Source organism: Neoarius graeffei, chromosome 2 (genome assembly GCF_027579695.1).
Source record: "Neoarius graeffei isolate fNeoGra1 chromosome 2, fNeoGra1.pri, whole genome shotgun sequence".
Classification (NCBI taxonomy): Eukaryota; Metazoa; Chordata; class Actinopteri; order Siluriformes; family Ariidae; genus Neoarius; species Neoarius graeffei.
The window spans coordinates 86,464,436-86,588,591 of record NC_083570.1 but is presented as its reverse complement, the minus strand read 5'-3'; the positions used below and the strand labels follow the sequence as shown (position 1 = coordinate 86,588,591).

The following is a 124,156-nucleotide window of genomic DNA, read 5'->3' as shown; positions in this document are numbered from 1 at the left end:
GATTGGCAACTGTCTTAAAGGTTCTCCATTTATAAACAATCCTTCTCACCATAGAATGGTGAATTTCAAATTGCTTGGAGATGGCCTCATAACCCCTGAGGTTTCTGAATTCTGGTTCTCTTTTTTGGGAACAAATGACTACATATTGAAATCTATTTATTTATTTGTTGATTTAGTTTATTTAGTTATTTGCTTTAAAATTTTCACCACACAATTTTAATTTAGGCAGTGATAAATAAAAAACATAGAATTGAAGGATGGCATACTTTATTTTCCTCATGAATGTATGTTTTAGACTGGCCAAGCCAATCACCAGACCTTAACCCAACTGACTGTGCATTTCACCTCCTGAAGAGGAGATTAAAGAAAGACACCCCCCCTCCAAAAAAAACCCCCAAACAACTGAAAGAAGCTGTGGCTCAAGCCTTGAAAGCATTACAAAAGAAGAATGTAACAGTTTGGTGATGTCAGTGGGTCGCCAGCATGATGCAATTATTGCAAGCTAGGGATATGCAACCAAATATTAAGTGTCATCTGCTTTAAGATTATTTGTTCCAATACTTTTGCTCACCTAAAAAGAATTGGGTAGTCTGTTACCAAAGGTGCCATGCTCCAAGTTGTTTACCACATCTAGAAGTAAATATCAGAAAATTAAATATGAAATTCTTATCGAATGTCTCATATTCTTTTTTATTTTATTTCAAACTGAAATTTCTAGCCAAAACAAAAGAATTGGCCTTGTCGTTCCAATACTTCTGGAGGGGCTGAATATACATATCCTTACAACACTTTGCTTTGTTTTTGTACTTTATAATTTCTAATCAAACTAGGCTACTGAAATATGTAACTATTTTCAGCAAAAAGTTCTGAATTTCTGTGATTAACACCACTGACGAATGTATTTACTTGTAGTGCAATTGGTAAAATCTTGAACTCCAAATAATTTTTTGTCTTCAAAAAAGTTACAATTGCCTGTACACCATGGCTGTTTTTCTTTTCTTTTTTACATGTGCATACATGGAACCCACCTGGAAATCCAATAGCTTTATTTATTTCTCATAAAACAAAAGAATCAATCTAGTCGCCATTGAAATTGAACTTCATGTTTGAAGTTTGTTCTGTCTGTGGTTTGAGAGCAAAGTGTCTTTTGACAGTTTTTTCAAAAACACTGGGGAGAAACATCTTATACCGTCTCACCACCTGAGTCTTTTTTATTTACTTGGAACAAAGTACACACATCCGTTCCCTTCACGTGTTCAATTGTTTTAAGTGTCTCATATATCTACCACAATAGTGGAAGTTGATTCCTAAATTTGGATTTATGAAAGGCAACATTATTTCATTCAGCTGTCTGATTTGTGAAAGGCAACCTTTTTGTATTTCACATGATTTATGAAGGCAGGTAAAAGAAAAGGATGCACTAGGAAAAAGACAAACTTTAAAATTTATCAAAAGCTGTATTGTCTGCTCAAATAAATGTAAATTTTAAGACCGGAATACTTTACACATCTGAAATAGTTATCACACAAGCTTCAATTTTGTCAGTATTTACTCTTCATGTGGTATTTTTAAGGCCATTGGTTTTATAGTGTATTACAAAATACATGACAGTTTTGTCATTTTTCCTTTAAAAGGTTTATCTGTGGACAAAGTGTATATAGGCTATATTTTATAAATAATATAGCTTACTTTGAAACAAACAAACAAAATTATTATGATTTTAATGTTTTTTAATGGCTACTGGTATTTTAAAAACACTTTCACCGTAGTGTCTGCTATGTTCTACAAGATTAATGAATAATCATATAACTATGTGAGATCAAATTCAAACAAACAAACAAACAAAACACACACACTGGTCAAACACTTTATTAGAAACACTATACTAATACTGGGTAGGGCCTCCCTTTGCTCTCAAAACAATCTCAGTTCTTTAAGGCATGGATTCCACAAGCTGTTGGAAACATTCCTTTGAGATTCTGGGCCATGTTGACATGATTGCATCATCCAATTCCTGTGGATTTTTCAGGTACACTCTCATGCTGCAAATCTCCCGTTCTACCACATCCCAAAGGTGTTCTATTGGATTCAGATCCAGTGACTGGGAAGGCCACTGAAGAACATAGAACTCTACAGTCATGTTCATGAAACCAGTTTGAGATGACTTTTGCTTTGAGACATGGTGCATTATCATGCTGGAATTAGCCATTAGAAAATGGAAAATTGTGGCCATGGTCAGCAACAATACTCAAATAGGCTGTGACATTGAAGTGATGATTGGTTGGTATTAACGAGCCCAAAGTGTGCCAAGAAAACACTCCCCACATCATTGTACCACCCCCACCAGCCTGGACTGTTGACACAAAACAGGTCCATGGATTCATGCTGTTGGCACAAAATACTGACCCCTACCATCTATTTGCTTCAGCAGAAATCGAGATTCATCAGACCAGGCTACGTTTTTCCGGTCTTCACCTGTCCAGTTTTGGTGAGTGTGTGCCCACTGCAACCTCAGCTTTCTGTTCTTGACTGACAGAAGTGGAACCGAAAGTGTTCTTCTGCTGTTGTAACCCATCCACCTCAAGGTTTGATGTGCATTCTAAATGCTTTTCTGCTCACCACAATTGTACAGTGTGTTTATCAGAGTCTTTCTGTCAGCTCAAACCAGTCTGGCCATTCTCCGTTGACCATGTTGACCACAACAAGGCATTTCCTTCCGCAGAACTGCTTTTCACTGGATGTTTTTCCTTTAGTGCACCATTCTGCATAAACTGTAGAGACTGTTGTGCATGAAAATCTCAGGAAATCAGCATTTACAGAAATAATCAAACCATCATGCCATGGTTAAAATCAGTGAGATCACCTCCCCCCCCATTCTAATGATTGGCGCAAACAGTATCTGAAGCTGCTGGCCCATATCTGCATGTTTTTATGTACTGCACTGCTGCCACATGATTGGCTGATGAGATAAATAATTAAGTGCACAGTAAATATGCTCTATCTATCTATCTATCTATCTATCTATCTATCTATGAGATATTGCACAGTGGCAGGAAGATATGAAGTTTATCTTTGAGTGGTGAACATATTTAACAAGTGAGCAAAACAAACATTCTCATCTCACCTCATTATCTGTAGCCGCTTTATCCTGTTCTACAGGGTCGCAGGCAAGCTGGAGCCTATCCCAGCTGACTACGGGCAAAAGGCGGGGTACACCCTGGATAAGTCACCAGGTCATCACAGGGCCGACACATAGACACAGACAACCATTCACACTCACACCTACGGTCAATTTAGAGTCACCAGTTAACCTAACCTGCATGTCTTTGGACTGTGGGGGAAACCGGAGCACCCGGAGGAAACCCACGCGGACACGGGGAGAACATGCAAACTCCGCACAGCAAGGCCCTCGCCGGCCACGGGGCTCGAACCCGGACCTTCTTGCTGTGAGGCGACAGCGCTACCCACTACACCACTGTGCCGCCCGCAAAACAAACAAGTGATATATTTTTCAACATGAGAAGATAAACTTCATATCTTCATGCCACAGTGTAATATTCTTTTTTGTTATATAGACAAAATAATATGCAAGTTAATCAAAAGAACTTTCATTTTGACAGTGCGTGTCAAGTCAGCAGGAAAACACTGGAAGTGACATCATCAATATCCTCAGAAGTGAAAATATTGGAAAATATGTCACGCAAATCCATGATATTTTTCAACATGAGAAGATAAACTTCATATCTTCAAGCCAACATGTAATTTTTGTTTTATTATATAGATACATTTGCAAACAAAAACTACCCAAGTTAATCAAAACAATTCATCAGTTTTCTCACTAGTGAAGATATTGGAAAATGAGGTACTCAGTGTCCTGGATGTAGTTTGTATGAAAAATACGAGTGGTGTACTTCCCAGTAAAACACTAGTGTTTATATAATAAATATGGACTGTTGCTCAGTGGACTTGATAAAACACAGTGGCTCAACACCAGCAGGTGATATGGCACCCCAAATCATTACAGACTGCAGAAACTTCACACTGGACTTCAAACACCTTCGATTCTGTGCCTCTCCATTCTTCCTCTAGCCTCTAGGACTTTGACTTCCAAATGAGATGTAAAATTTACTTTCATGTGAAAAGAGAACTTTGGACCACTGAGCAACAGTCCAGTTCTTTCTCTCCTTAGCCCAGGTAAGATGCTTCTGACATTGTCTCTGGTTCAGCAGTGGATTGATATTCGGAATGCAACAGGTGTAGCCCCTTTCCTGAAGACATCTGTGCGTGGTGGCTCTTGATGCACTGACACCAGCCTCAGTCCACTCCTTGTGAAGCTCTCCCAAGTTATTGAATCAACTTTTCTTGACAATCCTCTCAAGGCTGCAGTCATCCCTATTGCTTGTGTACCTTTTCCAGCCAGCCTTTTCAGCAATTACCTTCGGTGGCTTATTCTTCTTTTGGAGGGTGTTGTTGATCATCTTCTGGACAACTGTCAAGTCAGCAGTCTTCCCCATGATTGTGGCTGCATGTACTGAACTAGATCAAGAGATACACGGTATTTATAGTTTTACTCAAACTCAAAATTAAATATTCTAATATTTTGAGATACTGGATTAATTATTTTCATGAGCTATCAACTATAATAATCAAAATTTAAACAAAAAAGGCTTGAAGGGTTTCATTTTGTGTAATGAATATAGAAAGTTTACCTTTTTTAATTAAATTCCAAAAATGAACTTTTTCACGATATTCAAATATTCTGAAATGCATTAGAACGGTGGCTACAATTATTGACAGTCCATAATAATCAACACCTTTTCAGATTTACCAATAAAAAAACAATTTTACAAAAGGAGAGTTTCAGTTACAACAGTTATTATTGGTTAATTAATCAACCAGAAGACCCCCCCCTTTGATCTTGTCGTCTGATGACACAGCTCGTTACCTGAGATACCTCAGTCCACATGCTTTCCCGCCAATACTTGCTTCTTAGCACTTGGTGAGTTTATTGGCTGCTTGGATGGCCCATGGCAGGAGATGCATGTGCCCATGTGATGAGTTTACTTTGGAGGTGCTTGGGGACATATAGAAGGCCAGGCAGACAGTCTTCTGGACACTTTTGAGGTTGGGAGGTTCTTATCTCTTTGTCCAAGTCCTAGGTGATGGTCTGGATGAAGCAGTCAGGTGCAAGAACGGAATGAGGTTTGGGGTTCTGAGGTGAAGAGTTGAAGGTTCGGGACAGCGTGTCTGCCTTAGTGTTCTTGGAGCCTGGACGAAAAGAGATCTTGAAATCAAATTGTGTGAAGAACAGGGCCCATCAGGCTTGCCGTGGATTCAGTCTCTTAGCCTTCTTGAGATATTCTAGGTTCTTATCATAGGTTAGTATCACAAAGGGGTATGTAGCTCCCTCTAACCAGTGCCTTCACTCCTCAAGAGCGAGCTTGATGGCTAGTAGCTCTCGATTCCCAATGTCATAGTTCCTCTCTGCCGATGTGAGCTCCTTGGAGAAGAATGCCACTGGGTAAAGCTTGGGTTTTTCACCGAAGTGCTGAGACAATACCCCTCCGACTCCAGTCTCTGAGGCATCCACCTCAACTGTGAAAGGTTTAGTCAGGTCAGGATGTTGCAGGATCGGGGCTGAGGTGAATGCAGTCCTGAACCGGCCAAAGGCTTCATTTGTAGCAGGGTTCCAGTGGAGGCATTTGGGTCCCTTCTTTAACAATGCGGTTAAGGGGGCAGCAATGGTACTAAAATCTCTGATAAAGCAACAGTAGAAGTTAACAAAACCTAGGAAACGTTGATGCTCTTTCACAGATGTGGGTACTGGCCAGGACATGATGGTAGACACCTTGGAGGAATCCATGCTGACTCCCTCTGCACTGATGACATACCCCAGAAATGAGATATGACGCAAGTGAAACTTGCACCTCTCAGCTTTAACATAGAGGTGATTCTTGAGCAGACATTGAAGAACTAACCTGACGTGTTCCAAATGACTTATTTCATCGGGAGAGTAGATCAAGATGTTGTTGATGTACACTATCACAAATCTCCCCAACGTGTCCCAGAGCACATCATTTATAAGGCATTGGAAAACGCTCGGCGCTGAAGAAAAGCCATAAGGCATGACCAGGTACTCAAAATGGCCGAAGGTAGTGCTGAAGGCGGTCTTCACCCTCTTGAATTCTGAGGAGATTATAAGCACTGCGCAGGTCAAGCTTTAAAAAGATATTGGCTGTACGTAGCTGCTCTAACACAGAGGGAACCAGTGGAAGACGATAGGGGTACTTGATGGCTATTTGAATCAGTCCTCTAAAGTCAATGCAGGGTTGGAGGCCTCCTCCTTTCTTTTCCACAAAAAAGAATCCTGCCGAGGCAGGTGACTTGGAAGGACATATGTACCCCTGTTTGAGGGCCTCCTGGATGTACTCCTCCATGGCAGCCTGTTCCTTCTGGGAAAGAGGGTAGATATGGCTGCGTGGAGATGACGTGCCTGGCAGGAGATCAATGGCGCACTCGTAAGGGTGGTGTGGCGGTAGATCACAAGCTTTACCCTTACTAAAGACAACCATCAGGTCAGAGTAACATTCAGGGACATTGTCCAAGGAATCAGGCTGTGGAGTCTCTACTGAAGTAGAGGAAAGACAAAGTTGTGGATGTAACAAACAGTTCTGAAAGCACATGGAGGACCATTGGAAGATCTCTTTATTCTGCCACAATTTTAACGGGTCATGGAGCTGCAACCATGGGTATCCCAGGATGATATCATGATTGATGGTGGAGGTCACTAAGAGTGAAATGAGTTCTGAGTGGAGTGCTCCTACCTGAATGTGAATGGGAGCGGTTCTAGTAGTGACGAGACCATCTCCTATTGGTCCTCCATCAATGGGCTTAATGCTGAGTGGACTCTGCAGAGAGGTTGTGGGCAGACTCAACTTCTGGATGATCGAGCTGTCAATGAAATTCCCCTCCACCCCTGAGTCAACAAAGGCAGACAGCACGTGGGTCGAGGCTGGCAGTTTCAACAATACAGGTACTTTAAACGATTGAGAGTTAAAGTTTCTCACCAGACTCACTGAGTCAGATGTGGTTTCAACAGGGCTGGTGCGAGGTGGATGAACTGGACACTGGGTGATGTGATGACTTGAACTCCCACAATAAAAATATAGCCCCTCTCGTCACCTTCTCTCTCGTTCAGAGTGCTTCAGATGGGTTTGTGAAACCTCCATGGGTGTGGACACATCAGCTGACTGAGCTGGCCTAGTGTCCTCCTTGAGAGAGGGTCGGCTGGAAAGTAGACGATCCAGTCGGATTGCAAGGTCTATGAGGGAGTCCAAGGTGAGATGTTCATCTCCACACACCAGTTCGCTTAATATCTCAGGGCAAAGACCTTAGTGAAACACCACCTTCAAAGCCATCTCATTCCATCCACTAGCGGCTGCAAGAGTTCTAAAATCCAACGCATACTTAGCGACTCTCTGTGAGCCTTGTGTGGTGAGTAGACTTTCGCCGACTTCAATCCCCTCAGGTTTGTGATCAAACACACGTTTAAATAACTTGAGGAAACATTCCCAAGATGTTGTATGCTCCTCTCCACTCTTCCATACTGCGCGAGCTCACTGTAGCGCTTTACTGGTAAGAAACGAAAGGAATTTAACAATCTCACGTTCTTCTGAGATGTTAGGCATGGTTGCAAAGTACAACCCCGATTCCAAAAAAGTTGGGACAAAGTACAAATTGTGAATAAAAACGGAATGCAATGATGTGGAAGTTTCAAAATTCCATATTTTATTTAGAATAGAACATAGATGACATATCAAATGTTTAAACTGAGAAAATGTATCATTTAAAGAGAAAAATAAGGTGATTTTAAATTTCATGACAACAACACATCTCAAAAAAGTTGGGACAAGGCCATGTTTACCACTGTGAGACATCCCCTTTTCTCTTTACAACAGTCTGTAAACATCTGGGGACTGAGGAGACGAGTTGCTCAAGTTTAGGGATAGGAACATTAACCCATTCTTGTCTAATGTAGGATTCTAGTTGCTCAACTGTCTTAGGTCTTTTTTGTCGTATCTTCCGTTTTATGATGCGCCAAATGTTTTCTACGGGTGAAAGATCTGGACTGCAGGCTGGCCAGTTCAGTACCCGGACCCTTCTTCTATGCAGCCATGATGCTGTAATTGATGCAGTATGTAGTTTGGCATTATCATGTTGGAAAATGCAAGGTCTTCCCTGAAAGAGACGTCGTCTGGATGGTAGCATATGTTGCTCTAGAACCTGGATATACCTTTCAGCATTAATGGTGTCTTTCCAGATGTGTAAGCTGCCCATGCCACACGCACTAATGCAACCCCATACCATCAGAGATGCAGGCTTCTGAACTGAGCGCTGATAACAACTTGGGTCGTCCTTCTCCTCTTTAGTTCGAATGACACAGCGTCCCTGATTTCCATAAAGAACTTCAAATTTTGATTCGTCTGACCACAGAACAGTTTTCCACTTTGCCACAGTCCATTTTAAATGAGCCTTGGCCCAGAGAAGATGTCTGCGCTTCTGGATTATGTTTAGATATGGCTTCTTCTTTGAACTATAGAGTTTTAGCTGGCAATGGCGGATGGCACGGTGAATTGTGTTCACAGATAATGTTCTCTGGAAATATTCCTGAGCCCATTTTGTGATTTCCAATACAGAAGCATGCCTGTACCGGTATGTGATGCAGTGCCGTCTAAGGGCCTGAAGATCATGGGCACCTAGTATGGTTTTCCAGCCTTGACCCTTACGCACAGAGATTCTTCCAGGTTCTTTGAATCTTTTGATGATATTATGCACTGTAGATGATGATATGTTCAAACTCTTTGCAATTTTACATTGTCGAACTCCTTTCTGATATTGCTCCACTATTTGTCAGCGCAGAATTAGGGGGAATTGGTGATCCTCTTCCCATCTTTACTTCTGAGAGCTGCTGCCACTCCAAGATGCTCTTTTTATACCCAGTCATGTTAATGACCCATTGCCAATTGACCGAATGAGTTGCAATTTGGTCCTCCAGCTGTTCCTTTTTTGTACCTTTAATTTTTCCAGCCTCTTATTGCCCCGTCCCAACTTTTTTGAGATGTGTTGCTGTCATGAAATTTCAAATGAGCCAATATTTGGCATGAAATTTCAAAATGTCTCACTTTTGACATTTGATATGTTGTCTATGTTCTATTGTGAATACAATATCAATTTTTGAGATTTGTAAATTATTGCATTCCGTTTTTATTTACAATTTGTACTTTGTCCCAACTTTTTTGGAATCGGGGTTGTACATGGAGCACTGAAGCAGAAATCCCTTACAGTTGAGGGCATCACCAGCATATTTCTCGGGAATAGGGAGAAGTTGCACGGGACTCGAAGAAGCATCATAGTGCGTTAGGAGGGCCTGCGACATCACAGCTGCTAGCTGTGCCATCCTGGCATTGAGGTCTGCAAGCATCTGTTGATGTTCTCCCAAGGGATGTCCCTGAGCATTTAAAGCTGTTTGCTTCGCCTCCTCTGCTGCATCCATGTTAAAATGAAGTATCCTGTCAGGTTGTAGGCACTTACGGAGGTATGTGCAGGGGAGAGTGGGGAAACAAACAGGAAATGTAGCCAAATTGCAAAACAATACTCGAAGTCAAAGGCAGGCAGGGGTCGGTTGATCGGCAAACAGAGCAATGAAGAGAAGACAAGAGACTAGAAAAGATAAACGTAGCAAGGGTCGAAGAAACTAGAGACAAGCAGAACTAGAAAGGCTTGGTATGACTGGGTAAACTCAGAATGATACTTCACAATGAGTGAAGTGTGAGAGAGACTTACTAAGTAGCATGGCTGATTGACAAGTAATGACTGTCAGGTGTAATAATAAGCCAAAGACAGGGGGCGCTGTGAATATTGGGCGTTGTAGTCCTGAGAAGCCATGCTTGAAGTTCATTTCAAGCTGTTGCTCTCAATGCCATGACTAACATTTATATTTTGGTTTGAGGAATGACCTGTGATCTTTGACCTGGATTTTCATGTGGTTACAATGTCAATTGCCTGTTGACATTTATTGGTAAAATTTAAAACTAGAAATTAATGCAAACAACAACAAATGATTAACAAAATGTGATCTAAGAAAATACTTAGAAAGTGGATAGAAAGTGGAACAAAAAGATTTTCTGACACAGGTTAAACATTATCAATTCATTTGTTTACAAACATTAGAATTACTTCCTCATTTACGTAAGCACCAACATCTATATATTTATATAAAAGATATTTTGTACTAAATATAAGTCTATGTAAAACAAATTTTAAATAAAAACTATGTTTTGTTAACTTAATACCACATAACGATTATTTTTTTTATAAATAATCATCTGTGTGTCAATAATTACCTCGCCCGCAACGGAGTCAGCGGGGTGAGGTATTGTATATTGTAATCAGTCTGTTTGTTTGTGTGTTTGTCTGTTAACAATCTAGCGTATAGATGGTTGCACTGATTGACTTCAAATTTTCAGGGTAGGTGGGCAATGGTCCGTAGATTATGTGATTAAATTTTGGGGGTAATCAGGTCGTCACCGGAAAGGTCAAAATTGTTTTTTTGCGAATATCCATCCATCCATTATCTGTAGCTGCTTATCCTGTCCTACAGGGTCACAGGCAAGCTGAAGCCTATCCCAGCTGACTATGGGCGAGAGGCAGGGTACACCCTGGACAAGTTGCCAGGTCATCGCAGGGCTGACACATAGAGACAACCATTCACACTCACATTCACACCTACGGTCAATTTAGAGCCACGAATTAGCCTAACCTGCATGTCTTTGGACTGTGGGGGAAACCGGAGCACCCGGAGGAAACCCACACAGACACGGGGAGAACATGCAAACTCCACACAGAAAGGCCCTCGTCGGCCGCTGGGCTCGAACCCAGTACCTTCTTGCTGTGAGGCAACAGTGCTAACCACGACACCACCGTGCCGCCCTCAAAATAGCATATTTTTCATTATAACTCAAAAACGGTTGCCGATAGAAAGATATTATGAGCATGTAGGAACTCCCATATGGCCTTTCATTTGGCACCATGATCTCTGACCTTGAGTGACCTTGAAAGGTCAAACTCAAGGTCATGGATTTTCAGAGGGCTGTAACTTGAAAACAGTTGATGGTAGACAGATATTTACCATTATCAACTTATAGGAAGTGCCATATGGGCTTTCAGTTGCCATCATGACCTTTGACCTTGAATGACTTTGAAATGTCAAACTCAAGGTCATGGATTTTCATAGGACTATAACCTGACAGCTGATGATTGAGAAATATTACCATTATCAACATATAGGTATAAAACAAGTGCTATTAGTGGTGTGGTGATGATTGTGGTGTGGTGATGATAACTCCCATCCACCAACTCCCCAGGTTGCAGATAGGGGAATGACCTCCAGATATGGAGGTTAGTTGTGAGTACCCAATAAGCAGTGCTGGACAAAATCCTGGGTTGCCATTTGGCAAGGCACAACTCCTGGTAGGCCACCCATGCCAGGGATATGGTGAAGACACTGGCAGCAGGATGTCTGATTAGATTGGATGCAGTATCTAAAAGACATGATTTCCAGACTCAACCTAATGAGCGTTTTGCAAATGATCCAAGGAGGGCAATGGAAAAGGCCCAATCATCCTAGTTAGATGGACACTGCATTTTCAGGAGGAGTAGCGACCCCTGAATATAAACAGCAACCGAAACGACGATGGAGTATGCCAAATCCAAAGCTCCTAGGGGCGGCCCTAATTCAATGTGTACATTTAGCTGAGTTGCGCAGTCTCATGATCCACAGATGGATGAATGCTTGCCCTCAAAGCCTTTAAAAGGAAGGGGTACTCAGGATGGCAGCAAAGCTAAAGGCAGACTGTTAAACTGCAAACAGTATAATCATGTAGCAACACTCAATGTAAGATCAATTCACCAAAAAAGCAAACGAGAGGAGTTGGCAAACAACTGCAAAGCCCAATCAATAGCGATCCTAGGTGTAGTGGACCATAAAATAGTTCATGGAGAGGATGATGACAAGACAGAATACCAAAATATAGATTACAGGACTCTCATTACGTCATCTGCTTGGAGAAATTCTAACAACACATAGGCGGGAGGAGTAGGTCTCATGATTAGTGAAGAGGCTGAAAAACAACTGGCAGAAGTAAGGAAATGGAATCAGAGAGTAATGGTAGCAAATTTCAGTGGAAATCCAGCACTAACAGTAATAGTACACTACTTGCCAGTAGAAGGAAGTTATGAAGCAGAAGACCACGATGACCAGTTAGCAGCTGCAGTGAAGGAAGTTCCCAAACATAACTTGTTAGTGGTAATGGGAGACTTTAATGGACATCTCGACAAAAAGACTGCAAAATACTCCTACCATGATGCTAGCAACACCAATGGAAAGTTAATGACAAACTTTATTCAAGAAGCAGACCTTTTTGTTGCAAACGGACACTTCCAAAAGAAACCAGGAAAGATGTGGACATTCATATCAGATATGAGCAGTGCAAAGACCCAGGTGGATTACATCATGATAAACAAGAAATAGAAGAATTCAGTACACAACTGTGAGGCTTACAACACGTTTAGCAGCATCAGCTCGGACCACTGCATAGTCACAGCAAAGTTCAAGCTAAGTCTAAGAACATTGCCTGTTTGCACCATGGGTCAGAGAGGACTGAAATTTCATCTGTGCTGTATGTCGAGCATATATAGCATATTTGACAATAAAGTTGACTTGACAAGCAGAGCACCCTCTCAAGGACCCAACTACAACTGGTCAGCTCTGAAAAAGGCAGAACTAAGAGATCTATACACAGTGACAATAAGGAACAAAAACGAAAGTCTGTGCACAGAAAATGAATCTATCTCAGAAACTGTAGCAGTTCGTATGGGTGGAGCACAGAAAGACGGCAGGCCAGGATTAAGTTCCACAAAGAAACTTTTTATTACACTTAGTTTAGCTTTTCAGCTTTCATTCATTCACACTCTACACACACACATGCGTTGTGGTTGGGAGGGAGCCTCCTTCCTCTGCTCTTTCCCTCATTATATAGGGCGTGGTCACTGGGGAAGACACACAAACACAGATTAACCAACATCAGGTGCAGTGATTCTGCCACTTACCTTCCCTGACTCCGCCCTCCAGTCACAGACCGACGCTTGACCACGCCCCCACTGCCACATACCCCCACCGCCCGACTCAGGCCGGGCAGCCGTCCAGCCTGCAGCTGACTCCCCCCCCCCCCCCCCTTGACAGGAGAGGAAGTCCGCCACGACCATCTGCGCCCCTGGCCTGTGGACCACCTTGAAATTAAAGGGCTGGAGTGCCAGATACCAATGGATGATCCGCGCGTTGGCATCCTTCATGTGGTGGAGCCACTGGAGGGGCGTGTGGTCAGAACAGAGGGTGAAAGAGCGCCCCAGGAGGTAGTAGCGGAGGGCGAGGACTGCCCACTTGATCGCCAGGCACTCCTTTTCGATGGTGCTGTAGTGCCCCTCACACACCGACAGCTTCCTGCTTATGTACAGGATGGGGCGGTCCTCCCCCTCCACCTCCTGGGACAGAACGGCCCCCAGCCCTCGGTCCGACGCGTCCGTCTGCAACGTAAAGGGGAGGGAAAAGTCAGGGGAGTGTAACAGTGGCCCCCCGCACAGTGCAGCCTTCACCTCAGAGAAAGCCCGCTGGCATTGCTCCGTCCACTGGACCGGATCTGGTGCCCCCTTTTTAGTCAGATCAGTCAGCGGGCTGGTGACGTCCAAATAATTAGGTATAAACCTACGATAGTAGCCAGCCAGCCCCAGGAACCGTCTCACCCCCTTTTTGGTCTTGGGCCTTGGGCAGGCCGCAATCGCTGCTGTCTTGTTAATTTGGGGACACACCTGCCTGTTGCCCAAGTGGAAGCCCAGATACCGTACTTCCACCCGCCCAATTGCACACTTCTTCGGGTTGGCTGTGAGACCCGCCCGCCTCAGCGACCTAAGGACGGCCCTCAGGTGTTGTAGGTGCCGCGGCCAGTCATTACTATAAATAATGATATCGTCTAGGTACGCAGCCGCATAGGTGGCGTGCGGGCGGAGGACCCTATCCATCAGTTGCTGGAACATAGCAGGCGCCCCAAACAGCCCAAAAGGAAGTGTGACAAACTGGTGTAAGCCAAACGGTGTGGAAAAGGCCATTTTTTTCTCGGGATAATGGAGTCAAGGGGATCTCCCAATAATCCTTTGTCAAACCCAGTGTCAAGTAAAAGCGAGCCGTGCCTAGTCGATCGAGCAACTCATCAACACGAGGCATTGGGTACGCGTCGAATTTAGACACCGCATTGACTTTTCTATAGTCTACACAGAACCAGACCGACCCGTCGGTCTTGGGTACCAAGACCACCGGGCTGCTGCAGTCACTGTGGGACTCCTTGACGAGGCCCATTTCGAGCATGGCCTCAAGTTCTTCCCGAACCACTTTTTTCTTGTGTTTGGGTAGCCTGTAAGGGCGGCTGCGCACTACCACCCCCGGGGGCGTCTCAATGTGGTGCTCTATGAGGTCGGTGCGGCCGGGCAGGGGCGAGAACACGTCTGAAAACTCGGTCTGCACCTGGGCGACCTCTGTGAGTTGGGTCGGGGAGAGGTGGTCTCCACAGGGGACCGGAGAGGTACGCGATGCCAATGTTCCCTTTTGAACCTCCGGCCCCAGCTCCGCCTTCTCCGGAACCACCGACACTAATGCCATGGGGACCTCCTCGTTCCAGAGTTTGAGCAGATTGAGGTGGTAAACCTGTAGCGCCCCACCCCTGTCTGTTCGCCTCACCTCATAGTCGACGTCCCCGATTCGCCGTGTGACCTCAAAGGGTCCTTGCCACTTGGCGACTAATTTGGAGCTCGATGTGGGCTTTAACTTTATCTCCCGGTGTGAATTCCCTAAGGCGCGTACCCCTGTCGTACAGGCGGGTTTGCCGTTCTTGGGCCTGCCGCAAATTCTCCTGGGTTAGGTGTGTGAGTGTGTGGAGTTTTGCGCGCAGGTCCATAACATATTGAATTTGATTTTTACTGGGCGAAGGTCCCTCCTCCCAATTTTCTCGCAGCACATCTAGAATGCCGCGCGGCTTACGCCCATATAACAATTCGAACGGGGAGAACCCTGTGGAGGCTTGGGGGACCTCTCGCACTGCAAATAACAAGGGTTTGAGCCATTTATCCCAATTATGTGCATCCTCACTTACAAATTTTTTAATTATATTTTTGAGGGTGCGATTAAACCGTTCAACTAAACCATCCGTTTGTGGGTGATAAACGCTGGTGCAGATCGGCTTAATACCTAATAACCCATACAGTTCGTTCAGTGTACGTGACATAAACGAGGTGCCTTGGTCAGTCAGAATCTCTTTCGGGATTCCAACTCGGGAGATGACGCGGAAGAGCGCTTCCGCAATACTGCGTGCTGAGATATTGCGAAGAGGCACTGCTTCTGGGTATCGCGTTGCATAGTCCACCAGAACTAAAATAAAGCAGCACCCTCGTGCTGACCGATCTAATGGCCCGACAAGATCCATCCCAATTCTTTCAAACGGGGTCTCGATTAATGGGAGAGGGTGCAAAGGCGCTTTTGGAATGGCTGCTGGATTTACTAACTGGCATTCGCGGCACACCGTACACCACCTACGGACATTGCCGCGAATCCCTGGCCAATAGAACCGAGCCATTAGTCGGGCTAGTGTTTTATCCTGCCCTAAGTGTCCAGCCATGGGATTAAAGTGAGCTTCCTGGAATACCAATTCCCAGCGGCTCTTTGGAATCAAAAGCTGCGTGATTTGCTCTTTAGTCTGAGTGTCCTGTCACTCGGTATAACCTATCCTTCATAATAGAAAAATAGGGGAAGGACGGGGTGGCGTTTGGCTGGAGCGTTTGACCATCGATTACTCTCACTTGGTCAAACGCATGCCGCAGAGACTCGTCTCGCGACTGCTCTAATGGGAAATCCCCAAGGGATTCCCCGAGAGAGGGAGGAGGAGCCTGCTGCTCCTCACTCTGATGCAGAGATGACGTAGACGGCTCTGTGACAGCTGCTCCCGCCAAAGCGACACCGGGACCTCCCCCTGCTGAATTACGGCAGGACCCACTCTTCACTAGATGGCTCATTAACTCCCCGAATCCCGGCCAATCAGTCCCCAAAATTATTGAGTGGGTGAGGCGAGGATTAACCACCGCTTTTACTCTAAATTTTTCCCCTCGGAAAAGAATGTGGACTGACACTAAAGGGTAGCTGTGAACATCCCCGTGCACACACAACACCTTCACCCCCTGTGCTCCCCCCAATGCCTCGTCTTGCATCAGGCTTTGGTGAATTGAGGTCTGATTACAGCCAGAGTCCACCAAAGCCTGATATGTATCCCCTTGGATACTCACCGGTATGCGATACGCTCCGGCCCGATGGAGGGCGGCTCCTGGCGCATCGGGGATCCGGACCACCGCGCCCACTTCCATCGCCGAGCACTGCTGTTGGAGGTGGCCCGGCTCCCCGCAGCGTCAGCAAATCGGCCCGGGCTTCCTCTCTGCACTGGCGCTCTGGGGCTCACTCACCTGGGGGGGAGGGGGAAGGGACAGACACAGAAGGGGAAAACGGGAGGGCACCGCGGGTGCGATGAGCTGGCTGGGGTGGGGCTGGCCTCCGACTCCGCGGTGGGGGAACGGGGCGAGGATGAGACACAGGAGGAGAGAGGGGGAGAGAGAGAGAGAGAAGAGGGAAGAAGAGGATGTCCGCTGTCCTGCCATCGGAACAGCCGCCAAATGGTCCTCCGCCAACTCGATGGCCTGATCCAGCGACGCCGGGCGGTGGCACTGGACCCACCCCGCGGTTCCCTCTGGTAGGCAGGCGATGAACTGCTCCAGTACCACCTGATCGATGATCCCCTCGGCGTCGTGGTTGTCGGCCCTCAACCACCGCCAGCAGGCGTCCCAGAGCTGCTGGCTAAACGCGAATGGCCGGCCGACTTCTTCCAGACGCAGAGCGCGGAAGCGCTGTCGCTGTTGTTCAGGGGTGCGGCCCACCTGCTGGAGGACGGCCCGATGAAGGTCCACATAGACCAGCCAGTGATCGGCGGGGAGCTGTAACGCGGCCAGCCGCGCCTCGCCCGTTAGCAGGGGGAGGAGGCGCGCCGCGCGCTGTTCCACTGGCCAGCCCGAGGCCTCTGCTGCCTGCTCGAAGAGTGTGAGGAAGGCCTCAGGGTTGTCATGCGGGCCCATCTTAGTGAGGGTTCCCGTGGCGGTGGAGGTGGTGGCCCCTGCCGACGCAAGGAGGTGCCGGAACGCCTGTCGGTCTTCCTGCTGTGCCAGCATCAGGGCCTCGAACCAGTGCTCCTGCTCCTTTCGGAGGGTGACTAGCGCCTAGTGCTGGCTCTGCTGGGCCGTGGCGAGGGCGTGGACCAGGTCCGCGAAGGGAGAGGACTCCATGGGGCTGTTCTTCCTGTGCTCGAATTCCCGGGTTTCAGCACCACTGTAGCAGTTCGTATGGGTGGAACACAGAAAGACAGCAGGCCAGGATTAAGTTCCACAAAGAAACTTTTTATTACACTTAGTTTAGCTTTTCAGCTTTCACTCACTCACACTCTACACACACACACATGCATTGTGGTTGGGAGGGAGCCTCCTTCCTCTGCTCTCTCCCTCATTATATAGGGCGCGGTCACTGGGGAAGACACACAAACACAGATTAACCAACATCAGGTGCAGTGATTCTGCCACTTACCTTCCCTGACTCCGCCCTCCGGTCACAGACCGACGCTTGACCACACCCCCGCTGCCACAGAAACATATGAACATCTTATCTCAGCAAACCACGAAACAGCCAAAGAGATTCTACCAACCAAAAAGAAAACAAAGAAAAAGAAAGCATCTAATGACAAGAGAGTAATCCAGGAAAGAGGAAGGGTAGAAAAAGCATCAAAGAAATACTATGAGAAGCCGACTATGCAAAATCACGAAAAGTTGCAGAAATGCAAGGAAAAACTGCAAGAGGTATATGACAAAAAAGACGAAGAACATCTAGATGAGATAAGAGAGATAGAGCAAGCGGATGAGACATCTAGGCATCAGCAAAGTTACAGAATCATAAATAAGATAACTGGTAGAAAGACTGCTAAACAAAGTATCATCAAGGCAAAAAACAAAAAAGATTGGATAGACAAATGGTACTCTCACTTCAAAGATCTACTAGGGAAGGAGCCCACAGTAGAAGGTTAGTTAGGTGACAACATAACACCACTTTTACAAGATCTAGGAATATCTGAGGAACTCTTTACAGAGGATGAATACAAGACAACAAAGAAAGCAATAATATCAGGAAAAGCATGTGGGCCAGATGGCATTCCTCCTGAAGTCTTTAAATACTGTAACTTCGATGACATAATGTTAGACTATGCTAACAAGTTACTGGAAGGAGAAAAGCCAAAACAATGGTCGGAAAGTGACTTGAAACTTTTGCCAAAAGTGGGGGATCTTAGCACCACAGAAAACTACAGAGGAATAGCTCTGTCCTCCATCACAGCCAAAACTATAAATGGAATGTTGCTAAACAGAATTCGCCCAAAAATTGATCCACAGCTACATCCAAATCAAAACAGATTTCGACCTGGAAGGTTTACTACAGCACAAATGCTGGCACTAAGAAGACTCACAGAAAGGGTGAAAAGTCACAATCTGAAAGCCATAATAGTATTCGTTGACTTCAAGAAAGCATTTGATAGCATTCATCGGGGCAGGATGCTTCAGATTTTAAGAGTATATGATATTCCAGAAAAGTTGGTGAAGGCAATCGTCGAAGACACCAAAGCAAGAGTCGTAACACCGATTTCTTTGAAATAGTATCTGGTGTCCTACAAGGAGATACATTGGTACCCTATCTGTTTGCAATAGTACTGGACTACTGTATGCGGCAGGCAATAGACGGCAGGGAAGAACAGCTGGGATTCAAACTGGACAGAAGGCGAAGTCGCGGATATCATCCATCAGTCATCACAGACACCGACTTTGCAGATGACATAGCGCTTATCGCTGAGGAAATTGCATAAGCCAGCAAGATGCTGAGACGTGTAGAGGTAGAATGCACCAAGTTTGGCCTACAACTTAATGCAAAAAAGACAAATCATGCAATTCAACCAGGGCGAAGAAAGGATGCACGCCAGAAACAAGATGAAACTCAAGGTAGTCAACAACTTCAAATACCTTGGAGGCTGGATGCACAGCTCAAGCAAGGACTTCGAGATAAGAAAGGCTTTAGCATGGTCAGCATGCCATAAGATGTCCCAGGTATGGACCTCAAACTTGAAAAGAAATATAATATGGTTGTGAAACTTGGACCATCAACAAAAATATGCAAAAGTGACTAGATGGATGTTACACCAGGATGCTCCGTATGGCACTCAGCATATCATGGAAGGCAAAGCTAACAGATGAACAGTTATATGGAAGCCTACCACCAGTATCATCTAAAGTAGTATACAGGAGGTTGAAGTTACCTGGACATTGTGTTAGACACCCGGAAGAAGTGGTATCGAAACTAGTCCTGTGGCAACCAATGACTAGGAAGTGGAACGTGGGCAGGCAGGCCGTATCCTACATAGATGCCCTGATGAGCGACACAAATCTGGGAAATGTTGAGGAAATACAGACGGCCATGATGGACAGGGAGGGATGGGCGAGACATACAGACTTGAAACAAGTGGAAGCTTGGCCGAAGTAAGTAAGTGTTGCCGGGTGAGGTTTGTTTTGCCTGGCAACACTTGTTGTGGAACGGTGTCAATAACTGTGGACAAAGACAGACATCCCAAGTCTCCCGGAAGTTCCGGGAGTCTCCTGCATATTGATAGCAGCTCCCTGATGCCCGCAAATTACATACAACCTCATGGAATCTAGAGCAAGCGAGCAAGCTTCATCCCGAACCGGCCAGATGCAAACTTGTGTACATCACAATAACAGGCCCATGCAACCTGTGGTGTGGTGGCACACTGTTGAGCAGGGTAGAGTGTGGTTTGGGATGCGGCCAATTTCACAACGTATATTTCCGGTTTAAGAAAAAAAAAGTGTACGCATGTGCCCTCTGGTGGTTCATATGTGTGTGCACGTGCTTGCAGTGTGGCAGCGACGGCTCGTGAGGCATGTTTTCTCCCGCCTCTGCATGCGCTGTTTGGCCAAAGCAGTGGAGAGGAGAAGAGATGAACTGGCTGCCATCTTCCGCATGCTTCTCCCTCTAATGATGATTCAGTCAGTCAGTCAGTGCATAGGAGCAGGAGCGTCATGGCAGAGGCAGAGTGCCCCAAGAAATGAAAATATAAGACACATTTTACATCAGACTACACAAAAGTGTACCCTTGTCTGATAAGAGTAAGGAATACTCTGGGTGTCCAGATTCAATCAGTAAGGAGCTTAATATATGGCACATTGTAGTTATTATAGGATGGCACGGTGGTGTATTGGTTAGCACTGTCGCCTCACAGCAAGAAGGTCCTGGGTTCAAGCCCAGCAGCTGACGAGGGCCTTTCTGTGTGGAGTTTGCATGCTCTCCCTCTGTCCGCGTGGGTTTCCTCCGGGTGCTCCAGTTTCCCCCAAAGACATGCAGGTTAGACTAATTGGTGGCTCTAAATTGACCGTAGGTGTGAATGTGAGTGTGAATGGTTGTTTGTGTCTATGTGTCAGCCCTGCGATGACCTGGCGACTTGTCCAGGGTGTACCCCGCCTCTTGCCCATAGTTAGCCTGGATAGGCTCCAGCTTGCCTGCAACCCTGTAGGACAGGATAAGCGGCTACAGATAATGAATAGTTATCATAGTTTATGGGTTGGGGGCAGCTAAGTCCCCAAGTCAGGGTGTCAGCTATGAATCTGAGGGAATTCAGGTATTGTTCATCTCCAAAAGGACACCCCAAAATCCACCAGAATGCAGGAAATCACATCAACCAAATCCAAAATTTTCTGGGGGAGTACCCCCATACTCCCCAGCAATGTATTTGTCCCCCCCCAAAAAAAAAAATTCCCCAAGGTGGGGTCCGGGGTCGTACCTCCCTGAAATAAATTTTGTCAGGTTGGGATGTCTGCAAAGGTGTCAATACTTGAACGGTGTCATGTGAACTGATACACTAATTAATCGGGAATCAACTCATTTTTTTTCCCAGTGGAAGTTTGAGTAACTATTAATGCACAATGTACGTACTGAAAGTCTTTTCTACTTTTGCAATTGCCAAAAGATCGTTAAGGTGTCGATAATTGTAGCCGCTGCTCTAGTATATCGTCGCTGTCAGTTCAAAACCTGCTATGTGACAATTTAGGTCAAATTGGGTTCTCTATGCTGATTGGTCAGTTTTGACCTCGTGCTTCCATTTATGCTAATTAGAAAATGGAAGGACCAATGGATAATCCAGAAGAGACTAGATTCAATCCCTTTCATATGATGGGTCCAAATAAACTGTGTGCAATATCAACTATGTGCACCTAGTGGCACACATAGCAGATTCTGCACACAATACTCAGATTGCACATGGGAGGTTTTGCATGTCTAAAACCTCATTATCTCATTATCTCTAGCCGCTTTATCCTGTTCTACAGGGTCGCAGGCAAGCTGGAGCCTATCCCAGCTGACTACGGGCGAAAGGCGGGGTACACCCTGGACAAAAGACACAGACAACCATTCACACCTACAGTCAATTTAGAGTCACCAGTTAACCTAACCTGCATGTCTTTGGACTGTAGGGGAAACCGGAGCACCCGGAGGAAACCCACGCGGACACAGGGAGAACATGCAAACTCTGCACAGAAAGGCCCTCGCCGGCCACGGGGCTCGAACCCGGACCTTCTTGCTGTGAGGCGACAGCGCTAACCAGCCCTGTCTAAAACCTTATATGTGCAAATATCTGACATGCAGAACCTCTTATGTGTTCTCAAGGATTTTTTTTTGCAGTTTACGCTAATATAATGCTGCAATTAGCTATTTTGATGGATATTTAACTGACCAAGCTAATAATAGAACAAGTAAACTTTTACTGGCTTCTCAGCTTGTTATTTCAGAGTTTTATTCAGTTTTTTACGTCTCCTGTAAAAAAGGAAAAATGTCACATAGCAGGTTTTGACCTGACAGCGACGATATATACACACACATCTGCATATATTACTGAACGTTAGCTTGCTGTGATGTGATTAGCGTTGCAGGAAAATTCGGAAAATAATCTGGAAGAGACTTCATCCAGAAAATTATTACATTTCTAAATTATTTTGTTCATTATCATCTATTATTGCTTACATTTTTATATAGTTTACAAATTCACAGTCCACTAAAGAGAGCAGTTTCTAATCCCGTTTATGTTCTCGCGATATTTCAGACACAAGTAAGTTTGCCGGAAGTAGGCTTGCACCCTCTTTTCCATCGGCCGTAGCGGTGTAATCGGTGGGGTAAGCAATGCTAGCAAATCTGTCTAAGTTCTATCTTTCTCCATCCACAAAACTTAAGTGTATAAAAGGTTCAGATCCCCGTTCGGTGATATAGAACATTATAAATGTTTATAAGACAGACACATTTGTGAATAAAATCACTGCGAACTCCCAGTTTATATACCGAAATGGCGAGTTAGCATATTGCTACTTAGCATTCACGCCGCTGTGTGCCATTAAAACTGTCCAGACGTTTTGACTCTTAAGAGAACAGCTTGTTTATATTTACAGTGGACATGTTTATTAAGGTTAGAGGGGGGAAATTACACCTTAGAGTTGTTTTTGCTCCGCTCCTGAGGTTAAAACGCTTCTTTTAGTTGGTCGCTACACTATGCGTTTTCATGTTATGCTAGTTGAATGTTCTTGTATGGCGACATGGCTTGTCTGTTAATCACTTAATTATAGCGTGCTGTCTTCGTTTATAAGGTTATTTCAGGTTTAAGATGTGTGATCATTGAAGATCTGGTCATTGTGTTGAATGGTTACCCTTTAAAACTTGGTCCATAATTGCATGTTGCAGTTTGATCACTGATTGTGTGCAGAAGTGATTTAAGGTTCATTGTGTGGTGTTATCTATCCTTGTTGTGCTCCTTGTTTGTGGGCTGACTTGTCCTGTCTGTCTTGTCCACAGTCATCATGAAGATCAATCCGTTTGTGACCTCATCCCGGCGTAAGAACCGCAAGAGGCACTTCAATGCCCCGTCACACATCCGCAGGAAGATAATGTCTTCACCTCTGTCCAAAGAGCTCCGCCAGAAATACAACGTCAGGTCCATGCCCATCCGGAAGGATGATGAGGTCCAGGTAAGCCTGTCAGTGTTGTGGGAATGTCATATTGGCATACCTGATTTTGTATTGTTTTGGCATGATATTGCCAGAAAGAGTTCTTTGGGCTTGCAATAGGGTTGATTCGGTACAGTGCCTTGGCATGGTAGGACAGTAACGGTACTAGTTTGCTACCAATACAAACAATAAATATAGCTGCTAGAGGTCATGAAGGGTCCTTGCACGCGAGGCCGCCCTGTGCGAACTTCCAATATTATCTCAAAAGACATCCCACAGCAAATGTCAGCAGTAGGTTCTGTGCGTTTTTAGCCATCGTAAGCCCCTTAGAATAGCACGAAAAAATGTCAGAACCCCATATTCCATCCAACATTGGCTGCCATTACGTCCTCGTTTGAGAGATCCACTATTCCTTCACGATTTCTCGTCGTGTGTGTCTGAAGTTTATTCCTACTAACTTTTAAGGAAAACTGATGAAGTGCAAAAGAGTATATAAAAAAATAGGTTAAAACATAATGTAAACCAATGGGAAATATGTTTGTCTTAGTGAGGACAATGTTCCCTCCAAAACTCATGAACATTGGATGAACGTTGTGGCATCCAAAGCTATAAATTTGAATCCAAAATGTTAGGGGGTGCTGTGATGTCTTCTAGCCTCACCCATGGCAAATAACCTAAGAATAATACATTTCTGCCCTGTTTTCATAAGTGCACGAAATTTCCTGAGTTTTTGAATATTTCCAAGGTGTCAGATCTGTATTTTTTGCACTGGGGGGGGCGCTATAGAGGATGTGCAGTCACGTGACCCGCACGTGTGTACTCTGCCCACTCCGGCATATTGGACGGCATCAGGATAGTTTACCTTGCATGAGCGTAATGGATCCAGGCAGTAATCCCCAAGAAAATTCGGAAAATACCCCATCTACATCACGCGATTACTTGTCTAAGTTTGTTCAGCATCTTGAAGGTGACGTGAAATGGCATCCACCATTTGCATCCCCATTTGTATGTACGCACATGAGATGCTTCATCAGGTTAGATGTATTGCCTCCTCTTGCCACACATGACCTGAGGCACCATTTGTACACGGTGGAAGACTGGAGCCCCCTTCCGCACCCATCACTTGCCCTAAAAACAAAATATCACCATATCTTGTTCAGAGAATCTTGTTTCAGCAAAAGAGAAATTTCAGCAATCTGTCACTGGTTCCTTCAGCAGTTGCCAAATCTATGGTGTCTTCCCAGACTGAACTAGATAACCGAAAGTGATTTGACAGGTCACTGGTCAGCGAGAAAGAGCGCTCTTCCACTGTTAGTGTTAGACTTTCATCATGCCCATGTGCTGCAGACTTAAAGGGGAAAAGAGTAAATTCTTAAATGCGTGTTTCAAAGTATAGTGGAAAAAGTAGCAAAATCCAGTAACGTTAACTACTGAAATTTGTAAAATGATACCGTGCTGGTTCAAATGTCAAATTTCCCAGTAACTGGAGCAGCCCTAGCATATGTTATGATTGATGGTCTTTGAATGCATTATGCGCTGTTTCCCTCTGGTCTTTTTAGTGCCACTATAGTTATACCAAGGGTGTGTTTCTGTTAATGCGCAATAATCTCCATTTTCTTCACAAGTCTAGGTCGCTTTGATTGATGTAAGCAGTACAGTGATTTTCTTTAATTGCAGGTATATTGTTAAAGCTTCATCATACAATCTGACATTGAGAACATGTGGCCACATGGGCTCTTATAGAATTTGTCCAAGTTTTTGTGATCCTCTCATATAGTGTGACAAACTTAAAATACTAGTCTTAAACCAGGTTAAATCAGTGTTTGTCAGCTAGGCCGTGAGACGCACTGTTAAAGCAGATAGGCAGAACCTTTATTTTTAAATACATTTCTGAGTGGATAGTATTTCCATCCTTGACTCTTGTATGCTGCATATAAAATGTGTGTGTAAAAAACGGTAGTCGTCGACTTATGACTGTGGTTACGACTGACCGGTCGTAAACCGGTCTGGTCGTAAGTCGGCCTATGTTAAATGAACGTAAGTATATTGTGATGTGTAATGATATTGTAATCATCTTAAAGTCTTATTTTATCAACATTTTCTTATTTCATTACCTTGGCCCATTATTTGGTTTAAGTCAAACACTGCATATTCAGGGGTGAAAGTAACTTTTATTTCTTGCCGGTATGTTATTTTGAGCCATAGTGCGTGCGCGCCAAAAAATACACCTAATTATTTATTATTGTCTACTTATCAAGCATTCACTAGGACTTCTCATCACTCAGTAGTACTAGTATAGTACTTTTTTATCACACTATCACTCTTTCATCCACCTGTATCAGTTTTTGATTATAAATAAATTGCAAACACATCATTTCAACAACACAATCGTTTTAATAACATTTTTTTAGCTGAACAGTTGAAAACTAACTTTTCATTTTGGACATTGGACACAGAACAGAAAAGTGAAAGTTACTTTGATTACCAGCTGCGTACGTTATAGCACAAGATCTGGTTAAGCCGTATGCACGCTGTAGCTCGCTCGTTGTTTGTCCAGCGAAACACTGCACACATAATAGAAGAGGCTGGATGCAGTGTTGCCAGATTGGGCGGTTTTAAGTGCATTTTGGTGGGTTTTGAACATATTTTGGGCTGGAAACCGTCATGCAGTATCTGGCAACACTGGCTGGGCGCTGCCGGGAGCTGGGGCGGAAACTGTCGTACGCTCAGCTGGGAAACACTTGCCAGTCATAACCAGACGGTCGTAAAGTCGATTGGTCATAAGTCGCATAGGTTGTAAGTCGACGACTGTGTGTGTGTGTGTGTGTATAAAATTTTTTTTTTTTTTTGAGAGTTAAAATCGACTGCAAAGTTGGCATTCGAGCTGAGCCAGCCAGCCCTGAGTGCGTGACGTCACAGCAGTAACCGGTTTTAAGGCCGAGGCCTTTAACAGCTATAGACCAAAGTCATATCAATAAAAATTTATGGTGAAAGTAAAAAATACCGTTACCGACTCGCTCAGCTAAGACTGATTGTCAAGGGCTATGGAAATGGAGATCAGTGCTGCCCAGTGTGCCTAATTGCATGGTGCAGGAAGGACTCTAGACTTTATATGCTCTTGTGCTGGTGGAGAGAAAATTGCAGTCTCTGCTTATTTAGATTTGACTGAATATATTTATTTCTACCCTTAAACAAATTTGTAATCTGCACATCTTTTTTGCATTTCTTTTTACATTACCATGTTGTGGAAGTAGTTGTTGTGTAACAGACAACTGTACTGATGTTTAACGTCCCTGTTTTTTATGGACAGGTGGTCCGAGGACACTACAAAGGCCAGCAGATTGGCAAAGTTGTCCAGGTATACAGGAAGAAATACGTCATCTATATCGAGCGCGTGCAGCGTGAGAAGGCCAACGGAACCACTGTCCATGTGGGCATTCACCCTAGCAAGGTATGAGACCCAAGTGTATGACTTTAGAGTGAGCCTTTGGCTGTGTCTTTAAAGACCTAAAAGATGTTAACACATAATTCTTTCATGCGTGTGGAATATTGAGCTATCTGTATAGTGTTATTTTACCCAAATACAAGATGTGCATGTCCTGCGTTCATTTGGTGTGTCGATTGTGCGTGTCCCAACGCATTATTTGATATTCTACATTTGCATAACAGGCCCTGATACTTACAAACATAAACTCGGTGTGTAATTTCAGACAGCTCATGACGATGACAAAACATTTAAAATGAGGAATGAATAGAGCTCGTCTGTCTCATAACATTTCCGAGTTGGCATGAGATTGATTAGGAAAATTTAAGGATGTGGAAAAGCAGTCATGACTTTGCATAGAACGGGTAACTAGGAACAAGACAAGTTTGTTATGAGTTGATTTTCATATTGCACATGCTGGAGCAGTCAGATTTGTATCTAACTGGAGATTCAGTTAACTTTGTTATTAAAGGATACAACAAACAGCCAGGAGGAAATTGGCAGCAGATGTAAATGAAGCTGCTTGTGGTTCAGAAGTGACCATGAGAGCACAGCTTTAAACTGAACCCCTATTTTGTCTGTGGTGTGATCCCTAGCTGGTTTTAGTTCATGTTGGTCCGTTCACACCTGAATTGTCAAAGACGTTTATACATCAGGTGATTTACTTGTGTCTTTAAGATATAGACTCTGGTGGAGTCGGATACAGAGTCTGAACTGACTCGTGATTTTTGGTTATGATCAAAGGATTAATGGTACGGTTACCTCAAGGTCTCTGTGGGGATGTTTTACAAAGCTGGGTAGAAAATCACTGAATTTTATTGATATTGAAAATACCAGTTTGAAGATCTTGGAAATACTTGTATCTGAGGCTGCAGACAGATTTTGCAGTTTCTAGTACTTGAATATCATTCTACACTGAACAAGAAGAAACCTGACTTAGCCAGTCCAAATCATATGAAAAAGATATCATCTGTAATGTTCTGAGTGGCAGTGTGTGTGTAACACCTCTCTTAATTATTGTGGCTTACGGAATTTGCTGTGTTTCTGGAAGCTGATCATTTAAAATGGACATGTATTGCAACTGCAACCTGTTGCTTTCTTGCAGATGGGGAGGCAACAAATTATTCAACAAAAGACAAAGGATGGGCTGCATGTATGATTAAAATGCGCATATAGCGTGCAGTGCTTTTGAATGTGGCCAATATTGTGGTGATAAATTGTGCACGTGGTAGCAATTGTCTAGCAACTGAACTAGAAGTGGCTTTTTTGAATTGCTTTACTTTCATATGGTACTATCTACTATTACCGGGCCACAAATATTTACTGTTTTTTTTTTTTATGCTGCAGAAGTTTCTTAGCAACCCAGTTTCTTTTATTCATTGTTACTTCAGGCTAGGATGGCAATGCCAGGCTTTCAGGTTCGTTTCTGAACACCAGAATAGCATTTGTGTTGAGCTCTAAAGGTTGTGGGAAACATTTTTGCTCTTGAATTGGTGTCAGTCCTGCAATGTTCTTATAGATGTCTTGTGTTAATCCTTAAAATGTTGAGCTGCTCCTATTCCGCTGGCACACACTATGCCGCATATATATAATAATAAATGTATTTATTTTTAATTAACTTGTAGACATTTGATATTGCCCTGTGATGACCTGGCGACTTGTCCAGGGTGTACCCCGCCTTTCGCCTGTAGTCAGCTGGGATAGGCTCCAGCTTGCGTGCGAGCCTATAGAACAGGATAAAGCGGCTAGAGATAATGAGATGAGAGATGAGACATTTGATATTTGGTTCATAGATTCACTGGTTTGTGTCATGTCAAAAAGTCAGGTCAATGTAAAGCGCACAGAATTTGTGACTTGGTTAACTGACCCTTTTCTTTTGCCTTAGACAGGTTTCTGTATTTTGCACAACTCTAAATTTGCCCCTTTTTCCCTTTTTGACCAGGTTGTGATCACCAGGCTAAAGTTGGACAAGGATCGCAAGAAGATCCTTGAGCGCAAAGCCAAGTCACGGCAAGATGGCAAGGAGAAGGGCAAATACAAAGAGGAGACCATTGAGAAAATGCAAGAGTGAACATTACCTTTTTGCTAATAATAAAACATTAAGAAAAAGGATATGCGTTGTGTTGGGTCTTTTTGTGGCTGTTGTGGAGGGGGGGCAATTATACTCTTGAACAGCAAACAAGACGGCTAACATCTACTGAGTGTGGTTTGTGTTTTCAGATTTTATCAGGTAATAAGATGTACATGTGCACAATTTGAGGAAGTTCTTCCCATTTCCAACCTAGGTAGGAGAATTTGGTCATGCATATATGCTCAGCACAACAAAATTTATTTTCTTTGCAAAAACTAGCTGGGATCAGAGAATCAGTCACGGTACCTTGTCCTCCCTGAAGCAGCTGAGGATTAAGACCCAACAGTGGTGCTGGGATTTGAGTTCATGACCAGTCTTTAGAGCGCTGTTCATATATGCCGCTTTTCCACTACAAACGCGGCTGAGTTGGGCTGAGCTGTGCCGTGCTGAGTTGGGCTGAGTCGAGCTGAGTGGGGCTGTTGGAGTTGCATTTCGACTACAACCGCGCTGAACCGTGCTGGCTGGAAGTGGGTGGACACATTGGGTGGAGTTAGCAAAAGTGGGTGGACGTCACGTGATGTCGTTAAGCGGCACAAACGGTGACATCAGTGATCTTTTAAGCGGTAGTCTCACGCCCCGGATAGTAAACAACAAACATGGAGGACATGGAGTCGTTAGTGTTGCTGGTCTTGGTTCTGTGGCTTGTTGTCACCAACAACGCCAACAGATACTGGCAAGAGCGTATAGATGAGACAAGGCGCATAAGGCTTCAGAAATTCTCGTAATAATTCTTCTTCCGGGTTTACGGTGTTTACAGATCCCAGCGTGCTTGCGGGGTGTGTGTGGGCATGTGAGGACACTCCTCCTCACCAATCAGTGCACAGGGGAGTGTCTGCTCACGCCCCCAGCCTCACTCAGCTCGGTTTGGCTCGCTTCAGCCCCACTCCAAAACCGTGCGACTTTTGGGTGCTGAGCAGGGCTGAAGCGAGCTGAGTCGTGCTGCTCTGAGGTAGTCGAAACGCAAGCCGTGTCGGGCTGAAGCGAGCTGAAAAAGGGTACTGGAAAAGGGCCATTGCTACCACTTCCTGATCTACTTGAGTGGAAGAATCCCAAGTGGGTGGAGTTTGCTACTTTCATTACAGCTTTACACAATTGCAAAATCTGTGAATTGGGAAAAGGGAAGCTTTAATCTTGAGTTGAAGTAGTAATCTTAACTGCTGGTCATTAAACGTGAGCATCTAGTGTGCAAATTTAAATAAATTTAAACATGAGCAAACTTTAGAGATCTTAATATTGAGCAGGTATATTGTCTCCTAAACAATGATATGGACAGAAAGCATTTATTTGTCCTTTCTGGGGAGGCAGGGGCGGACTGGCAATCTGTGCGTTCTGGAAAAGTCCAGAACGGCTGTCCGGTCTATGGCCGTCAGCCCTGTTCAATAACCAAAATTTTCAGTCTATCAACTAACAGGTGGCGCTAAGACGATAATTTATCTGTCAATCATTCCATAGGCCTAAAAGCCAACAAAGAAGAGTAACATTAGTGTCTGTCAACAGAAAGATGGCAAGCAGAAAACGTCAGGAGAAAGGTGGATGGGAAAAGTTAAAACAAAAGAAAGTGAAGTCACTTGAAGATGCTTCAAAATGTAGAAAGCTCAGAGCTTTTTGGCAGCAGTGCAACTGCAAGCAGCAGCAGTAACGTTCATGTCACGTTATCACCGAGCGAGACTGAGAACCAGGTGGACATCCAACCTTACCTGACCAACCACATGCCGATGATGAGGGGCAGGCAGCTGAGGGAATTTCACCGGAGGAGGAGGTACCGGTAAGTGACATCGACATAAAACCATAGCATAAAACAGGTTACATAAAGGCCACTCATAGACCCCTCTCATAGTAGGCCAGTCTTCTATTGACTGGATTTGCGGTGTGGTGATGAGAAATATGTGGTTTATTGCTGTCAAAACAAACACGTAACTACCAAGCAAGCCAATTATAAATAGATAGGCAAGCACAAATGGCTGCGATTTCATATGTTCACCTCTGCATAATTCATGCAGATTAGGCTCTTTACGTTCAAGAGAACCAAAGCTCTAGCCTATCATTAACCAAAAGTTTGAGGGGGAGAAGTGTTTTTCATTTTGGCACTCATCTCATCTCATTATCTCTAGCCGCTTTATCCTGTTCTACAGGGTCGCAGGCAAGCTGGAGCCTATCCCAGCTGACTACGGGCGAGAGGCGGGGTACACCCTGGACAAGTCGCCAGGTCATCACAGGGCGGACACATAGACACAGACAACCATTCACACTCACATTCACACCTACAGTCAATTTAGAGTCACCAGTTAACCTAACCTGCATGTCTTTGGACTGTGGGGGAAACCAGAGCACCCGGAGGAAACCCACGCGGACATGGGGAGAACATACAAACTCCACACAGAAAGGCCCTCGACGGCCACGGGGCTCGAACCCAGGACCTTCTTGCTGTGAGGCGACAGCGCTAACCACTACACCACCATGCATTTTGGCACTATTTATCTTTGTCTTCTCTTTCGTGGTGCGTGGTCTGTGGAATAGGCTACAAATGTTGTTTGAAGGATGATTGGTTGAATGGTATCATAACTAATCACAGCAGCATTGCATTGTGCAATTTGTTAATAGGCTAATTTTAGATCTGTTTGTCAGGCTTACCTACCAAAAAATCAGCATAATATTAAAACTATAAAATGTGTCAAGCAGGCTAATTCTTACACAGAATAGACCTAAAAGGCTAAAAATGTAATTGGGATTTAGGAAAACCCTCCAAATCTGTTTTATTCTTCTTGTCTGTAGCCTAGGTATCAAATGCTGTGTTTATCCAAAGTTTTGGCTGGTTTTTAAAAATAGAATTTTGAGGTACAAGTACAGGTTTAAAGGCTGTCATTCCAAATAATACTATTAAACAAATGTTAATCAAGCATATGTCAGTGCACAGTGTGAAGGGTTTTCCTAGATGCCATTGCATAGTTTAGATGTAATCAACAATAGCATTAGCATCCAACTTCATCATTTCAATTGTTTGTTTATTCAGGTTGAAGATAGTGGCAGCTCAAAAGATGACAGGGAGAGTCCAGGAAAGTGCCAGAATGAGGGATCAGTCCCCCAATATTTCAGCCGCCCTAGCTTAAGGAGCAGCAGTTCTCAGGAACACCTTGAGGCCTTCATGTTAATGGGTACTGAAAAAGACATCCTCATGTCCCTGGATAGTGACTGTATCATTGACAGAGTGGCAGAAAACAGTGACCTTCTGAGGAAACAACTTCTCCCTCAGCACTAATTGTACCAACCTTTAATAGCCAAGTCAAGTTTATTTGTATAGCGCTTTTAACAATAAACATTGTCGCAAAGCAGCTTTACAGAATTTGAACGACTTAAAACATGAGCTAATTTTGTCCCTATTCTATCCCCAATGAGCAAGCCTGCGGCAACGGTGGCAAGGGAAAACTCCCTCAGACGACATGAGGAAGAAACCTCGAGAGGAACCGGACTCAAAAGGGAACCCATCCTCATTTGGGCAACAACAGACAGCATGACTATAACATTAACAGTTTTAACATGAAGTCAGTTTCGTTGATATTGTAACTTTTCATTGATGGAAACTTGAGTGCAAAACTGTTCATGACAACTGCAGTCCTAAAGTTAGCAAGTTAACTGTAGTCCTCAGCCATAAAAGCATTACTGTAAGAGTCCAGAGCGTCCTCCAGGTGTAACTTTCAACTGTCCTCATGGGGCCGTCCTCCACAGGAGCGATGCGATAAAACTCCAACCAGACACAGGGCACCAGGATGGATCAAGCAGGTCTGAGGGGCAGAAGAGGTCAGCATCTCAATCTCAGGACCAACATGTAACTCAGAGGGACAGATGGGGGGGGAGAGAAAATACAGGTTGTTCAGTATGCCCTAAAAATGACACAAGTATTAAGTCTGTGTGGTAGGCTCGCAGAGACGAGAGTCTTGACATCAGGCATAACACACAACAATGGCATGTTAATATGGTTAAAAAATATCATGACCTGCTCTGGCTGGATGCTTGATTGGGTGATGGGAGCACACTCCTCAGCAATGATGGGATGCAGATGGGATCCTTAGGGCTGGCCAAGACAATTCAGTTACATTTCACCGGGTCTGGGACATGCGACAGAATGTCTGACGGCCGATTCCCTGCAGGCTACGATAGCCAGTCGAGGTCTCCACCCTCTCCACCAAAAGATTTCCTGTTGACTCCATGTAACTCAGAGGGACAGATTTTTTTTTTTTTTTTTTGGGGGGGGGGGGGGGGGAGAAAACATGGTTGTTAGGTTTGCCCAATGTCACCTGAATAAGTAGGAACAGTATACATATTGCACTGAGTACAAGCAGGGACTCCGGCAACTAACTATGACAGCATAACTAAAAGGGGAGAGCCAGAAGGTAACACAGGCATGAGGGAGCCCCGGGATAGAAAGCAGCAGCCAACATTCAGAATGACTGCTCAGTGTAATTATTGTTGGCAAAGTCAGTTACAAATATCAGTGATACAGATTTCTTTTCTCTTTAAAATGCAAGCATAAAGTGACTGTAAAATAGCAGTATAAAAGACAATGTCTATGTTCATTTTTGTTTAGGAGATGCAAGTGATGTTTAGTCGTTCTTGAATATTAGGTGTTCTTGAGTTCTTGAATAAACAATCATAAATAGTTCATCTGTGTGGGTTTTGTTATGACAGACAATATACCACTATAGCAGTATAGTATACTATAATATAGTAACTTACTGCCGGCAGTAAGTCAGACCTGTTCCCAGTCCATGTTGGACTCCGGCAGGGCTGCCCTTTGTCACCGGTTCTGTTCATAATTTTTATGGACAGAATTTCTAGGCGCAGCCAGGGGCCAGAAGGAATCCTGTTTGGGAACCACAGGATTTCATCTCTGCTTTTTGCGGATGATGTTGTCCTGTTGGCTTCTTCAAACCAGGACCTTCAGCATGCACTGGGGCGGTTTGCAGTCGAGTGTGAAGCGGCTGGGATGAGAATCAGCACCTCCAAGTCCGAGGCCATGGTTCTCGACCGGAAAAGGGTGGCTTGCCCTCTCCAGGTTGGTGGAGAAGTTCTGCCTCAAGTGGAGGAGTTTAAGTATCTCGGGATCTTGTTCACGAGTGAGGGAAGGATGGAGCGTGAGATCGACAGACGGATCGGTGCAGCCTCCGCAGTGATGCGGTCGCTTTACCGGTCCGTTGTGGTGAAGAAGGAGCTGAGCCAAAAGGCGAAGCTCTCAATTTACCGGTCGATCTACGTTCCGACTCTCACCTATGGTCATGAGCTTTGGGTAATGACCGAAAGGACAAGATCGCGGATACAAGCGGCCGAAATGAGTTTCCTTCGCAGGGTGGCTGGGCGCTCCCTTAGAGATAGGGTGAGAAGCACAGTCACTCGGGAGGAGCTCGGAGTAGAGCCGCTGCTGCTCCACATCGAGAGGAATCAGCTGAGGTGGCTCGGGCATCTTTTTCGGATGCCTCCTGGACGCCTCCCTGGGGAGGTGTTCCAGGCATGTCCCCCCGGGAGGAGGCCCCGGGGAAGACCCAGGACACGCTGGAGGGACTATGTCTCTCGGCTGGCCTGGGAACGCCTCGGTGTTCTTCCCGAGGAGCTGGCCGAGGTGTCTGGGGAAAGGGAAGTTTGGGCTTCCCTGCTTAGACTGCTGCCTCCGCGACCCGGTCCCGGATAAAGCGGAAGAAGACGAGACGAGATAATATAGTGGGCCTATTTGGGGGGAAAGTCCAGGGCCGTTTTTTGGTCCCAGTCCGTCCCTGTGGGGACTGGTGATGGGACTCCTGCCTCTTAACTGATTCAGATCATTTGACTCGGCTCGGAAGCGAATCTTTCGGATCCCTAAAATACCATCTAAATAACAATATACCAATACTTGATATTTTATAACAAGCTATTTAAATAATTGTTAAAGCAGCTGACCAATATGAGTATGCATTGGTAATAGAGTTATTATCCCTGCATTTATGTTATCCTCTGTGAAGAGTCGACTCCTGTGAACGACACATCACTCGTGGCACTAGTTCTAACGGACCGCGAGATAAAGGTTTGGGAGATAAACCTTACTGATGCTCTTGGTAACTTAGATTTGTGAGATGCGAGTAAAAAAAAAAAAACAAGGACATGTGTGGGAAAACTGAAATAAATATAAATAGACGTGTAATAAATAAAGTAATTAGTGACGGTGGCTCCGCCTATCGCTTGTAATCACGTGACCGTCCCTCAGCTCTGTTGTGGAGTTTGGGGAAGTTGGTGAAAGCTGCTTCAGCTTCTTGTTCCATTAAAATTACTGTCCTGTGGCTTTGTTTGAAAAGAAAACGATGGCGGAAACGTCTTTCGTGATCTCAGTAAGCGTCATGACCGTGTTTTGGGGCATTATTGGAATAGTGGTGCCGTTTTTAATTCCCAAAGGACCGAATCGCGGGTGAGTTGATTTTAGCCTCGGAGCTAATAAGCGTTCCTGGACCAAGAAATTGAAGTTATTGCATTTTATCTGAAAGTGTGTCGTATAATGAATGATTTAGGCATTTGATGATAACTTATCTGAACATGATATATAAAATATTTGACATTGTTCTCGACTTAAACTTAATTCTTAACAAAGTTAGCAACCAGCTGGAAGACGTAAGTCACGTGATGAAGTTTCACTACTGTATTGAATAAACTCGGACACACTTTCAGCCTGGTAGATCACAAGGAAAGGAATGGCTATAAAATGATCTGTAGCTATGCTAATAAACTAGCTGGTTGTAGATATTATTAACACTTTTTAAATAATTCCAGAACGAATGTTTAAAAAAAAAATGGAAACTGGCTGTAGGGAAAGATTAATCATCCAGTCTCCTTCCTGATATAAAACACCAGCTAGAGGCACCAGGAGTCACGTGACAGTCAAATGACCTGAGATCAGCTTCAGCATGGTTTTCTAGTAAATGTTTTTCAACTAAATTTTTTTTTTCAATTTCTTACATGTTGGTTGAATGACATTTTCTTTTATTGGACCACAGAGTTATTGTGATCATGCTGGTGCTAACTGCAGTTTGCTGCTACCTCTTGTGAGTATAATTTTCAGTACTACTATAACTACTAATACCAGTAATAGCCTTAAGTTTTACCCATATAAATGGGATGTTGTGAAGCCCCCTTCCTGAAACTACTATATAGTTTTCACATAACTATCATGACCCCCACCTTTTTTTTTTTTTAAATACTCCTGGTTGGCTGAATGTCAGACATAGCCTTTGGGTACTGGCTTTTCCATCAGTATTGATTACACAAAAAACACAGGCATGCCCATAGAGCGTTCACAGAAAACTCAGTTGATTATAGGTTCAGTATTGTTGTGTGGTTCTGTATGAAAAGAGCATCTCATCTCATTATCTCTAGCCACTTCATCCTGTTCTACAGGGTCGCAGGCAAGCTGGAGCCTATCCCAGCTGACTACGGGCGAAAGGCGGGGTACACCCTGGACAAGTCGCCAGGTCATCACAGGGCTGACACATAGACACAGACAACCATTCACACTCACATTCACACCTACGGTCAATTTAGAGTCACCAGTTAACCTAACCTGCATGTCTTTGGACTGTGGGGGAAACCCATGGGGAGAACATGCAAACTCCGCACAGAAAGGCCCTCACCGGCCACGGGGCTCAAACCCGGACCTTCTTGCTGTGAGGCGACAGTGTTAACCACTACACCACCGTGCCGCCCCAATAATAATAATAAATTGTATGGCGCGTTGAATCCAAAATTGAAAAAAAAAAAAAATTCAAGTATTTCTAATGAATTGCATTATTGAAATCTCCAATTGGTTATTGTTAATAATGCTAATGATTTATTTGTATAGCAGTTTTAAACAGTTCAGCATACTTTATGTAGAAAATGATGGGGGCACATTATTGAAATAAATATTAAATCTAAAATAAGTACAACAGTACAATATGAAAATATCCCAAAGTTTAACCGTGAATTAAGCTTAAAGGAACAGTCCACCGTACTTCCCTAATGAAATATGTTCTTCTCTGAATTGAGACGAGCTGATCCGTACCTCTCCGAGCTTTGCGCGACCTCCCAGTCAGTCAGACGCGCTGCCACTCCTGTTAGCAATGTAGCTAGGCTCAGCATGGCCAACGGTATTTTTTGGGGCTGTAGTTAGATGCGACCAAACTCTTCCGCGTTTTTCCTGTTTACATAGGTTTATATGACCAGTGACATGAAACAAAGTTCAGTTACACAAATTGAAACGTGGCGATTTTCTATGCTATGGAAAGTCCGCACTGTAATGACAGGCGTACTAACACCTTCTGCGCGCCTCGACAGCGCATTGATAAGCGCGCAGAAGGTGTTAGTACGCCTGTCATTATAGTGCGGACTTTCCATAGCATAGAAAATCGCCACGTTTCAATTTGTGTAACTGAACTTTGTTTCATGTCACTGGTCATATAAACCTATGTAAACAGGAAAAACGCGGAAGAGTTTGGTCGCATCTAACTACAGCCCCAAAAAATACCGTTGGCCATGCTGAGCCTAGCTACATTGCTAACAGGAGTGACAGCGCGTCTGACTGACTGGGAGGTCGCGCAAAGCTCGGAGAGGTACGGATCAGCTCGTCTCAATTCAGAGAAGAACATATTTCATTATGGAAGTACGGTGGACTGTTCCTTTAATATTATCCGAGACAAATCTATTGTTTTTTTTTTTAAATTTTATATATAAAAAAGTTGTACTGTGAGTGAACTTTGGGATTACAGGTGGAGATGCTTCAGATCATGCGTGTGTGAAGACAAACCATTTAGAGCTTTCAGTGTTAAGCAGAAATACTTGCACCCCATTAGATGAAGAGGAATGTTTGTTTAATTAACCACATGGGGGCAGCACACATACTGTACATCCTGGTTCCTCATCAGTGGGTTTTCCCAGATTAACACACTTTATCAGCAGACACGTCTACACACACACTTCTATGGGGTGTGTGTACTCTGTCAAAGCGTGATGTCATGTAGGATGCTTGTGATGGTGAATGGTCTGTTGTTGAAGAGGTTCTGTATTTGTTTTGATCTCATGCTTGCTCGCTTGTTGTTTAGCTGGCTGATTGCGATTTTGGCTCAGCTGAACCCACTGCTTGGGCCAACGCTCAGCAATGACACCATATGGTACCTCTTTCATCACTGGGGATAACTTTTAATCATAGTCTCCTTGTTTATCAGGTAAGCATGCAATCACATTACCTCTTTCACGTTACAGTATTAACTGGTTTGAATCCGTAAATAGTTAATCGTGTCCTCAAATTTCTCTCTGCAGGGGTGTGTGTTTGTGTGTGTGGCCAAAAGTTCATTTCACTTTCTGACAAAGGGAAAATGGAATCCAAATGGCACCTGTGTTGGGAGTAAGATGTGATGTATAGATTTACGTGCTTGTCTTTTTGAAGGAAATAATGAACAAAATGAACTTTTTTTGTATTTCTGTCCATTGCCAAATCTGTATCCTTTCTTTGGAGTATATTTACTCTGTGCCTCTATTGATGCATTTCCTTGTCCTAATATAACTAAAAACATTAAAAATCTCGATGTAATTTATTTCAGCTTTTTTTTTTCCCAGCAGAACTCATATTTTGGGTTATGAGTATGAAATGTTTTAAAGGTAAAACACAGAACTTATTTAATGCAGTAAGCAGATGTCTAGAATAACTGTATAGCACAACTTCATATTCTAAAAGGACAAAACCTGTTAAATTCACACTAGGGATGAGCAATATGTCTATCAATTTTACTGCGGATACTACATATCAAATTGGTTGCTTCCAAAGTAACTGTTAAAATGTTTTTTTTTAAAATCTGTTGTGATACTGCAGTGTGTAAGGAATATGTGAAATAATCTATCATGATATTAGTATTATATCATCTTGCCCAGCCCTACATCAAACTCTGACAATGTGGTTTTCAGTCACTGCAATCTTCCTTTAAAACACAGTAGTTTTCTGCACTGGGTGCCGGACAGCAGGAAGCCTCGGGGACCTGCTCATCATAACGTGTCTTTCGGGATTCTAGGCCGGGAACGCGTACACGCACACTCTTCTTTGTGTACACGTGTGCTCGAGAGGCTTCCGCTGGGTGTCTGCTCTTTGGCTTGGCACACAGGGCAACAGGCTGTAAGGCCTTTCTTTCTGCAAGTGGTGCAGGATAAGACAAGCTGGCAACAGAAATCAGTAGAGCAAAGCTGATACTGGTCCCATGGAGTCCCACAGTACCTACAATCTGAGAAAAATGAGACATAGGAACAAATGGGCTACGCTCTAATTACAGTGCACCTATATGGGTAATAAAATGGCCATGAGTATAGATACAAGGTCAATGTTCCTAATAGTAGCACCATCGTGTGTGTGTGAGATTTTTGTATCAGGAAAAAGGTACAATATGCACTTTTTATACAATACCTGAGATGATGTCATCGTTGAATGAGATTGCATAACGTTCATCAAACACAAAAAGTTTGCCCCGGTAAAAACCATCAGGAAACTGCTCCAGATACTTGTGAATGCCACCCTTCAGCTGGTATACTTCTTTACATACATCCTGCACAATCACACGCCAGTTATTAACCGACACCGAAAATACACAGATCTTATTCTGGATCTTTGAATTAAAACTCACTTTTGAACGGAGATATGCTGACCCTCGTTCACACCGTATGCCCCCAGTGCAGTACATTAGTACCTTCTTATCACGAAATAGCTCCAGGTTCTTGTCCACATAATCAGGGAAGTAGCTGAATTTGCGGATATCCGGCGCCAAGCAATTTTTAAACTGGCCCTAAAATATAGTTCATGATTGACTCTGATGCTATGTAACAAGTTTTCTTATATTGATGGAAATTCACCACAGAGGCTTACTATTTTACTCTCGTAGAAGTTTCTACAGTCCAGTAGAATTGTATCACGGTTCAAGGAACCATCTTGCAGCAGAGATTGCACCTCTTTGTGGAATTCCTCAGGCTCCAAATGTGTTCCTGTATGGAAATGTATAGCACTCAACATCACCTACCATATAAGGTGCCTTGTGTAAGTATTCACCTTGTTGAAATTTTGTAATGTTAAAATATATTTTGCACCATCAAATGGTAATAATCCCAAATAATTTAAATACAATTCCAAGTTTTGTAATATTACAGAATGTGGAAAAGTTCAAAGGGGGTGAAAACTTATGTGAGCCACCCTGCAGCAAGGTCATGAAACTTGATTCTTTTCTACCTGCTAATCTGTAGGAGATCATATCTGGATCCACACCCATTGGGACGATTTCTTTATACACTCCAACTTTAAGGTCAGGAAAGCACTCTGCACCACCTTCACTAGTCTGAAGATGAATGAAATACATTTTACAACCAGACGTCGCGTACGAGAATGCAGTGCAATATGGAGTAAACTGAATTTGTTTACCTTGAAATCTTCCACTTGCATTACTTGGAAAATGGGATGTGCCAGCATTGCCTTGATATAAAGGCTTGTGGCTGTTTTGGTTCCACCAATTGTTCCATTGATGCCCTCTGTGGCCACACGTACCTGCAAGAGAATAATATGCAGTGCACTGAAAGACTTACCACAACAATACCTCAACTAAGAAAAACCCCCTGTTTACCTTGCCGGTGAGGTGAAGCTTTGAACACAGCTCATTCTGCCAGTCACGAATGAACCTGGGCTCTTTTATCTGACAATAGCAGTAATATAAGATGACTTCACCTGGACCTCTGCAAGCAATCACACAGATACAGCATAAACATGGAGTCATGTATACATAGTAATGACCAAGGCCTGCAGAATAAAACCTACTTGCTCAGCTCATCCTCAGAAAGGTGGCTTGTATCAGGCATCCAGGAGGCAGCATCATTTGACTGACAGTTATTCTGATGGTCATGTACAGAGCCATCGGTGTTGGCCTGTTTCAGCAACTGATCCAGAGCTGCAATGGTGAGCTTGTCGATCTCGATTGCATGGACGTTGGAAACATGTTTGTGGATGGATGAGGGATCTGAGAATGCCTCGTCACAGCAGCACCAAAGTGATGTGTCTAGTTTAGATGTTGGAATCTTCTTAGACCCCACAAATGTTGCAAAGGTCTGCAAATAAGAGAAAAGTTAAATTAGAATAGAATGCCTTTGTCACTATACACATGTACAATGAGATTAAAGCATCTCCAATAACAGTGCAAACAGCGTGTAGAGAGAGGGAGGGAAAAAAGGGGGGGGGGGGGGGGGAGTGTGTAAGGTGCACAGTCCTGAGGTGTATGTGTTGTGTTACACATAATGGAGTGAGGTATTGCTCATTGCACACAAAGTATTGCACAGAGAGAGTCACATTATAAATTATTGCACGAGAGAGTCACATTATAAAATAAAATATTACACATTTATGAAGTGTTGCAAGGTAAGGTAGGTGCACAGACTTGGTGTGTGTGCTGTGTGTAAGGTGCACAGTCCTGAGGTGAGGTGAATGTGTTGTGTTTCACATTATGGAGTGAGGTATTGCACATTATAAAAGTATTGCACAGAGAGAGTCACCTTATAAAGTACTGCACACTATAAATTATTGCACGAGGAGAGTCACATAGTAAAATAAATAGACTATAAAGTCAGAGCATATCCGAGTTCAGGGCAGTTATGTCTTTTGGAAAGAAGCTGTTTTTGAATTTATTTGTCTTTGTCCTGATGCACCTGTAGCGCCTCCCTGACGGCAACAGGTCGAACAGATCAAAGCCAGGGTGGGAGCTGTCCTTGATAACGTTCTTAGCTCTGCTAAGGCAGCGGGAGGTGTAAATGTCCATCAGGGAGGGGAGAGGGCAGCCAATGATCTTCTGTGCTGCCTTAACTACCCTCTGGAGCCTCTCCCTGTCTACAGCAGTGCAGCTGCCATACCATACTGTAATAAAGTACGTCAGCAGGCTCTCGATGGATGAGCGGTAGAAGGTCAGCAGCAGGTTGGAGTTTAGGTTGTATTTCCTGAGGACTCTCAGGAAGTGTAGCCGCTGCTGAGCCTTCTTAATGACTGCTGTGATGTTTACTGACCAGGAAATGTTGGCAGAGATGAGGACGCCGAGAAACCGGAAGATGTGGACCCTCTCCACGTACTCGTTGTTGATGTAGAGGGGGACTAGGTCGGTGCTGTGCTTCCTGAAGTCAACAATGAGCTCTTTGGTTTTCTTGGTGTTCAGAGCAAGGTTATTTTCTGAACACCAGGCTGCCAACTTCAGGACCTCCTCTCTGTAGGCTGCCTCGTCTCCCTTTGAGATGAGTCCGACCACTGTGGTGTCGTCAGCAAACTTGACGACGAGGTTGTTGTTGTGGTTCGAACTACAGTCGTGGGTGTAGAGGCAGTACAGGAGGGGGCTCAGCACACAGCCCTGTGGAGAGCCGGTGCTCAACGTGTGGGTGGAGGAGAAGTGGGGGCCAAGTCTCACAGCCTGGGGCCGGTTAGTAAGAAAAGTCCTTTATCCAGGCACATGTGAGAGTGGGGAGGCCGAGAGTGTCCAGTTTTCTAATAAGGATGTCTGGAATTATTGTATTAAAAGCTGAACTGTAATCCACAAAGAGTATGCAGACATAGCTCTGCTGCTGCTCCAGGTGATTTAGCGCAGAGTGGAGAGCTGCGGCGATGGCGTCCTCTGTGGATCTGTTTGTGCGATATGCGAACTGGTAGGGGTCGAAGTCTGGGGGGAGGTGGTCCTTGATGTGCTGAAGAACTAGTCTCTCGAAGCACTTCATGATTACCGGGGTGAGAGCCACAGGACGGTAATCATTCAGGCTGGTAACGGGAGACTTCTTCAGCACTGGGATTATTGTTGCAGATTTTAGGCAGGGTTTGATGACTGCCTGAGCCAGGGAGAGGTTAAAGATCCTGGTGAAGGTAGGGGTGAGCTGGTGGGCGCACGCTCTGAGCACCTTACCAGGTACACCATCTGGGCCGGCAGCTTTCTTGGGGTTCACTGCCAGGAGCACCCGTCTGACATCGTGCTCCTGTACAGTGAAAGGAGTGGTGTGGGAACTGTGTGGTGGTGGGGGCAGGGCAGGAGCAGATGAGTGCTGCTGAGATGTTTCAAAGCAAGCAAAGAAGCGATTTAGCTCCTCTGTTAGCGGCGCACTCCAGTCTCCTGTTGGCGCATCGCAGTCTCTGAAGTTTGTGATGTCCTGAATGCCCTGCCACACCTCCCGTGTGTTGTTGCTGGACAGGTGGGACTCTATGCGCAGCCTGTGGTTCACCTTGGCTTTATTTATTCCTCTTTTCACATCAGCTTGAGCGGCTCTGTACAGAGCTCTATCACCTAACCTGAAGGCAGCATCGCGAGCCCTGAGGAGTGAGCGGACCTGGCTGGTCATCCAGGGTTTCTGGTTTGGGAAGGCCCAGATGTTTTTATCCACCGTCACATTCCCGATGCAGAACTTGATATAGTCCAGCACCGTTTCTGTGAATGTCTCCAGCTCCTGGTGTTCAAATAAGTCCCAGTCTGTCTGTTTAAAGCAGTCCTGTAGTTTGGAGAGTGCATTGTCAGGCCAGGTTGTGATAGACCTTGTGGTGGGCTTGGCTCTGCATCTGAGGGGAGTGTAGGCTGGGGAGAGCAGGAGGGAAAGATGGTCTGACTGGCCTAGGTGGGGGAGGGGTGTGGCTCTGTACGCGTGCTTGATGTTGGAGTAAACATGATCCAGAGTGTTCTCCCCTCTAGTAGAACACTTAACATGTTGGTAAAACTTCGGCAGTACAGTCTTCAAGTTGGCCTTATTAAAGTCTCCTGCTATTATGTGAACACCGTCAGGGTGGGCCTGCTGCTGTTTGTTAACGGTGTTCAGCAGGAGAGAGAGCACTGTGTTTACACAGGCATCGGGTGGAATATACACAGCTGTGACAATCACTACAGTTAGCTCTCTTGGTAGGAAAAAAAGGCCGGCATCTTACAGACATGTACTTGAGGTCTGGGGAACAGTGTTTGTCTATAATTGTTCCATTGTTACACCAATTATCATGCACGTAAATACAGAGCCCCCCTCCTCTGCTCTTACTGGAGTCTTCATTCCTATCCCAGCGGAGCAGAGTGCAGCCTGTTAGCTGCAAGCTAGCATCGGGTATTTCCGGATGAAGCCAGGTTTCTGTGATAATTAAAACACAGCAGTCCCGAACATAGCGATTTCCAGCGAGTTGCAATTCCAGAGCATCCGTTTTATGCACCAGGGATCTGGCATTGGAGAGATACAGACTCGGTAGAGGTGGCTTGTGTGGTTGTTTTCTTAGCATAGCACCGGACCTGCGGCCCCGCTTCTGCTTCCTCTCCCTCCTCTGTCTGCGCCACCTCCTAGACCCGACAACAATCCACGGAGAGCCCGGCGGTCTCGCTATGTCATCTGAGATGTTATGCATGAAGAGAAAGTTGCTCGAAACAGATATCTGGTGTTGGTCACCGATGGCTAAAAGTGTCTGGCGGGTGTACTAGATGTTTGCAGAACCGATGCTGCACAAACAAGCAAGAAAGAAATACAAAAACAACAACAAAAAAAGAGCACTGAAAAGGAGTAAGTCGCTGCAACCACGCGCGCCGCCATCTTGTAAATTATGATAATTATACATATTATAGAAACTCTGGTTTAACACCAATATCAGAGCATTACTCCAGGCCAGGGATTCAGCACTGAGGTCACAAGACAGGGAGGCCTACAGGAAGGCTAGAGTGGACCTGAACAGAGGCATCAAGGCTGCTAAAACAAAATACAGAGAGCAGATATGGCCCTTTTCCACTACCCTTTTTCAGCTCGCTTCAGCTCACTTCAGCCCGACACGGCTCGCGTTTCGACTACCAAAAACCAGCACGACTCAGCTCGTTTCAGCCCTGCTTAGCCCCTAAAACTTGCACGGTTTTGGAGTGGGGCTGAAGCGAGCCAAGCTGTGCCGAGTGAGGTTGGGGGCGTGAGCAGACACTCCCCTGTGCACTGATTGGTGAGGAGGAGTGTCCTCACATGCCCACACACGCCCCGCGAGCGCGCTGGGATCTGTAAAGACCGCAAACCCGGAAGAAGAAGAATTACGAATTACGAGAATTTCTGAAGCCTTATGCGCCTCGCCTCATCTATACGCTCTTGCCAGTATCTGTTGGCGTTGTCGGTGACAACAAGCCACAGCACCAAGACCAGCAACACTAACGACTCCATGTCCTCCATGTTTATTGTTTACTATTCGGGTCGTGAGACTACCGCTTAAAAGCTCACTGAATCAGTGACATACAGAGCATCGTGGACGAGTTCGCGGCGCGCAAGGCTCGTCGTATGCCCTTCAAATAATGCGTGCAGTAGGCTATTGATGTTTTATTATGAGCCATGTACAGTATGTCACCTAATGTTTTTTTGTTTCTGAGTTACATGTTCGTTTGAAGGACTTAATGTACAAAATAACATAGTTGCACCCCGTAGTGTTGAAATTGGTAAACACCGCAGTTGCGGACATTTTGTAGCCTAAAATGATGTATAAGCTTTAATAAAGGGCCCGGTCATTTGCCCCGCCCCCGGCCCGGCTCTGACTTGTTCCGCCACTGTCACTGATGTCACTGTTTGCGCTGCTTAACGACATCACGTGACGTCCACCCACTTTCGCTAACTCCACCCAATGTGTCCACCCACTTCCAGCCAGCACGGTTCAGCGCGGTTGTAGTCGAAATGCAACTCCAACAGCCCCACTCAGCTCGACTCAGCTCGACTCGGCACGGCTCAGCCGCGTTTGTAGTGGAAAAGCGGCAATAGAGGCCAATTTCAGGGAAAACAACCCCCACTCCATGTGGAAAGGCATCCAGAACATTAGACTACAAACAATGCCACAACACCCCCTCTCCACTGACATTTCTCTTCCAGACCAACTTAACATCTTTTTCTCCCGCTTTGAAGAGGACAGCAAACAGGCAGAGGACACACAGCTGACACCATCAGAGCATGACCAGCCCCCCACCATCCAACAACACCAGGTACTGCGAGTCCTGTGAGGCATCGACACCAGCAAAGCACCAGGACCGGATGGAGTACCAGGGAGGGTGCTGAATTGCTGCTGTATTTACTAACATCTTTAACTGTTCGCTGCAGCAAGCCACAGTCCCTTCCTGCCTGAAAACTGCCACCATAATCCCTGTGCCCAAATCCTCTGCCATCACAGGGTTGAATGATTACCGGCCTGTGGCCCTGACACCGGTGATTATGAAATGTATGGAGAGACTGGTGTTACAGCATGTCAAGGCCCATATTCCACCTGGCTTTGACCAACATCAGTTCGCCTACAGGTCCAACAGATCCACAGACGACGCCATCTCCATCGCCCTCCACACCGCTCTCAGCCACATTGAAAGTCCCAAAACGTACATCAGGATGCTGTTTGTTGAATTCAGTTCGCCATTTAACTCCATCAGCCCCAACTGACTGATCACTAAACTGCAGACACTGCAACTTGGAACCTCCCTCTGTCTGTGGATCAAGGACTTCCTGACTAACAGACCCCAGCATGTCAGGATGGGCACCTCCACATCCTCCACCATCGTCCTCAATAGTGTTCCTCAGGGCTGTGTTCTGAGTCCAGGCTTGTACATGCTGTACACCCACAACTATGTCACCACCCATGGCTCCAACACCCTCATTAAATTTGCGGACGATACAACCATTGTTGGATTGATCAACAAGGATGACGAGGCACCATACAGGGAGGAGGTCCAAGCACTGGCGGCCTGGTGCAGTGACAACCACCTCAACACCAAGAAGACAAAAGAACTCATCATTGACTTCCAGAAGACAAGGACCACACGACACTCAGGCCTGAGCATCAATGGGGAAGAAGTGAAGCGGGTCAAAAACTTCAAGTTTCTCGGACTGCACATCTCAGAGGACCTGGGCTGGACTGTGAACACCACCCACATTATTAAAAAGGCCCAGCAGTGTCTCTTTTTCCTGAGAACGCTGAAGAGGAACAAACTCCCTCCACCTCTGCTGAAAAACTTTTATCACTGCACAGTAGAGAGTGTCCTGACTTATGGATGTACGGTGTGGTATGCCAGCTACACCGCGTCCGAGAAGAAACAACTGCAGCGGGTCATCAAGACTGCTCAGTGGATCATTGGCTCCCCACTCCTATGCCTAGAAGAGATCTACTCGAGCTGGCTCCTCCAACGGGCCACAAAGATCCAGGATGACCCCGCCCACCCAGGACACTATTTTCCAACCTCCCCTCTGGCAGACTCCGTCATGAGAGCCCGCACCAACAGACTGAAGAAGAGCTTCTTCCCCATGGCTGTGAAGAGATTGCTGCAGGAATCATGACCCCCACCCCCAACACGCACGAACGCACGCGTGCGCGCAGACACACTACTACCTCCCAGTCAATGGACAATAACTCTTGCACCTCAAATATAGACTGCACCTTTAATACAGACTATTTATATATGTTTATCTGCACTTTACTGTTTTTACTATTTACGTTTAATATATTTTCTTGTGACTGTGACATGTAGCTGCTATAAGAGAGATGCTGCCAAACAGAGTTTCACTGTATTCTTGTACAATGACAAAGCTTCTTCTATCATCATCATCATCATCATCATCATCAGGAGTAACAAGTCAGGTCAGAGTTTATTTAGCATTTGCATCATATATTTGGTTGGAATGCTTGGAGTGAGGCTCAGGATCAAGAGGCCAAAGGTCACATGATGCTACCACCAGCAGGCTTTACTGGGGGATTGTGTTCTCAGGATGATGAACAGTTTTGGGTTGCCGTAGTGCTGAAAAGATCAATATAGTTTCAGTTTGGTATCATCTGACCAGGGAACCACATGTTTTTCCACATATTTTCTGATTCTCCAACATTTGGCCAACTCCAAACAGGATTTCATCTGATTTGTCAGTCTTCTATAAAGACCAGGGTTGTGGTGTGTCTGGCCTATGGTTGTCCAGCTGTGCTGTGGATCTCTCCAGCTTCTTCATAGTTACTCTTGGCTTCTTGGTTGCTTGTCTGATGAATGTCCTCCTTGCCTCGTCGCTGACTTTTGGTAGACAGCCTCCTCGAGGTGGAGTTTTCCTTGCGTCACGTTCTTTCCAGTTTTAATAAGGGATTTAACAGTGCTCCATACAGTGTTCAAAGTTTTCCTCCCCCCCAGAACACTGTCTCAGGCTTATTCTGATAGCTCCTTGGTCTTCACAATGCCAAGTGTTTAGGTATATTCCCGAACAAACTCCGAGGTCTTCTAGATGTCGTCAAATACTTAGGCACTCACAACTTTTATGTTTTTCACCTCATCTCATTATCTCTAGCCGCTTTATCCTGTTCTACAGGGTCGCAGGCAAGCTGGAGCCTATCCCAGCTGACTACGGGCGAAAGGCGGGGTGCACCCTGGACAAGTCGCCAGGTCATCACAGGGCTGACACATAGACACAGACAACCATTCACACTCACATTCACACCTACGGTCAATTTAGAGTCACCAGTTAACCTAACTGCATGTCTTTGGACTGTGGGGGAAACTGGAGCACCCGGAGGAAACCCACGCGGACACGGGGAGAACATGCAAACTCCGCACAGAAAGGCCCTTGCCGGCCACGGGGCTCGAACCCGGACCTTCTTGCTGTGAGGCGACAGTGCTAACCACTCCACCACCGTGCCGCCCCTAGCTTGATATTAGAAATGCAAAAGTTGTATCCCCTTTCTTGAAGATGTCTGTTCGTGATGGGTCTTGATACACTGACACCAGCCTCAGTCCACTCCTTGTGAAGCTCTCCCAAGTTCTTGAATCGACTTTTCTTGACAATCCTCTCAAGACTGCGGCCATCCCTGTTGCTTGTGCACCTTTTCCAGCCACCCTTTTCAGCAATGACCTTTTGTGGCTTACCCTCCTTGTGGAGGGCATCAGTGATCATTTTCTGGACAACAGTCAAGTCAGCAGTCTTCCCCATGATTGTGGTTGTGTGTACTGAACTAGACCGAGAGATACACTGTGTTCATACTGTTTTACTCAAACTCAGAATGAAAATATTCTAATATTTTGAGATGGGTTTTTTTTTATGTTTTTGTACTGTATGCCATACTGATTAAAATGAAAATAGAAAAATGCTTGAAACATTTTTGTGTAATGAGTCTATAATATATAACATTTTCACTTTCTTAAATAACTGATGGAAAATATTGAACTTTCACAATATTCTAATTTTTTGAGATGCACTAGTGTGTGTGTATATATACCTGTGAGTGTTTAGTCTGTCTATTTCTTATCTAGAGTGTTTATACTGTTTATATTGTTTCAGTTATTCTATTTTTATTTATTGCATTTCCTGTTTGCACCGTGGGTCAGAGAGGACTGAAATTTCATCTGTGCTGTATGTCGAGCATGTACAGCATATTTGACAATAAACTTGACTTGGGTGGGTTTCCCAAAAGCATCGCAGCACAAAGATCATCCTTAAACGATAGCGCGAGCAGCACAAATGAACGCTTTCTCTCTCTCTCCTAGTTAAGATGCTCTTAGTGTTAAGAAAGAAAGCATAACTTTATTCATCACACACTTGTGAAATTCCTCTCTGCATTTAACCTATCTTAAGCAGTGAACACACACATACCCAGACCAGTGGGCAGCCATAGAGGCTTTTGGGAAACCCACCGCAGACTGGTTCGAGCTGCCAGGAAGGATATAGTAACTCGTAGCAACTCTGTACAACCGTGGTGAGCAGAAAAGCATCTCAGCATGCAACAACAGAAGACCACATTGGGTTCCACTCCTAACAGAATCAACAACATGTTCCTATTAAAGTGGCCGGTGAGTGTATAACGTAGCAATAAGACCCACCTTCTTCTTTATGTAAGAGTAGCATTTCCGAGTGGTGGAAATCTCTGATTTCTTATGTTTAATGATGGCAGGATTAAGACTCTCGACGTCCAAATGAATAAGAGCACTTTCTCCCAAATCCTCACCGTCTATCATCATAATGTCAGTCAACTGAACTCAGGAGTTAAAAACACATGGGTAGGAAACGGATGGGCTTCTTACAGTTACACAGACTAATTAACTCACTATAAAACAAATCTCTAATTTCTCTATTTACTCGTTAAATATATATATGTATAAAAAAGAGCAATGTTATTCATTTAAAACTTCTCCCTGCACCACAAAAGGCTCCGTCAGACTAAGATAAGGATTAAATCCAAATATCTCCAAACGCCCTGCATATGTACACTACCTAGGGTGTTCAGAAGTACATTTTTCACACTTCATATAGTGCACTCGAAATTCTCCAGGTTACTATTTGAGATTCATCCCAAACAATAGCTTTTTGTACTTCCGGTTAGGAGCCACTTGTAACCCGGATGTGTTCCTCACTGAGTCCAACCGCTTTTATTTTCTCAGCGGTGGCTAGCTGCAGAAGCTAACACTGAGGCGCCGTGAAAACAACTTAAACGAGTTAAATAGGTAGTGAAATTTAAAGAAGGTTAAAAAGCTCATCCGGGAGGTTTACGCCCGATTTGAGAAGAGCTAAAGTTCGGGGTGGAGATGTCTCGGAGAAGGCACAGCGACGAGAATGATGGTGGGTTGCATGTGTTTTCTGTCAGGTTAGCTAGCTGGCTAACTGTGTGTATGGTATGCCAAGCTTTTGTCTGTTTCCACTCGAATTCCAACCCGACCCGCCTACTGTTGGTTTATTGGTTGAATAGCTCACGAGCCGTCCACTGATTGGAGGAAGAAACCATATAGGTTCCGTCAGTCAAAGTCTAGACCGCGGGTTTTGTCGATATACGGGTGGGTATAAAAATGAGCGTTAACACAATTCTGGTGCTGATTTTAGCTCGGGTTTTTTTTTCTTTTATAATACCTGAATGGAAATTTGCTCAACTCTAAACTAGTGTTTAACATATTGTACACATAAAGGATTTCGCTAGTCAGTTAATAGGTATTCCAGTGCCATTATGTTTAACTTTCCCAGAGCAAAACATATAAAACAATGTACTACTTTTTTTTTTTTATGATACAACTCAAAAGGCAGTTGGTTCTCCTCCTGGACGGTTCATCCACTGATGAGCTCTTACAGCTCTGCTCCCAGTGTAACACTGAATTATGGACAGTGTTGGTCAAAAGGGGTGTTTTACATGATGAGCAGAAGCATCTGGAAACAAAGGGAGCACTGAGGAGATGGGTTTGTTGCAGAACCACTGAAACCAACTTCATACTCTGGGCCTGTGTGTAACTTCCATATTAGCGAATAGCAAAGATAAAATGCATGTCTGCACTACACACAGGGCTGTACAAAAGTCTTAGGCACATGGAAAGAAATGCTGTAGACCAAAAAATGTCATCACATGGCATTTATCCAGAGCGATGTACAAGAAGTGCTGAGCTTCTAGACAAGAAAGTTCTAGTAACAGCAATACCTAGTGTAATACTCTGAACTATCAATACTCCGCAAACAGCCAAGGAAACAAACCAACCATACAAGGTACAACTAAAATAGAGAACTCAAATGGCTAACCCCAGGCTAGACCGTACACAGCCTGGGTTGGTCTAGACCGAAACACAGTTACAGAGTGGGCAGGGGAGAGGTGCAGCCTGAAGAGGTGAGGCTCCAGTCTGCGCTTGAAGGTGGTCTTAAAAATACTATAGAAAGAAAGAAAAAAGAAAGCACAACTTTATTCATCACACACTTGTGAAATTTCCTCTCTGCATTTAACCCATCTGAAGCAGTGAACAAACACGTGAGCAATGAGCACACACACATACCCGGAGCAGTGGGCAGCCATGCTAACAGCGCCCGGGGAGCAGTTGGGAGTTCGGTGCCTCGCTCAAGGCCACCTCAGCCCAAGGCCGTCCCGTATTAACCTAACCGCATGTCTTTGGACTGTGGGGGAAACCGGAGGAAACCCATGCAGACACGGGGAGAACATGCAAACTCTACACAGAAAGGCCCTCGCCGGCCACTGGGCTCGAACCCGGACCTTCTTGCTGTGAAGCGACCGTGCTAACCACTACGCCGCCGTAAACAGCAGTGTAAGCCCATCTCAGTGCTACTTTAACTCTTTACCCCTTAAAGTGCATATCCTGGACCAAATTATTATTATTTTTTTAAGTATGTCCCTTTACACACTCATCCAGAAGGGTAATTTTGCATAAGGCCATCTGTCTACAGCAGGAAAAAAAAAAAAAAAACGGGTCTGGAAAAATCCCAAGGGAGTCTGGAGCCAGATTTGTGACGTCACCTGCGGAAGTGCCAGCAGGCTGCGAGAGCTTGCACGGTTTCAGTGCACAGCCTGTGTAGACCAAGTTTAGCAGCTAGTGATTTTGCGTCGGAATATGGAATTGTCACCTGAGCGCAACGTGGGAAACGATGAGTACTAATCCCATCAAGATTGGTGTTGCTACACCCTCCTACGATACATCTGTTAACCATTTTAATAATTGCATGATAACGTTGAAGAAATTTGCAGAAAACCACCAGGTCGTTTTCTCATAAACAAACCAGCGCTGATGTAGGATTCAGAGGGAGGCGTCCCGCACGTGACGTCACAAAAATCAATGTTTCCCGGGAAATCCAAACGCCAAGTTTTTTCAGAGGCGGACCAATTCGCCTCAAATGGCTTGATTTCAACTGAATTTTTCTGGTATAGCGCAAGGTAAAAAAAATTGCCCAAAATGCAAAATGTGACACATATTTGACCAAAGTTTAATATAAAATAGGAGAATTACATTGATCTTGCTCCTGAATTTACCTGTGATATGCACTTTAAAGCAGTTGGTACAGCCACCCTTGTATATGTATATACTGTTCACCCTTAGAACATATTAACAAGAAAAAAAGTCTAAAGACAAGGTTTTGTTCCAGGGCTCTACATTAACTTTTGAAACCACTTGTCCTGTCGGGCAAGTTGAAAGGAAATTTACTTGTCCGAATGTGAAGTTGACTTGTCCAAAGAAAAATTTGAGGAAAAAAAAACACAAACTATTTGTAATAAACTAATTTCACTAGAATTACTTTAACACAATCTATTCACTGAAGAAAAAAATTGGACTCCATCAATCATAATTTATTTATGAGAAATTGAAAACCAGAAAATTAAAATTGTATATATTTTCATTTTTAAATTATTAACTTTGAATATATATCCTCCACTGATTAATTGTTGTTGTCTAATTATTCATTGTGGCTCCTGTATGGTATTTAATGGTTGCGATGAAAGTTGCGGTGTTTTTTAGGTTTTTGTTGCGATTACATTGCAGGAGGAAGTGAAAGTTGCGAGAAATTGTTGCGATTTTCTCTTTTTGTGATTAAAATTGAGTATGTTAAATATTAAGTTATTACTGAAAAACTATTGATTAAAAAAACAGACACTGAGAAATGGTCCTATAAACAACTTTACCAATATAAAAGATTACCAGGACTACAGAAATGCAGAAAAATAGGCTTTACTTATCCAAATACACCTGTTGGTTCAAAAGTTAAAGTGCAGAGAACCTCACAGCACAACATGAAGTTACCTTAAAATATAATATAAATGCCTCAGCTTTCATGTAAGAAAAAAAACTATTAATACTAGTACTGTGTGCAGGCAGTCTCTCCTGAAGACTAAATTATACAATAATTATAAACTAATAAAATAAATGGCTCAGGCTTCATATGCTGCTTTTCCACTACCAACGCGGCTGAGTTGGGCTGAGCCGTGCCGTGCTGAGTTGGGCTGAGTCGAGCTGAGTGGGGCTGTTGGAGTTGCATTTCGACTACAACCGCGCTGAACCGTGCTGGCTGGAAGTGGGTGGACACATTGGGTGGAGTTAGCGAAAGTGGGTGGACGTCACGTGATGTCGTTAGGCGGCGCAAACAGTGACATCAGTGATCTTTTAAGCGGTAGTCTCACAACCCGGATAGTAAACAATAAACATGGAGTCGTTAGTGTTGCTGGTCTTGGTTCTGTGGCTTGTTGTCACCGACAACGCCAACAGATACTGGCAAGAGCGTATAGATGAGGCGAGGCGCATAAGGCTTCAGAAATTCTCGTAATTCATAATTCTTCTTCTTCCGGGTTTACGGTGTTTACAGATCCCAGCGTGCTCGCGGGGCGTGTGTGAGCGTGTTAGGACACTCCTCCTCACCAATCAGTGCACAGGGGAGTGTCTCCTCACGCCCCTAGCCCCACTCGGCTCGGTTTGGCTCGCTTCAGCCCCACTCCAAAACCGTGCGAGTTTTGAGTGCTAAGCAGGGCTGAAGCGAGCTGAGTCGTGCTGTTCTGAGATAGTCGAAACGCGAGCTGTGTCGGGCTGAAGTGAGCGGAAGTGAGCTGAAAAAGGGTAGTGGAAAAGGGCCATTAGAAGAAAAAAAAACCAATTTGAACAGAATCTCACAGTATGATGCTGAAGCTGCCTAAACAATGGAAAATAAAATACCATTTTGGCAAAAATGTTGGCATCCATTAATTTCTTGTATTAAGTAAAAAATAATGTAAAGTGCACACAGTCCTTCACTGTAAACGTAACACAGTTTCAGTAACAGAATTTAAGCCTATATAAACACTGACTCGCACATGCTGCTTCTCTTGAACGTATACATGGAAGTAAGGTGGAAGGTAGTTTGTCGACGTCACCTCAAGACGACGCCAACGATTGGTCAAATTTGTGGGAAAGTTGCGGTGATTGGATATAATTGCAACACCGCCCTGAATTTGCGGGGATTGGTTGAATTTGTGTTGATGTTGCAAATTGCAACATCGCGAAATCCTGGAGGGTCTGGTAAACGACCGTTTACTTTTCAGCTCAAATACACGAAGCGGTATTGGCCGGTTTCGCAAGCGGAATATTGCGCATGCGCACATCGCTCTTTCCGAAGAGAAACATCCGGCGATTCATCAAAACAATATGTCGAGTGAGATGCTTTGGAAATCATGTGAATAAATTTTTGATATGTAACCCGAATATCGGCGTATTTTGGCACTTGTCCAATCGGACAAGTAACTGAAACGATGAACTTGTCCGACATAAAGGATCACTTGTCGTGGACAACCGTTAATGTCGAGCCCTGTGTTCGTATCAGTTTTCTCCTTCGTTATGTTGAAACAATCAAGACACGTACTTTTTTTGAAAAGAGGGCATATGACAGAGTACAAAAATCACTCAGTTATGTTTCAACATTCACCAACTCACAGGTAGTGTCTGAAAGGTGAGTAATACCTGTGTGAAAACCAATCTGCACATTTTTACATGAAGAATTCATGCCAAATGGTGTACAATAAATGATCACTGCAACTTTCAGTCAGAAAGCTTGTTTCACTCTACGTATGTCGAGGCAAATTCAGAGTCGTCAAGTGTCGTCATTATGGTGCATATACGCCGTCGTCATTATGGGGTATACACGGGGTTGTCAATAAGGGGTAAAGAGTTAAAAGGTAACGGTATATTTTATAATATATGGCAGCCCCTTCTTGATCATCTTCCCAGTGATCTTGTTGATCTATTGCAGAAAGAGTGTCCATGCCTCGACTTTACATATGCCATCGGCTTTTGAATCTCTTCCTTTGACATGACCCGAATGCAAACAATGACGTATATAAAATTATATGACCCCGATATGTGCTGATGTAACCCGTGAATGTTAATTTTTTTTTCTTTTGATTTGGCAAGATCTGTACTGTATGGTGTATATAAATAGTCGTCTCAGGTGCAGTTGTATAAGGAAATGAGCTGTAGGTTTTACTGAGCATCTTACAGAACCAGCCACAGTTCTTCTGGACACTTTGACTGTCACACTCGCTTTTTAATTTTGCACCAAAACCCAGCAGCCTTCATTATGTATTTATTTTTTAAATCTGAAAAGTGCTCTTATGTAATATGCTGCTCAGATACAAACTTTTTTTTTTTTTCTGTAACATTTAATTTTGTGCTGGAAAATGAACATTTGGACTCTAAAATGTTTTTGTCCTGACTTGATAATGTAGAAGTCATAAAATAGAAATCTATAACAAAGTTTGTATGAAATAAAATGGGGGGGACTAAGACTTTTGCACAGTACTGTGTGTGGTGGTGTTATGCTGCTTAATTACTTGCATTCATCTCATGCCACAATGCCTCTGTTAGCCTGTGTCAGGCCCTGTCCACACGGCAACGGATTCAGGTGAATCTGATAAAATTTTTTATCGTTTCGGCCTGGCGTCCACACGGCACCGGCGTTTTGGGTGCCCCAAAACGAAATCTTTTGAGAACGGGTTCCAGAGTGAAAAAATCTGGCAACGGAGCCGTTGCGAAGTCGTCTGGATGAGTAGAACGGATTTGTTTACGATGACGTCACAACCGCATCACTAGAACAAGCAGCACTCTCGCGCGCATCATACGTAACAACAACAGAAATTGAAATTGTTTACACATCAGAGATGCCTACTAGTACGGATTGGCCGTATTTTGTACGGAAAAGTTACGTAAATACGATGTTACGGCAAACAGTGTTATTCTGTACGGAATTATTATAAAGTCTTAAAAAATTCCAGTGAGTTTTTAAATGTCCAAGCGACTTTTTCAATCCATGCGCGATTCACGGCTAGGCTATTTATTTTTACGACAACCGCACATGCTGTGTGTGACATGCGCAGATTCCGCACATTTGCTTGCGCTATTTTCGATACGGTAGAATGGCCGTGCATTACACCCAGTCAAAAGGGCAATGGATACGTGCACTGCAAACTGTGTAGAACTGACATTAACATCACTCATGGTGGTCGTGATGACTGCACGCGGCATGTCAACTACAAAAAAAACATATGGAGTATGCTGAAATGGTGAGTCAGGCGGAAAGTAAATCTGGGGGTATCCCGCAGTTTTTTACGAAATCTGTGGATGAAAAGACACGGAACGTGACACGTGCTGAAGCGGTGATGCGGTAATACTTTTGAGGAGTTACATTCAATACCTATGCTTGGAGTTGAACTTGCCGATTAGTGCCATGAAATGTGAGTTAAACTTATTCAGTTTCTTTTTACGTCTGATTTTTATTCACTGAAATATCAAACACTGGCTGTACTTCTTTAATTCAAAGTCTTTTCAGTGTTGCAAGTGCAAATGTACATGTAGTATGATCAAAAACAGAATTTTATGATTAGTGTTGTTGGGATTGTGGCAAAAAATTGATCATTCCACTGTTTTAAATACAATTATAAATGTCATTTTATTTAATGTCTCTTCTGAAGCATTATGCTGAAGTATTTATATATTGGGACATTAAGATAATGTCGGACTCTCTTTGGCATGAAATAAGAAATTTTTTTTTTAATTTTATTAGAATCCGTTAACAGGTAGAACATTTTGCCAGGCAATATAATATAATACTTTTGAGGAGTTACATTCAATACCAATGATTGGTAGTCAACCGTAATGTCTGCAAAAAGGGAACACTGTTGTATTTATAAAAATGTGATATATTGTATGCTCTAGAAATTTGTTGAGTGGAAATTCAGTTGAGATGGCTGCTAGTGTTTTGTTTATTCAATTCACACAAAACACTTCTTTTTAATAATTTAAATGTTAAACATATTGGTATATATACCTCTTTATAATGGAAATGCGCATAAATTAATGTTACTGAAAGTCATTCCAAAATACTGAAAAATGTTTTCAAGAATACTGAAATTCAAAATTTGGGGTAGGCATCTCTGACACATTAACCTGACTGACCTGCCAGACAGACAATTTACACCTGCTTTGATGAACAGAAAGTACAGCCTTCCACACAAAGCAACAGTTACCTGACTATAATGGAGGCAGAGGGGAAAAGGGTCAGAAGACCCTTCAACAGACTGTTTTGTATGAACCACTGCATTGCATTCACTTTTGTATACAGCTTTTCTTTTAAATAAACAAGTAACTGAACCATTTCTTGAATTTTTTTTTTTTTTATTGGATAAGACTGCTTTTCAAAATGTTCACACACAATATAAAAAGTTATATAAATTTATATAAAAATGCTTTTCAAAATGTTCACACACAATAAGAAAATTAAGTTATATAAAACTATGCACACTAATAAAACTAATTTGTACACACAGAAGGCACGATTTCCTCGCGTAGTCGCAGCCATCTTCTTGTTGTTGTTGTGTGTTTGTTCCTGTGAGTGCTTCACGCCGGGGAGAAGAAGGGGTTTATGCGTGTAACAGATGTTGCGTTGTGTTGTTCACCAGTCTTTTTATTCTGAAGAAATGAGACACAAATACACTGCTGAGGACGGGCTGCAAACGTCCAGTGGCATTGGCGCTTACATTTCCAAAACGAACTGAAAGAGGCCAGCGCCTTGTTCCCATAACTACCTGCGCTCTTAAAGGGCCAGCGCAGAATTTCCCCACCACTACACACAATGGCAAGTGGAAAAAAAATAAACCCGTTACATGCGCATGCGTCCTACTTCTATTGTTCTGGTGTCTCCGATGGGACCGTCTTACAGCGCATGTAGAGGTGTGGCATGTGTATTGCATCGTTTTCAGCAAGCGTTGCGTTGCCATATGGACCTGATATTTTACTGATCCATTGCCCATCTGGACGCAATTTTTTTATTTTTTATTTTTACCCGCTAAAAAAAAAAAAATCTCGTTGCCGTGTGGATGTAGCCTTAATCTTTCCTGTTGCTACTTAAAACTGCTTACATCCTTTGTCTTGGAGCACGTGACCCTACTGACAGCCATTAGAGTACCATTAACTTTTAAACCCACTTAAATTTCCACTTTTCCCCTATTTTGCGAGTACTTTTTTTTTTTAGGAAAACCATAGAATAGTTGTGAATTGCAACATAAAATGAAGATCACACGTTAAGTTGAAGTTTGGTTATTGATTAAGTTTCCGTTATTTTTTTACTTGTAACGGGCAATAACAGTCTCGTCTCATCTCTCATTTTCTTCCGCTTATCCGGGGCCGGGTCGTGGAGGCAGCAGTCTGAGCATGGAAGCCCAAACTTCCCTCTCCCCAGACACCTCGGCCAGCTCCGTGGGAAGAACACCGAGGCGTTCCCAGGCCAGCCGAGAGACATAATCCCTCCAGCATGTCCTGGGTCTTCCCCTGTTTTTAATAACAGTTTTATTAAAAATAGTTTTTCCTGCTTTAGTCGATTTATTTCCATTTCACATGCATGCAGCTGTTGTAAAGTTCAGAGTGTTTGTGTAGAACTCTCTCAGACTGTAGGTTCATTACTTGATAGTATAGAAATCCTAAAATAGAAATCTAGAACAAAGTTTGTATGAAGACAATAAGGTGCCAAGACTTTTGAACAGTACTGTGTTTGCGAATATTTATATATCGTTTTTTGTGATGTCATCCACCTCTAGGTTTAAAAAAAAAAAAACCTGCACTGCGTCATGACAGACAGGATAATGTTTGCATTTAAAATTTAGTGTGTAGGTTGTGGGTGTTTTATACCTGGCAACCTGTAACTGAATCAGCGTAGCCAGCCTGTTTGGACACAGCACGGGGGAGGGGGTTGTTTGTTTTTTAATAAACCTTGACGTGGATGATTTAAAAAATATATATATATATATATATATATATATATATATATATATATATATGGCGGCACGGTGGTGTAGTGGTTAGCGCTGTCGCCTCACAGCAAGAAGGTCCTGGGTTCGATCCCCGTGGCCGGCGAGGGCCTTTCTGTGCGGAGTTTGCATGTTCTCCCCGTGTCCGCGTGGGTTTCCTCCGGGTGCTCCGGTTTCCCCCACAGTCCAAAGACATGCAGGTTAGGTTAACTGGTGACTCTAAATTGACCGTAGGTGTGAGTGTGAATGGTTGTCTGTGTCTATGTGTCAGCCCTGTGATGACCTGGCGACTTGTCCAGGGTGTACCCCGCCTTTCGCCCGTAGTCAGCTGGGATAGGCTCCAGCTTGTCTGCGACCCTGTAGAAGGATAAAGCGGCTACAGATAATGATATATATAATATAAAAATATTTTGCACAGGACTGTGTTCCTCTGATGACAGAAACAAAGCTCCAGCTCTCTCTTCTCTTAATCTGTTCTGTTCTTTCAGGATTTATCGCGCATGTCGCTCCTTGTTGAGTTATTTTTTTTTATTTTATTTTTTAAATGCCTGAGTTGTTTGAAACCAGTCTGGGTTTTCTGTGTCGAATAAGGAAGCTGCTTCACCTGTAAGAAAATCAGACACTTTTTCATGAAGGAGCTAACTCGAATGCAAGCAGAAAAAAAATAATAAAACAAGATTCATAAGCAAACTCTTCCATACTCACTTCCAACTTTCTGTTTTTGTAAAATACATTTTAAATACAATCGTGAATTTCTCTGGAGTTTTCAGTCTGAGCTCCTCTCATATTCTTTAACTACTCATTTCCTCATTGTTCTTAAAGCATTTGCTTTTAATAATTTTTAACATGTTTCTTGATAGCGGGGAGACGGGACCATATTGAAGACAGATTAAACCTTGCTTATGTGAAAGTCAGTGCGTTTACATGCACATAGAGAAAATCGAATTTCTGCCATAGCTCGACTGAAATCGGAGTTCTAAATGCCATGGAAACACCTTAGCTCGGCTGAAATCGAACCGAACTGGATTTCTCGTAATCGAGCTACGCGACCTAGATTATGTGATTGCCGAGCTACTTAGTGCATGTAAACCCTATCGAGCTACGTAGTCGAGCTACTTACTTCAGCACTGCCCCTTCCGGAAGTGATGAGTGACGAGAAGACAAGCGGGAGAAACAACAGCCTCGGTCGGCATGACAACAGTAGTAGAAACGTGCACTTCTGGAGCAATGAGGAGATAGAGTTCATGCTCATTTAGCTTAAGGAGTTGAATGAATACATATATATAATCTCAATGTTGCTGTCCTCGTCGTCGTTCTTCTTGTGAACACGGAACTGATAACTTTGTTTATACTCTTGAATAGCTCTTCTTCATGACGACAACCGGAAGTGTACCAACACGATGGGGCGTGTAGCACCACCTGTGGCTCGGGTGCACAATGTACCTCACACAATAGCTCGATTTCCTTGTGTGCATGTAGGATTGGATTTCTCTGGCACCCCTGCTGGGACTCTTAGCTCGATTACCGACAGCAGCTCGATTTGGATGTGCATGTAAACGCACTCAGTGTCTGTCTGACCCCAGCTGTAATTATCACGTGATGCGTGACATCATGCACAAGCGGTCTATAAACAGTACGCGTCCCATACTACAACAGCGGGGGATATAAAATAACTTGCAAAGCAGTAAATGAAACAGAGACAAAGAAAACAGCCAAAACATAATGGCGGATACGTAGCGAGGGACGCTTTTAGGAACTGAAATAAAAGATCAAAAAGCCTAATTTTTGTGGTGCTAGTTTGTAATACAGTGTATGCTCGTTCTAACTTGCCTGGTCAGGCATGTCGGGGACATATCCCACTTGCCCTGGGTAATCGGGCAGTGGTTAATGTCAAGCCCTGAGTACCCCCCCCTTTTTTTTTTTTTTTTAACTTGGCTTTCATTCCCTCCGAGGTGACGCAAAACTGCAGTTAAGTGTGGACAGCAAGATCTGAAGTGGCCTGGGACTGTTTTGCCAGTGGGGTGGACACAGATCAATTTGATCACAAAATAAACATCTCTAGAGGTTGTCTAAGTATGGTTCACCTGTGGATTTTAGAGGAATCTGACTTCGTTTGATTTTTATGCCCAAAATACTGTCAAGCTGTTGATCTGAAACAGCTCTGCTTACAACAAAGTGTCAGCCATGCTTGCTTTATGAGCCTGTAGTGTTGCCCCAGTGTATGTGGAACTTGAGCTTGAATGTTCTGACACAGGTATATTTATAGTTTGGTCTCCTGTCCTGAGTTCTTATTTTGAGCTGTACTATAAACTGACTTTTTATTATTATTATTATTTTTTATGTCTTGTACATCAGGTGGACAGCCTCACAAAAGGAGGAGGACGTCTGAGCCGATTGAAATTGAGGATCGACTGGAATCACTGATATGCAGAGTTGGAGAAAAAGTAATATACCGGGATATTTTTTTTTTCCAATTTTTAATATAAATTTAGTCTGAAGGGGTGAACATGAGTTAAAGAAGCAGTTCCCAAAATCCTTTCCAAAAATCTGGAGCTTAAAATGTGTCCAAATCTTCAGCGATGTTGTGTGTAACACTTGGCACGCATTGGCCCTGGTGACAGTTGGTTATAAAATGCATGTTGGGTGGTCAGATCACAAGTGGACATTGCTAAATACAAGTGTAAACGACTAACGAGCCGCGTTCACTCGGACCACTTGTCGATGTGATCTGGGATGCGTTTCAGCACGTCTTTTGTAGTGTAAACACTAACGCGTGCTGATGTGTCCCTGACAAGGACCGAACAGTAAAAGTGATGTCGGCAGTAATGAAATCTGAACACAAGCGGCCAACCGGAGGCCTCGGAGATGCACGATAGACACGGGTGTAAACAGTGATGCATCTTGGTTGTCCACTTGTGATCCAATTGCCCGAGACGTATTTTAAAACCAAATGTAAATAGGGTCATTATGACTTACTGTAACTTATAAAAAAATTACCAAAACTTCTGTAGCTTTATGGATGCAGCTGTCTTAGAATTACATCTGGGTTATTCCTTTATCATTCAGTTATCGTTTTGTCATTTATTTATCCATATAATTTTACCATGTATCTCTCTCCTGTGCAATAACATTGAAAAACATTAATTTTCTCCTGTGCAGTGTTTTTAGTACATCATTCGGTTTTGTGTAATATTTTGATATATATCTTGTATAGTGGATATACTGTGGCTGGTTTTTTTTTTTAATCACTCACTGTACTTGTCTTCTGCTTGGAGCTTCTGTAACGTGAATTTCCCCTCAGGGTATCAATAATGTTGATCTTGTGTACAAATAAGATCTGACTTTGGGACTGCGGTTGTTGTGAACGGTTTTGCGCTCGGGTTTCCGTCGGTGGGGGGTTTAAGCATCAACGAAGCTGACTTTATGTTAAAACTGTTAATGTTATAGTCATGTCTGTTGTTTCCCCAAATGAGGATGGGTTCCCTTTTGAGTCTGGTTCCTCTCGAGGTTTCTTCCTCATGTCGTCTGAGGGAGTTTTTCCTTGCCACCGTCGCCACAGGCTTGCTCATTGGGGATAGATTAGGGATAAAATTAGCTCATGTCTTAAGTCATTCAAATTGTGTAAAGCTGCTTTGCGACAATGTTTATTGTTAAAAGCGCTATACGGTACAAATAAACTTGACTGAAAGTAAACTATGGTCATGAGCTTTGGGTAATGACCGAAAGGACAAGATCGCGGATACAAGCGGCCGAAATGAGTTTCCTTCGCAGGGTGGCTGGGCGCTCCCTTAGAGATAGGGTGAGAAGCACAGTCACTCGGGAGGAGCTCGGAGTAGAGCCGCTGCTGCTCCACATCGAGAGGAATCAGCTGAGGTGGCTCGGGCATCTTTTTCGGATGCCTCCTGGACGCCTCCCTGGGGAGGTGTTCCAGGCATGTCCCCCCGGGAGGAGGCCCCGGGGAAGACCCAGGACACGCTGGAGGGACTATGTCTCTCGGCTGGCCTGGGAACGCCTCGGTGTTCTTCCCGAGGAGCTGGCCGAGGTGTCTGGGGAAAGGGAAGTTTGGGCTTCCCTGCTTAGACTGCTGCCTCCGCGACCTGGTCCCGGATAAAGCGGAAGAAGACGAGACGAGATGACAAACTAAAATGTTGAAGCTAGTTACAGCCCTTATCTTCTTGGGCTAAAAGTTTGCAGAAGGATTTTTACTGGAAAACTGAAAATAATGCACTTGAAAGTGCAGCTGCAGTTTGATCCTGAATTTGTAAATACTGGATATACCTGCTATTGTAGAGGAAAATGTACTTTAAAAGGGGGGGGGGATTATGTAGCTTTACAGCTTTACATTAGCCGCTTACGCAATTAATATTCTGATTTTGCACTGGAGGAAAGGGAAAGTTTTTCTTTACCAGCTGTTGTAGTGTATTCAACTTGGACTGAAATTATAACTGACACACTGCTGATTTTCTTCCCCCCCAGAGTACGTCATCTTTGGAGAGTAATTTGGAAGGTCTTGCAGGTGTCCTGGAAGCAGATCTCCCTAATTACAAAAATAAAATCCTGCGCATCTTATGTGCTGTGTAAGTCTCTCCTGGTGTAATTGATGTCACTTTGTCAACATATATCGTTTCAATGCCAAGCATAAAATCCTTGCGGATTAAATGTGTTTTGGCAGCGCACGGCTGTTACCAGAGAAGCTCACTGTCTACACGACGCTGGTGGGTCTGTTAAACGCAAGGAACTACAACTTTGGTGGGGAATTTGTTGAGGCCATGATCAGGCAGCTGAAGGAGACCCTGAAGTCAAACCTTTACTCTGAAGCTGTTTATTTGGTAAGGAGCATGTACGAGTGAGGAGGTTTAAATTGACATGGGTTTATTTTGTGTGAATTAAATCTAACCTGCATTTCTGCCTCCACAGGTGCGTTTCTTAAGTGACTTGGTGAACTGCCATGTCATTGCAGCGCCGTCTATGGTTGCCATGTTCGAGAACTTTGTCAGTGTCACACAGGAGGAGGATATACCACAGGTAAGGGTTTCAGAACTATTTTAAAGACGTCACTGTTGCTTAATCCATACGTGAAAGAAGTCCAGTATAAGTTTATTGATGATGGTCAGTGTAATGACCCTGAGCGAATGTTTTACAGGTGCGCTCTGACTGGTACGTGTATGCTGTTCTGTCCTGTATGCCCTGGGTTGGGAAGGAGCTCTATGAGAAGAAGGATGTGGAGATGGATCACCTCCTAAATCAGATCGACAGCTATCTGAAGTACGTCATCATCCATCCATTACTGCAAATCTATAAACATTTCAGTCTAATGAAATGCATTTAAAAAGCTGGAATGACTGGTGAGGTTTCAGTATACAGTACTGTGCAAAAGTCTTATGCATGCTTTTTTTTCTTCTTAAAAATAAATTATACCCCTGCTCCGAAGGGAGTGGGTGGGTGGGGTGTAATACTGGTTTACCTCTGTCCGTTTGAAACGCCCTTTTTCTCAGCAACCACAAATCATAGCCACTTGATACCAAACTTCACCTTGGGGTTCTATACCGTTTTCAGGTCTGTCACACATTGACTTCCTGTTTACCGACTGAATGTATTTACAAAACATACAGGGTGGATTTTGACGCTATTTCAAGAAGCAAAATGCTATTTCAAAATGACAGTTTGCCAGGATGCTATTTGAAATCCCTGGGGAGAGACACGGCTCTTTACTTATTTGTTTCAGGGCTAATTATTTGTTGACATCAACATTCATAATAAGTGTCCTATTCTTTCGATTGCTTGCATTCTGATATAAGTGAGAGTGGGGAGGGGGATCCGTAAGTGAGGGCTTACGGTTGATCTTGTTTATCATATAAACTTCTGTTTTATGACGTCTACATTATGGCGTCAGTACAAAAACATTTTAGAGTCCAAGCATTTGTTTTCCAGCACAAAGTTAAATGTTAAAGGAAAAAAAATTATTTGAGCAGCATATTACATAAGAGAGCACTTTTCAGATTAAAAAAAGAAAACAATGAAGGCTGCTGGGTTTTGGTGCAAAATGAAGACGAGAGTGTGACAGTGTCCAGAAGAACTGTGGCTGGTTCTGCAAGATGCTCAGTAAAACCTACAGCTCATTTCCAGGTGTGCAAATGGCGCGCTTTTCGGCACATTCCGCTTTTCCCCCGGCATTTTGGGCAACTTGTGTAATTCGTGCAGATCCGAAGAGTTTTTTTTGGGGGGGGGGGTTGCTCTCCGGTAATCCACTCTGGTAGTAATGATAGACCTGGGTACTGTGCAGACCATACAACATTTGGTTCCCCCTGGTGGATATATGGAACCATTGACAGCAGAGATAGTAAGATTGACAGTGTAGCTGCTGGCTGCTATTATAATATTCAACAGCGTTCCGTTACAAACTGCTAGCTGCTACACTGTCAGTGGATGGAACCGATGGCTGGGCAATCTGGTTGCTAAGGAACGTGACTCCCGGGCTTTTCCTCAGATAGGTGTGTTCATTTATCAACTTGCTGAACTTCATCTACTAGTGTGTATTTCTTTGGAGCCTCGGTGACTGGGAGTAAATGATCAGCGTTGAAGTGGAAGTCATTTACTCGTCTACAATCAAAGCGTAAGTGTTAAAATAATTGTGTGTGTGTATGTATATATATATATATATATATATATATATATGTATATGTATGTGTATATATATATATGTGTATGTGATTCCACGCTTATGGGTACTGAAATGGGGACATGAACTTATTCACCTAAAACCATTTCTTTTTTTTACCATCAGGTCACAAAACATGTAATCTTTAATGCAGGGGTTCTCAACCTTTTGCAACCTGGGCCCCACCAAAGCTGGTTCATTGCAGTTGGGGGCCCCTCTTCTCGCCCCGCCCCCATCCCCCCCCAAACACACTCACCCGCAGTGACGCCACCCGACCTACAGCACCTTATATCGACCGATAGATAGATAGATAGATAGATAGATAGATAGATAGATAGATAGATAGATAGATAGATAGATAGATAGATAGCCAGCCCTGGGCTAGATTATTATTATTAGTAGTAGTAGTAGTAGCAGCAGTAGTAGCATTATCCATTCCATAGAAATACATAGGCCTATTATCATTATTAGGCTATTGTTATAATTGGCAGTAGCACCACATTTCTAATCTGCTTTCGGGCATTATTATAATTATTATTATTATTATTATGGCCTATTATCATTACTAAGCTGTTGGCAGTAGTACAAGACTTATGTTCTTTCAGGCATTATTATTATTATTAGGCCTATTATTATTATTATTATTATTGCTGTTGTTGGTTGTTGATATTATTATTATTATTATTATTATTATTATTATGTTATTATTATTATTATTAGTGATTTTATTAGGCTTATCATTAGCTGGCTATTGATATCATTGGGAATTGGGACCAGGCATGAATTTAGGTTTTACTTTTTACTGTGCCTTTGTGATCTGCATTTGCGTTAATGCGAGACCTGAGCCCACGGGCGCAGATAGAGGGGGGGACGGGTGGGATTCGTCCCACCCAGATTTAAATTCACCTCGTTTGGTCCCCCCCACTTATAGGGAGGAAAAAACGTCTATGCTGTCTTTCTTTGCATAAGGCAAACCTCACGGAAAAATCAAAAGACTAATTACCATTCGGTTTATTGAGGTGCACAGCAGTGTATACATAGTTGCAACTGCGCAGACTGCACAGGTTGTGAGCTCGAGCTTGGTTGCTATGGTTACCCACAAGTTTGACAGGTATATCGGGGACAGCGCCTCCTAGTTCAGGACCCCAACACGGCATGATGAAGGGTGCCAAAAGGCAGAAAACGATTGCATCGTTTTTTCAAAAAAAACAAAAACGACTGTAAGTAAACTGTGCCTTACTTTATCATATCACCTTGCAATTTTTTGATAGTCTGTTCAAAGTAATGTCGTAGTGAAAGTAAAATCGTATGGAGTAGAGATGCCTTTCTGGTAGCCTCCTTCTTTCGGTGGTAGCCTGTAGATACAGTGCTCAGAAGGCAGTTTTAATGTTTAATCTGGCGTTCCCTGCCATAATTTCAGCGAGCATATTGTTTCATAAGGAAACTTTGCGAAGAGTTGTTGACTGACTGCCGCTCACGCAACACACAGGCATAGTTAGAAAGTCAGGATGCACTGGTTTACACTTTACACACACACACACACACGTAGCCCAGCCTCTCACTATGGTTAACAGTTGGAACTTAGCGGTTTTAAAACTAGTTTTGCAGTTTCTGTGCGTGATGATAATGTGTAAATTTTGGATTTCCATAGGCTATGTTAAAATGTTATCATTGTCCTGGCCTGCAGGTAGTTCCTGGTGATGGCAGTGAGGGAGGTGAAATAACATGTATACACACTACCGTTCAAAAGTTTGGGGTCACCCAGACAATTTTGTGTTTTCCATGAAAAGTCACACTTTTATTTCCCACCATAAGTTGTAAAATGAATAGAAAATATAGTCAAGACATTTTTCTGGCCATTTTGAGCATTTAATCGACCCCACAAATGTGATGCTCCAGAAACTCAATCTGCTCAAAGGAAGGTCAGTTTTATCTTCTCTAAAGAGAGAAACTGTTTTCAGCTGTGCTAACATGATTGTACAAGGGTTTTCTAATCCTCCATTAGCCTTCTGAGGCAATGAGCAAACACATTGTACCATTAGAACACTGGAGTGAGAGCTGCTGGAAATGGGCCTCTATACACCTATGGAGATATTGCACCAAAAACCAGACATTTGCAGCTAGAATAGTCATTTACCACATTAGCAATGTATAGAGTGGATTTCTGATTAGTTTAAAGTGATCTTCATTGAAAAGAACAGTGCTTTTCTTTCAAAAATAAGGACATTTCAAAGTGACCCAAAACTTTTGAACGGTAGTGTGTATATATAATATATACACACACACACACACACACACACACACACAAAATGGAATCATTTGCTGACAGCTCAGTCCCCCCCAGTTCAAAAATCCTATCTGCGCCCCTGCCTGAGCCTGCTTTGCCTTACAAAGATCCTCGATTCTTGGCGAAATGTTTGACAAGCACAGTCTCAAGTCATCCTCAATTTGCGCACGATTGTGATATTTCGTTTTGAGCGCAGTCATTTTTGAAAATCCTGCCTCACACAAGTAGGTCGATGCGAATGGGATGAGCAGTTTCAAGGCTACGTCACACAGTTGCGGGTACGCCTGCATCAATGCTGCCCAGAATGTCGAAAGAGGGCATGAGGTGAAGACTGCCTTAAGTCTACTGTCACTCTTCAGCTCAATAAGCTGTTCCTGCATGTCAACTGGAAGTTCGTCAGCAGTACACACAAATGGATCTCGAACCCACGCAAAAGAGCGATAATCCTCTGTGAAGTATGCCGCAAACTGTTTTCTTATTACCGACAGGTGCTCTGACGCTGCTTGAAAGACAGATGAGAAATCGTGGGAAGTGCCTGCATTACTGATAAAGTCTGCAAGGCTTGGGAACATATCACAGTTCCCCCGACTGATGCGGCCACACACACAAGATTTTATGATAAATTTTATAATAGTATTGATTTGTATGTAATAGTCCAATGTCCTGCATTTTGACATGGGTAAATGTGTTGCATCTGCTTAGCTACTATAGCCTGTTAGCCCCAGATTTTTTTTTCCCCTCCATACATGAAGCCTACTCGCGACCCCCCTGGAGTACCTCCGCACCCCACCAGGGGGGCGCGCCCCCCCGGTTGAGAACCACTGCTTTAATGAATGATATGTTAAAAGATAACTTTAATTTTTTGAGATGTAATAAAAACATTTATATGCCAAAGTCAAGCCTATGAGTTCCAAAATGATGTCTGTTACATTACTTCTGTTACGATTGTCCATCTCGCGTCTGTTACAAATTAATTACAATCTAGCTCTATACCATGTTAATCTTATTGAAAGAATGTGTATGTTTATTCTACTACACATGTTTATTAATTATATTTGCTAAAACATCACCTTCCTATGTTTCAAAAAGTAATTCTACATTGTTAAAATTGAGAATCTATATGTCCACAACACTTCTGTTACGTTCTGACTTTGGCATATAAATATGTTTTTATTACATCTCAGAAAATTAAAGTTATCTTTTAACATATCATTCATTAAAGATTACATGTTTTGTGACCTGATGGTAAAAAAAGAAATGGTTTTAGGTGAATTTTTAAAAATAAGTTCATGTCCTCATTTCAGTACCCATAAGCGTGGAATCACTCATATATATATATATATATATATATATATATATATATATATATATATATATATATATATATATATATATTAACTTTGTCTCTCGTAACCTAGCCTCCTTCATCTAACCATATTAGCCATGACCTATCCTTGGGGTGAAAAACGTAATGTTATTTGAGGAGTTGCATGATGACTGTATATGTTCTCAACGTAGTGTCTACATGGGTTAATGACTATTGCTTTTTGTTCCTAGATAATATTTAAGTGCCGTAATACCGTTCTGTACGTGTAAGAATTGGTCTTAAAGCTTGTGGCTGTCTGGCTTAGTTAAAATGCTAACCGTTAGCACCCGACTAGCTGCTATTTTAGAACATTGAGTGATCAAATGGTAATGTGTAACCCATGTGTGTTTATACGAGTTCGTGGTGCATACATCCAAGGCACTACACAAACTTCAGGAAGTGGCAAAGAAAAGGAAGAAAAAGGAGTAAAGATGGACTGACTTTGGGGTGGGGAACTGAAGATGGATTGGGAACTGAATTAATAAATGATAGTAATTAATAAATGTTTTGTTGAAACTGTTGTCTGACTGATATTTTGTGTGTGTGTGGTGGTGGTGGGGGGTCCGCGTCACCGCACTACCTCAATCTTTTTTGACCATGGTTGTGTTTACATCCCTGATTTCCTTATAAAACTGCACTCATTGTACCTGAGACTGCGCTTTTTTTTTTTTAAAGCAAAGGGTTGTCTCTCGCCAAATATTGACTGTTTGCTTCGTTTATTATGGTTTACTTCTGTTTCTAGGTTGTTTGTTGTTTTTTTTATAAATGTTGAAACATATTTTTAAGCCATTTTTGGTCTACAGCATTTCTTTACATGTGCCTAAGACTTTTGCACAGTACTGTATATTACCAAAACTCATTTTTATTCCATGCTGTATTTTATTTAAGAATGCTTTGAACTTGATAATAGTCTATTTGAACTACTGGTGGTAGTACTGGATTGATCTGGGGGGGGAGAAGAACTTGTGTGGCACGTATTTTTATTTAAATGCAAACCCTGGGCTTTTTTTTTTTTTAAGGAGGAGGCAGAAGACCCATGTGGCCATGTTGCAGGTGTGGACAGCAGAGAAGCCCCATCCACAGGAAGAGGTGAAACTCATGCTCCAATATCCTAACATGGACTGGCCTTCAGTTAGCACTGCCTGAGGAGAGAATACTCTATGAACACTCAACACTGTAGATGAAGTACTCTAGTAAGCTTCATAAAAGCAATGAAGTAAGAATACTCAGTAAACTGTAACGATGTGAGATCTATTTGGTTATGTATCAGAAGTATTGATGTGATTTTAGTTCACCACACTGAGAGAGACTTGATTTTGATAGCTGGATCTTTCCAGTACTGTACAATGGGACTGGCAATAAGATTCATTGTTAATTATCACAGTACTTTTTGCAGTATATATCTGCCATGATGATTTCATGATATTTAGGTTTTTCTAAAAACCAAAACCAATACAGATTTTGTTTCCTATATTTGTCGTCTCAATTCCTGTGTCATCAGAAAACCTAATTTTATGTTTCCAAATACTCGTGCTTCAAACAGATGAATCTTACAGAAAAATTGGTGCTGTTAAATAAAATAATCAGTTAAATAATAAGCCATTTCTCAGATTGAAAACATAATGGTAGCTATCTGGTATTACCTGCTGAAAAAAATGGTCTGAAAGTTACCAGTAACTTATCAGATATAAAATATTTATTTACTTACTTACTTACTCTGGGCCGAGGTCAGTATTTTCAAGACCTCGGTCACGGTGTTTCATGATACGGACCGACCGTAAGCTGGTAAATAATATATTTATTTTTTTCTTTACCAAATTCTAACAGAAAATGAGAGCGCCTGAAAGAGAAACCATATTTAGAACAAACCTGCTACAGACTCGTTTTCAGCTTTCTCCTGAAATGTTTTCTTTTATTCCGTCTTCATCAGGGTAGTAAAACTCGCTTTCACTGTGAACACTGTTATTGCTGTCCATGCTGTAAAATTAGTATAGGTAATCGTATGGGGCCGAGTAAAATTAAGGATTAATTTCATGAGTGATTTCGAAGTTTTGAATTTCAAAACTGTGAAATAGATCCTTAATTTTATGAGGAACCATACGATTACTTGTTTATAATATATAGGGCCAAATTCCTACTTCGGAAGCCATTAAAGTTCACAACATTTGTCATTCACGTTTTCTGAACCAATCAGGGCGTGAGACTATCTTGCACGTTTGAATCAGTTTCTAAATCGTGTTTCATCATGACATGGCGACATGACACGAGGATTTTGAAAATGGTTTACAAAATTTATTGGAACTTCTTTACAAAAGCCATTTTGTTGACACAATTTGCTAATTTTTGTAACCGTAACCAAGTAACGAACTAGCCAATAGCATTTCAGAAATGCGGCCCCATGTTAAGGAATAAAAGCCCTCCTTGATTGACCAATCAGAATCGAGTAATTTGGCCCTTTGTATTGTAAATGCTATTATACTGAAATGTTGACAAAAAACTGCCACTATGTTTGTTGTGAACGAGCGAGTCACCAAAGGTCTGGAACCGGGATCCGGATCGTAGGATTCCGGACCGCTTGCGAGCCAATCACAGCGCACGATTTAATGGAAACCGGACCGTGAAAAAAAATAAAACCTATATTTCTGTGACCTATAGCATCATTTTAGAATCCCTTTTATGCTCCATCATCCTGGGAACAAAGAATGTGCAGTTTGACAAGCAGGGATGTGATGAGGGTTAGGAGTGAGGTGCTGTTAATTATACACTGTGGGAAGGGGCTTTTCAAAGGGAAGAACAAAATGTATTGTAGAGGATAACATTTGCATAAAACCTCTTTGCTGGATAGAATATAATCTAACCTCTCTTGTCCTTTCTTGTCCCCTCATAGTATCTGGACTGTCTGTGGGCTCAGGTGCAGAAGCTGAAGAAGGATCGCTGGCAGGAGCGTCACATCCTGAGGCCGTACATCGCCTTTGACAGTGTGCTGTGTGAGGCTCTGCAGCACAACCTGCCCCCTTTCACTCCTCCAGCTCACTCTGATGATGCGGTTTACCCCATGCCCCGTGTTGTTTTCCGCATGTTCGACTACACCGATGCTCCTGAGGTACGGAGTCTTATCCAGCTAACATTAGAAATGTCAGCAGCGCTTGCACCGTTCTTAATCTGAAGGGCCTTTCATCTTTTTCCACCTGCTCATGTAAATAAGAATAGAAGCGTTGCATATTTTCATGTCTTTTAAATCTTGGTTGATGCAAAGTCAGCTCACATCCTATTTGAGTTCTACACACACCTGTGTTTTCTTTGCATCTTTTTGCTTTGATGGTTTTGCATTTCCTGCTTTTTGTATGTGTGTGGGCTGAGCTTGTAGATGACAACTAGCTCAGCCTGACTCTCCTATAATCTGTCACACTTGGACCTGTTCATTTAAAGGTCGTTATTGCTGCAAATTTTCTTAGAAATTTGGATTTGGCAACCTAAAACTGTAACTGCTTTTGCTTTTTAGTGCCTCATGTCACGTGAAGCCCAAATTGTTGCCATATCACCCCTTTACCTTTAAGTGTGTTGCATACAGTTAGGTCCATATATATTTGGACACTGACACAAATTTTGTTTTTTTTACCTGTTTACTGAAATGTATTCAAGTTATAATTATATAATGGGCATAAAGTCCAGACTTTCAGCTTTCATTTGAGGGTATCCACATTAAAATTGGATGAAGGGTTTAGGAGTTTCAGCTCCTTAACATGTGCCACCCTGTTTTTAAAGGGACCAAAAGTAATTGGACAATTGACTCAAAGGCTATTTCGTGGGCAGGTGCGGGCAATTCCTTTGTCATTCTCAATTAAGCAGATAAAAGGCCTGGAGTTGATTTGAGGTGTGGTGCTTGCACTTGGAAGATTTTGCTGTGAAGAAAACATGCGGTCAGAGGAGCTCTCCATACAGGTGAAACAAACCATCCTTAAGCTGTGAAAACAGAAAAAACCATCTGAGAAATTGCTACAATATTAGGAGTGGCAAAATCTACAGTTTGGTACATCCTGAGAAAGAAAGAAAGCACTGGTGAACTCATCAATGCAAAAAGACCTGGACACTCACAGAAGACAACAGTGGTGGATGATCGGAGAATGAAGAGAAACCCCTTCACAACAGCCAACCAAGTGAACAACACTCTCCATGAGGTAGGCGCATCAATATCCAAATCTACCATAAAGAGAAGACTGCATGAAAGTAAATACAGAGGGTTCACTGCACGGTGCGAGCCACTCATAAGCCTCAAGAATAAAAAGGCTAGATTGGACTTTGCTAAAAAAAAAATCTAAAAAAGCCAGCACAGTTCTGGAAGAACATTCTTTGGACAGATGGAACCAAGATCAACTTCTACCAGAATGATGGAAAGAAAAAAGTATGGCGAAGGCGTGGTACAGCTCATGATCCAAAGCATACCACATCATCTGTAAAACACGGCGGAGGCAGTGTGATGGCTTGGGCATGCATGGCTGCCAGTGGCACTGGGTCACTAGTGTTTATTGATGATGTGACACAGGACAGAAGCAGCCGGATGAATTCTGAGGTATTCAGAGACATACTGTGTGCTCAAATCCAGCCAAATGCAGCCAAACTGATTTGGTCGGCGTTTCATAATACAGATGGACAATGACCCAAAACATAAAGCCAAAGCAACCCAGGAGTTTGTAAAAGCAAAGAAGTGGAATATTCTTGAATGGCCAAGTCAGTCACCTGATCTCAACCCAATTGAGCATGCATTTCACTTGTTAAAGACTAAACTTCAGACAGAAAGGGCCACAAACAAACAGCAACTGAAAACCGCTGCAGTAAAGGCCTGGCAGAGCATTAAAAAGGAGGAAACACAGCGTCTGGTGATGTCCATGAGTTCAAGACTTCAGGCAGTCATTGCCAACAAAGGGTTTTCAACCAAATATTAGAAATGAACATTTTATTTACAATTATTTAATTTGTCCAATTACTTTTGAGCCCCTGAAATGAAGGGATTGTGTTTTTAAAAAAATGCTTTAGTTCCTCACATTTTTATGCAATTACTTTGTTCAATCCACTGAATTAAAGCTGAAAGTCTGAACTTCAACTGCATCTGAATTGTTTTGTTCAAAATTCATTGTGGTAATGTACAGAACCAAAATTAGAAAAATGTTGTCTCTGTCCAAATATTTATGGACCTAACTGTATGTTGTCTGAATGATGGTGTGTTTTGTTCTCAGGGCCCTGTCATGCCTGGCAGTCACTCTGTGGAGAGGTTTGTAATTGAAGAGAACCTGCACTGCATCATCAAATCTCATTGGAGAGAAAGGAAGACCTGGTGAGCCCTAAATAGCCATAATTACAGATGAAAGCAATCATGTTGGCTTGATTCTTGTCACGTGGGCTTGTGTCTATATGGCAATTAACTAGTTTGTTTAAAGCATATACGCAGAGCCATGCCCTCACTTTCGTTGATAAGTGCCTTGAGACCTCAAGAATGGCACAGGAATAGTTTTAAGCGTTAATAAATCTAATATAGTAATTTTTACAATTAAAGTGATTTATATAGGTAGCAGTCTGAATGAATGACCTTGACGTCCGTAACATCACCGCAGGAAGTCTCATCGCCATTTCCGCTATACTAAAAAACAGAGCTGACTGCAACTCCGATCCTCCATTTTGAGCTAATTTATCGCCATGCCACGTAGATGTGGTTGCTGGCAGGTGCAGCAACAAGACAGAAGGTGGATTTACTGTACGTTGCATTCACGGCCCAAGAATGTTCAAACTGCAAAGATTTGGACACATTTTGTGAGTTGTTCATGGGCACATTGGGCGCCTATGAAGTGGTCTCTCCTCTGCTCTGCACATTTTACTGAGGACTCGTACGAAACCTCTGATCTGTTGGCGCGTTGGCTATAAGCCCGTATTGAAAGAGGGTGCAGTACCAACAATTAAAGGAAAAGAAAACAAAAAAAGGAAAGTATTTTTTTTAAAGTGAGTTTAGTTGCGCCAGTCCTCCTGGAGCGTGAGCCGAGGGTTGTTGCTAAAACCCGGGACGGGACATATCACTCGGGATGTGACCTCCCCACGGTTGTTGCTAAAACCGGTGGCATCCCGTTCCGTCCTGGGTTTTAGTAATTGCCTGAGCTGAGCAGTAATGGTGGAGTACTCGGTATGGAGAGAATGAGCGTAGCAGCCGTCTTATTTCTAAACTGGATATCGCTGCCATCTCACCTTTATGTGGAAGAAGCGAATGAACGGAGAACTGAACGAACAACTGAAAGTCAGATTGTTTCAAAACAATCGGCCGCAAGATCGGCCTTCAAGAAGCGAGAACACAGACGGGCAAGAAGCGACTCTCATCTCATCTCATTATCTCTAGCCGCTTTATCCTGTCCTACAGGGTCGCAGGCAAGCTGGAGCCTATCCCAGCTAACTACGGGCGAAAGGCGGGGTACACCCTGGACAAGTCCGCCAGGTCATCACAGGGCTGACACAGACACAGACAACCATTCACACTCACATTCACACCTACGCTCAATTTAGAGTCACCAGTTAACCTAACCTGCATGTCTTTGGACTGTGGGGGAAACCGGAGCACCCGGAGGAAACCCACGCGGACACGGTAAGAACATGCAAACTCCGCACAGAAAGGCCCTCGCCGGCCACGGGGCTCGAACCCGGACCTTCTTGCTGTGAGGCGACAGCGCTAACCACTACACCACCGTGCCGCCCCAGAAGCGACTCTCATTTGGATAAAAAAAAACAACAAAAATATGTTTACTTGCATTTAGATTAATACATGTAACTTGTATTGTGTGTTTAAGTTACCGATATAAAATTATTTAATTTGATTCAGAATGTGATTCTCGGTTCATCTGATTATTTAATTAGCCTTTTACGTTTTATCAGTGAAAATACATGTATATTGCATAAGTTATAACACCCATCCTGTTTTAATGAGAGTCAACCCACAATCAATGAAGTCAAATCAGTCTTAGTTGAGCAAGTCAGTAATGGTATTTCTTACTTTCACCATCAATTATTTATATGACTTTGGTCTATAGCTGTAAAAGGGCTTGGCCTTAAAACTGGTTACCACTGTGACGTCACGCACTCAGGGCTGGCTGGCTCAGCGGGGCAGCTCGAATGCCAACTTTGCGGTCGATTTTAACACTCAAAATTTTTTTTTTTTTAAATTCCCATTTATGCAGCATACAAGAGTTAAGGATGGAGATACTATCCACTCAAATTTATTTAAAAATAAAGGTTCTGCGTATCTGCTTTAAGCAATGTCACACAAGAGATAGTGAAGTGGTGCTGAATATCGGCATGGCTGTGATTCGGTCCAATTCTTAATCACAGGTGAGAGTGAGGATGTTGATATTCAGTACAACCAGAAGAAGAAACCTTTATTTGTCACATGCACACTTCAAGCACAGTGAAATTCATCCTCTGCGTTTAACCCATCTGAAGCAGTGAATACATGCACATGCCCAGAGCAGTGGGCAGCCACACCAGAGCGCCCGGGGAGCAGTCAGGGGTTCGGTACCTCGCTCAAGGGCACCTCAGCCCAAAGCCACCCCATGTCAACCTAACTGCATGTCTTTGGATTGTGGGAGGAAACTCGCGCAGACACGGGGAGAACATGCGAACTCCACACAGAAAGGCTCTCGCCGGCCGCTGGGTTCGAACCCAGAACCTTCTTGCTGTGAGGCAACCGTGCTAACCACTGCACCACCATGCTGCCACCTCAAGTGCGATGTTGCTTTTATACAACAGTTCTATAAATAAGAAATTAAGCACAGTAAATGATATTTTGGCTGCACTGTGGCCATCTAGTCTGGTTTTGCTCCATGAGTGAAAATGGATCCCGAGGAAGCCACACTCAATTTATGGCACGTTGGCTAACTTGCATTGAATTGTACATTTCCTGTTAAAGGTGCTTCTGGTGAAACTGGCATCCCTTCTTCCTTTTCATCATCAGACAAGCTTTCATATTTTATGTCAAGTTGTATTCCTGAAAAGTGTCAATTGTTGTGTTTGCTGATCTCGCTAATACTACCTGGCTTGAAATGGTTACTGTGGAAGTGGAATTTTGTGTGTACAAGTGGAGTGAAACGTTCCAGTGTGGTTGCCGTGAAATATCATCACTCTTGGAATGCCGCTCAACCAGTCAAAGTAACGGGCCAGGGCTAACTGTCGTATCGTAATTATTTGCCGAAGGCAAGGTAAATAATAATAATAGAGATGATTCACTGAACCTGAGGCAGATAATTGTTTTAGCATAAATACACAGGTGAATTTATTTTATTTATTTTTTTAATTGTATTTTTTAAAAAAATAACTGATTTCAAACTTCAAAAGTGGCATGCAAATATGATAACGTGTCTGGGTTGTCATTTATTTATGCCGGCTCACGTAAAATCTCTCATTCTCATCTCATTATCTGTAGCCGCTTTATCCTGTTCTACAGGGTCGCAGGCAAGCTGGAGCCTATCCCAGCTGACTACGGGCGAAAGGCGGGGTACACCCTGGACAAGTCGCCAGGTCATCACAGGGCTGACACATAGACACAGACAACCATTCACACTCACATTCACACCTACGGTCAATTTAGAGTCACCAGTTAACCTAACCTGCATGTCTTTGGACTGTGGGGGAAACCGGAGCACCCGGAGGAAACCCACGCGGACACGGGGAGAACATGCAAACTCCACACAGAAAGGCCCTCACCGGCCACAGGGCTCGAACCCGGACCTTCTTGCTGTGAGGCGACAGCGCTAACCACTACACCACCGTGCCGCCCACCTCACGTAAAATACTTTTTTTATTATTTATTTATTTATTTTAATCGATTTCAAAACAATCACAATTCCACCTTACCTTTTGAATAGTTTTAGACCAAACTTTGTAGCATCTTTAGTGCTTTTAGGAACAACATTTTCTTTCATAATTTGTAATTCTTCCTCACTTATGGTGACAAAGCGATTGGTTGCCATTTTCCACAGCCATGGGGAAGCCATGGCCTAATGGTTAGAAAAGCAGCTTTGGGACCAAAAGGTTGCTGGTTTGATTCCCTGGACCAGTAAGAATGGCTGAAGTGCCCTTGAGCAAAGCACCTAACCTTCAACTGCTCCCCAAGCTGTTCTGGGTATTTTGTATGTCCCTCTGGATAACAGCATCTGCTAAATGCCATTAATGTAATGTCATTTTGGTGAGTCGCTTGAGGTGATTATCGACAAATAGTCCGAATCTCTCGACCAATCAGCGCGCGCGATTTTCTATCGTCCCCTCCATGTTTATACTAATCTCTCTGTCTTGTGCCTGTTTCAGTGCCGCACAGTTGCTGAGCTATCCTGGCAAAAGCAAGATTCCTCTAAACTATCATATTGTTGAGGTAAATTATAAATATGAAGAATGCATAAAATAAAATGGTGTAAACACGTAACAGCTTGTGTGTTCATAATTTTATTATTGATATTTAATACTGCTTAAATGCTGCATACTCGAACCAAGCTTGAGACATGGTCAGTAGTATGTGATGGTGATTTTGTCCTAATAAATCACACTTAAATTTGTAATGTCCTCCTCTAGGTGATCTTTGGTGAACTCTTCCAGCTACCCTCTCCGCCTCACATTGATGTCATGTACACTGCATTACTGATCGAGCTCTGCAAGCTGCAGCCTGGGTCGTTACCTCAAGTTGTATCCTTTCCTACTGCTAGAATGTTCTTGTGTCTCTTAGTTCAAGGATTATTTAGTACATGCATTGACAGGGTAGGGTTGGGAGGGTTTTTGGAAGGATTAGTGTTCTTGTAGTGGCTTATTTGACCCCTGGAAACTTGGTTGGTTGGGGGGGTATATTAAATGATGGGGATAGGAGGTAAAGTTAATTCCTAATATAAAATTAGGTCCTACCTAATAGCGGAGCTTCCATTCAAATGAAAACAAACATGCAACAGATGATGTACTTTGATGTGCTTCAGTTTGAATTTTATCACGAGAAGATAAATTTCTCCAAACTCGCATGTATATTATTCTTTTTATTACTATAAACTCCAGTGTGCTTTAGGGATTTATAGCAAAATGTTTTGAACACAAAAGATACACGATTCATGAAAACACTGACTGGATTCAGGTCAACTTGTCAGATCCCGACGGATTTCGCAGTGATTTCAAAATCAACATCACTATTTAGAATTAAGTTCCTCCAACTCATCATTTCTATTAATTAATTTTTTACACTTTTTTTTTTTTCCTCTTTCAGCTTGTCGCTTTTCTTGTGAAAGATTTCTTCGCCTCTCTCTTGCTTTTTCACCGCTTCTTTCCTTTTCTTCCTCTGTCAAAACTCTCTCTCTCTTCCCGGTTTTGACTTCATCTTTCTCTCCTCGGTGAACTTGTTCTGACATCTTTTTAAAGTTTGTCAAAACGATTATTGTGTTGCGCTGTTTGAGTTGTCCTCGGTGGAAAACCCCGATAAATATGAAATTATCTGTAGACAGAAATAAGTTATGTAGGCGCGCTCGCGCTTCTAGTTCCCGCCAAAATCAAACAGCCAATCAGAATCGTGAGGGGCGGGGACGGATGGACGGACAGACGTACGCAGCTGGGATCCCTGTGTCCATGAAAAATCAACTCGATGGGTTACCATATTTTCTTAAGTATGGAGCTCTGCTATTAAGAAAAGAGCTATATTAATATGAGCTTTGTTCTCACGAGAAAGCTAATGTATGCAGCTTGATTTGCTATAATTTAGTGCATTGCCTTGTAAAGATGATTCAAGAAGAAATGGGAAGGAAGAGCGAGAACATTTACTGTGTTTGATATTACTGTCATTGTATGCTGCAGTCTGTTAGACTAGATTAGATAAAACTTTATTGATCCCTTTGGAAGGGTTCCCTCAGGGAAATTAAGATTCCAGCAGCATCATTACAGATAAAGAGAAAAAAGAAATAGAGAAAAACTTCTAGATAAATTAAAATAAATAAAGTATTTACATGTACAAATAGAATAAGATATGGGGAAGAGAGGAGGGGGGAAAAGGGGAGATATTGCACTTTATATTGCACATTGTCCGGTATTGCTTATTATTAGGCTAGGCTACTGCTCCTTCCCGTCCTCTGTTTTCAACTATATTAGAATTGCAACTTAACCTAAACTTGCTCTAAGCTTGCACAAGCCACAGAGATGATGTACATGAGACTGGACACAATGAACACAACATGCGCAGACCGGTAAGTGTGTGAGCGCCTCTTTTGTTCGGTCAGAACAGACCTGCTGATTTTGCATCACTTGAAAAATTAATAATGCTTTACCTACTATTAATTTAAAAAAAACACCTTGTATTTTATCTTCTGATAGATACCGTGTTGCTCAATTCAAACCATGTCAACGTGATTTTATTAAATTTTTTTTGAAAAAGCCAGTAAAACAATTTATGAGCCTCTGGAGTAGCATGATGTTGGCCAGGTCACCTTTAATGTAGGTTTTGTTTTTGGTTTTTTTTATAAATCCTTCTCTATGTTGATTTTGGGCGGCACGGTGGTGTAGTGGTTAGCGCTGTCACCTCACAGCAAGAAGGTCCTGGGTTCGAGCCCCGGGGCCGGCGAGGGCCTTTCTGTGTGGAGTTTGCATGTTCTCCCCGTGTCCGCGTGGGTTTCCTCCAGGTGCTCCGGTTTCCCCCACAGTCCAAAGACATGCAGGTTAGGTTAACTGGTGACTCTAAATTGACCGTAGGTGTGAATGGTTGTCTGTGTCTATGTGTCAGCCCTGTGATGACCTGGCGACTTGTCCAGGGTGTACCCTGCCTTTCGCCCGTAGTCAGCTGGGATAGGCTCCAGCTTGCCTGCGACCCTGTAGAAGGATAAAGCGGCTAGAGATGATATGTTGATTTTAATTTTATTTCTTTTTGTTTTAGATTCATCAACTGGTTTTCTCATCATCTGAGCAATTTTCAGTTCAGATGGAGCTGGGATGACTGGTAAGACTGATTTTGACATCTACAGTACATACATTATTCATCCACTCACTCTCAGACTGAAGCAGCTAGACAACCAGCGTCGTGGGCAATTTCGGGTCCATGTTCATTAGTGCTCTTTGATTCTGTGATGATGCTATCGGTAATGGTTCTCGATTGAGCATCACGTGAAAGATGTGCTGCTGGAAGGGGTTAAAAGTTAAGGAGGTGGCTGGCAGGGATTACTTACAATATCACAGCACAAGTCTTTTGCAACAACAGTTATAAAGTACACGGCACATGTGGTATTACCACGAATATTCATCACTGCTTGTCAGATGCAGCTTTTTTTTTTTTAAGCAGAGCTCCATACTTAAGAAAATATGGTAACCCATTGAGTTGATTTTTCATGGACACAGGGATCCCAGCTGTGTCCGTCCCCGCCCCTCGCGATTCTGATTGGCTGTTTGATTTTGGCGGGAACTAGAAGCGCGAGCGCGCCTACATAACTAACTTTTGTCTACAGATAATTTCATATTTATCGGGGTTTTCCACCGAGAACAACTCAAACAGCGCAACACAATAATAATCATTTTTACAAACTTTTTAATACAAACTTTTAAAAAGATGTCAGAACAAGTTCACCAAGGAGAGAAAGATCGAGTCAAAACGGGAAGAGAGAGTTTTGACAGAGGAAGAAAAGGAAAGAAGCGGTGAAAGAGCGAGAGAGAGGCGAAGAAATCTTTCACAAGAAAAGCGACAAGCTGAAAGAGGAAAAAAAAGTGTAAAAAATGAATTAATAGAAATGACGAGTTGGAAGAATTTAATTCTAAATAGTGATGTTGATTTTGAAATCGCTGCGAAATCCACTATTAGGTAGGACCTCATTTTATATTATATAAATGTGGGAGCCTGATTTGGTGATGGTCAACAATCAAAAATATTGATTTTAGTGATCACTGGTACATTGTCATTCATATAGAGTACCAGTCAAAAGTTAAACACTCATTCGTTATACTGAAGTTATTATACTGTATATAATCACTTTACTGTGTCTTGGCTCCTCTTGAGGGTTCTGTTTCGCTTTCTTAAATCTTTCGTTTTTGTCCACTGTTGCCCTTGCCATGCTTGCTGATGTCTCTCTAGAGCAGTGTGAACACACAATGAGTTATATACAAGTAGTCGTCAACTTAGGACTGCGTTCGGTTACAAACCGATCTGGTCGTAAGTCGGCCTATGTTAAATGAACGGAAGTATATTGTGATATGTAATGATATTGTAATCATCTTAGTCTTATTTTATCAACATTTTCTTATTTCATTACCTTGGCTCATTATTTGATTTAAGTCAAACACTGCATATTCAGGGGTGAAAGTAACTTTTATTTCTTGCCGGTATGTTATTTTGAGCCATAGTGCATGCGCGCCAAAAAATACACCTAATTATTTATTATTGTCTACTTATCAAGCATTCACTAGGACTTCTTACCACTCAGTAGTACTAGTATAGTACTTTATCACACTATCACTCTTTCATCCACCTGTATCAGTTTTTGATTATAAATAAATTGCAAACACATCATTTCAACAACACAGTCGTTTTAATAACATTTTTTTTTAGCTGAACAGTTGAAAACTAACTTTTCATTTTGGACATTGGACACAGAACAGTGTAACAGAACAGAAAAGTGAAAGTTACTTTGATTACCAGCTGCGCACGTTATAGCACAAGATCTGGTTAAGCTGCACGTGCGCTGTAGCTCGCTCGTTGTTTGTCCAACGAAACACTGCACACACAATAGAAGAGGCTGGATGCAGTGTTGCCAGATTGGGTGGTTTTAAGTGCATTTTGGTGGGTTTTGAACATATTTTGGGCTGGAAACTGTCAGCAGTATCTGGCAACACTGGCTGGATGCTGGGCACTGCCGGGAGCTGGGGCGGAAACTGTCGTACGCTCAGCTGGGAAACACTTGCCAGTCATAACCAGATGGTTGTAAAGTCGATTGGTCGTAAGTCGACGACTACCTGTGTTTTTTGTTTTGTTTTTTATATATATAGAATTTTTTTTTTTTTAAATGTAAAATCTTGGTGTAATCAATGTTGTATTTATTTTCCTCATTTCTCCTAGGTCTGACTGTTTAACAGTGGACCTTGAGAAACCCAAGCCCAAATTTGTCAGAGAGGTGTTGGAAAAATGCATGAGGTGGGTCACCTCCCCCCATATTTATTATTAATGTATTTATAATTAGGGATTATCTCTGGAACTACATTCTTATAAATGATGTGTAACTTTAGCTTTTGTTCTTGAATTGCAGGCTGTCCTATCACCAGCGGATAGTGGACATTGTGCCTCCTAGTTTCTCTGCTCTAATTCCGGCTGAACCACTGTTTCAGTATAAATATGGTGATGAGAGCAGCAGTAAGTACTTCTGCCAAAAAACGGCTGTTCATGTCTCGAGCTTTTCAAAAGAGGAGAAAGGAGATGGACAGCTTTTCACAAATGGCTGATAACTTACCCTCTTGAGGGCACAATTTTCTTTCAGTGTATCTGTACTGCCTATTTCTGTGAAACTTGGTGTAACATGTCCTGCTGCACTGTCGTGCTCTCTGTGTCTCTCTCTCTCTCTGCTGTAGGTTCCTTGCCTGGATTTGTTATGGCAGAATCTGTAGCAAATGCTATCAAAAGCCGTGCCTCAAATGAGGAGATCCTCACTGTCCTGAAGGAGGTGCCCAATCCTAACCAGGATGAAGATGACGGTATGGTATCTTGCCCTCATTAGTTATCTAATAGCTGGAAGGCACAGACCTTTAGCCTTTCCCTTATCACTTCTTACTTCTTGTATGCCTTGCACACTGTAAATGTCACTTGTCGGTGTCAATTTTCAATATGCACAAAGACTTGAAGTTATCATGACCCTTAATTTGGCTTTTATTTTCCTTTTCAGATGAAGGTGATGGTTTCAATCCACTGAAAATAGACGTGTTCCTGCAGACGCTGCTCCATCTGGCTGCAAAGTCCTTCAGCCACTCATTCAGTGCCCTTGCAAAGTGAGTGTGGTCTCAAACAGGCTAGCTTGTGGTTGCATATGTTTTGGGGGGGGACTCTTGGGCATTTGTGAGCGCTTTAGCATGGTTTCCGCAGGGCATTAAATGGATTTTGCGAAAACTAAGGCCTTAAATGGCATTAAAAAGCATTTACGTTTGATTCCCAGTAGCATTAAAAATTCTTTTGGTAGTTTTCAAGAAAAATATTTATTTTGAGTATATAGGGTATGTTCAGTGCAGAATTTCTGTAACACTGAATGTTTGGACAGTGGCAAGCTGGACTGGGAGGAGGAAAACTTTAGAGCAGCGATGAAATGGGGAAATGCAAATTCCAGCAGAAGTGGCTTGAAAATGAGGAATTCAGGACATGGTTGCAGCCCGTTGGTGGTCAAGATGGAGAAGGATTTTGCAGTGTTTGTTTAAAAAAAATCCAAACATTTAAGCTGGGTACAATGGGCGTCAACGCAGTTGAATCTCCCACGTAGTCCGATAGCCACAAATCGGCTGTAAAAGGCAGACAGCAGTTAACCTTTATTTTTATTTTTCCGTGACCAACAAAGTAACGTCTTCAGCAACCGCTATGACCACCACAAACCGCACAGCTGCTGCTGCTGCTGTAGTGACCACCGCTACCATCGGAGCAGCTACTGTCGGAAAATCGAGCAACCTTTTGAGCAACGTTTGGATCAAATACGACGCTGCAGGTGGAGGTGCTCTGGTGTCTGAACACTGCCGGGCAGCACCACTCATGCATCCAATGAAGGTGTTTCTGAGTTGTTCCAGGCAATGTTTTCGGATTCAGAAATAGCCAAATCTTTCACCTGTGAAAAGGGCAAAACCAGCTACATTTTAAAGTTTGGACTTGTCCCACACTTCAAAAATGAACTGATTTTCTATAGTTAATAATGCAGGACCATTTGTACTGATGTTTGATGAGAGTTTCAACCTGTCAACAAAAAAATAACTACTAGATGTCCACGTTTGATTTTGGGAGGCTGGTCGATGATTACCAAATCTAATACTTTAAGGAAGAGATACAAGGACAAATGCAGTGAACTAAAAAAATTTTGTCAGAGTTGGAATCAAAAGCTTGTGCACTAAGTCGCATGCATTAATTCTCTTCTGTACAAAAAAAAACCCTGTGTAATTGCTGTAGCATGTAACGTTCTGTGTAACTAATGTGGCATTTGATTTTGCATGAACGCGAGTTGGCCTAGTGGTTAGTGTGTCCGCTTCTCGATTGGGAAATCGCGAGTTCTGCTCATGGTCGGGTCATACCAAAGACCATCATAAAAATGCTACCTGCTGCCGTCTGGCAAGACAGATACGAGTGGGGAGTCAAACACTCGCGGTTACCAGAGGACGAGACCCCCTCTGTAACCCTAGCTATGTAATAGGCGAGAGGCTGAGGGCTACGGAAACCGAGATCGGCGCCACCCTATGCACCACATGGCGTGGGAAGGACTTTGATTTCGCATACACTACGTTTCAGACTTTAATTTTTCAATTCAATTTTATTTGTATAGCACCAAATCATAAAATGCATTCTCTCAAGGCACTTTGCAACAAATTAAGAGTTTCCATCCTTTACTATACATGCATATCCGTGGATTGTTGATGGCATTAAAAGGGCATTTAAAAAGCATTAATTAAATTAGATTTGCTGATTTCTGCAGAAACCGTTTCATCCGTCCCTGGTTTCACATACTAGAGTATTGAAACTTGTCTCACTAGGGGAGAGCAGTTCTGTTTTTACCCATATGGCTTGTAGGGGTTTGTTTACTTTCTCAGGTCCATTTTTTCTTGTTTTGCCCCTTCTCAGGTTCCATGAAGTGCTGAAGACTTTAACAGAGAGTGATGAAGGGAAGCTGCACATTCTTAGGGTGGTGTACGAGGCATGGAGGAATCACCCACAGGTCAGAAACCAGCATTTTGGTCAAATACAAGTCTGCTTTAAGCCCCTGGAATACACTGAATATAAGGGCATCATCGATGCATGTGGTAATGAAGGCTGTTGCATAACTGGTAGTGGGTTTAGAGATTGGATCAGGACAGCGGCTTTGGCATTATTTGCGTGACATTTTCCGTCACCATAATTATGAGTAAACATTTTCTCTGCATCCTGGAAGACTAATCTGATGACTAATCTTATAGTAATGGACATTTAGAAAATGACATGTAAATATTTCATGGGGTCCTAGAAAAGTGGCAACTTCTACTGTTTAGCTCTGGGATTGATTGTATTTGGCGTTAAAGCAAATGAACTTTGGTCATTTTAAATACATGCCATATTTTTGCACTGTAGTGTTACAGAAGTGTAATCATGTGTGTGGGGGAGGGATTATCATTACATAAGCTACTATTTAAAATGTTTGTTCTGAAAACAATGCAAACTTAAATTGGTGCCAAACTGTACCTTCAGGCAGTTCATGCGTTTGTTAATGATGGGCAATGTGTCCGTCTGTCTTCAGATGATCTCAGTGCTGGTAGATAAGATGATACGTACTCAAATAGTTGACTGTGCTGCTGTGGCCAACTGGATCTTCTCTCCTGACATGGCTCATGATTTCACCAGGTACATTTTCATATTCTGTTTTATATATATATTTTTTTCTTGTCTTAGTGGGTCCTTATGTTGCTGTTTGTATCGGTTGGGTCAGGCTTTATGTGTGGGAGATTCTTCACTCCACCATCAGGAAAATGAACAAACATGTCCAGAAGATCCAGAAGGAGCTGGAGGAGGCCAAGGACAAGCTGGAAAAACAGCAGCACAAGAAGGTATGGGAAATTCATGTTGGGCCTCCTTTAGATCATTGTTCTGACTTCAAGGCTGTGTTCAGGTGTGGGTATTAACAATCGTCGTGGTTGTTCTGGATCATAAGTGGACAGCTGATTATAGATGGATCATGCCAGGCCTTTTCGAGTGTCTCAGCTTTGTCTTTAGTGACTGCTTGTGATCAGGATTTGTGACTATAGGGGTTGCCAGATCTTCCACAAGCAAGCTGATGGCACTTAAAAAATTCAAGAACCCAAACATGCTTGTGTGTGTGTGTTCAATTGCATTTCCTGGTGCTTGGATTGGCTGATTAACGGTTTCACTGTCCATGCTTTACTGTGTAGCTTTTTCTGCATTTATTTGCTCATCTAATCACAGTTTGTGAATTTAACAACCAAAATTAAAGAGGGAAGCAACAAAAATGTACAGTGGTGCTTGAAAGTTTGTGAACCCTTTAGAATTTTCTATATTTCTGCATAAATATGACCTAAAACATCAGATTTTCACACAAGTCCTAAAAGTAGATAAAGAGAACCCAGTTAAACAAATGAGACAAAAATATTATACTTGGTCGTTTATTTATTGAGGAAAATGATCCAATATTACATATGTGAGTGGCAAAAGTATGTGAACCTTTGCTTTCAGTATCTGGTGTGACCCCCTTGTGCAGCAATAACTGCAACTAAACGTTTCCGGTAACTGTTGCTCAGTCCTGCACACCGGCTTGGAGGAATTTTAGCCCATTCCTCCGTACAGAGCAGCTTCAACTCTGGGATGTTGGTGGGTTTCCTCACATGAACTGCTCGCTTCAGGTCCTTCCACAACATTTCAATTGGATTAAGGTCAGGACTTTGACTTGGCCATTCCAAAACAGTAACTTTATTCTTTTTTTAACCATTCTTTGGTAGAATGACTTGTGCTTAGGGTCGTTGTCTTGCTGCATGACCCACCTTCTCTTGAGATTCAGTTCATCCTGACATTTTCTTTTAGAATTCGCTGGTATAATTCAGAATTCATTGTTCCATCAATGATGGCAAGCCGTCCTGGCCCAGATGCAGCAAAACAGGCCCAAACCCTGATACTACCACCACCATGTTTCACAGATGGGATAAGGGTCTTATGCTGGAATGCAGTGTTTTCCTTTCTCCAAACATAATGCTTCTCATTTAAACCAAAAAGTTCTATTTTGGTCTCATCCGTCCACAAAACATTTTTCCAATAGCCTTCTAGCTTGTCCACATGATTTTTAGCAAACTGCAGACGAGCAGCATTGTTCTTTTTGGAGAGCAGTGGCTTTCTCCTTGCAACCCTGCCATGCACACCATTGTTGTTCAGTGTTCTCCTGATGGTGGACTCATGAACATTAACATTTGCCAATGTGAGAGAGGCCTTCAGTTGCTTAGAAGTTCCCCTGGGGTCCTTTGTGACCTCGCCAACTATTACACGCCTTGCTCTTGGAGTGATCTTTGTTGGTCGACCACTCCTGGGGAGGGTAACAATGGTCTTGAATTTCCTCCATTTGTACACAATCTGTCTGACTGTGGATTGGTGGAGTCCAAACTCTTTAGAGATGGTTTTGTAACCTTTTCCAGCCTGATGAGCATCAACAATGCTTTTTCTGAGGTCCTCAGAAATCTCCTTTGTTCGTGCCATGATACACTTCCACAAACATGTTGTGAAGATCAGACTTTGATAGATCCCTGTTCTTTAAATAAAACAGGGTGCCCACTCACACCTGACTGTCATCCCATTGATTGAAAACACCTGACTCTAATTTCACCTTCAAATGAACTGTGAATCCTAGAGGTTCACGTACTTTTGCCACTCACAGATATGTAATATTGGATCATTTTCCTCAATAAATAAATGACCAAGTATAATATTTATATCTCATTTGTTTAACTGGGTTCTCTTTATCTACTTTTAGGACTTGTGTGAAAATCTGATGATGTTTCAGGTCATATTTATGCAGAAATATAGAAAATTCTAAAGGGTTCACAAACTTTCAAACACCACTGTAAATGGTGAGTTGCAGACACAAATAGTCACAAATGCCTACCACGAGTAAACTTTTAAAAAAAAAAAAAAAAAGGACCCTCTCAAATATGGTTTGAACTAACTTAATCACATGCCACAGGCAACATAAATATTACCATTCAAAGGTTTTAATATCTTGGAATAATTGAATCACATTTATGCTCTGTTGCATTTGTACTAATTATTGCAGAGACATGGCTCATTAATTGTAGAGAAAATAACTAGTGTGTGTGATATGTATTTGCATACATGTTGTTGTTTTTTTTTTTTTTAAATTAATAAATATAGTCCAAATGATTATTTCTGTACTGTAGCTATATACTCACTCGCCGTTTGCCTTTTGTAACCCTGCTCATTCATGCAATTATCCAGTCACGTAGCAGCAGTGCAGTGTATAAAATCATGTAGCGATAGGTCACAAGCTTCAGTTAATGTTGGTGCTGAATTATTAGTTGGAGTATTTCAGAAACTGCTGATCTCTTGGGTATTTCATGCACAACAGTCTCTTGAGTTTGTACAGAATGGTGTGAAAACAACAACAAAAAACCCCGTCCTGTGAGTGGAAGTGCCGTGTCGATGTGAGGTCAGAGGAAGTGGGTTAGGCTGATTTGCGCTGAGATAAAACTTAAAGTAACTAACTTGTATAACCACTCTTTACATCCGTAAAGATTATATCTCTATGTATGTATGCATCTATCTGTCTTTTACATGATGAGGAAAATGTGTCTGAACATGCATGTTAAACCTTGAGGTGAATGTGAGCTGAAGTGCCTGACCTTGATTGCATGAATGAGCAGGGGTACAGGTGTTCCTATTAAAGTGGGTGATAAGCGTGTACAGCTTTCTACAAACGTATGTATGCAAAATTCCTAAACCATGCACGTACAAATGGGAAGCGGACACAAAACCAGTTCAAAAGGAGCTTGATTCTGCGTGGGGGTTGAAGAGAAAACCCGAGATGCATGTTAATACCAGTTCTGAATGGAACCTGAACAGTGCACATGTTTGTCAAGTTACGCACCAAAGCTGTGTTTAGTATCTAGTACTACAAGGGCTTGTGGAAGGTGGTGGGAGTACAGTGTGTAAAGCAAGTGGAAAAAGTCTTTGTGTTTTTAGCAGAAAGACAGTGGTGATGAAGAGGACATGGAGAAGAACAGTGAGGATGAAGATGGTCAGCTGGAGGAGCAAATCGAAAGGCTGCAGGAGAAAGTAGAGTCAGCACAGAGCGAACAGAAGAACCTCTTCCTCGTCATTTTTCAGGTAAGACCTGTGCCAGGCTCAGGCGGTTATATAACTAATGTTAGACACACTGTAGATGTGAAATCAGTTCCATGTCAGCCGGCGTGTGGAGGCCTGAGGAAACTATTTAAAGGAGTGAAATTTTGGCCGAATCCCATTTCACCCCTTGGACCAACCCCTTGGCCCTTCCCCTCCATTTTGCGCGTTCACGTGAAGGGGTAGGGGTATCCCAATCCCAGTTAACGCGGAGGGGTAGGGGAAGGGGTAGGGCTTCTGTACCCCTCCAAACGGAGATTTTCCTGGAGCTGACTCCGAACGAAGGGGTTTGAGTGATTTCCCACAATGCCATGCGGATTTCAGCGAGATTTCATGCGGATTTCAGAAAGATGGCGGTTCCCGCGGCGAAAGATTGTCATAAATGTATTTTCTCCATTATTTACGTGTTTTAAGTTGTTATCCAGAGGAAACACGCCGCTTGATTCGCTTTCGAGCTGAGAATGAGCAGCGATTTCTGAAATCCAAGCTGCTGCTAAAAAGCTTTGGGAGTGAGTATTGTTTTCGGTTGCTTTACTGCGTACGTTTTGTTCTGTTATTCTCGCTTTTATTGTTTACATGAGTGTTCTGACACCTCATTCTGTCGGATGTGGTGCACGAAGCGCCAAAGATATCCCATTCAGTGGTGTTAGTTAACAAATCACACCCTGCCAGCAGAGATTTCTGGTTCTGGCTCTGACTGTAGCGGCTGGTCGCAGCCAATGACGCATTTGGTCGCGTTTTGCTAACGTAAACGCTGACGGAGGTACGCGATGACGTATGCGATCGTTGAAGGGCTATCCCAATACGTAGGGGTTGAATTTCAAGCCCTATCCCTTGTAACTCAGTTTCAAGGGGAAGGGCCAAGGGGAAGGCGGAGGGGTAGGGGTAGAAATTAGAATTGGGATTGGGCCTTTGTCCTACATATCGTTCAGCAGGCTTTCTTAAATCCAAATACATTTCATTACATTTTTCCCTTCCTAAAAAGCCGGTCGTTTTATTATCATCTCACCAGCCATAGCCGATGATCTATTGCCATCGCACGTCGTCTGTCCGTCGACAATTCACAAAAATTGCTCTTCCTCCCTGAGTTTGTGATCCTGATTTTGTTTCGAAGATCTAATTGTTCTCATGAACAACTTGGACTCGTTTATAATTAGCCGGTTTCTCATGATACGGCCGTGTGAGCTACTGCGTTGCTGACACTGGTTTAAATTTGAATGGATTCAAATCCTGACAATTTGCTGAATCCATACTTGTGCTAGAAAGCAGAAAATAAAATAGCAGTTACGGTCAGTGACTGTATGCATGCAGATATATTGTATGTACTTTTAGATTTGTCTTTTCCATTGTTATTTGTGTTCAAAATGTCCACTCTGCAGGACACCATGGAGACTCTAGCAATTTTGTGACAAGCAATGATCTGAGGCAAGTTCCATGTGTTACGTTTGTAGCAGGGTATAGAGATCTTGCAGTCACGTGACCGGAAAGTACACAGCCGCCATCTTGTCGGTAAAAAACACCGCTGAATACTGCTGCACTCGTGTACAAAATGGATCAATATTTCAACCGACGGACTACACGGCTCATTTTTCTAAGGAACAGATAACTAGATATGTGTCTAAAATAAACGACCTACAGATTAGTGACCCTTATGGCTTACCGGACGGAGTTTTCACGACAGTGTCAGTGGATATTGAACTGCCAGAGGTGGAATACCCAGACGTGTATAATTACCTCATTAACTTTCCCTCGCTATTCAGTGGTGAAGCACTGCGTGCTTATAAATCTCTGGACAGTTATCTTTACAGAAATTCAGGATTTGTCAGCCGCCCTCAGATGTGGCATCTTGTAAACAAGAAAATAACAATCCTCATTGGACGGGTAAGTCACTTAAGTATTACTAGTACTGATACTAGATATATCAGTAGTATCTAGTATAGCACTGACCAGCCGATTATAGAATAAGGTAATTCCAGCTGTAATTCCAAATCGTCCATCTTGTTTACCATGGATCTGGCGTTAGAGAGGTAGAGGCTTGGCAGTGGAGATTTGAGTGGCTGTTTTCTGAGCTTAGTCAACAGGCCGGCTCTGCCTGCAGCCTCGCTTTTGCTTCCTCTCCCGACGCCGCCTCCTTCGCCTGCCAGACCCGATAACAATCCACGGAGACCCCGCTGGTCTCGCTATGTCGTCCGGAATGTTGTGCATGCGATGGAAATCGCTACAAACCGTCATTTTCTGCTGGAAACCAATGTCCAGTAAGTCCATACGGTTGTAGTGGATATTGAAGTCCGGTACAGACAAACAACACGCAAAAATACACACAAAAAACATAAACGTGCACAGGTAGGGAGAGCTTGTAGCCGCAGCCGTTGTAGTAGAATTGTATATAGTAGGGTTTTCCAGAAGAAAAGGTAGAAGCAGAAGTAGAAGGCGAAAATATGGCGTTTGACCGACGAGATGGCGTCTGTTACAATCTGGATCGGCTGTGACGTCACATGCAAGATCTCTATTGTCTAGAAATTGAGAGAAGGGTGTTGGTCTGGGGGCATGCTCCACTGGGAAAATTTGAAATATTGAAGCAAATTTGGGGCCCTCTGGTGTAATCTTGGCATGAAAAAGCAGTTGAGAGAAGCTCTTGAAATAAGGTGTTCCAGGTAGTGAATTTCTGAAAAAGGGAATCAGTCAACTCGAATAATTTCAAGAAAATTCTTTATTTTGTAGCACATGTAGTAGCCTTTGTGCCTAAAGGTAAAATGAGCATTAGAGATTTCACACAGGCCTCGGATGAGGTTGCATGAAAAGTTCTGCGGCTTCCTCAAATGGGAAGTCCTCAAAGCCTATCTTGGTGTAGCTTAGATGAACAAGGCGGTCCAATGTACTGATACTAAGTTGGTTGCTACAGCTGAAGACCCTTTCAGCCTTTGCACTGCCAGCCAGGATGGAAAGAGATGCAGCAAACAGTTCAAATAGCCCTACAAAATAATCAGTCATCCTATCACATGCACAATCATGACTGCAAAATTCTACATGAAAATTGCTCATTTTTGTTTTATCATTTTTTTTATAATGGAGGCTTTGCACAATTATGTGACCCCATAGCAACGGTTACTACGCTGCCATGACGGGGGGGTGCACTTGTAGTGCTTCATTCAGCCGAGTTAGTTGTTGTTTATCGGTATGGGACGGTTTTGCTGTGTTTTTGGGTATGCAAAGAGTTTTGAACGAGAAACAGACATCAGGTGTTTTTTTTTTTTTTTTTACCAAAAGTAATTCATCATTGTGGAAAAAACTAGAGATATTTCTAAACATAGAAGGGGAGGGGGGGGCATTCAGCGGGACTTTGTATTGCACAGGGAGGTCAAAAACCCTATGGTGTGCTCACTTCATTTCCATGAAGATAAAAATTCCATAATAATCTCTGAACTGCAGTGCGGTGCTCGTTCTTATCCTGTGAAGTGAACATGAGTGGCACAGCCTAAACTTCACCGAGACTTAAAGTGCATTTACATTTGGGGATCCTCCGGAGCATGTTGTGCGCGCGCTTGGGAGCCAGTCATTACGGGAAACACCCGATACTGATTTGAGATCAGTCGGCACGTGCATGTAAAGACACGGGGGCTTTATGAAGTATTATCATCATCATCACGGTCACATTTGTTTGTCGCTGTGTTTTATGACTGGTTTAGTTTTTGTAAATCTCACGCCTGCTAATAAACGCTTCCAGCCATCTACCGCTGCATACATGACAGAACACTTCACAAAGTCTCTGTGAAAAGTGTCCTGACAGCACATGCTTATCGCGTTCAAATCAGCATCAGGTGTTTCCCATAATGACTGGTTCCCAAGCGCACGCACACCGCGCTCCGAAGGATCCCCAAATGGGAATTTTGAAGCTCGTCTTTGCAGAAAATCACCCGTCGACTTCTAGTATTGGTCATCGAAAAGATGGGTCAGCGGGTCTGTAGATAACGCCTAGCTTTGTCTTTTGTCCAACCGTGATCAAAACAGCATTGACACATTTCTGCCGGTGTCTCGTTTATACCAGTACACAGACCGCAAATTCTGATGATGTGCTGGTTTCTTGAATTTTAATCCAGCCAGACTTTCTTTGCTTATTCTTCTCTTTCTTCTCTCAGCGTTTCATCATGATGCTGACGGAGCACTTGGTGCGCTGTGAAACGGGCACCGTGGACATAAACACCTGCTGGTATAAAAACTGCGTCGAGCGGCTGCAACAAATCTTCCTCATGGTACTTTTCATTTTACATCCAGCATGTTGACAAAAGCACAAAATGTAGTTGGTTACTTCATAAATCAGGTATTTAGTAGTTTAGAGACAGCGACTCTGCACTTGTAAATGCTACATCTGGCAGCTGTTTTTTAAATTTATTTATTTATTTTTTTAAGTAGCAAGTCGCGGAAGGCTGATGTATTAAACGCTTCTAGGAATTCCTCCAAAAGGCAATAGTAGTTCTCCTCTAACACCAACAGTGTTGCCTCAGTAGATTTTGGTTACTAATAATACAAAATGACCTCGATGACACGAAACCTTCTGTTGACTACTTAATGATTCTTGTGTGTCTGTGTGTGATTGCAGCATCATGTGACCATCCAGCAGTACATGGGCACGCTGGAGAACCTGCTGTTCACGGCTGAGCTGGATCACCACATCCTGGCTGTGTACCAGCAGTTCTGTGCCCTGCAGCTTTGATTATGTTCCAGAACCCATGATGCTAAACCCAAGCCCACAGTTAGCCAGTTCAGACTTTTTAATCTTGGCTTGTATGTTGTGTAGCTTATTAAGCTGCATCCGACAAGTATGGGAATCATTTTGTTTATTCTCAAGTAGTGGTAACGGCTATTAATTAATTATTTGTGTATCACATTTGTTTAGTTCCCCCCCCAGTCCAAATCTTTTCAGGTTTTACACCTGGATCATAAGTATGAATTAGTTAGGGATAAGTCTTTTAAAACTTGAGGTTAAGTGGACAGAAGGAGGATTTTGGTTTTATTCTGGCCAGACTGAAGAAAAATGACTGGAGTTTTATATATTTAATGTCCATTTTGATCTGGATGTGATTTAAAACGAGGTGCAAGTCTGCTTGCATTGTCTAAGTGCTTCTGTCATGGTCATGGTGTATTTTTTTGAATTGTAAAGAAATACATGAAACCATCTTTTCTTTTTTTTTTGTTTAAGAAGTGTCTCTCATTCAGTGGTCTTGGGCTGTTTGATGTAAATCATATGCCACATATACATTTGCACAGCTCTCAAGAATGACAAGGAGGTGAAGGTGAAGGCTATGAATCATAGCCATGGGGGTTTTGTGAATTTTAAAAGGGGGGGAAGCTTTACCCACCATTATCAAAGTTTATATTTGTTTAGTTTTATCCCCCGCTGGCTGAAAGGCCCGAAGGGGGATTATGTCGCAGTGATGTCTGTCCATCCCGGAAGAGCGCTCACCTTCTGAAATCAACTCCTCTCTCAATTTTTGGAGGAATTTCATGAAACTTGACGAGAGGCATTGTTATATGTCGGTAATACGCGTACTGCGATTCGGTCGCATTTTACCAGAGTTATGGCTTAGTTGCCAGTGGGGGATAGTGTGCTCTTGGATCACTCTTGTTAATAGTTATTACTGTTTGGTCACATGAATTGAAAGAGTTTAATCAGGACTTGAACACTTAACCTATAAACAGTTGCAGTTTGTTGGTGGAAAGTTAAAATGGGCTAGAAAGACAATTATCTTTTCAGTGTTCATCTCATCTCATTATCTCTAGCCGCTTTATCCTTCTACAGGGTCACAGGCAAGCTGGAGCCTATCCCAGCTGACTACGGGCGAAAGGCGGGGTACACCCTGGACAAGTCGTCAGGTCATCACAGGGCTGACACATAGACACAGACAACCATTCACACTCACATTCACACCTACGCTCAATTTAGAGTCACCAGTTAACCTAACCTGCATGTCTTTGGACTGTGGGGGAAACCGGAGCACCCGGAGGAAACCCACGCGGACAACATGCAAACTCCGCACAGAAAGGCCCTCGCCGGCCCCGGGGCTCGAACCCGGACCTTCTTGCTGTGAGGCGACAGCGCTAACCGCTACACCACCGTGCCGCCATCTTTTCAGTGTTATTGTACGCAGTGTTTAAATCTGTACGAGGGAGAGCCATGGACCATATTTTACAGTGAAGTTACAAAATGGTACAACCCCTGGTCTAGGTCATCTAAAAGCATTTTAACACAGTTACATCCTTAGTTGTGTAGACTTTTCACAAACCTGTACAGTTTTTAAAAAAAAAAAAAGATTTCATTTGGAGGTTTGGTGTGATTTATATTCCACCATCCTGTAAATAGAACCATGCATTAGTCTAGTTCAGAGTGTAAACTTAATTTCATCCACATTATTCATCATGTGTCATCAAATGCATCAACACTCCATATTGTGTGTTAAAGATTTAGATTTTTTTATTAGACAGTTCTTCACAATGTGCAGAAAATCTGTGTTTTCTGACAGGAGTCCTGTGTGCAGCTTTGACAGGTCTAAGTACCATGCTTATCTAAAAAGTGGCGAGAGTTCAACTTTGAATTTCCAATGGTATAAAACTGCACAAAAGAAAAAGCGTTGCCTCAACCTTTTCACTTTTTTTTAAAGAAAAGACATCTAGTATTAATATTTAAATGGCCTTACAACTACCATCTTTTAGCACGTTCTACATACACTTAAATTGCACATTATTACTTTTATTAAATGAACAATTTTTTTATTTTTTGGCCATGATGAACTCCATTGACCTAGTTAGTGGTTCTGTCCTATTCATTTGTGCCAGACTGCTGGTCTCATGCATGTATATCCACACTGAAATTTTCATACCATTCATAATATAAATAAAATAAGTATTTTTAAATAAACTATTGATATTTACACTGCATGTCCCATAATTTGCACCACTTTATATAAGCTAAATCACTGTTGTGAAAGACCTCTTGTTCTGGACTACTTAGAAAATTGACAACCATGATTTAAAAAAAAAAAACTTGTTGAAAGGTTAAGGCTTCAGTTTGTACCTGAATATCTAAAATTAGTAACCGTAACTGAATGATATTTAAAAAATGTAACGTACATAATTTAAAAAGTAACAAAATCCTTCAGTAAAAAGTGCCTGAGTTTAGGGAATATCTAAACTTTATGCATTTTAAAAATGCCATGCTGAGGTAAAAAAAAAAAAGTTATGTTCCACAGGAACACGGTGGTTTCTGTCCCCGGCTTTTCACACGTACACATATACATGCTCCTGGGTGCATTGCTTAGAGCCTGTGTCTTGTCATGCATTTGTGCTGTTGTTCATAACTCCTTGCGTCTCTGTTTGTGTGGAGTGGTTGTCAGCGGCGTCAGCCTCTGCCTTAAGTCGCCGGTACTGTGTGTGGAAGAAGATGACAAAGGAGCAGGAAGCTAAGCAACACAATCCAGCCATCACCAGCACAGGCACTGTGTGTGTGGGGAGGGGTAGAGAGAGAGAAAGGAAGGAAATCTCATTACTTTAGCACCATCATGATCACCACCAAGGCCTATTTGAGAAAGTAGCAGAAACTTTCAGTGTGGCATGTTCCTTCTCTCTCACGACAGCTCTTCCTCAAGTGAAGAGGAAATGACAACGGAATGGAGTCTCAGTAATGTAGAACAGGCTTATATTACATCAGTTCAGTTTTATTTGTATACAGTGGTGCTGGAAAGTTGAACACTCCAGAATTTTCTATATTTCTGCATAAATATGACCTAAAACATCATCAGATTTTCACACAAGTCCTAAAAGTAGATAAAGAGAACCCAGTTAAACAAATGAGACAAAAATATTATACTTGGTCATTTATTTATTGAAGGAGATGATCCAGTATTACATATCTGTGAGTGGCAAAAGTATGTGAACCTCTAGGATTAGCAGTTAATTTGAAGGTGAAATTAGAGTCAGGTGTTTTCAATCAATGGGATGACAATCAGGTGTGAGTGGGCACCCTGTTTTATTTAAAGAACAGGGATCTATCAAAGTCTGATCTTCACAACACATGTTTGTGGAAGTGTATCATGGCATGGCATGAACAAAGGAGATTTCTGAGGACCTCAGAAAAAGCGTTGTTGATGCTCATCAGGCTGGAAAAGGTTACAAAACCATCTCTGAAGAGTTTGGACTCCACCAATCCACAGTCAGACAGATTGTGTACAAATGGAGGAAATTCAAGACCATTGTTACCCTCCCCAGGAGTGGTCGACCAACAAAGATCACTCCAAGAGCAAGGCGTGTAATAGTTGGCGAGGTCACAAAGGACCCCAGGATAACTTCTAAGCAACTGAAGGCATCTCTCACACTGGCTAACGTTCATGAGTCTACCATCAGGAGAACACTAAACAACAATGGCGTACATGGCAGGGTTGCAAGGAGAAAGCCACTGCTCTCCAAAAAGAACATCTGCAGTTTGCTAAAGATCACGTGGACAGGCCAGAAAGCTATTGGAAAAATGTTTTGTGGATGGATGAGACCAAAATAGAAGTTTTTGGTTTAAATGAGAAGCGTTATGTTTGGAGAAGGGAAAACTCTGCATTCCAGCATAAGAACCTTATCCCATCTGTGAAACATGGTAGTGGTAGTATCATGGTTTGGGCCTGTTTTGCTGCATCTGGACCGGGACGGCTTGCCATCATTGATGGAACAATGAATTCTGAATTATATCAGCGAATTCTAAAGGAAAATGTCAGGACATCTGTCCATGAATGGAATCTCAAGAGAAGGTGGGTCATGCAGCAAGACAATGACCCTAAGCACACAAGTCGTTCTACCAAAGAATGGTTAAAGAAGAATAAAGTTAATGTTTTGGAATGGCCAAGTCAAAGTCCTGACCTTAATCCAATCGAAATGTTGTGGAAGGACCTGAAGCGAGCAGTTCATGTGAAGAAACCCACCAACATCCCAGAGTTGAAGCTGTTCTGTATGGAGGAATGGGCTAAAATTCCTCCAAGCCAGTGTGCAGGACTGAGCAACAGTTACCGGAAATGTTTAGTTGCAGTTATTACTGCACAGGGGGGGTCACACCAGATACTGAAAGCAAAGGTTCACATACTTTTGCCACTCACAGATATGTAATATTGGATCATTTTCCTCAATAAATAAATGACCAAGTATAATATTTTTGTCTCATTTGTTTAACTGGGTTCTCTTTATCTACTCTTAGGACTTGTGTGAAAATCTGATGTTTTAGGTCATATTTATACAGAAATATAGAAAATTATAAAGGGTTCACAAACTTTCAAGCACCACTGTAGCACTTAGGACAACGTCCATTGTTAAAATCAGTTTCACAGAAATGTATACATTCTGGATAAAAATGATAAATTTATCATTTTTCCCAAATGAGCAAGCTAGAGGTGCCAGTGGCAAAGAAAAACTCAGAGACTTTGAGAGGAACCAGACTCAAAAGGGAACTCATCCTCGTGACACCAGATAGGGTGATTATGAATCATTTTCCTCGTATGACTATACCATCAAGTTGAAAAGTGTCGTTGTGTAAACAGGAACTTATGAGCAACTTATGAATAAGCATCAGAGTCATTTATGAATTCAATACAGTTTTAATGAAGTATATTTTGTTGACGTTTTCAACTGTTCACTGACGGAGACTTGAGTAAAAAACTTTTTAATGCAGTTGGCTAAAGCAAAAGTCTATCCAAGGAAGAACATCCATAAACATCTTTATGGTTTCTATGTGCTACCATCCACAGTAATCTCATGGATCTTTTGGCTGTCTATGTAGAGCTGTCCTCAGCAGCAGGGAGTGATTTTCAGCTGATGAGAACTCTGACCGGGAGGCACAGTGGTGTAGTGGTTAGCGCTGTCGCCTCACAGCAAGAAGGTCCGGGTTCGAGCCCCGTGGCCGGCGAGGGCCTTTCTGTGTGGAGTTTGCATGTTCTCCCCGTGTCCGCGTGGGTTTCCTCTGGGTACTCCGGTTTCCCCCACAGTCCAAAGACATGCAGGTTAGGTTAACTGGTGACTCTAAATTGAGCGTAGGTGTGAATGTGAGTGTGAGTGGTTGTCTGTGTCTATGTGTCAGCCCTGTGATGACCTGGCGACTTGTCCAGGGTGTACCCTGCCTTTCGCCTGTAGTCAGCTGGGATAGGCTCCAGCTTGCCTGCGACGCTGTAGAACAGGATAAAGCGGCTAGAGATAATGAGATGAGATGAGTATTTGATGGAAAGAACATATCTTTTTATTTTTCAAGAATTATTATTATAGCATTTTCACAAATTGCTACTGTTGTTTCACCGGTTTGTTTTACATTCTAAGCGGAAATGATTTTGTCGGATGTTTTGTATTTAGTTTTTATTTCTCAAATTTGCAAAAAATAAAAATGCTCTGTTTCTCAAAATCCAGTGAACGTGAATCGAATAAAACAGTTATTCTACTCAATCTCGTCGTACATGGCTTATAGCCAACTCAGTGCTACGCGCCTCATCGGCTATCAGCTCATATACAACTCGATTTCATGGAATAACTTAAATATTGTAACCTTATCTTGGTATGATTACCTCAAGGCTTCAGGAGGAAACAGATAGGAGCAAATGGCTTACCGAAAGCTGCTCTTATAGAGTTTTATCCACGTTTCCAACATTAGAGTCCAGTGAAAAAGTCTTTTTTTTTTTTTTTTTTTGCTTTCCCAAAGGATGAAGATGAATAAGCTTTTTTCACATTATTCACTTTATGGCTGAAAGTTTGTGGACACCTGAACATTTCACCCAGATGCAGCTCTTCCTCAAACTGTCGCCACAAAGTTGGAAACACAGAATTGTCTAGAATGTCTTTGTGGGCTGTCGCATTGAGATTTCCCTTTCCTGGAACTAAGAGGCCCAAACCTGTTCTAGCATGACAATGACTGTGCACAAAGCAAACTCCATGAAGACATGGTTTCCCAAGGTTGATGTGGAAGAACTCAAGTGGCCTACACAAAGCCCTGACCTCAACCCCACTGAACACCTTCAGGATGAACTAGAACGTCAACTGTGCACCAGGCAGTCTCACCCAACATCAGTGTCTGATCTCAATAATGCTTTTGTGGCTGAATGAGTACATTCCCACAGTCACACTCCAAAATCTAGTGGAAAGTCTTCCCAGAAGAGTGTGTTTTCTCTCCCTCTCTCCCCCCCCCCAAAAAAATCTGTCCCTCTGAGTTACATGTCGGCCCTGGGATCGAGATGCTGACCTCTTCTGCTCCTCGGACCTGCCTGATCCATCCTGGTGCCCTGTGTCTGGCTGGAGTCTCATCGCATCGCTCCTGTGGAGGACGGCCCCATGAGTACAGTTGAAAGTCACACCTGGAAGACGCTCTGGACTCTTACAGTAATGCTTTTATGGCTGAGGTCTACAGTTGACTTGCTAACTTTAGGACTGCAGTTGTCATGAACAGTTTTGCACTCAAGTTTCCATCAATGAAGAGTTATAACATCAACAAAACTGACTTCATGTTAAAACTGTTAATGTTATAGTCATGCTGTCTGTTGTTGCCCAAATGAGGATGGGTTCCCTTTTGAGTCTGGTTCCTCTCGAGGTTTCTTCCTCATGTCGTCTGAGGGAGTTTTTCCTTGCCACCGTCGCCACAGGCTCGCTCATTGGGGATAGATTAGGGATAAAATTAGCTCATGTTTTAAGTCGTTCAAATTCTGTAAAGCTGCTTTGCGACAATGTTTATTGTTAAAAGCGCTATACAAATAAATTTGACTTGAGGTTACTATAACAGCAAAGAGGGAATAACTCTGGAAAGGAACATTCAACAAGCACATATGGGTGGCCATATAGTATATGTGTGACCAGTACACTGAAATGATTTTCTTTGCATGATCCCAGTTTGTTAGGAAGCTGGGGTTAGACTACAGGATAAGAAATGATACAGTTTCCCTGGAGAATAGAAAGCCATGGGATTTGAACCCCAAACGTTCTGATTAGGTAGACAAGAATGTTAACCACTGAATCACCATTGGTTTTGTGGGCTCCCTGCAGAATTCTACAAAATGTTTTTTGTTCGTAAATATTTCGTATCAACAATTTCCATTGGTCTTCAGTTATAAAGTGAGTTTTGGATAACCTGCATTTCACTTTTTTGTGTAAACATTCTTGTACTTAATAATTATCTTTCTGCTATATCTCCAGTTGATACAGATTATCTTGATAAATGCTGGAATATTCCTTTAACCCAAGGACGCACAATCCAGTCATAGAAGGCTCAGCACAGTGTGTCTGCTTCTCGGCTCTAAATCTCTAAACCTCTAAAGCTGGTCATTAACTGGTGAATTAAGAGATTTGGGGTTAAAAAACACACACAACACCAAAGTGTGCTGGACTCCAACCACCCAGGCCCTGCGTTAATGCTCTTTGATGCATTATGAGTGTGCAGCACTCACCCATCCAGCTCAGGTTGGCATCATCACCTGCAGCGCACACAGATCGAGGCGAATCCGTCAGTTTTGTCGTCAGCGCTTGTAAGAGCACGGTGTACACAATGGACTGGACCTGCCTAATAAAAATAGTCATTCACCAAAAATGCATACATCAAAACCTTTATATATCTTCCGGTCTAGTACACGATATAGGACGATTTATACCCTGAAATAAACACGAGCCCTGCTGATGTCGCCTCTCCAACTGGGTAAGAGCACTCGACTGACAGCTCCATAGCAACTGGATAGGTGGCGAATCCAAATAAGCCGAAGAGAGCACAAACTGCACCAGTTATGACTTTCTGCTCCTCCACCTGAGAAACCTGAGAGAATTTGAAGAAACACCGCATGAGAAACATTAAGAATTTAAAGTAAGTTCAGCCTGAGAGATGAAATCATATTTATGCACATGGTATAGAGCCGTGGTTCTCAGAGCAGTCCTCAAGACTCCCAGACTTTCTCCTGCTCCGTCCCTGTGTTGTGGGAGTCTGGAGGGCCTCAATGACTGGTTTGAGGACCACTGCTATTAGACAATTTGCATGAATGTTCTTTTAGATTCCACTCATGGCCTAAAAACATCAATGATCTGATCGTTGTTCTCACCACTGCAAATGCGGTGCAGGCCAGAGATGTAAGACACATGCTGATTTTTATGGATTCTGTGAACAGCTTCGTTTTGTCCACAAAAAGGCCAAGGACAGCAGCTCCAATCACCCCGGACACAATGAAGAGAGCGCCACACAACCCCGCAAAGTCCTGCCGCAAGGAAACAACTCGTTTCATTACTTCGTTATCACCAGACATGGGCTGTAAATTTCCTAGAACAGCACGGCTCTTACAGTAGCTCTAGCTGTAAAATAAATGTACTTCTTCCAATACATTATAATTTCTATAGTAACAGCTCATTCACAGGAACAGTGGATGCTTCGCATAATATAAGGTGAAAAAAAAAGTGTTATTTAACAAAGAAAATTAATGTTGATACGGTGAAGCTTTTTGTAAGGAGTCAGGGGAATTGGAACAGTCAGTCAGTTTGTTTTCCGGTACACTGTCAGAAGAGAGACCTTTGTGCCCGGTGTTTTCTGGGTAACATGACGAGCTGATTTTTTTCCCATCTCATTAAAAAGTTAGACGGCCTTTCGATTTCATAAAATCGGTGAAATTTAGTTCCCTCTGAAATTTGGTCACTGATATGTTTATTTCTCATCTCATCTCATTATCTCTAGCCGCTTTATCCTGTTCTACAGGGTCGCAGGCAAGCTGGAGCCTATCCCAGCTGACTACGGGCGAAAGGCGGGGTACACCCTAGACAAGTCGCCAGGTCATCACAGGGCTGACACATAGACACAGACAACCATTCACACTCACATTCACACCTACGCTCAATTTAGAGTCACCAGTTAACCTAACCTGCATGTCTTTGGACTGTGGGGGAAACCGGAGCACCCGGAGGAAACCCACGCAGACATGGGGAGAACATGCAAACTCCACACAGAAAGGCCCTCGCCGGCCACAGGGCTCGAACCCGGATCTTCTTGCTGTGAGGCGACAGCGCTAACCACTACACCACCCATGTTTATTTCTGTAATATCTAAAAAAAAAAAAAAAAAACAGGCCATTCTGTGGCTGGGAAGTTATTTAATTTGGGAGGATTCCCTAGCAAATAATGTGCATGAAATTGCTTGCTTTGCGCAGTCAAGCAGACAGAGGAAGTCCATGTGCGCATGTGCAGGTTTACCTGCTTCTTCTTTTCCTTCTTCTTTTGGGTTTTACGCAAGCTGGCATCTACAGTGTTGCATTACTGCCATCTACAGGTTTACCTTGACCGTGCACTGACAGTTCCATCATTCTGTCGCTAAACAAACAGCTGATCACACCGAGGTGCTCGCTGAGCGCCGATATTTATTAGTTTGGTCCTGCGTTTCCTTTCCTTCGCAATATAACGTCTTCTCTTCTCGCTCTCCGTTACTGTAGTCGGTCTTTCACATTTCATCCGCACACTCACGTCCTCCATTTTTCTCTCCTGTTTCAAATTTGTATCCCACAATGCCTTGTGCGATCAGAGAAAGCCCACCACGTGATGCATGACGTAGTATCTTGAATTGGGTCATGGTGAAGCAAGAAAAAATAGCTGAGAATTTAAGGCCACGTGGCCCAAAATTCACTAACTGTTCTATTTAAAAAAAAAAAACTAATAAAATTGGAAGTCTGTGATTCAAATTCATTAGCTTTCGGTGCACTAAACAAAAATAATTGGGTGTCGGGGAAAATTCTTTTTATGACCTACACTTGAAAAATCTGAAAGGCAGTCTACCTTTAAGGTTTTTAAAGCGTCTGGGGAATTGGAACAGTCAGTGTGTTTTCCGTCACATCGTCAGAAGAGAGACCTTTGTGCCCAGTGTTTTCTGGGTAACATGACAAGCTGATTTTTTTCTTCCGTCTCATTAACTTTAAGAGAGGGGGAAAAGGGAAGCTGGTGAAGGCATGACTGTTTACAGATGTTATAATGCAAGTGATCTAAGGAATTTGCTTGCCCTGGAAATGTTACACAACATTAATTGCATCTGTAAATGGTTTAAAAGCATGATGCATTATATGACATTATAGTTCCAGTCCACTAATTTAATTAGTTAAGCAGCATTCCAAGAGTGCTAATGGCACTGGGATGTTTCACCAATGTGCATCATTCTACTAGTCTGTGCCCTGCATGTAAAATTCCATTTCTTAACTCAAAACTAGCTGGCGGTACAGTGGTGTAGTGGTTAGCACTGTCACCTCACAGCAAGAAGGTCCTGGGTTCGAGCTCAGTGCCCAAAATGCAACATGCAAACTCCACACAGAGCCCAGGGCCTTTCTGTGCGGAGTTTGCATGTTCTCCTCATGTCCGCGTGGGTTTCCTCCAGGTGCTCCGGTTTCCCCCACAGTCCAAAGACATGCAGGTTAGGTTAACTGGTGACTCTAAATTGACCGTAGGTGTGAATGTGAGTGTGAATGGTTGTCTGTGTCTATGTGTCAGCCCTGTGATGACCTGGCGACTTGTCCAGGGTGTACCCCGCCTTTCGCCCGTAGTCAGCTGGGATAGGCTCCAGCTTGCCTGCGACCCTGTAGAACAGGATAAAGCGGCTAGAGATAATGGATGGATGGATGATGGAACGCAAAACTATGGTAGTGTCAGTGACATCATCAGGGGACAAATGATACTTTTCAGAAATATAACTTGAAATAAAACATGAAAGCAAATAGAAATCATTGCGAGTCAGCTAGCCAACGTGCTATAAAGTGAATACGGCTTCTTCAGGATCTATTGCCACTAATGAAGCAAAAGTAAACAGAACGTTTAGCCATACTGTGTCCAAAATGTCACTTACTCAATATTAATTTCTTGTTTATAGAACTGTTGTATAAAAGCAATATCATGGGGGCATCGTGGCTCAGGTGGATAAGGCGCCATACCATAAATCTGGGGACCCGGGTTCGATTCCAACCCGAGGTCATTTCCCAATCCCTCCCTATCTCTCTCTCTTGCTCATTTCCTGTCTCTACACTGTCCTATCCAATAAAAGGTGAAAAAAAATCCTTAAAAAAAAAAAAAAAAAGCAATATCACGCTCAAGGTCATGCTGTTGTACTGAATATCAGCACAGCTGTGATTAACTATGTACATAAACAGCTACGACTGAATCACAGTCATACTGATATCCAGTAAAACAACACTCCCTCTCATGTCATGTTGCTTAATTAATAAATAAATTGTAAGTTTTGGCAAATTGTTGTGGTATAATAGAAATAAAACAATCAACTTCTAGATAACAGTAGTTCCACTTCCCAGCATGGACCATTTTCCTAAAACATCACTCCGCGAACTGTTTTATTCCTTACATAATGGATAACACGTCATCAAATCCAGAATTATTGGCGCCTCTGTTCCTCTGTACTGTGCACTGATGCAAGCTTTCAAAAAATATCTTGGCCCTGATTGTATGTTTTTTTTTGTTGTTGTTGTTTTTTTATCTCAATTACCTCCCTGATAGAAAATGAATAATGGTTCAACCCACACTTATCATTGCACACATGGCTCACATTTCAGCAAGGAATAATAGTGATGAACTGCTCTGAATCTGACATTGACAGCTTAGCTGTTTACAGAGCTGGGCCACTTTTGGTCCAAACCTGAACTGCTGCACATTTGCTGCATTTGTGCCAATATTGGCTTCACAATCCAAATATTGTTAAATGCTTTAAATGTGGCTGCTTACTGCTGGGTCACTTTTGGACCACAATACACTTGCCACTGCCAAAGTGGTGCTTATGTACCTGAACTCAACCACATTTAGCTTGGAGTCCTCTGCTGTTTTGTATCAAAAACTGACTTGTTCCATTATCAAAAAGTGGATTTTCAATACAACCCATAGACCATGATTAAAGTGATGCATGTGATCAAAGGCAACAATATACTGTAGTATCTCGAGACTGTGAGCAATAACCTGAATTTCAAGGATGAGAATATTATTTTTTGTTAATAAATTATATTTTAAATTTATTAATGAAAACCGTCATGGGTGGCACGGTGGTGTAGTGGTTAGCGCTGTCGCTTCACAGCAAGAAGGTTCTGGGTTCGAGCCCAGGGGCCGGCGGGGGCCTTTCTGTGTGGAGTTTGCATGTTCTCCCCGTGTCTGTGTGGGTTTCCTCTGGGTGCTCCGGTTTCCCTCACAGTCCAAAGACATGCAGGTTAGGTTAATTAGTGGCTCGAAATTGACTGTAGGTGTGAATGTGAATGGTTGTTTGTGTCTATGTGTCAGCTCTGTGATGACCTGGCGACATGTCCAGGGTGTACCCCGCCTCTCGCCCATAGTCAGCTGGGATAAGCTCCAACTTGTCCACAACCCTGCACAGGATAAGCGGTTATGGATAATGGATGGATGGAAAACCATCATGCTTTTAACCGTTTACAGGTTACCCTTGGGAGAAAATGTTACTCTTCTCAAGACATTCTGTCTGTAGTCGAGAAAATATAGTTTCTCCAGTTGTTTGGGTAGAACATTTTAAATAAGTGCACATATTATATAGTGTGAATTATTTTAACAATAGGAAATGGAACCAGTCCAAAATCCTGACTCCAAAGATAATATAAAAGAGGCTTGTGACAAACTTAGAAATGAATAATCAATCAATACGGATTTTGACTTACATTCGAGTAGCCTTTGACACAGAGAATCTGCTCGAGGAGTGTGGAGAAACAGGTGAAGATGCCAATACCCGAGCCGAAACACACCAGCAGGATCATGTAGGCTTTATTTGTCAGCAGCTGCAAGGAAAACAGGGGGGAGAAAAAAAAATGAGCACTTTTACCAAAATTGCAGTGGCCTCCAATCTGCACCAGTATTACTGGCAGCCTTTGCAAAGATGAGTAAAAATGTTATTTAAAAAAAAATGTTTGTGGTTATTCTGACACGTTTAGTGTGAGATTAAGCGACGACATTTTTCCATAACCTTTTTACCAAGGGTGGCAATACTTCTGGAGTTGATGGTATGTCACATTTTCATTGTAACTTAGTGATTGCTTACGTTATCTGTGTCTTGTGATTAAGCGCACACACTCAGCTTTTCAGATTTTGACTGAATACATACATACATACATACCCATTATTTAAAAAATGAATGAAAAGAATATATATATAGAGGAACAATAAAACACTTTTCTGAAATTTTTTTCTGGAGGTCTGTGTATGAGTCTGGAAGCATGTGTGTGAACGGATGAGTCTATGCCCAAATTTGTTGTTAACCACTTCTGCATGAAAGATAGGCTGTGTGTAGGACTAACCACAATGATATATCTCCGTTTCTCTCATTTGACAGTGTAATATTTTTATATAATACCCTCTAGTGTTACTAGGAATGCAAAGCTTTCAGAGTGTGTGGTACCAGTTTAATCCCTTGTAGGAAAGGTTCAGAGCTGGAGGTGTCTGCGCTGGCAGAAGGTGGCGTTGGGGGAACACTCTCCCGGATGCCCACTGTTGCTAGGAAACAGACGACGATGGCAGGTATAGCATATATAAGGAGCTGTAACAGTGATCGTGTATTAGTGTAAAGGATACAAGATAAAAACATTGGTAACATTTGCTAAAAGTACTTAGTATATTGAACATCTTTGTATATAAATGGATATCTGCACATGTATGTTATATTATTCCTGACTAGTGATTTATTTCTTACCAGCATGAAAAGACTGTTGGTTTTACTAAGGATCATTGGGGAGAAGATATTAACAAAAAGCAGCCCAAGGGGATTTGCTAGAAAAGAAATATTAGTGTTAGATATATGGTACTCTCTATTAAAACACCAAAACTGTTGAATGGTGGCTCACACATTGAGGCGATCATGTTTGCTGTAGCGCGTTGGTGCTCGGGGAACCACAGAGCTGCTAGTTTGGTAGGGGAGAAGATTATCAAAGGCTGGGCCAGAGAGCACAGAGTCTGCCCCGTCATCACCACAGGGAACATGGTATACTGCGGGAGATAGCTGAGCACACCAACCACCCTCACTACAGCTCCAGCCATGTTGAGCCACGAGCCCAGAATCATCTGGAGTAACAAGCAGACACAGAGAAGCTTCAGAAACTTTTTGGCTCAGATTTTATCAATAATATCTTATCACAATTAAACTATTTATGTTGTGAGAAGTAAATTTGGTCCAGTGTACAACCATGACACATCAGATTGACCATTTTTGTTTTCTCCCACAGCACTGCTGAATCCTTGATTCTAGCTGATCAGAATCTCTTCTAGAAATCAAAAGCTCTTAATAGAAACCTAATGTTTTTAGAATTACAAAGATAGATATTAACTTTGCGAGAGAGAAAAAGAGAAGTTAGTGAGGCAATGACTATTTATAGCTGTTATGAAAGTGAGAAATGTGAACTAACTTGTTCCTCAGTGTTAGAACAAATAAATTTGGGCAATTCTTCAGCAGAGAGGCCAAAATAATGAAATTATTAAGATTGAGCTGACAAGTTCAGGCAGTGATATTGCTAAAGTAAAGAATCCAAGGCAAAATGTACTGAAAACCATATTTAATAAGAGTGCTCTGAGAGCACAATATCCCCCACTGGCAACTAGGCCATGACGCTGGTAAAATGTGACTGAATTGAACGCAATTGCAATATGCGTATTACCGACATATAACAAAGAATCCTGTCAAATTTTGTGAAATTCCTCCAAAAATTGTGAGAGGAGTTGATTTCAGAAGGTGAGTACCCTTCCTGGGACGGACGGACAGACAGTGCCATGACATAATCCCCCTTCAGGCCTTTCGGCCGGCGAGGGATAAAAATTGTGAGGGAAGTTGATTTCAGAAAGTAAGCACACCTTGATGAAATTGCCAAAGTACAAGTTTGTTAATAATCAAGAGCATAACTCTGGTAAAATTTGCCCAAATTAAACGAAATTTCAATATGCGTATAACTGTCATATAACAAAGCCTTTTGCCAAGTTTGGTGAAATTCCTCCACAAATTGTGAGAGGAGTTGATTTCAGAAGAACGTACACCCTCATGAAATTGTTAAATAGTGCAGCGGCCAACCCTTGAAAAGCCCTCTAAAAAGAGGTGGTACCCCTCCAGGCGGTAGAACAAAGCGGGACCTGTTTTATTTGAAGGGTATGGGTGTCTACTTCATGAAAAACATGGTTGTACAAAATTAATATTGTAACAACATATGGATTAACCCCTTATTTGCCGGACCATCTGCAAAATTCTGTATGGCCAAAGTTTTCTGTAATTTGAACCTAATTCTCATTCCAACTAAGGTAAGAGTTGTGGGAGGAAGGCCTATGGCCATCTTAATTACTGCATGCTGAACAGTCCTAAGCAGCACATGGCTTCATGTACAATGAATGGAACTCTGTGTTTCTATGGGCAGCCAACGCTGGATTATGTAATTGCTGTGGCCACCAAACCTCAGTCTGGCCACTATCCCAGGTGAAAATGTTATCGATTCTGTAACTGATAGAGTGCATTTGAGCTTTGAGGTATTAACTAAATTCCTGAGTAGATCAGTAGGCCTATGCTGTTTTAGAATATGATGGTAACTGCTCAGAAGGTACCAAGTGTGTTTGTGTGTCGGCAGGGCTCTTCTGCATTGACATTTGTGAGTGTGTTTCCTGTCCGAATGTCCCCCATAATCAGGAGACATTGGCAGAGATGTGAATGACATACAGCATGGCATTTTCTACATGAATCTCTACTTGACCACCCCTTGACATAATGAGTGAACTAGATTTCAACCTGAGAATAAAAAGGGTTATAATTATTGAAAGTCATGTTTGATCGAAATGAAGGCCTATTATTTACTAGTAACTGTTCAGGGTTAACAGCACAAAAGAATCCCCAGATCTGCACAAAATGAACAAAATATATTCTATTCGTTTTCGTGTTGTTGTACACACCATCCAAATAATATGTGTGTATTGTTTCAATACAAAAACATCAACAGGTTTTTATAGAAGAGGAAGCAGATGTTTAGTAAGAGAGTGCTTTTCAAAAATATCTTATGCTAGGAAACCTAATTTCACGATCAAAGATGTCAGCAATGTTTTGTATGACCAATGACCCGATCAACCTGTATTAGCTAGGAAGGGGTTAAATTGCTTGAAAACATGTCTCAGACTACATTTGCATCTTTGAAATAATGATTTCTCTCCTTAGTAATGTACAACTCATCCATAGAGAAAATATCGGCTTCATTTTCTCAAACTGTGATTTCAACGTTAAATCCGGGTTTATGCGCAGTCGCAAACAAAGGGTTAATTGGCAGTGTTGTACCCATTCTGAACAATTCAAGCTGGTATTTTTGAATAAAAGACATCTAAAACTATAGAATGATATAAGTTTTCCCTTATTTTCCTGACAATTAATCATTTATAATTGAAATATTCAACGAACAACCTGAAAAAAAACTCAAAAATATTTGGATTCTAAGGGGTTAATGCACCCATAAATTGATGAAAATCAAATTAAACGCCCAGAAAGGTTGCATTAGCATATCATGGACCTAAATGATGCAGTATATTGATGCCCACACATCAATATGTGCATTCATTGCAGAGGAAATGCCTCTGGTATAGCGATACAGAATTTTGCAGATGGTCCGGCAAATAAGGGGTTAATCCATATGTTGTTACAATATTAATTTTGTACAACCATGTTTTTTATGAAGTAGACACCCATACCCTTCAAATAAAACAGGTCCCGCTTTGTTCTACCGCCTGGAGGGGTATGCCCTTTATTTTCAGCTCCTCGCCACTGGTCTAAAAGTACAAGTTATTCAATCAAGGGTCAAAACTCTGGGAAAATTTTAACAAACAAAATTAAATCGCAATATGCATATTACCGTCAGATAACAAGGCTTTGTGCCAAGCTTCGGGAAATTCGTCTACAAGTTGTGAGAGGAGTTGATGTCAGAAGGAAAGCACACCTTCATGAAATTGTGAAAGTACAAGGTTGTTAATTAAGGGCCATAACTCTGGTACAATGCAACTGAATTGAACAAAATAACAATATGTGTACTAATGACAGATAACAATGCCTTTTTGCCAAGCTTCGTGAAATTCATCCAAAAATTGAGAGTTGATTTCAGAAGGAAAGCACACTCTCATGAAATTGTCTAATTATAATTTTCATTATCTCATCTCATTATCTGTAGCCACTTTATCCTGTTCTACAGGGTCGCAGGCAAGCTGGAGCCTATCCCAGCTGGCTACGGGTGAAAGGCGGGGTACACCCTGGACAAGTCGCCAGATCATCACAGGGCTGACACATAGACACACAACCATTCACACTCACATTCACACCTACGGCTAATTTAGAGCCACCAGTTAACCTAACCTGCATGTCTTTGGACTGTGGGGGAAACCGGAGCACCCGGAGGAAACCCACGCGGAAACGGGGAGAACATGCAAACTCCGCACAGAAAGGCCCTGGCCGGCCACGGGGCTCGAACCCAGACCTTCTTGCTGTGAAGCAACAGCGCTAACCACTATACCACCATGCCACCTAATTATAATTTTATTTTTAATAATTATAATTATTTTTAATAATTATAATTGTCTAATTATCTAAAGTATAATTTTGTTAATCAAGGGCTGTAACTCTGGTAAAATGTGACCAAATTGAACGAAATTACAATAAGCGTATTACCGACATATGACAAAGAATCCTGCCAAGTTTCATGAAATTCCTCCAAAAATTGTGAGAGGAACCCTTCCTGGGATGGACGGACGGACGGACAGACAGACAGACATTACCACAACGAAATCATCACCCCAATTATAGCAATGCTGCTTCAGAGAAATCTTGGCTTGAATTTTAAGAAATGAGAGTTCTTTTTTTTCCTGACATACCGTAATTCCGTGACTGACTTTTCTTTCCTCATAAAAGATTTTGCGTTCAGAGTTAAACACCGCCAATTTTTCTATGCTGTTTTTAGGGTCAAAAATACCCCAATACAGTGTGAATTTTTTTATTTAATACCATTATCCTGTACTGCAACTAAAAAAAAAAAGTTACCACATTTCTCTGTGAATGTAATTCCATTACCGAAGAACAGTTGCATTGCAAGTTTGCAAGAATAGAGTTAAATCTATGATGTGTTGTTTTTAATGAATAGAAAATTGCAATCACTGGCAAATTGCTGAGGAATAAAACATGTAGGAGTGTGCTGTGATAGAAAGAAAGGATTACATATCAATACGCTATTTCTGTGAATATGGTGGACTTCTCTATCCACAAACATACTTTGAGGATAAATTTGAACAGTCTTTGGCCCTGTCCACACGGCAACGGATTCAGGTGACTCCGATACAATTGCTTATCGTTTAGGCCTGGCGTCCACACGGCACCGGCGTTTTGGGTGCCCAAAACGCAATCTTTTTGAGAACGGGTTCCAGAGTGGAAAGATCTGGCAACGTTGCCGTTGTGAAGTCGTCTGGATGAGTAAAACGGATTTGTTTACGATGACGTCACAACCACATGACTGTGAGTGCTTCACGCCGGGTAGAAGTGTAACGAATATCACCAGGAAAAAGCCTTAGAGCACTAGTGAGAGTGAAACACGAGCTTAGATATTATTATTATTATTATGTTCAGTGTTAGTTCACAGTAGTAATGCAAGAAGCAGAATAGTGACAGTAATAGTGAAGCAAAAACATGCAATTGTACAAACACTGCAGCTCTACAGCAAAATATTCATTTATGAAATGGTCTGATTCTTAACACCAGTAGTGCCAATGATCTTCTCATTGCGATGCGAGTTGTCAACAAATCCTATAACTTGGTTCATGAAACGCGCTTACAAAATATTTTCACTGTGAATATTTATTGTGTAATGGTGCAAAGTGAGAGAGAGAGAGAGAGTCAATCCCGCCAGCAAAAATAGAGAAAAAAAGAGCAATCTCACCTCTTCAGATGTGGGTTTAAGTCCTACAATACATTCCTCAAAAAGGGCGTAGAGGAGCAAATTAATCATTATTTAATTAGCATTCAATTTATTCCAGACCATTAAAGACACCGCCTTCCGCGTAGAATCATAGGTCATCCTCGCCGCCATTTTGAAGAGGTCAAAGCGGAGAATAAAGATTAGCTGCGTTTAACTGTACCAACAGGTTTGCCATCCAAACGAGATCACATGGGATTACCTTTCACAGGTGAGACTGGAAAAATACTTTTCATTGTATTTGGTCATTATAATGTAATTTTACAAACAGATTTTCCTGACTTTGTGGCTAATATGCATCCTTACTTCTTCTATTGTTCTGGTGTCTCCGAAGGGACCGTCTTACAGCGCCCCTAGAGGTGTGGCATGTGTATTGCATCGTTTTCAGCAAGCATTGCGTTGCCATATGGACCTGATATTTTACTGATTGTTGCCCATTTGGACGCGATATATTTTTAAATAACATCTCGTTGCCGTTGTCGTGTGGATGTAGCCTTTGGTTGAGACTGAACATAACATGGCTTAAACAGCTTTTGTATCACATAATAGACATTACACAGTCCAGTGTATAGTCAATGTCCCTTCATTGTGCGCTTGAATGTTCCTCTGTGGGCTCGCAGCACAATGTTTCTTCCTGTTATACAAAACAGGTTCCTTGGGTTGTTAATGGCTTTAGGTTTTTAAAGGGCCTCTACTTGGAACAATGTCTGAAACTGAAATCCTCTTTTGTCAGGTTCTAAATAGAGATCCCGAGTGGGAAGGAGAACTTCCTCACCCTATAACCACACAACGTTCCTAAAATTTCTCTGTAGTTACTGAATAATCCAGAGTAAATACTAAATAATATGCTTTGAGCTGAATAACTGAATAATAACCTAGTACTGGCAAAGGTTTTTTTTCCTCTTTCTGAGTGAGTGTAGTCCTTTAATTTCTACAGTACTTTGGGAACTTGTGCCTGCTATTACCGTAAATCCAACTGCTAGTAGAATACTCTGCGGTTTAAAAAAAAAAAAGGAAAGAAAGAAAGAAAGAAAGAAAGAAAGAAAGAAAGAAAGAAAGAAAGAAAGAAAGAAAAGAGGCTGGGTTGTAGTTGTGCTTACAGTGCAGCATAGTCCCAGTGTATCCAGCATCCATGTGGTGATGAAGCTCAGAGGGACTGCCACTACCATGTAGACAACAGAGAGCCAGTTGACCTGGTCCAGAGTCACATGCAGATGCTTTGCTGTCTGATCTGCCACAGGAGCAAAGGTCAGCCATAGCTGCAGAAAAATATAGTGATTCACTGGTTTAGACCAATATTAAATGCATGTGTAGGCAAACAAAGTCCTTCCCATGCCATGTGGCACCGATCTCTGTTTCCGTAGCCCTCGGCCTCTCACATAGCTCGGGTTACAGTGGGGGGCTAGTCCTCTGGTAACCGCAAGAGTTTGACTCCCCACTCGCATCTGTATTGCAGCGTGCCTTGCCAGACGGCAGTAGGTGCCATTTTTATGATGGTCTTTGGTATGACCCGACCATGAGTAGAACTCATGATCTCCCGATTGAGAAGCGGACACGCTAACCACTAGGCCAACTCGCGGTACATGTGTAGGCAAACAGCTATGTTTAATTAAGTCCTGAAAAGTAATGACTTGTGTCTGGATTTAACATGGAAAAAAAAAGAAGAAAAAAACCCCTAGGATACAATTTGTGCATCATATCATCTAAAGAGTATATTTACTTCAGCAGAATAATCACTTAAAGCACTTAATTTGTTAAAAGAGACTCATAGGCACTTCAGTAGTGGGGGACAAAAGTTAGAACAATAGGTCTAATTGTGAAACTAGAAACACACTGGTTTCACTCACATGATCCTGATTCCTGATCAGCATTGCACTCTGTAGTTCTCCATTTACTAAACATGCTAACATCAAGGATAGTGCTCCTCTTCACAACAATTTCTCAGTCATCTATCAGAAACCCAGAGGCCTCATAAAATCATATGATTACGAGGTATACAGTTGTGGTCAGAAGTTTACATACAGTGACATGAATGTCATCGCAGATATGAATGTCATGGCAATATTTGGGCTTTCAGTAATTTCTTTGAACTGTTCTTTTTCTGTGGCAGAATGTACAGCATATATCTTTAAATAAATAAATAAAAACTACAATTTGGCGCACAGTTTTTAATTTTCTTTGGGTCATCTCAAATCAACACAGGGTCAAAATGATACATATAGGGTCAAAAATATACATACAACACACCTAATATTTGGGGAAAAAAGGTCTCTTCGCAAGATTCACCTTGACCAAATATTTTTGTTTACCATGAACAAGCTTCTGGCAGAATTCTGGTATTTCACGACTCTTCACGATAGAATTGGTAGAGTTCAATTAAATTTGTTTTTTTCTTGCCATGGACTCGACTTATAAGCACGGTCCATATATTTTTAATAGGGTTGAAGTCAGGACTTGTTTTAAGCTTAATGTTAGCCTGCTTTATCCTCCACAACCAGCTCTGATGCACGTTTGTGTTTGTTGTCCTGTTGTAACTCCTAAGTCCCAAGTTGTATTCAAATTTCTGATGGTTTATGCTGAAGAATTCTGAGGTAGTCCTCCTTCTTCATTATTCCATCCACATTGTGCAATGAACCAGTTCTACTGGCAGCAAAACAGCCCCAGAGTATGATGATCCTACCACCACCACCAGTTGGTACAGTGTCCCTCTGTACCAACTCTGTACCAACCTCTGTACTGGTGGCCACTGTGGCCAAACAACTCAATTTTTGTCTCATCTGACCATACAGCTTTCCTCCAGAAGGCTTTTTCTTTGTCCATGTGGTCAGCTTCAAACTATAGTTAAGCTTGAAGGTGTCAATTTTGGAGCAGAGGTTTATTTCTTAGATAGCAGCCTCTTAGTCCATGGTGATCTGGACTGTAGACAGTGATCCATCGGCTTCCAGTTCATGGCAGGGCTGTGCCATGGTGGTTCCCAGGTTGTTCCTGACCATTCAAACCAATTTCCTTTCAGCTGAGGGTGACAGTTTGGGTTTTCTTGAAGCAAAGTGGCTTGGCAAAGTGACTATGCCTCACAATAACTTGGATACTGTTTGAACTGATCTTGGAATTTGCAGTTGTTTATAAATTGCTCCAAGAGACATTCTAGAGTTGTGTATATCTGCGATCCTCTTTCTCAGATCTGCACTGAGCTCCTTGGACTTTCCCATTTTACTGTGTGTTGGTCAATCCAATGAATGCTGTAAACAAACCCTTTTTATGAAGGCACAGAGAAGCTACCAGCTGTAGTCAATCATGATCACTAACAGGAAGTTAAGAGGCCTTGGCAAGATAAGAGACATTTTGGAAGTTTCAGCACCTCTGAATTAATAATCCAAGTGAACGTATGTAAATTTGACCCTATATGTATAATTTTGACCCGGTGTTGATTTCAGAAAACCCAAAGAAAATTAAAACTTGTGCACCAAATTCTAGTGTTTTTTTAATTAAAGATGTATGCTGTACAATCATTCTGCCACAGAAAAAGAACAGTTCAAAGAAATTACTGAAAGCCCAAATATTGCCATGACATTCATATCCAAGATAACATTCATGTCACTGTATGTAAACTCCTGACCACAACTGTACACACATCAGCCACAACATTAAAACTACCTGCTGAATAATGTGTAGGTCCCCCTTGTGGCACAAAAACAGCTCTGACATGCTGGCACCAAGAGGTTAGCAATAGATCCTTTATATCCTGTAAGTTGCAAGGTGGGGCCTCCATGGATTGGACGTACTTGTCCAGTACATCCCACAGATGCTCGATCAGATACAGATCCAGGGAATCTAGAAACCAAGTCAACACCTTGAACTCTGTCATGTTCCTGAACAATTTTTGCAGTGTGGAAGGGCAAAACTTGTGGCAGGGAATACCGTTGCCATGAAGGGTTGTACTTGGTTTGCAACACTGTGTATGTAAGTAAGGGGTATGTGTCAAAGTAACATCCACATGAATGCCAGGACCCAAGGTTTCCCATCAGAACTTTGCCCAGAGCATCAAATTGCCCGCACCAGCTTGCCTTTTTCCCCATAGTCTATCCTGGTGCCATCTCTGCCTCAGATAAAACGTGATTCATCAGACCAAGCCACTTTCTTCCATTGCTCCATGGTCCAAGTCTGATACTCATGTGCCTATTATAGGCCCTTTTGGCAGTGGACAGGGGTCAGCATGGACACTCTGACTGGTTTGAGGCTATCCAGCTCCATATGTTGCAAGTTGCAATGCACTATGTTCTGACAGCTTTCTATCATAGCCAACATTACCATCAGGCCATGGGAAGCCATGGCCTGATGGTTAGCAAAGCAGCTTTGGGACCAAATGGTTGCCGGTTAGATTCCCTGGACCAGCAGGAATGGCTGAAGCACTCTTGAGCAAGGTAATTAACCCCCAGCTGCTTCCCAGGCTGCTCTGGGTATGCTGTATGTTGCTCTGGATAAGAGCGTCTGCTAAATATCTGCAATGTAATGTAATGTAACATTAATTTTTTTTCAGCAGTTTGTGCTCCAGTAGACCTTATGTGGGATTGGACCATATGAGCTAGCCTTCCCTCCCCGCATGCATCAATGAGCCTTGTGCACCCTTGACCCTGTCGCAGGTTCACCGGTTGTCCTTCCTTGGACCACTTTTGGTAGGTACTAACCACTTCATACCAGGAACACCCCACAAGGCCTGCTGTTTTGGAGATGCTCAGACCCAGTCATCCAGCCATCAAAATTAGTCCCTTGTCAAAGTCGCTCAGATCCTTGCTCTTGCCCATTTTTCCCCACTTCCAATACATCAATTTTGAGAACTGACTGTTCACTTGCTGCCCAATATATTCCACCCCTTCGCAGGTGCCATTGTAACAAGATAATCAATATTATTCACTTCACCTGTCAATGGTTTTAATGTTATGGCTGATTGGTGTATATGGATAAGACTCGTAAAAGCTGCTGTATGAATAGGTCCTAGAAAAATACACTTCCCAAACACTTTATGCCCAAGACTCAACCTTACTTCAGGGGATACTTTCACCTTGGATACTGTAGATTTATATCTAAGAACCGCTGCTGTAATCATCAACACTATCCTTTGCTCATCCCAGTCCGGTTCCTCTCAAGATTTCTTCCTCATATCATATCCAGAGAGATTTTCCTTGCCACAGTTGCCCATGAGGTATCTAAATCTAAATCCATATTTCCACTTTGTGACTATACATAGTGTTATACAAATAAAATTGAATTGAACCATGATAAACCACTAGTTGATGTCTGAGCGCAAAGAAAAAAAAAAACAAAGCAAGGGGAATTGGATTGACATCACAAATTCAATCACTGACCACTGATACTGCACAAATCCAGTACAGCCTAGTGAAGGACTCCATTCAGTTGATGTCATCTCACAGTAGTAGCATTGCCTGAACAGCTAATGAACATAAAAATCATCTAGAATTCACTGCCGTTGCTTCAGTAAATTTAATGTACTCAACTGAACATACAAATCAAGTGTGCAGGTTCAAACCTTGCCTGCTATGTGTAGGCATAAATTATTACATTTATCTGGTGGACACTTATTCCGTAGTAATAAGCAGTATTAGGAGTGTGCGCAGATAAACAGAGCTAGTAAAACTGTAACCAACAGGAAGCCTGGATTAATAGTCCAAATTACGTAAGCATTGTAGGTGCTACTGTGCATTTTCTCAGGTTAAGCAAGGTTATGTAAGATAAACATTAACTCTAGATTGCTTTTGCAGTAATGGTGTTGGAGTGAGCTGTGAGTATAAATAAGTATTCACCAACCACTGATTATTCACTTTGGAAATATGGATGATGTTGGAGTGAGCTGGGAGTGTGACAAATTAAACATAAACCCAGTGGCTCTGTTATGTTGTTGGGGCATTTATTTTGGATCCTCTTAGAGGGAAGGGTCACTACAAATCCATGTAAATTTTCTAACTCATCACCTTTATCCTATGCTGAAACATGTTCATCCTGATGGGTGTGGTTGCTTCCAGGATGACTCAACTCCATCCACAGAGCACGAGGGCTGAGTGAATAGTTTGAAGAGGATGAAAATGTGGTAAATCATATGCTATGGCCTTAATACAACCATCACTGATGGGAGATTTCAAACTAAATTGTGAGACAGTGCTCTCTACCACTATCATCAAAACACCAAATGAAAGAATGTCTTTTGTAAGAACAGCATTCATCCCTTCAGTATAGTTCCAAAGAGGTGCACAATCTTTGCCAAGACACATGGAAGCTGTTCTGTTTTGCTGTGTGTTCTTGACTTACACCCAATGAACAGGATAAAGTGGTTACTGAAGATGAACGAACAAACAAACAAACAAACAATGAAGAAGAACAAAAATATTTTTATACTTGTGTCTATTTGACTTATACACAGCTGCTGTGTCAGAAAAAAAAAATCAAGAACTACTATTCACAGTTCAGCAAATGTATACGTCATGGTGAGGTCAGTATGGTGGTGCAGTGGTTAGCAGTGTCACCTTACTGCAAGAAAGTTCTTGCAGATTAGATCTACTGACTATCCTAAATTGCCTATCAGTGTGAATGGTTGTTTATTTCTGTGTTAGCCCTGTGATATATTTGCCTCTGCCCACGATGTTCCCCCACATTTTATCCAAAATCAGATGGGATTGGCTCCAGCTCCCCCTGTGACCCTGAGAGAGAAGTGTTATAGAGGATGGATGGAAGAATGGGCAAGTCTTGGCATTATGGGCATGCACATAGAGAGGAAGTCAATCAAAATACATTTTAGCTGACCTTTTTTACTCTTTGTCTTGTGTGCCAGATTGTCAAAGCTCTATGAGCTGTATCCTATGTATGAAAATGCTATACAGATAAAGCATTAAAGTATGATAAATAATAATAATAAGATAGATAGATAGATAGATAGATAGATAGATAGATAGATAGATAGATAGATAGATAGATTAGTTTTCGACAAATTCACAAATAAGTCAGTACAGCACCTTATCTCACTGGTAATATAAGCAATTAGATGATGATGATGATGATAAATAATAATAATAATAATAATAATAATAATAATAATAGACAGACAGACAGACAGACAGACAGATACCTATATTAGTTTTCGACAAATTCACAAATAAGTCAGTACAGCACCTTATCTCACTGGTAATATACGTAAGCAATTAGATGATGATGATGATGAATAGTAATAATAATAATAATAACAATAATAATAGATACATAGACAGACAGACAGACAGACAGACAGATAGATAGATAGATAGATAGATAGATAGATAGATAGATAGATAGATAGAGTTTTCAACAAATTCACAAATAAGTCAGTACAGCACCTTATCTCACTGGTAATATAAGCAATTAGATGATGATGATGATAAATAATAATAATAATAATAATAGATAAATAGACAGACAGACAGACAGACAGATAGATAGATAGATAGATAGATAGATAGATAGATAGATAGATAGATAGATAGATAGATAAAGTTTTCAACAAATTCACAAATAAGTCAGTACAGCACCTTATCTCACTGGTAATATAAGCAATTAGATGATGATGATGATGATAAATAATAATAATAATAATAATAATAGACAGGCAGACAGATAGACAGACAGACAGACAGATAGATAGATAGATAGATAGATAGATAGATAGATAGATACCTATATTAGTTTTTGACAAATTCACAAATAAGTCAGTACAGCACCTTATCTCACTGGTAATATAAACAATTAGATAATAATAATAATAATAATAATAATAATAATAATAATAATGTGTTTAGGGGCGGAGCCTATAAGGTTGAATGACCTGTAGATACATTACATTACTCCAGGACACACTTGACTCCTGTAAAACCTAAAACAAGTGACTTCCCTTTTCTTAAAATGCTGTTTGTCCTGATATGACATGGACATGCGCTTATTGATTATTCCCACGCTGATCATCATCAGTAGTTTGGACTCCACACTCACTCTGTCCACTATTAAAGCACTTATTTTACAATTTTCCCAGCGAACTCGTTTAAATATTACAGCATTTCACCCTTTTGTAAACTAATGATTTGAAATTAAAATAGACAGCAGTAATTCCCAGTCACTCACCACGGAATTAGAGCAGTTCAACACGCAGAGCAGCAGCAGGATGAACCATCTCCTCCTGTAGAGCGTGAACTCCGCTGCGGTTCTCCTCTGAGTGGAGCTCCAGGCAGCCCGCAGGACCGAGCCCTCACTGCCAGCTCCTCCATTCTCCATGGAGCAGCTTTAAGAGACTGAATCACAGCCAGGCAGTGGGATGGACATTTCAACAGGAAGAGTTGTTAAAAGTCTTAAACTAAACCTTCTGACAGCCATGCAATCCGTCTGTGGGGAACAGCAAACTTCAGTCCAGTTCAGCAAGTTTCTAATGAGACTCCCAGGTAAACAAAGGAAAGGAAAGAGCCAATACAATACAAAGTCAGACAATTATAGCCACGCCCTTTCCCTCGTGACTGATGAGTCATAGCGCCGGCGTGCACGTTTGATCCTGGCACGTGCTCATGCTTTTCCTTGTACACGTTGGAAGCCCGTTTCCGTCATTTGAACAAAAAAAAGTATGACATAGTCTCATCTCATCTCATTATCTCATCTCATTATCTCATCTCATTATCTGTAGCCGCTTTATCCTGTTCTACAGGGTCGCAGGCAAGCTGGAGCCTATCCCAGCTGACTACGGGCGAAAGGCGGGGTACACCCTGGACAAGTCGCCAGGTCATCACAGGGCTGACACATAGACACAGACAACCATTCACACTCACATTCACACCTACGCTCAATTTAGAGTCACCAGTTAACCTAACCTGCATGTCTTTAGACTGTGGGGGAAACCGGAGCACCCGGAGGAAACCCACGCGGACAACATGCAAACTCCGCACAGAAAGGCCCTCGCCGGCCACGGGGCTCGAACCCGGACCTTCTTGCTGTGAGGCGACAGCGCTAACCGCTATACCACCGTGCCGCCCAGTATGACATAGTACATCATAATAATGTGAAAATGTCTTATAATTATGAGATATCTGATCTAATTTGTATCTCATAAGTATGAGGTACTATGTCATAATTATGACTTATCATATGACTTACTATTTCATAATAATGAGAAAATTTTCTGGTTAGCACTGTCGCCTCACAGCAAGAAGGTCCTGGGTTCGAGCCCAGCGGTCAATGAGGGCCCTTCTGTGTAGAGTTTGCATGTTCTCCTCGTGACCGCGTGGGTTTCCTCTGGGTGCTCCGGTTTCCCCCACAGTCCAAAGACATGCAGGTT

General features: G+C 42.5%; 5 protein-coding genes across 9 annotated transcripts; 3 read left to right on the top strand and 2 right to left on the bottom strand.

Annotated features, from left to right (window-relative positions):
• Positions 1–22,401: 22,401 nt before the first annotated feature.
• On the top strand, positions 22,402–28,885 carry rpl26 (ribosomal protein L26). Of its 2 annotated transcripts, none has more exons than XM_060915130.1 (4): positions 22,402–22,467; positions 23,138–23,310; positions 26,600–26,740; positions 28,716–28,885. In XM_060915130.1, exons 2-4 carry the CDS (start codon positions 23,143–23,145, stop codon positions 28,842–28,844), a joined length of 438 nt encoding a protein of 145 aa, XP_060771113.1. In that variant the 5' UTR covers positions 22,402–22,467; positions 23,138–23,142; the 3' UTR covers positions 28,845–28,885. The 2 variants fall into 2 exon arrangements, with proteins under 2 accessions (XP_060771113.1, XP_060771114.1); XM_060915131.1 differs by having other exon boundaries at positions 22,441–22,462.
• A 6,235-nt stretch (positions 28,886–35,120) lies between these two features.
• atp6v0e1 (ATPase H+ transporting V0 subunit e1) lies at positions 35,121–38,485 on the top strand. The gene is made up of 4 exons (XM_060915129.1): positions 35,121–35,331; positions 35,915–35,962; positions 37,994–38,116; positions 38,211–38,485. The coding sequence occupies exons 1-3, from the start codon at positions 35,228–35,230 to the stop codon at positions 38,085–38,087; spliced, it is 246 nt and encodes an 81-aa protein (XP_060771112.1). The 5' UTR covers positions 35,121–35,227; the 3' UTR covers positions 38,088–38,116; positions 38,211–38,485.
• On the bottom strand, positions 37,746–50,110 carry LOC132881988 (thiosulfate sulfurtransferase/rhodanese-like domain-containing protein 2). Its single transcript, XM_060915128.1, has 9 exons — positions 49,745–50,110; positions 40,735–41,021; positions 40,544–40,652; positions 40,345–40,467; positions 40,156–40,261; positions 39,799–39,914; positions 39,560–39,718; positions 39,343–39,481; positions 37,746–39,163 (listed from the first exon to the last, which is right to left on the bottom strand). The coding sequence occupies exons 1-9, from the start codon at positions 49,880–49,882 to the stop codon at positions 38,931–38,933; spliced, it is 1,410 nt and encodes a 469-aa protein (XP_060771111.1). The 5' UTR covers positions 49,883–50,110; the 3' UTR covers positions 37,746–38,930.
• A 153-nt stretch (positions 50,111–50,263) lies between these two features.
• LOC132881985 (nuclear cap-binding protein subunit 1) lies at positions 50,264–96,022 on the top strand. Of its 3 annotated transcripts, none has more exons than XM_060915125.1 (23): positions 50,264–50,480; positions 61,795–61,883; positions 63,916–64,016; positions 64,112–64,268; positions 64,357–64,464; positions 64,583–64,704; positions 70,770–70,839; positions 72,638–72,853; positions 74,985–75,082; positions 79,084–79,147; positions 79,345–79,455; positions 80,920–80,984; positions 81,668–81,730; positions 83,834–83,908; positions 84,021–84,124; positions 84,340–84,462; positions 84,651–84,753; positions 86,573–86,666; positions 87,222–87,325; positions 87,411–87,528; positions 90,683–90,823; positions 94,975–95,088; positions 95,436–96,022. In XM_060915125.1, the coding sequence occupies exons 1-23, from the start codon at positions 50,447–50,449 to the stop codon at positions 95,547–95,549; spliced, it is 2,388 nt and encodes a 795-aa protein (XP_060771108.1). In that variant the 5' UTR covers positions 50,264–50,446; the 3' UTR covers positions 95,550–96,022. The 3 variants fall into 3 exon arrangements, with proteins under 3 accessions (XP_060771108.1, XP_060771107.1, XP_060771109.1); XM_060915124.1 differs by having other exon boundaries at positions 90,680–90,823; XM_060915126.1 differs by lacking the exons at positions 50,264–50,480; positions 61,795–61,883; positions 63,916–64,016; ... (2 more) ...; positions 64,583–64,704; positions 70,770–70,839 and adding an exon at positions 70,880–70,966 and having other exon boundaries at positions 90,680–90,823.
• Positions 96,023–97,282: 1,260 nt separating this feature from the next.
• Positions 97,283–123,350, bottom strand: slc49a3 (solute carrier family 49 member 3). 2 transcript variants are annotated; one of them, XM_060915127.1, is made up of 10 exons: positions 122,959–123,345; positions 115,902–116,060; positions 109,681–109,897; positions 109,530–109,606; positions 109,239–109,376; positions 108,505–108,621; positions 103,921–104,073; positions 103,483–103,640; positions 103,282–103,394; positions 97,283–98,328 (listed from the first exon to the last, which is right to left on the bottom strand). In XM_060915127.1, the coding sequence occupies exons 1-10, from the start codon at positions 123,106–123,108 to the stop codon at positions 98,165–98,167; spliced, it is 1,446 nt and encodes a 481-aa protein (XP_060771110.1). In that variant the 5' UTR covers positions 123,109–123,345; the 3' UTR covers positions 97,283–98,164. The 2 variants fall into 2 exon arrangements, 1 of the variants encoding a protein (XP_060771110.1); XR_009654094.1 differs by having other exon boundaries at positions 98,239–98,328; positions 103,282–103,390; positions 122,959–123,350.
• Between the last annotated feature and the right edge of the window lie 806 nt (positions 123,351–124,156).

Coding starts and splice junctions, on each gene's coding strand:
- rpl26 (XM_060915130.1), top strand. CDS start 23,143: ATGAAGATCAATCCGTTTGTGACCTCATCCCGGCGTAAGAACCGCAAG. Junction 23,311..26,599: donor GGAAGGATGATGAGGTCCAG/GTAAGCCTGTCA, acceptor TTTTATGGACAG/GTGGTCCGAGGACACTACAA. Junction 26,741..28,715: donor TGGGCATTCACCCTAGCAAG/GTATGAGACCCA, acceptor CTTTTTGACCAG/GTTGTGATCACCAGGCTAAA.
- atp6v0e1 (XM_060915129.1), top strand. CDS start 35,228: ATGGCGGAAACGTCTTTCGTGATCTCAGTAAGCGTCATGACCGTGTTT. Junction 35,332..35,914: donor CCCAAAGGACCGAATCGCGG/GTGAGTTGATTT, acceptor ATTGGACCACAG/AGTTATTGTGATCATGCTGG. Junction 35,963..37,993: donor GCAGTTTGCTGCTACCTCTT/GTGAGTATAATT, acceptor CTTGTTGTTTAG/CTGGCTGATTGCGATTTTGG.
- LOC132881988 (XM_060915128.1), bottom strand. CDS start 49,882: ATGATGATAGACGGTGAGGATTTGGGAGAAAGTGCTCTTATTCATTTG. Junction 41,022..49,744: donor ACTCTTACATAAAGAAGAAG/GTGGGTCTTATT, acceptor TCTTATTTGCAG/ACCTTTGCAACATTTGTGGG. Junction 40,653..40,734: donor TCTGAGGATGAGCTGAGCAA/GTAGGTTTTATT, acceptor GATTGCTTGCAG/AGGTCCAGGTGAAGTCATCT.
- LOC132881985 (XM_060915124.1), top strand. CDS start 50,447: ATGTCTCGGAGAAGGCACAGCGACGAGAATGATG. Junction 81,731..83,833: donor AGATGGAGCTGGGATGACTG/GTAAGACTGATT, acceptor CATTTCTCCTAG/GTCTGACTGTTTAACAGTGG. Junction 86,667..87,221: donor CATGGAGGAATCACCCACAG/GTCAGAAACCAG, acceptor GTCTGTCTTCAG/ATGATCTCAGTGCTGGTAGA.
- slc49a3 (XM_060915127.1), bottom strand. CDS start 123,108: ATGGAGAATGGAGGAGCTGGCAGTGAGGGCTCGGTCCTGCGGGCTGCC. Junction 116,061..122,958: donor TGAACTGCTCTAATTCCGTG/GTGAGTGACTGG, acceptor ATTTTTCTGCAG/CTATGGCTGACCTTTGCTCC. Junction 109,377..109,529: donor CCAACAGTCTTTTCATGCTG/GTAAGAAATAAA, acceptor TCACTGTTACAG/CTCCTTATATATGCTATACC.